The sequence below is a fragment of the Solenopsis invicta genome, chromosome 1 (assembly GCF_016802725.1).
Source record: "Solenopsis invicta isolate M01_SB chromosome 1, UNIL_Sinv_3.0, whole genome shotgun sequence".
NCBI classification, from domain to species: Eukaryota; Metazoa; Arthropoda; class Insecta; order Hymenoptera; family Formicidae; genus Solenopsis; species Solenopsis invicta.
Genome location: NC_052664.1, coordinates 23,249,723 through 23,370,558, shown reverse-complemented (window position 1 = coordinate 23,370,558; position 120,836 = coordinate 23,249,723). Strand labels below are relative to the sequence as shown.

The 120,836-nt window shown below is 36.8% G+C and overlaps 1 protein-coding gene and 1 long non-coding RNA gene across 9 annotated transcripts; one reads left to right on the top strand and one right to left on the bottom strand.

Annotated features, from left to right (window-relative positions):
* Nucleotides 1-6,725: 6,725 nt before the first annotated feature.
* Nucleotides 6,726-16,542, bottom strand: LOC105193263. The gene is made up of 3 exons (XR_850584.3): nt 15,161-16,542; nt 14,998-15,036; nt 6,726-7,980 (listed from the first exon to the last, which is right to left on the bottom strand). It is a non-coding gene; the product is annotated as an uncharacterized LOC105193263 (long non-coding RNA).
* On the top strand, nt 9,529-117,771 carry LOC105193264 (terminal nucleotidyltransferase 5C). Of its 8 annotated transcripts, none has more exons than XM_011157641.3 (3): nt 9,529-10,380; nt 17,758-17,796; nt 116,210-117,771. In XM_011157641.3, exons 1-3 carry the CDS (start codon nt 10,222-10,224, stop codon nt 117,566-117,568), a joined length of 1,557 nt encoding a protein of 518 aa, XP_011155943.2. In that variant the 5' UTR covers nt 9,529-10,221; the 3' UTR covers nt 117,569-117,771. The 8 variants fall into 8 exon arrangements, with proteins under 8 accessions (XP_011155943.2, XP_011155944.1, XP_039303092.1 ...); XM_039447158.1 differs by lacking the exon at nt 9,529-10,380 and adding an exon at nt 17,208-17,633; XM_026131398.2 differs by lacking the exons at nt 9,529-10,380; nt 17,758-17,796 and adding exons at nt 74,279-74,969; nt 92,253-92,316.
* Nucleotides 117,772-120,836: the final 3,065 nt, after the last annotated feature.

Below are 120,836 nucleotides of genomic sequence, written 5' to 3'. Positions count from 1 at the left end.
ATTTGTGAAACACGCGAGCTGTTAACCGCTATGAACTATTAATCCGGTCTTACTAGATTTATCGGCTAATCTAAAATAAATAAAGCATACGCATATAGATATATCTTTCATCGCAAAGAAATATCGGGATGATCTGCCTAGTGTACATTACACACATGCAAACCCGCGTCCCTGACCCAGTCACAGCCTACGTAAATCCATCCCTCTTGTCTAAATTAATAACATAAAAGATGATACAAATCGTTGCCGGCGGCAATAACGCGCCACTCGACGAAGATGTCAGATAGACATTCAGGACGAATCGTCTAGGTATCCATTTTTTTTCTTACTGACAAAATCTGGGTCAAGTCCTTCTTTAATAATAAAACTGCGCACCGATTGTGCCCACCGTGGCAATGTAATATCTCAATCAAGGTTTCAGTCCCAGGCGCTGTCCTTTCCAGTCTAAACCTTTAGATCGCCGTGTTCTGCTTGTCAACAGGATGTACACTTTCGATCGAATAAAGGCGTAGAAGGAGACTACAGTGTTTTTAGTTTTAAATTTAAATAACGTAAGAATACAGACTAATTAAATCATCAATATGAAAACGATATAAATGTGAAGTTATACTTTTCATTTTATTAATGTATTTGATTATTTTTCAAATCTTCGTCATTTAATGTTTGCGTTCGAAATTATTATCTGTTGTTACTGTCGTTTACAAATTGCACGTTACTTTCGAAAGTAATTACGGTTAAAAAATCCTAAAATTTTCTTGAAATAAAAAACGAAATTAAAGAAAAGGAAGTGTACTGAATTGCACGCTCATGGTATATTTTGTAATTTGAAAGGGAAACCACATTCTTTCATTGTATGTTATGATACGTGAAAGTTGGCAGAACGGTATATATACATACACACACGTGAACGGAGCGCAATGAGAGAATGAGAGAGAAGAAAATAGCCGGGAGGGACAAAGACAGAGGGGGAAAGACCTGGTAGCGGTGGAAGAGAGACGGAGAACCAGTCACCGCAAAGCGCAGACTATATCGAAGGTCGACGAGTTACCTTTTTATTAGTCGATTTTTGCGAGAATAGAGCAACGGCTTTTACACGCTAACATATGGCGCCGATGCGCCCGCAGACGTCGAAAGTTGAGAGAGTCTCTCTTCAATTTGATGGCTCGGCGATTGAATCAATACTCCTACAGAAGTGCGATTTATTAAAATCCCCCTATTCTCAACAATGGTTTCATGTTGAAACAATAAACAGCAATTTTCTTTATCGTGAAAAGTAAGCCAATAAAGATTTGCATTCGTAAAAATCTTTTCTTGTTAAAATCAATTCAGTTTCTTGCTATTACCTCTCAACTTTGAATAACGATTTCATAATGAAATAACAAGCGATAATTATCATTGTTAAAAAAGGCATTCCATGAAATTCGTTTTTTTGTTTAAAAAAAAATTTTTTTTGTAAAAATTAATTCAGTTTCTTATGACTTACTGTAACGTGTCAACTCTCAATAACAGCTCCACATGGAAACATAATAATTTTTTTAGAAAACTGCTGCGTTGATTAAATAAAGATTCACTTTTTTACATACAATCTTTTTTTTTTATAAATCAATATCGATTATCAATCTTAGTATCTCTTGTCATTCTTACGTGAAGGTAGTTGTACACTCGCGACCGTGCCACTCAAAAGTTAGATTCCATCGCGCGCTCGATGGCGATATTCCGCGACTTCCGTCAGTGAGAGAAAATTTTTGATTGCGCCGTACGCACACGCGGAAAAAAATTAAATGCAGATAGACACAGACTAACGCAGCTCGATACTCACTGGCCAGATGCTCACTAACCGTTCCCTTCAGCCACTTCTATATGTCCAACAAAATCGAAATTTACATATTTTTCACGGCTCTATTTTCCAAACTAAATGGTAAAAAGTACGACATTTTTTCACAACATCCGTGTCATGTTCCTCCATCGGATATCCGTTTTTATTACCATGTCATTTCTAGTTTAGTATTACAAAAATAAACGCGATATTTTTACGAACTTTGTACAGAGGACACGTACGAAACGTGCAGTGTTTAATTGCTTATATCTCATTGTCAGATTAAAACGGCCAATCTCATTAAAATTTCACCGACATGTCAACATTGTCTAGTACGTACAATGTATATTTCAATTTCAAGAAATTCTCATTACTTTCAATTCGCGAGTGTGACTACAATTGAAATTATGCCTCAAACAATTTAAATTATGCCTCAATCTTTAATATGTAAGTATATCAGATAGATTACGTTGACCCTAATACATGTTTGGATTAAACTTGATGTTATTTAACAATAAACTTTCAGTTGTTTCGTAGAATTAAAAATTAAATTAATTATACAAAACCGGCTTATCTATCCGTTTCAGTGTATCATGCACGGGAAGAGCATGCGAAGTCAAAATATTTATGCTACGAGATTATTTGCAACTCCCACTTTCTTTTTAAGTACATACGAGAAATTACATATGTATATGCGGTATATATCCTATTTATAGCGTGTGTATCACATGTTTCGTTCAGCAGTTTGTTTTTGCCCGCGCTCGATCTCTTCTTACAATCGATCGGGATCGAACATCGCGTTCTTCTCCCACGTGTCAATGTCGCGCAAGTGTCAAAGAAAGCATTCTCCGGACCAAATTAAACATCGGCCTGTTATCGCGATTTACGCCAGGCAACAACACAGATATATTCCTACAAAATGACATTTCTGCGACAAGGATACAAAGTAGCCAGTGCTGAAAGCTTCCATTGGACCGATTGAAGCACAACATATTTACTGCTCTCGAAATTAACACGCAGCTGCGTTTTTATCTTATCTAAAATAATATTTATTTGTCTCCGACGGGAAAAACAAACGGACGAAATTGCGCTAATATCTGAGGATCGTTAACGTCCAAAAGGAAAATATTCCTGTGCATCCTTGCAACAAATAATTTTATAACGATTTTTAATTTACAGATGGGATTACGACGTCAAACTACCGATGCGCGATAATATCAACGGAATTCCAAGTAGAAAACGTGACATTAATAGCTGACAGCTAACAGGCTGCTACTCATAATCACTCATTTAATACGTAAAATGTACAAAAACGTACGAGAGAAAGTTCGCGCAGCAATTTATTAATCGAAAAAGATTTGTGTTCCAATAATTTTATGCGCTTCCTTAATTGTCAGTAGGGAATTAAATATGAAATATGTGTACGTAAGTTAACGTTTTTACTTTTCCATTTGTATCGAGGAAAGATATGATGTTACGAGACAATTTCTTGCAGAAGTGTTGAAAAAAATTGTTATGCTTGAGCAAGATGTAACACTCACGAGCGTAAGACTATTATCTGAAATCGCAAAATTAATGTTCATATAATATAATTTCATGTGTTACATGTATCTCAAATCTGCCCGAGAAAAAGAGAGAAAGAGAGAAAGAGCTTTTTCTTTATGAGAGTATACACGCGACATGAGGTACAATTTATGCACCTCTCGACCATTTCTAAACGTTTAACATATCGCGTTCGTCACGTCCTGATCAGCTCATCCCTAGCAACCGGCAAATAATCGATGAAACACACGCGTCTCCCCATCTCTCGAGCGCGAGAGATCGTTCGACGTATTAAAAGCAGGTTACACCAGCGTGATTAACACGGTAAGGAAAGAAACAATTTTACGATCGATTATATATATGCATAATAGAATCAATTGCATAAACATTGAGTTTATGCAGCATAATTTATAATATTATGAATATCTTTCAAATGTTTAGCGGTTGCAATATATTTTTTCAGTGCGAAAAATATTTCTCTGACACGAGCTCCTATGTTTTAAGGTCTCTTTCAGGTAGCTAATAATTGCGATATATTTGAAATGTAGCTAACATTGCGATATATCTAACGCGTACTGATGAAATAATGATTTGAATAATTATATTGTACCGCGCGTGCGTCGTTTCACGGTGAATGTGGATCCCTTCGCTCTATTCGCGTATTTCTTGCAAAAATCAGGAGTGATTAGATATGCGCATAAGAAAAACGTCAGCGATAATGTGTGCACCGACAAATAAGTCTTTCGATAAACTAAACGCTGATCTATTTACAGTACACGGTATTGCACGCGTAATTATTATTCGCGGATTGCGATTCTGTCGCAAAGAAACGTTCATAAATTATGCATTTCTTTTTTTATTTCGTTGCAAACGCACACAAGATAGATTTATTGTAATGTTAATTGGGAAAACTGATAGGCAGATTACGTTCTCTTTGCAATTTTGATAGGCCATAACACCACGTAACTTCTTCTGAGAAGTGAATGCCACAGGAACAACTTGCTGAGATGTTTTGCAATCATGAGAATGAGTTACATAAATGTAGAGCACAATTCCAATTTATGCATGCGCATTTCTGTACAAACGTGTGCTTCAAATTTATTATGAAAGATGAAATTTATTACAAGGTAATACAAGTATCAAAAAGTTTTTCATATTTTCACATTTTTTTCTTTCTATTACAATACGAAAAAGTAAATATTTTTTAAATTGTAACAATAATATAAAAATAAAATATAAAAATAATAAAAAATATATATTTATTATATTTCTTTTATTTGTTTGCAGAGATTGATTGAAAAGTTGTAATCTCTACTTAAATAATGTTTAATCACTCTGAGATTTAATTTAGATTAATATTTCTTACATATCATTGTTTTATTGTTCACACAAGGTTGATATATGTTTCAAAATATTTATGGAAAATAAAAAAAATTTCAAGACTATTCCTATATATTCAATCTGTATATTCAAATAGTAAGTATCAATCATTATTCAAAACAAAAATTGTGAAAATAATCGTGTCTATATTGAAGAAAGTGTATTATAAGTATAAAAGTTAAAAAATTAATTAAAATTTAAAATAATTAAATTTGAATTAAAATTCAAAATAACCTATCAAAAGGTTGGTTTCTCTTCGTGTTAAGCAAATCTTCAAAGATATTTCACATTCAAGTTGAGTGTAAATTTTCAAATTACTCACAACAGTACAATTTTAATGAAGCATAAATAGTGAAGAGAAAGCTCGATGAAAGAGAGTAGAACATTCTGAGAATTAAATGGACACCGGAGAGTATCTGAAGATATCGAGATGAACGTTACGTTTAATGTACGTAGTTCATTGCCTAGAATTAAAGGTTGTTGACTCACGTCGGATAGGTAATCACGCAAGATAAGCAAAAGGATGGTAGCCGTGCAGGACATGCAGGCGCGGCTTCCTCGCCAGCTCTCGGTCTCATCTCGATTGACCGCTTTTACTGCAAATTGCTTCCTCGACGAGAGATGCGAGATGTATGTACATACATACATACGTACGCACATCGAGCGTAATCGGCGCACGTTCATTAAAGAAAAACGAATAGAAAAAGCGGACGGCCGTCCAACGGTCGACATGCATGCGATGCGCGCAGCGAACGCGATGTTCAATCTGATGCACTCCGTGTGCCGCGGTACAATAATTATTGTGCCATAAACATTCTTCCTTAAGAAAGCGGCAAATTAATTCACTATACGTCTATCGGCCGATCTTTACCAACATCCGGATTGGTTCGGACGACTTTCCATTCTCGATCACATACGGTCGATCGTATTTTCGACACTGCAATCTCGAAATGCAATATTGAAAATAACTCGCCGAACAGATTATCTCGTTTGAAAGTATGAATATGTTAATTATACCCTATCCATGTTGTTGATCGACGAAAATCTGCTAATATCAGAAATTCATCAAGTCGAAGAGATAATTTAATCTGCAGAAAGATTGAAACAAAGCGAATTAACTCGTATGTTCGCAAGATAATTATAAGATTTGATACTTTTATCAATGAGAGGTAGTTGTATGATAAACCGTTTTAAAATATCGCTATCGATAATACCTCAAGAATCTGATCGCGCGCCGATTGTAGAAACCTTTTATCTTGTCAAATAGTTAAAAGGTGCGATGAGGTGGATACGTGCAAATCGATGCATTGCTCAAGCACTGCTTCGAAAGGAAAGTTAATTGTCTATAAACGATCTTTCAGCGAGGTTACCCACGAGTCTAATCAACGTTTAACGGAATTATTCGTTTGCGAGTTATTATCTCCGACGTAATACAATATATCATAATACAGTGCAATACTTGTGAGTTACGCAAAAAAAAGAATACTGACGAGTATTGCTTACAGTCGCCAGTGATGAAGTAATAAATAATTCAAATTTAGTCTACTTCCCTTACAGAAATGTATTACTGACAGTAATAAATTGGCGAGTAATTTAAGTAATATATTACTTATTTTAGTAATTTAAAAGTACTGTTATTAGTACTTTTAAATTAATAAAATAAGTAATATATTACCTAAATTACTCGCCAATTTATTACTGTCAGTAATACATTTCTATAAGGGTTGCTAGGAAAATACATTAATTAATCAAATAAATCCGTGTTTCGACCTTAGATTTAGGTCCTTTTCAAATGAGTCAATTGTAACATAAAAATTAAAATAAACCGTTAATCAAGGAAACACGCCAATCTGAGTTCTTTTCAACAATTCGATAATGAAAAATAACATAAATAAGTACAAAAAGTTAACAAAAATACTCGTTTATCTTATATGTTTCCATTGTCAACAATGTGTAAAAAGCAATTAACTTCTTAACTTCGTTAAGATACAAGAAATTACAGAGAAAACATTCTCAAAAGTTAAAAACATGTATATCATAATCGAACGGATGAGTGACAGTTTCACAAAGAACGAAAGGAAAAGATGGTTTAAACGTCGGGAAAAAAACTGAGATTATAAAAAACACGAAAACGTTCTTTCCCTTGTTAGCAAACATAGTCTTACAATCATTATTTCAATTTCAACATCTCGAATTCTACATTTTAAAAGATCTCACAGACTGGAGTGTTTCCTTGATTAAAGGTCCATTTTAATTTTTATGTTGCATTTGACTCACTTGAAAAAGACCTAGATCTAAGATCGAAACGTTGTGGATTCATTAATAAAGGTATTGTCAGCAAGTTGAATTCGAATTATTTAATACTGGCAAGTTTCTAGAGCGTGAAAATCTTAATTAGGCGATATGAAAAACCAATCTACTGGGTGTGATAAAAACTCATTGTCCATTAGCGAGAGAAGAAATAATATTTTTATCTTTGACCGTTTGAATGTTTTTATCTTTGACCGTGTGAAAATTTAAGTAAACCTAAGTTTCCTGTTTTGAAGTACTTTCAAAAAAGACGTAAGACTGAATTTTATTATTTGAATAAATTTGCGATATGTTAAAGTGTCTGTGCTGACTATTAGCTTTTATTTCGTGGTTAAGATTAAAGCCGATTTAGAATGAATTGAAATCATATTTGAAGTCAAGTGACAAAATTCGTTTGCAACTTTATTTCTATATTAGACATAATATACCTTATCGCACAAACACACTAAAAAGATAATGTTCTTTAAATCAAATTTAGAAGCAATTAAATTAGATATATATTATCAGGAAACTTCAAGAATTCTCTTAACAGCGAGTGGGATTTTAATTTAACTTCGGATCAATCATGAATAGAAACTTGTCGACGCAAGTTATTATAAAATAAAATACACTTTCCTTGTTTTCTTTCATTTCCTTTCTTATTTAATCTCGTATAACTACCAGATATTTAACTCGACATGTTTGTCAGTCACGTGTAAATAAAACATTTTTGTGGCTTCGCAACCGTCACGGTCACCTACTGGTTGTTATTTCAAGGTTCTCTCACAATGTATTAGATCTCATGGAACAATTAACAGCGATGACGACTGAAGCTTCTTAAATATTGCCAATTTGGTGCATTACCTTTCGAGAGTACACCCTGCGTAGACAATACAACGGCTGCAGAAACAGGAATCTTGTTGCAGCAACAGGATAAGATTATCTGCTTTTATCTGAAACATAGATAAAGGAATAAAGCAAAATTCTCATACGCTCATACGTACTTTCATTAATTCTGGCAAAACATGGTATGTGTTGCGAATGTCCAACTATTTATGTCACCACGTTCAGCTACATGTCATTCTTATCAACAATAGTTAGAATATCTTAATAAGTTAGTTCTTGTTAAGTTAAAACGTATTTTCTACATAAATCTAATTTCTTGTAGTGTGCATGATATTTATCTTTCATTTATGTTATAGAGTTAAATTAGGATATTTTTAATAATCCAATAATAAGAGACATGCGTTTGGACATTTTCCAAAACTAAGTTCACCAGATTATGACATTGTAAATATTTTTTTTAGTGGCATATTCTTTATAATTATCTAGATAAAGAAACAACTTCGTTTTGTCTTTATCTAAATTACGTAACGTGAGCTATAGATTTTTAGTGGCAGTGTATAGATATCGGAATGCAGTTGAGATTGCATAGATCAATCAATAGTAGGGCAATACAAAAACTACACCAGAACTATAATTTGAACACATTTAAAAGGAATTTTGTCCGTCATTATATAATATGAATTATATATTTCTTCTATTTTCTTTGATTTTTATTTGCGCATCGATTCCAAACAGAAATATTTTTTGTCAGATTATTATAAAAAATTTGAAGAACTTGCTTTCAAAAAATAAAGATTTATAAATAACAATATAAACATATCGCTTTCATACCGTAATTTTACCTTTTATTTATATCAAAATCAAATGTCATATTTAAGATAAATGTAATTTATAACATGTAATTTATTTTATCTTTATTTCGATCATTTTTAAGTTAAGTGCAACACTTATTATGTACTTAATATATTTAGCGTGTTACATATGTGTTGTATAATTATGTATAATTTTTATTTTACAATGAAATAAAATTTCATAATCAAATTTATCATATAATAAAACATAAATTAATTTTATTCTTTCGACAGGTTTCTCGCTAATTAAATTACATCGAGTTTTTTTTTATTATGAACGTGTGCATAATGAAAAGCACAGACAATAGCAACGGCGAATAGGGCACAGTTCAATATATTAAAGTTAGATTTCGAAACGTTCTTTCCGAGGGAAATTTTCCTCGAAGAGAATGTTTTAGAATGTAGCTTAAAAAGAACACGCAAAGCGCTTTTTGTTAAACATATTGAGCTACTGATAGTTATACCTCTATTCCCTCTTCTGTTCATTTATCCGGGAGTTTGAGGATTAAAAGAGGAATGATGGGCCGCGAGATGCGTTTTGTGGCCGCCTCAGCGTTGGGCAAAATTCCCATACGCAAAAAAACACTTTTCTCCTCGCTTGCGCAACTATCAGACACGCCGACAATCAACGCCGCGTCGCGTCGCGACGCAACGGCGGCGATGGGGGCTTTGCCGAATGAGTCCTCGGTCGCCAGAGAGACGCGCGGTGCGGGAAGGGCTAGACGAGGGGCAAGGGAAGACTTATTGCTCTCGGCGTTCTGTTCGCGATCGCGGGTGGGGCGACGCCGGCAACGACGGCAACGACGGCAAGCCGGGAGACCGGTCGAGATGACAAGATTCTCGCAGTGTCGAATCCTGTCGTTCGTCTCGCATTGTTACGGTGCTCGTATCGTTCGCATTTCGACGTTTTCGACCTCGGAAATAGTGTCCGGCGTCTCGCGTCCACGTTCACGTTTTGATATCGCCGCCGCCGCCGTGGCGCCGTAATCGCGCCCAACTTCACGCCGCGCCGTGTCGCCGTGAAGGTGTCGTTTGCGCGCGTATTTGTGTCTCCTCGTTTCTCCGCGTGGGACAGTGCGACGACCGTCTATCCGTGACTTTTACCGCTCATCACAGGGTAATCCACGCCAGTTCTCGCGTTAGTTTGCGTGCTCGCGAATCGAGCACCACGTGATAGCCGTCGTTGCTGAAAATCGAGAGTCGTCTCTTCGCGCGTTTGTCGCGCTGCGTATCACCGAATTCGGAAGCCGCGCACACCTTCCCGTCCTCCTCGAGCGGCGCGATCCTCACCGCGTCACCTTTTACGGCTCTCTCTCTTTCTCTCTCTCTCTCTCTCTCTCTTTCTCTCTCTTTCTTTCTTTCTCGTTTTTACGTCACGCGTGTCAGCAAATCGTTTCGGGGAACGCTATCGATCGGCATCGCCGGAAGATCTCATTTCCGTCGCTCCTCACGTCGTCGTCGCCGGAAGAAAGAGAATTCAACGAAAACTGAGTGACCATGGAGGACGGAGTCCGCTACAACGCGCCGCATTCAAGCCGGAATCCGGAGGCCAGACAGGCCCGTCAATTGCCCGTCATCGTCAACGCGGGTGACAAAACCTCCAGTAAACTGTCCGGAGATAGGCCAGTCAACGTCGCGCAAGTTCATCTGATGCAGGTAAGCTTACGTAATTCTATACTCTCTATTGGCGCGCGCGGCGCGTCGACGGCCCATATTTGTGGCGCGCCAGCCGGCGCGGATTGCAGAAGAGGGCGAGTGAAGCGGGGTCGAGGGAGGGACGGGAGACAACTCGGCAAGAACGGCGGCGGAGTCGTTCAACCCTTCCTCGCAGGCCGAAGACTGTACTGCAGCGGCGGCGGCGACGGCAGCGGAGGGGTCGAAACCCCGTCGCTCCGGTAAACTATCGATTCGCGATCGATTCCCGTCGCATCCGCGTGACGCTAAACGCAAATCTGAAATAGGCGTCGAACCTAATGCACGATAAAAATCATAAGCAATAACAAGGAACGACAGAGAAGAACAAACGGTACACTATGTTAAATAAGGAAAATTATATCAAATTATATTAACGTTCATCGTTCAACATATTAAACTGCTGTTTCTTATTCCCTGTTGCTTCTCGTTATGCATTAAGCATCAACGAGCGGTATGTACGTCAAAAGCGCATCTCCCTTTTTTCCCCTCGCATACACGTACCTCGCTGTTTACCTTGCCTTTATCCTTCGCATACTTCTGTACTACATTGATCTTACAATTGGTACAAATATTGTTACGTCGGTACAGACGCGCGGTCGCTCTGTACAGAGGAGGGGGGGGGGAGATTTTTATTAACATGACCACGTGCGTGTAACTCTTGTTCGATATCCCTCTTTTATTTTTGCATTCTGCGATTATAATTCTTTTTAACGATATAATGTGTTACGAATGACTTGAGATTGTATAGAATACAATTGTGTTTTATATGATTGCAATTAATTTTTTCTCATTTGCTTTATTTAAATTAAATTGGAATATAAATCACACACAGACGAATTAATGTGATTGATAAAAAAGAGCTAGTTTATAGAATTATTATTAATATTAAATTTAATATTATTAAATAGAAATTATTTAATACATTTTTAAACAGAAAATTAATATTATTAAATGGAATTATTAAACTGAGAGGATATTTCATTATATCGTACGATATCGTACGATACGATAATCTATTTTTGCGTGTGTTAAAAGAGCAGAAAATTTATTTGAAAATAATTTTTGATTAAAATTGATTAAAATTTACTTAAAATTAGATTTCATTGTTTTAAAATACTGATGCTCATGAGAATCTTAAAAACTGTAAAGAATTTATTGCGAAAAATAACTTCTTGATTAGAATACGAATCTGGATCTCTCTACATTCCGTGCAAGCACCTTATTTTTCGCAGCAATAAATTCTTTAGATTTTTAATATGCTCATGAACATTGACATTAAATTGCTCAACAGCTTAATTGGTGTTATTATTATTATTAAAAATTATAGAATTGTTATTTTAAGAAATTAAATACTCGAAGATCTCAATTTGTCGAACAAATGTTTAATGATCTCTTATCTAATAGGCATAGTGATAAGCTTCGTTCCACTAAATGATCATTAACGTAATGAATATTAAATCACTCAATCATTAGAGTGATGATTATTAAACTACTTTTTGTGTGCTTAAATTATTAATACTTCTTAGACTTCTTAGACTAATCGTCCGTTTAAGTTATCAATACAAATTTTAAGAATGTTGATGATATCGCTGATTACTCTCTCTCTCTCTTACTACGTAAATAAATAATTATCTTATCACGTGTGACCTATCTCGACCGTGGAAATTATTTCTGCCATATGCGCATTGACGATACACGATAAAATTTCCGTAGTGTTCAAAAGTCGTGATATCAATGTCATTCATATTTTGATGGTTCGTAATACATTTTTTTATTGAAGGATATTTCAGGATTATAACATATTTTTATTGAGGACATATTTATACTATACTATGGAAAGTAACGGAAACTGAAATGCGTAAGAACACACTAACGCGCAACTTTGTGTTCAGAAAATTTTTGAAAAATGTGGTTCTCTTTGTGCATTGACATTTCCACATCGAGACCCTTGATACAAAGAAAGAAAGCAGAACAAAGGATTTTTTTTTACGAAATTTCATCACAGAAGCCATATATTAAATTTTTCTCGATTCAGTTATTGAAATCCGACATAAATGTTTATTTTGATAATACTGATTACTTATTGATATTTACCACAATACCATTAATATCTCTCAAGTAAAACTTGAAATTCAAGTAAAATTTAAATTGTTTCTCCGGATGTTTGTGTGTGTATGTGTGCATATACAAATGTATTTAATTTTTACATCTAACATAAATTTAAATTTTTATATTTTTCATATATAATATTACGTGTATAATAAAAATAAATATATGTACAATATAATACGCGGAAAGAATTTTGTTGAAATATAGATTTGAAAATAATTATGTTGAACCTGCATTCAAAAAATTATATCGAATGTTTAACTTGGTTGCTAAAATGTCAAAACTGTTTGCAGCATCATTATCATGCTTGGATGTCCTACAAAATTATTTTGATGATTCAAAATAAATAAGTATCTAGCTAAATTTTTAGATACTGCAGTAAATTATTTTTTCCATATATACAACAAAAACGTGTGTGTATATATATATATATATATATATATATATATATATATATATAAATTGATGCAAAATATTTTGCATTAACTAACAAAGTATGCAATGCTTCGCGGCGATCAATATCAGAACTCGTTGATATTGCAGCCGGTAAGGTATTGTAATATCAGAATACTGATTGGTCGTCGAGCACCACCAACGTCACAGTTGGACCGCGAACACCCATTATGCTAATTTATTAATTATCGTTCTTTACAAATTCCACCCTTTCTCTTCGTTTCCCTTTTCGGTGGTCGAATCGCAATGCAATCGCATTCCGTATGCACAGGGATCCCAGATTGCGGATCCTGTTGCATTAGGCATGCTTGTACGTGTGTGCTGAAGTATGCTCGCATTTCTTTTTACGATTGACTGCTGCCAATCGAAGGTCGACAAAAACGGAGTTGTATTTCGCTGAAGTGGATCGGTTGTTATGCCAGCTAACGTTGTTTGAAACGCAAGCACACTTTAGCACACACATACATATTATGTGAACAGGATCAGCAACCTGGATCTCTGGATACGCACGATGCACGTACATAAAACAAAACACTAACGCAAAAATGTTGTTTAAATGAGAACATTTTATATCCATGCCTACGATTGATCAAATCGCATGACACAACCATTGACGGATCATTTCGCGATATGTCATGATATTTCGTCGTAAAGTAACCAAAATTTCGTCAGAACGTTACAAGTGGAGTATCTGCATCGTCGAATGTTTCATGAAAATCCGATAATAAATTCATCTAAATCTTGCAATCATAAGATTGTTTCATTTTAAAATCTATGATCTGTGAAACTGATAAATGATCACCTCATTAAATATTGCTGTCAGCACTTCCAATGTGTGCGTGTGTACGTGGAAGAAGCTACAGAGATGATATCAAGTCTTCTCATTCCCTAATTTCGAATAAAAAAATAAAGTATTTTTTGCACTTTCTTTTCCTTGAAATATTTAGTGCAGTTTAAAAGTTCGAGAATATTTTTATTCCATTTCCGAACGATTCCCTTAATTCAATCTATACTCGCGCGAACAATGAACTCAACCGCAGATAATTTCCGATTGCACGAGTACGCACGATTCCCAGGCAAATTTTACTTATCTAATCGCCATTATCTTTTTCACAAATTCTCTTACACGTGCAATAAACATTTTGATTTGATAACACGACCAGATACGCGCAAGAAAGCGACGTCTATTTAAGCTGGCACAGCCATTTTAGTACAATCGAATGGAATTCATACAGGAATTGTTTGCTATTTTTTTTTTGCTAATTTTTTTGCTCTATTTACAATTTTTTGCTCCAGCCGTTTCGCTAAAAAATAATAGCTGTGCTAACTTTAATCTTAAGCTAGCGCAGCCATTGTTTTTAGCGAAACGGATGGAACAAAAAAAAATAGCAAATAATTCTTGTATGAGTCGCATTTTATTGTGCGGAAATGGCTATGCCAAATTAACAGACGTACATTGTTACTGCATTTTATTTCACTATTTTGTAAATAAGTAATAAATTAAAAAAAAATTTAATTTAAACTAAAAAATTATAATGTTAGTATTAGAAAAGTACAGATTATTTTACATTATTATTTTATATATTTTATATATTATTTTATATAATAAATTTTATAATGAAAAATATCTTATGATATCCTCAATTTTCTGAAAATCTTGCGAGTGTAAGCGCTTGGCAAAAAATGTATAAGAATATTTTTTTATACGCGTTTGCATATTTTTTTTACAAATTTCAGACGAGTGAAATATGGTTTGCAAACTCGTTTACTCGTAACATTCATCAATATAACAGATTAATATAACAAGTTTCGTGTTAAGTACTAAAGTGTATGTTTATGTGCAATAAATTGTGTGGAAATATTTTCCATGATTAAATATTGATATTAATCTAACGTAGCGCATCCATTTTAAATAGATCTCTCTCAATGGATCTATAACAATATCTGGAGCAATGGATCTTTATCAATATATACAACAGAGATTCATTTTAGATTAAAATATAATTTGTTACTCACCGACACGCGATGCGCAACAGCGGAGTTTTCCACGTCGACCTGTAAAACACAAATAAATATTATTCACATTATAGTAGCGTCCGCAGTAATTAATTTTGCAAAAACTGATTGCGTTACATGCACATTGAGTTTTTATTTATCTTTTTCAAGCACAAATTATTACCTCGTGGTTGCTCCGCCGTTGCCTGATGCCTCCCAGGTCCTCCTCCTCCCTTGTTCCTGTTTGATGTTTCTTTATGGCACTCACGAAAACACTACTATTTAATTTTAGCAATAATCACCTCGACGACACTCTTATTGACGGTGCACGACGATCGCGCGGCATCCTGGACGGCATTCCCGTTGCGCAGTTCTTTACATTGCGACGGGAAGTTAACGCGAAACGACGAAAGCGTTATCCGCATCGACCCATTACCTACGCCGCTGTCGGGGAAGTTAACATGGTAGATGACGAATTTCGAGCACCAGAAAATCGCGCGATCACTTTCACGCCGCGTCGCGCGGTGCAACATAACCTTTCGGTTGGTCGCGGCTGTTGCTACACACAACACACGCGTCTCCGGACGATTATTATGTCCGCGTTCATCACATGCGCTGCTAAACATACGAATTGCGACCGAAAACAAACATCCACGGATTGAAATATGCGATCGACCGACGGGCGATGGATCACTGACGCCGTCGCTAGCGTGACGAGCTTCGGTCGAACGGTGTCTCACGAAATTCGCAATCTACATAACAAGCGCCCGCCCGGTGCACTTGGGAGTACGGTGGTAACCTAACTATCTGATATGAAGATCACATGGCACCTTGCACTTGCACGACACTTTCGATGTGCGTGATGCGCAATTTATTATGCCTCAACAACCCGAAACGGCAAGCGAGCTACGATTCGCGTCACTCGGTACCCGACGGCATGACGTTTGCCAACGAACGACTCTCGAACGATGGAGACGCGCAAACACCTTCACGCGATACATAATCGTTGTTCCGTTGGGCTAGTTGGCCGCATCCGTTGCTAACGCATATCACACGCGCGACTTTAGGCGATTATCTCCGCGTTCTCACGTACTCTGATATACGTATGAATTGAGACCGAAAACAAATAGCTGTGAATCGAAAAATGCGATTGACCGACTGCCGACGGTTAACTGACGCCGTCGCTCTCGCGATGAATTTCGGTCGAACGGATTCTCACGATACTCGTGAGCTAACAACAGATTGCCGGTACAATGGTGAGCACGACGACAATCGGCTTTATAATAAACATCGCGCAGCACCTTGCACGATACTTCCGATGTCGACCGACGCGCAGTTTATTTACACCGTTTACGCCATTAGCAATCAGTGTGGTCATCCTCACGCGACTAGCGCGACCTATTAAGTATGCGCCTAGTTACTAAGCGGTCGCGCTAGTTGTTCGTAAAGATGACCACACTGATTGCTAATGGCGCTAATAAACTCCGCGTCGGTCGACATCGACGACATCGGAAGTATCGTGCAAGGTGCCGCGCGATGTTTATATAAAGCTGATTGTCGTCGTACTCAACATTGTACCGACAATCTGTTGTTAGATCACGAGTATCGTGAGAGTCCGCACGACCGAAATTCATCGCAAGAGCGACGGCGTCAGTGATCCGTCGGCAGTCGGTCGATCGCATTTTTCTATTCGCAGCTATTTGTTTTCGATCTCAATTCATACGTACATCAGAGAACGCCGACATAATAATCGTCCGAAGACGTGCGTGTGGTATGCGTTAGCAACGAATGCCAACCAGCCCAATGAATCAACGGTTATGTATCGCGTGAAGGTGTCCGCGCGTCTCCATCGTTCGAGAGTCGTTCTTTGGCAAACGTCATGCCGTCGGGTACCGAGTGACGCGATCGTAGCTCGCTTGCCGTTTCGCGTTGTTGAGACATAATGAATTGCGCATCACGCACATCGAAAGTGTCGTGCAAGTGCAAGGTGCCGCGCGATCTTCATATCAGGCGGTTAGGTTACCGCCGTACTTCTAAGCGCACCGGGCGGCACTCGTTATGTAGATTGCGAATTTCGTGAGACACCGTTCGACCGAAGCTCGTCACGCTAGCGACGGCGTTAGTGATCCATCGCCCGTCGGTCGATCGCATATTTCAATCCGCGGCTGTTTGTTTTCGGTTTCAATTCGTATGTTTACCAGCGCACGTGATGAACGCGGACATAATCGTCCGGAGACGCGTGTGTTGTGTGTTAGTAACGACCGCGGCCAGCCGAAAGGTTATGTATGTTACACCGCGCGGCGCGGCGTGACAGTGATCGCGCGATCCTCTGGTGCTTGAAATTCGTCGTCTACCGCATTAACTTTCCCGACAGCGGCGTAGGTGATGGGTCGATGTAGATAACGCTTTCGTCGTTTCGCGTTAACTTCCCGTTGTCGCAATGTAATGAACGTCGTGCACGGGAATCCCGTCTAGGATGTCGCGCCATTGTCGTGTATCGTCAACGAGAGTGTCGCCTAGGTGTCACGCGATCGTCGAAATGATTATTGCTAAAACTAAGTAGTAGTGTTTTCGTGAGTGCCATAACAAAGCATCAAGCAGGAACGAGGGAGGAGGAGGACCTGGGAGGCAGCAGGCAACGGCGGAGCAACCACGAGGTAATAATTTGTGCTTGAAAAAGATGAATAACAACTCAATGTGCATGTAACGTAATCAGGTTTTGCAATGTTAATTACTGTGGACGCTGCTATAATGTGAATAATATTTATTTGTGTTTTACAGGTCGACGTGGAAAACTCTGCTGCTGCGCAGCGTGTGTCGGTGAGTGACAAATTATATTTTATCTAGTAATGAATCTTTGTTGAGTATATTAATAGAGATCTATTGCTTCAGATATTGTTAGAGATCTATTGATGGAGATCTATTTAAAATGGATACGCTACTCTAGATTAATATCAATATTTGTCGATTTATCAATAATCTTGGAAAGTATTTCCATTCAACAATTTATTGCATGTAAATATACATATACACTTCAGTACGTAACACGAAACTTGTTACATTAATCTGTTAGCGCGTATTTTGTCGAACGTTACGAGAAAACGAGTTCACAAACTATATTTCACTCATCTGAAATTTGTAAAAAAAATATGCAAACGCGTATAAAAAAATATTCTTATGCACTTTTTGCCAAGCGCTTATACTCGCATGATTTTCAGAAAATTGAGAATATTATGAGATATTTTTTATTATAAAATTTATTATATAAAATAATATATAAAATATATAAAATTATAATATAAAATAATTTGCATTTTTCAAGTACTTTTATTATAATTTTTGAGTTCAAATTAAATTAAATTAAATTTTTGAACTTATTTACAAAATAGTGAAATAAAATGCAGTAAGATTGTACGTTTATTAATCTAGTATAGCCATTTCCGCACAATTAAATGATATAGAAATTATTTGCTACTTTTTGCTCTATTTACGATTTTTTAGCGAAACGGCTGGAGCAAATAAATCGTAAATAGAGCAAAAAAATAGCAAATAATTCCTGTACAAGTCGCATTTGATTGTGTTAAAATGGCTGTGCCAGCTCAATAAACGTAAGAAAGCGCGTTTCCTCGAAGCTTGTAATCTCGGAAGCAAAAGATATGTTTGAAGAGATTGACGTATCGCGTGAGTGATTTAATTCGGATAATAAATCACGCGTTGGTATATGTCAACAGATATATGTACAGAAAATATTAAAATTCTTATAAGCTGTAAATTCTTTGGCTTTGAAATGGATCTCCTACTCGATAATGCCGAAGGATTATTTTGCTTATTAATTTTTGGCTATATTGATTTTCAACATTAAATATCTTAATTTATAATTTTCATCTAAAATTATTCCGCTGAAGACAATTTAAAATTAATTGATAAATTGTTATATGCAAGCCTAAAAATTGTAAATTTGTTTAAAAAGAAGGTTAAGTGTTAAACTCGTTCAGAAATCTAAAGATAAAATCTAGAGATTAAACAATCTTTATAAATTGAAAATACTTGTTGCATATCTTCGCAAAGAAAAAAATTCTATGACACTAATTCCCTTCTAAATTTGTTATTTAACGTGTTATTCACCATATTATTTTATTTTATAATCATGTATCGTGATTTTTCAAGGGAAAATTTCATATACAATTTATCAGAATAATTTATATAAAAAATATATTAAATAAGACATTTAAATTAATAATATTTTATCTGTTATTTAATCTATTTTTGTGTATACTTTATTATGTATACCATATCATATTTGAGTAAAAGAAGCTAGACATTTTAATGTACGATTTGCATTCAAAACTTGTTTTCTGCACGAGATTTATAATTCGATTTTCTAAATGTTTCTTTTTAAATTCCATCTTTTTTCTTATTTAAATTAGAGCCACACTATACTTTACATATGCTAATCTGCCGACGCTCCAGAAATAAATAACAAGATACTTTTATTTTTTTTGCAGCTATATGTGCAGATTACAAGAAATGAAACATTAAGAAAAACTTGATTTATAGTTAGAAGAAATTCACATTATAATATCGTACGATACGATAATCTATTTTTGTTAAAAGGGCAGCAAATTCCTTTTCAAAACAATTTTTGATTAAAATTGATTAAAATTTACTTAAAATAAGATTTTATTATGTTTTGAAAAATTGGTATCAAAATAGAAGAAAGATTCAATAAAAAGATTTAACGGAGGAAGAGAAAAAATTAAATAATATATATCGATACATGATTATGAAGAAATAATATAATTAATTTGAAAACTTAGTCAAAGTAATATGAAGTTACACCAAAATTTCGTAGCCGAAGAAAATTATACGAGTTTTGTTTTTAGTCATATAATATCTTTCAAACTGTTTTATCTTGTCTTGTGGTCACACTGTCGCCTCGACTAGTGAGCTTTTCTCCTATCGTACACCCACGCATCATTCCATTATTCTTCAAACGATCATTTGCGTCTGGAATGACGTCAAATTTGTGCCTTCTGTATCTCCGAACAACGAGATTGCTTCCAGAGCAATGGCACGGTTATCGATTGAACGTCAAACCAGAGCGTGATAAGCGCAGAGTTGCTTACCTAGTGTTTTGATTGAAAAATATTATCGATACTATTGCTCTCGAGATAATAATTTTGTGACCTGAAAAAGACAACGTTGCAAAGGTGATAACGGCGAATTGAATAATGCTACATTATTGTATAACAGTCTCTGGAAGATTTTGGAATATGCGCATTAAATTTTATATTAAATTTAATCATGTTACACTTCGCGTTAATTTATTCTTGCAAACGCTTCTCTCCGAGAGAGATGATGTCATCTTGGAGGCTGCCGGAGGTATCTTCGTGATATTCGGCATTAATGTACATAAACGATTAAAGCGTCGATGCTTTAATGTATCCTTAATCGTGCTTAAACGTGCCAAACATGTTTGCGCATATTACGCAATATTGAAAATCTCGTGATTCGTGCAGATGCAATGTACACACGCGATAAATGGGATTGGCAAGATGTCACCGGAGAGGAAGAGTGAACGACGACCGATTTCGCATCGCGACAAATAAGATTATCGGCGTCGCCGACGCTATTAAGAGCGTGCTTTCGAACTTTCTTGAATGGTTTATTTTCTTGACGGATCGCGACGAGTCAGCTAATTTGCTATGAACAGACGATAACGGCGGCCGAATATTTTTTCGGATACGAGAGGCAAAGTTTATCTATACAGATACATTTGAAACTACACTAACGCAAACTAACGATCGATCATCCAGTGACTTGAAGAGATTCGTACCATTGGCCGATGATAAGTAACGAAAATATCGAGGGAAAAAGTACGATTAATTTTAGCACGCGTGGGATCTCGTCCAATGATTTGCATAATCTAAATATAATAAGCGTAATCTAAAATGAACGAGTGAGTTTATGTAGCATGTCAAATAAAGAACATCGACATTTATGATTCATGTCACATAATATGTAGGGTTGGGTAGTAATTAGTTAAAAAATGAAAAGTTATAACGAAGTTAAGAAGTTGGTAATTTTTAACTTAACTTGGTAATTTTAAGTGATATAATTTTTAATTAATGATTTTTGAAACACAAACTTTAATTCGTTAACTTTTTTCCTAAAGTAAAAGTTTATCTATATAAAAGAAAATAAATTAAAAGAGAAATGCATTTCTGCATAAACAATATTTCACCATTTGATTTTTAAACTTAATTTACAAATAAAATATTAAAAATTTGATGATTTATTATAATTGTTTTGAGTAACTTTAAAAAATTACGAATTTCTAATTTGACAATGCTTTTCAAAATTAACTTTTAGTTGAGTATTTCTAGTATTTGTATTTCGTCTTTTTTTCTCGTAGCACGCGAAATTGTTTGAAACAACTCAAGAACGTTCGAGATGTTTCGAATTTTTCAGTCAGAAAAAAAAACAGAATTTTTGACGATTCGAAACAGAAATAGACAAATACCAAGACGACAATATATAAAAACAAACTTTAAATATTATAAAAAAACTTGTTAATTAAATAGGCCTATTATGTTTACATATATTTACAAGTAAAACATGAGATTTTTTAAAAATTTGTGTTCCTATTAATGTATTAAATTATTGCATATTATTAATGAGAAATTTATCGGAAATATATTAGGCTGTTACATGGCCTATTTTGAAGTTTCGGCCGGGGCTGAAGTTATAACGGAGATTTTCGTAACATCGGCTGAAGTCGGCATTTGTATTTTTTGCCAATGTTATTCTCGTGTATGTGTATGTGTATATTTTATAATTCCACACGACGATATATTATACGTTATACACGCACGGTCCTCTGGTGTTGCCAACCCGAGTGCGGCATCTCTCTTATTTACCCGAAATACCAGAAGAAGGTCGCCCGTGTAACATAATATAGTGTCGCGAAAGTGAAAACGAGAGTCGGCTAACGGCATCTTTCTCTTCCTTTCGTCTCTTTCGCTCTCGTTCGAAAGGTTAACGCGTTAAGGATCGTACGTACATACGCACATACATCATAAATCGAAAATGCTCGTCGTGGTGGATGCGAGATGTGCTTTCAGACCGGCTGTCATAGTAATTAATCCCTCCACAGATGTACGGCTGGACCGGCTTTGATATACAATACGCGGCTCGTGCAAAAGGTGACTCGGGGATTCGCGCACATTTAGATTGCAGCCATGACGATGACGTAGGCGCGGAGCGATCAATAGACTGCGAAAGGCACCCGTCAATGCGTTCGCCTATACTAGTGATTCCATTCTAGAAACGGTACAGTGACTTCTTATCGAAAATTCTAGTACCGCACAACGTGATTCGACTTTTAGCGACTTCTCGAATCAGAAATGAATCAGAATTGTTCTTAGAGAGAATTTATAGCGTGTGATGATTTGAAGATTATTTAGCAAATGTTTTTATCTACATGTGTTTCTATAAATACATTAAAATGTTTATGTCCAGCCATGTACATTATTAGTTGATGAAATATTGAAAGATGGGAACCTTAAAATTGCGGCGAATTTAGAGATCTTATAAACATGTTATTCTTTTAAGGAATGTAACTCTAGGACAATTTAATATTTATTTCATAGTAATTGTTGAATTTATGAATAAACAAATATTTTAATATCAGTAGTAAAACTTTCGATTTTAGTATGTGAATTTTAGTATAAGTGGCTCCTTTTTATTCGCTTACTTTTCGTAACTTTTTGTAAACGAATAAAAAAATAAATTTTATTGCCTGTTTAGAAATAGATAGGTATCAAGAAAATAATATATAAAAATGATGAGACTTGAAATGTTATTATAAAGACTCAGGTTTTCTTTCTCCTTATCTTTCATTTTTCATTCGCTTGAAACTCATTAATAACATCTTGGCTTTTGGAGTCAAATAACAAAGGTGAAGTTTACAATCCGATATACATAAAATTAAATTACAAAGAAAATGCATTTAATGCAAACAGATAAAAGTATATTTATGATTTGTTTTTACTGATGTTCTCGCGTTATTGCAGAAGCCAATTAAAAACTCTCTCTCGCGCTCGTTACATTCGTAATTTTCATATAGCGAATTCCAGTAACTGTCCTCTGCGGAAAGATATAATATCGTGGTACTTGGAAATGGAGTAAGCTTAATTTTTTTTTTATTTATATATTATTAACGCAACCTCGCGCGTTTTGACGCGGACATACACAATTTAGGTTTACAATATTTCCATTACGCGGTATTGATAACGCAACATTGCTTATCGTATTTTGAGCGTATTATCTTTTGAAGGGCAATTAAGCGAACTTGTTGTTTGTTTGATTGAAAGATTCACGCATTTGTTGAACGTTTAAACGTTTAAATATGCAATGCAGATTTCTTCTTATCACAATTCGATACAACGCGATATTTGCTTATATTATAAAACAGCTTATCTCTCAATGTAAATTATTTTTCAAGCATACTTAAATATATCACATGCACCGACTCTTGCTATCCCCCCTCCCCCCCCGATTCTCAAATATCATAACAGCTGGATACATTCGCTGTTTTCGACAGATATGTTTTTCTTTTCGAATTTCTGTTATTTGGTAGTAGACGATTCGTGCATGCGTTATATTTAGAATTCTTTGGTGAGCTTTATATAAGTAGATCTTTTAAATGTCATCCGAATTAAAAATTTTAATAAATAAAGTAGTAACGGCTGTAACGAACAAAAAACTTATCCGCAAGATTTGTCGAGAAATAGTAAAATTGTACAGTTTACGCAATTAATTTCTAAGGTCAATTATTAAATATCAAGTTTTAGACAATATCAGGGGATATATTCTCTGTATTTTTATTTTTATGATCAATTAAAATATTTTGTTACTTTGAGCTATTGAATGTTAACCATAAAACAAAAACTATTAAACATATCTAAAATTTTATGTTTTACATTGCCGGTAAAGGAATAAAACGGCATGTGCGCAAATAAATTACACCTTTGTGTAATTATATCGTTGCGAGATTCATGTGATGTAATAATAACAACATTGTCCCCGATGATAATCCCACACTTCCAATTTTGTTGAAACCAGCCTGATCTCTTTTGTGGTCGTGCTCGATTAAAATTTGACGAAACCTGAAATGCATACCAGAAACGCTCTCTTCCACTCTCATTTTATCGATTTAAAAGCGCATCGCTTTCTGCGTTCGAAAACATTACCTGAGTCTTCCTATGTATCATTTATCTTTATTCTTTACTGATTGTCAAACAAAGATAAGATGATACATGAGGACACTCGAGTGATGTTTTCGAACGCAGTCCTGGAAAGGCACTTACGTGCCATCGGAAGTTCAGCGGCATTCTTCCTAGTGAGAACTCATTCGTTCCGCGACATTCTGGCGCGGAATAATCGACTGCATGCACGCGATAATGAATGACTCTTCTCTATGTAACAAAGCGGACAATCTTATCTCGGGGTTTTACGCGTGGAAATCCGAAGATTGCATGCGTCTTACATCACGAGACCGTTACGAACGATTGTTTTTCTCTCGTATATGCAAGCGACGAAGCTGATCACAGTGACACGCGGCCGATGGGGATCCTTAAATAGAATCGGGTTTCGTCGGAGATTAAAAATAATCGAATATAATCATACGTGGAAGAACGTGGAAAAAAGATGTTGCTTTGATGTATTCGGGTGATTGTATATCGGAAACCTTAATTCGCTATGTAAGTGTTGATTCGAACATTTCTTTTTTAATCTGCGCATAAATTTACTTCTATAATTTTTACGCATTTATTTAGCATAATATAAAATTTTGATAAGATTCGTTGCTTTAAAAATGAATAATTATTGAAAAGAATTTTAGATAACGAAAACCATGTAAAGACTAATATTTTTGCCAAGGCTGTATAATTACAATTAAATATATATTTTATTACGGGGCAAATTAAATCTGTTTTGTGTATATACGTAAATAATAATCATGGCAATTAATATGTTTATAATGACGAATAATTATACTAGCGATTCAAATATCGTCAACACTTAATTATCTGAAGGAAGAAGCCAATATAAAGCCAGTATATGTTTGATGTCAGATATGTATAATATTGTAAAAAAAACAGCTAAATGGTATATGTTCGGTATTTGACTAATAAAACTTACTATGCCAATATCGTTTGATTGCCGACACCAGATCAACAGGATCGTATTTCTAATATTGGCAAACCCTATCTGGTTTATTTCATATACTAAAAAGTTCTTAGGCTTTAATAGCTTTATTCAACCGCAACATTAAATGCATTGTGTAATTATTGACAGAATTTAACAATCGTCAAGTGATAACTGCAGGTGTCAATAGATGTAATTGATAGCTGTAATTTGCGGTAATTGTACAGTATTCTATCGGTCGAAAGTTATCAAATAATCGTTTTCACGCGCGCGTGTGTATGGCAATAATATAATCTTTTATATGTACTAAGAAAGACGGGGAGGAAAGGGGGAGAGAAAGGAGGGAGAAGGAGGGAGGCAACATGTTTATTATATTTAAATGATTTTTATGAGTTTAATCATTTTTGTATAATTTTTATTAAACTTTATGGGATCCATTGAAGGAAAATCATGATTACGATGAAGAAATTATCAGAGAAACTATTATTTTTACTAATTAGGACATATACGAGCAGCGTTTTAGGAAGCCTGATTGCATGATTGTGATATTTTAAAAATCTGTTAGTTAAAAGTAATTTATTGCTACATTTATAATGCTTGGAATGGCAGGTAGACGGGACTAATAAGTCGGTATACGTTATTTTGCTTGGGTGATCATAATGTACCGGGAAGAGCAATAAATTAATAAAAAAAAAGGGTACGCGCCACATATGCATTAAGCCATAGCAAACTTTATCACAACAATTATTTATGGCGAGATTTATAAAACGCTTGAACCTTATGTAATGAAGTATTTAACTTTGCGTCATCGTGCGCTTTATGCACACTCTTTTATTTTTAATTAACTTCGAGGGTGATCCACCGATTATCGCGAATCGATTTTGCGAAAGCGCGAATGGCGAGTTTATGAGCGAGTGGCAGACGACTCGGCTGCTGCACGAGAAGAAAGAGATCGACCGGGTTCCGTTGAGAGGAGTCTCTGCCGACGGGTGACCTTATGAAACCGTAATGCCCACATAGTTCGCATGCAAATCCTTCATCCTTCGCGCAAAACGCTGGAGGGCAGTCGTTGCGTAAACGGAGAAACGCATACCGCGTCGGATGTAATGCTCCATCGATATAGGTACTGGTCGGCGTGAATCCCGCTAGCATTAAGAAGTGGACGATAGTTGCGACATAATGTGCTTGCGCCTGTACCAGCGTCTGTGAATTTACGTAAATCTTCTTACGCGCTACAATTCGCGGAGTAATAGAAATCAGTAAGTGCGTCGAGAGAGGGTAATTTCTTGATGACTGACGCGCGACAAAAACGTGTATAATACGCACGATATTATCCAATTTGCGAACGATTATAAAAAGCTCGTTGGCTAATGCGATAAGTAGCATTAATGTTGACTGTTTCATTATTATCCATTTTATCCGTGCATGTTGGGAAAGAAAAAAAAAATAAACTTAATGATGCAGCATACCCCAAGGAACACTCCACTCTTGAATTAAAAAAAATATTTTTAAACTTGTAGAACGCGCTGTCTCTTTGAGATTTATTATAGCAATTTTTTTTTGGCACTTGGATTATTTATTTAAATTATTGTTTCGATTTTATACTGTTTCCGAGGGGAAATTCACAGCCGGCATTGGTGTACAAAATTTCGGCAGTGGACTGCCGAAAAAAGTAAGCAGTGACCTATAATATTGACGGCATTGTCGTCAGTGGTTGGGGAGTGGTGAGCTCACTTCAGAGTCGATCATGGGGTTGAGCACAAAAATTTTTGAATACTTCGGGAAAGCTTTAGAATTCTTGTGCAGGCATTGGCGTATGATAATGGGCACGCGGTAGTGTTCATAATTGCATGGCATTGCCTTAATTTTAATATAGGATTGACGGCATTGTAGGCATTGACTAACAATAAGCATTGTCGGCAGTGTACAAAAATGTCGGCAGTGTTTTACAGCAATGCCAAAAATCGGCATTGGTGTACAAAATTTTGGGTTGTGAATTCCCCCTCGACTGTTTCAATTACAGCATATCTGAGTGATGCATAAATTTTCGGAAGAGTTCCATTATCCATTTGTGAATAAGTTTTATTTACCTAATTAGGAATGATTTTTATTAAATATATTTATAAAGATTTTGAAAGAAAAAGAAAATGTTATTAAAATAATATACTAATTATTAAAAATAGAATTATTTAATTTTTATATTTATATTTATTTATTTCAATCTAGAAGGTTTATTAATGTCAGTGACAATTTTATTTATTTTATTTGAAATTATATTAATATATTTAAAATAAAATAATATATTATACATATACATATATGTAGTATATATTTTTATATTTTTATGGTTTATTTTACAGTCTAATTCTTCTCTCATATTTTACAAAGAGTTATGTAATTCTGCGAGCCTCCGAGAGCTCATACCGAAATTAGCCTAATAGTTGGAGTGTTAATACGTGTACATACTAGTCACAGGTGCAGATATTAATACCTCTCCGCGATAAGTCTTATTTATATAAAGAAATATTAGTATCATTAATTAGATAGAACAATAGATGTCGCTTCTATTTAAAAAATACATCAATTACTAACACAAATAAAACTCTTTTTCTTTCGAGCGCTCTTTATTGTCCCAAATATCGCAATTTTCTGGAATATAATTTTCAAGAGAGATTATCTCGGAAAACGTTAACTTCTTAACAACTTCTCCGATGATTCTAAAGGCGCTTTAAAAGGTCCAGTCGCATTCTACAGGTGCGAATATGTGACCCGATCTCACGTTCGCTTTCACGCATTGACGTATACGTACATAAACGCACGTTAGCAAGACGGATGCGGCTTTGTCGTCGTTTACTTGCGTTCATCAATCAAACGCGTGCGTTATTTCAGGCACGATACGTTGGTTCGCACGGTTTTCCGGCATTCGACGGACGTTTAACATTGATGTGGACGACGCACACGGTGCGCTAGAGCGTTGTCTATTAATACGTGGAGCTGGTATAAAGAGCGTTACGACAATTACCCGGAAACCGTTATTATCAGACAAAGACTGCGGTCAAATTCTTGCTACAAATGATTTGAAGCGTTTGATTAATCAATCGGAATAAAGAGTTTTACAAATTGATCAATCAGAAGATGCTTTAAAGCATTTGCAGCACCATTTTGATCGTACCCAAAATGTATAACTACAAACTATATGGCGGTAATTTCAAAATATAAAAATAACAATAACAACAACTTGAAATAAAATTTTAACGTGTAATAATCACGGTTTTTTTTTTAAATATAATATCTCACATTTGAATTTTATGACTTAACGAACTGAGATTAGATCGCCACACGTAAATGCACTAGACTGGAATTCACCAAGATTATTTACCTAACTGTTGCTTCCTAGCAACGAAACACACAGGATTGACTTGTAATTTAGACACTGCTTTTCTCGATGCTAGACGTATTCGAAGCATTCTTTGATTAATTTGTGAAATTCTTTATTCCGATTGACTAATCAAACGCTTCGAAATATTTGTAGCGTCAAGTGGATCGCAGCCAGCATTTATCTGTACATAATTGTGTTATAGTTGGAAAGCACTGGATTAATTGTACATTATGTTACACCGTTTTACTTGTGTACGTAGCTGAAAGGCATCCATAGTTAATCAGAAATTTGTCTCTCAATGACGGAGCCAATTAGCATTAGGAACGTACGTTGTAACGGTATAAATATCAACTCTATTAATACGTGCGACACGGCGGCACGACACGGCGGCGGCTCGTTATACGGTATCGCATACGTATGCGTTGTTCATCTCGATTTACTCGAATAATTGAGTCGCGGGACTTTATTAACGCGTTTTGACAAACCTACACGATTTATCCCGACCGCGAGTAACATTACCGCCGCGGAGCGGGGGCTCGTTAATTGTATTCAGCTATTTAAAGGAAACGAGATCGGCGCGACGTGACCTGCTCATCTTTCGCCAAAGCACAATTATTCTTCTCGCGCTTCAACGTGACAAAGAAACGATATCGCGTGTACGACCGTAATTATAACGCGTGTTGTATCGAACGGAAGTGCGTGGCGCAGAGATAGCGAGAATGCCTGGCGAAAAGCGGGTCTACTGAAAGATACCGGAGTCCTCGGCCTGTTACATTAAATATCCACGATATATACATATACGGTAACGATAATCTCTCGCGGCCGAGCGATAAACGTATTATGCAGGAAGTACGGAAGGATGTGCCCAATTCGCATGCGATTTGTAAGCCAGTGCGGTCATGCCGAGATATAGTTGCGAAACAATGGTATTGTTGATATGAAAATTTAAGCCGGGACAGCGCAGACGGGTTCTTGGAAATACTACCTTGAAATTTCTGGCGCATTGTTTCCATTATTAGCCGAGCGGTTTAAAATATTCTACTACGTGCTACTTTCAACTGTCGTAAAACGACAATGGAAATAACATAAATGGAGGTGCTTACAGCTTGCGAGAATATGTATACGTGAAAGTGCATATGTAGAGTATGTAGCAAAACTGAATTTTAATACGGTCCATTGTCACATCAATAAGAGATCTTTTTTTAATGAAATTTGGATCGATGTAATAGCTTTAATTTTAATCGAAGTGCTTATGCGTTTCGATTGTTTTTGAACGTACGTATATATATATATGTACATGCAAAGAAACATTCCACGGACGTACATTACAAAAGGTGATGGCGCAACGCAAGATATCAAGATACAATCAATACGGCGAGGGGAAAATATTGAGAGAAGGCGCAGCGCGGAGATAATGGGAGAATATCGAGATGAGTTTCGATGATGACAGTCACGCGTAAATTCCGAGTTATCGGATACTGCTCGTAGATGAAGCCATGCGCCAAGACGAGAGGTCCGCGTGACCGTCTATGTTTTAGAGAAAGTCTCCGCGGGATATAAAATCCATTTAACCGGGCGATCGTACGATGCTTCTTTTTTTCTTCTTATTCCTCGGCTCGCATTCCTTAACCATCACGCCACGGTGCACCCGATGGAATCTTCTCGTAAATTGCCCTCTTCCGTATTGTCAAAGACGGTGCTTAAGCCATGCAGGGAAAGTTTTTCCAATCTCCGTGGCGTCGATGCTGCTGCACGTACGCCGAGAGCACGTAGGATCGCTCGATTCGATCGGCGATATATCTCTCCGCGAAGGCCGCGATAAATATCGTCTTCCTTAGTGCGAGAGAGAGCGTGTGAGAAAGGGACAGACGTAACGAAATCGGGACTCATTAACGGAATTATTATCGTGCCCGATGAAAAAGACCGCAGTACATACGTACTTTCCTTTACCGAGGAATACTCATCTTCGCTCTGTATGTCAAAATATGATTAAAAATTTTTTTAAGTAAAATACTTACAGGATATAGCATACACATAGTTTCCTCGAGAAATCGATCAGATCAGGCGATCTTTCGGGGAATAGCGTGCTCGATGAAACGTGCAATTGTATTATGCAAGAAACAATAAGGGCGTTAACGTTAAATGTTGTTTCTTGTAAGCGCAGCCTCAGTCGTTACTTTTGCGATCCTACCGCAAGCACGGGAGCAATGACCCATTGATCCCGCGGGAGAATCTGGACCGTTCCGACTAAGGCACGAGGTAAATTCCATTCTATCATACACCGTGCAATTTCCAGCGAGTTATTGTCTTATTTCTAATCGAAATTTATAGCGTGCTCTCTTAAGAGTTAATTTTTAAAAAAGTTGGAAACGAGAAATATGTTGCACGAAACTTTTTTTTTAAAATTAACTCTTAATGACGTGCTATAAATTTCGATTGTTTTCTTTGCGTGAAATGTAGAATTCTTTTGAGATATTTTTATAAAGCGTGTAACGTTACGTGCAGAGATATTGTAGAATTTTTGAAAAATAGCTAGTTCGTTTTATATGGGCATTATATCACTAATATGGGTTTACAATGAGATAACAAAATTTTTTCTACTTTCTCATTTCTAAATATATTCTTTATATGTTTCTTTTGTCTTGCATAATGATCATTTTTTTGAATTTTTGTCGTTTGCCATGATTTTATTTTGATATAAAATTTTATGTTTTTGTAAATATAAAGATTAATGTTTTTGAGGGTTATAAATGTCACGTTAACGACGGCAATGTAAAGTCGTAAATCATTAGATAGAAGAATATAAAAATTGTTTCTGCTACAAATGTATTTTTTATGTTTTTACGACGTTTACTGTGTTCCGCATAAATTATATAAGGCTTAGTCGATAATCCTTCACTTCTTGTTATTTGATATCATTTTAGTGTCTCATAATGAGACTCTGATAATAATGAAGTAAAAGCCTGTAATATTAATTACATCAACATGATTTTTAAATGAGGCCAAAGGATGCCTGAGCCCGAGGCTAATTATTTTTGATCTGATGCTTAGCTGATAAACGTCATTTATCACACAGATATGACGTAGCAATATATAAAAGTTCTACTTGGTTTGTCGTAACCTTTGTATCGACGAGAACATCGATCTTAAATCACGTTAAAAATGAAAGCTAAGCAAATAGAAAAAAATGAAAACAAATACGAAAGGTTAGGGCTCATGTGAATAACAATTCAAAATAGGAAAAACGAGCTTAAGAGCCATGCTGGATGTTGTGCGCCAAAAGAAAAACTAATGACTTTTATTTTGGTCATTAGTTTTTGTTTTCGCACACATCCAGCACGGCTCTTAAGCTCGTTTTTCCTATTTTGAATTGCTAAGCAAATAGATTTTGATTAGACAAGCTTTTTAAATTCGTTATATTTTCACCTTTGATTTATAAATTAAACTACGTTTCTTAGGCTCGTATTTATAATTCTACTGAAAAAAACTAAAATCAGTATTGTGACATAACATATTCTAATAAATTTGAACTCTAGCTTATCTTACGATTATGCAATGTTGTGCCACTTGTACACAACTTGTATATTTTTTGAGATCGATGTCGTCTTGAGAGTGAGGATTCAAGAAGGATCGCAGAGGGTTTAGATTAGAGCGAACTAACACTGCACGCACTTTTCTTCGATAACACTTATATTTATACTTCATTAATCTGTCTTTTTACAATTTAACCGACCACTCCGCAGTTCACAACTCGAGTTACTCATGTGCTTTAATTCGAGGTATTATCGCAACGCGAGGTATCGCAGTGATATACACGGCGCGTCGGGTTTCACCTGTGACAGACGGAAACATGATGATTCGTGTAACTGTCTATTTAACTTTCCGAATTACTCTCCACTGCTTCCCAGCTAGCCGGTTCCTATATTCGCCTAGCAATTGTTTAATCAGCATAATTGCTTAATGAAATGCGTGAGGATGTAGGACAAGCGCATTTGCTTCTGCTAATTATGCACTTTCGCAATTGCTTTTACTCTTTTCACGATTTGCATTTTGATAGTCTTTCGAAAGATCATGTTAGTCCTTCGAAAGACTTATTATTCTATAATGTATGTACAATTATGATTATGTGCTTTTAGTTGTAGCTCTTTTGGGCTACAACAGTAATAAGAGCGATTGTTAGATCGCGTTATAGTAAGAATTTGTAAGTATACGTATCGAAACGGTGACAGCTTATCGAAGCAAATATTTCATGCGACTTGTTTATCTGGAGTAGCGGGAATTGGGTCGATGAAGAGTAGAGATTATAAATTATTGTTTTGCAATATATTTACGGATAACGTAAATATCTTAGCGATGCTTAGGCTTGGATAATTTTGTATTGCGTTAAAAATTTTTAATCTAAATATATTTTATGTCGTGTGGTTTACAATAAGCCAAATTAAATGAACGAGAGGAATGTTAGATAGGATTATACTATATTTAGATTAATTAAAAGCGAAACGTTTTGACATTACAATGTTCTCTTCAGTCGTAGATACGAAAGTTTCTATAAATGGAATAATGCAGAACAGAGATGTTTCCTCTTTTACATTTTCTGAGACAATCATATCGAGTGAAGTAGAAATTTATTATCATTGTTTACGTATTTCAGCTGCATTCCAAAACATTCTCTCCGAGGAAAATTTTACTCGATATAATGTAATATTATTAGCATTGTTTACATATTTTAGTTATATTTTAAAACATTCTCTCCGAGGAAAAGTTTACTCGATATGATATAGTATTCGTTACGTGTATTATGCATTTCAAGTAAAATTTTTCTTGGAAAGAATATTTTGGGACCTAATCTTCGAAGGTATCGATTAATTTTTTATTCATGTAGTAATTCTGTATCGTTACTTAAATTCAATCCACTTTCTTGTTCTTTTATGTGAATCATTTCTGAAATGATTCGTAATAATTTTGGTTTAACGTCAAGTACTGTGTAATTCTCACAGTCGAATGAGTGGTCGAATCCTATTACGTGATTGCTAATTACTGTGCACGTTTTTGATAACAAATCGTACGAAAACTGAAATACTTATTGTAACTCTTATTAATAATTATTTATTTATTTTTATACAATTCAAAATTCCATGTTTGGCGCGTTTATTCTTACATTTTACTGCTTTTGTCCACCACATATATCGTAATGTAACCATATCTCCCCACTGATTAGCGCTTGTTGTATTGATTTATGAGTATCGAAGATTATTATCATATTTTTTATTATTATATTATTATCACTTATACGCTTTGTATAAGAGAACAATATTAGTAACATTTTATTATTTTTTTTTTTTTTGTAAATTATAATCGTAAAAACATACTTGCAGTATATTGAAGAAGTTTGCGGTTACATTAGGCAACACTGTAATGATATCGTGTCAGTAGCATGCTCATTGTTTTATTAGTTTTGTGCTGAGGGAAGTTTTCATTATATTTTTTGCTGATAATAGTAATCTATTGTAGAAAGAGTCGTATGATATTGATATCGGAATGATAGCATTGATAAAATTATGATAATAAGTTTAAAAGATACTTTTTACTAAAGTATTTACATCGCGACAAAAATAATTTAAATAAATGTTAAAGAAAACGCTAAAATAAATGCTAAAAATATACAAGGTAAAAAAAGTTTTCTTGTTCTTTGACATTACGAAATTTATCTTAATCACGAGAGGTGGGTTTTTTTTTTTTTTTTTTAAATATAAATACTTTTCAATCTTTTGAGTGTTGGAGCAGAACGGGACAGAAGTATAAAATAATGCAATAAATGATCGCGCAAAGAGTTTCTCACATTGACAATCATGCTGCTGCTTCTAACGTCGTTTGTACTGATTATTTTTTTCTAACGCAACCTTGCAAATTACTCGCTGTCAAGCCTGATGTACACATTGAAGGCGAAAGACATCGTGATTTATTTTATTTTACTCATTCGCGAAAAAATAATAATCTCCTGGTCCATCGTTAACTTCATTCACAGATTTTTTCAACCAAAAAAATTTATTTCGCAAATTAATTAAAAAAAAGAAATAATTTTAACAGTAGTACAGCCGAAATGTATCTTTCCTTATTTTCTCAATATTAAACGAGACCTTCGCAACTAACTCTTGAATTCTCATAAGATTTAAAACAAAACTTGAAATTAAGTAAAACTTAAAACTCGATTATGCGTATTAAAAGCAGGATTATGTAAATTAGAATAAAAGTATGAGTGTGTAATATGTACTGTTGCTATCGTTTAGTATTACAAACCAGTTCTATATGAAACTATATGATACAGTGTATTAGTTAAAGAACAGCTGTCGTTAAATTAAGCAAAGTCAGATCTCACTATGAATCTTAGCCATGATATTAGAATATGCAAATAAGTTAAAAGCCACACGTACAACTGGATACAGCAAAGTTTGCGTGGTTTGACTAAATGACATACCGTTTAATCGTTCGGGGCCTTTCTGCTTTTGCGTAACCACGCGTAAAGGTGCGTTTAAAATACGATACAAAGTGCGCTCAATTAAAATCAACTCAACCGTAGAACGAGTAGACATTAGTGCTGAGCCGTAAACGATAGCCTGTGTCGGAGCACATATCACTTACGTGTTTACATGTTTGCGTGTAGGGCAGTTATCTTTTTACGTGTAATTCGGTTATATAATTTATGAAGAGACAAATAATTGAACTAGAAATTGAACTAGATAAATAATTATTGTTATACACGTATTTCTATTTAAAATATTTACTAGAAATATGTGTTACAACTTACTTCCACGGTAAAATAATAGAACAAAACACATTCCATCCATTTTTTCACGTAATTTAAGCACGTTGCGGCTTATGTAAGAGGAAAGTTTAAGCAATAATTTCTAGATGCAAAACGCCACGGTAATCGTCGTAGGACAATAATCAAATCGAAGACCAATGAAGCGTAACGGTTATAAAATTACGGTAACCACGACGAGGACGATATCCCGAAGTGCTTTTGCGACTTAGCCGCAGGTGCATCGCAAGTAACCAGACATAAAAACGCATATAAGCGGCTGTAGATGCGACCGTCTGTAATAGAGAAAAGTGATAATTAACTACAGCGATATAAACGAGTAACGACGTCAAGATGTCAGTCCTTTGCTTTTTCTTCGCGGTGGCAATGGCGATTCCCTGGTCATTAAAATCCATCGAGCCGCTCCGGGATTGATACTCGAACGTTCACGAGAGGAGGATGCGTGCATTAATTAGAGATTATCGTGGCGGTGGTTGCTTTCTTTTTGCGATTACCTTGCGCAATGGACTCGATAAAATAACGCGGTTGAGTGAACCGACCGCGACATCACATGCGAGATCCCTGGAGCTCCGATTTCTCAGCGTCTGGCCGGCCGAACCGTCATTATGGAAGTGCTCCGATATTAAATACTCGCGATCGTATTTTTAAACTGCTGCGGCTTTGCTGTATTGTTGCTCGCGTAATCGCCGAGGATGATGGCAATTTCCAGTACGATTAATATTTCTGTTTTCGAGGAAAATAACATGCAAGACTATCCTGAAGTGTTTCTTTCATTTTTATCATAAAACAGATAATTTTGAAAGAAGAATTTAATAATAGTAAAAATTATCAACTTGAAGTCAAACAGAAAAACAGCCGTGAGATGTAACAAAATTAATTTGTATTAATCGATCTATAACATTAGATACTTTTATTAATTTAAAAAATCATATAAAAGTAATGCAGTGATTTTTGTCAATAAAACATGGGAAACATGAAAAATAATATATATTAAAATAATATGTATTTTCTTTTCCTTTCGAATCTCACAAAGTTTATGTTTCTTTCAAAATATCTTTACAAAAAGTTACTTAGTATTACATGGCATTCGTTGTATTAATACGTATCTGTTCAATACATCTCACTTTAATGATTGCGAGCTAGCAAATTTCATTTTGAACGAGAAGATGCTAAAAATATGTGATGAAGTAACTTCAGTTTATTGGAAATAAGATACGAGCGCTAAATATAAGTCGTCGTCTGCAGTGTATCGAGGGTGTCGCAACTTTTATCCGAGTTTTCAAAGAGCCTTAAATAAATTGCAGGTGCACCAAATTAAATTAAATTAAGTTAAAATGTTATCACGTTTGATATCCTACATTGTTAAAAATGCCATGGAATTCAAAGCGTTTTTAATGTAAGTTACATTTTAAGTTTAATACGCATTTATAATTATAAAGTATGTGCATAAAATTTAGTACACTTTTAACAATTTTAAATTTATATTAAATTTATATTATTATAAATGATTTAACGTACTTTAAATTTACTTTTGTTATTATATGCTTACATTACACTAAATTTTGCAGGCAATTTTTAACAGTGTACACTGTTCACGATCTGTGATTCTTGTCTGGACAGAAAGACAGCTATGTAATCCTAATATTAATGAATTTAAGGAAAAATAATTAAAGAAATAGAAATAATAAGGGAAGTTAATTTCAAATATCGAGATGATAGAAAATGTTTAAAGCATATCGAGACGCTGTGCTCGAATTTGCAATGATCTTACAAGTACCAATACTGGCAATTATTAATATTGTCTTCGTTTGATTATCGTATAAGTACATACACAGAGAAAAAGATTTCTTCAGTTTTGGTATTCGTTAGGTTTAGTATTTATTGGATTAAAAGTTGCTAAAAATTGTTTTATTAAAACAACATGTGTTTATACGGAACATTATTTGTTTGAAAACAAAAATTTTGTTGTTTAATTCAAAGAACCTCTATTATTTGACGAGAGTAACTCTATTATTGGTCATCCTTATTGATTCAAACATTGGTTTGCTTGGCTCATGTCAAATAAATTTGTTTGAATACAATAAATTTTATTAAATTCAAAGAAATCGTTCTCTCTGTGTAGCTTTCAGAAAAAACGAGGAAAAAAGGAAGATCGTCATTGTGAACGCACGTTCGGACTTATCAATACGTCGAACGCACGCTCGGGTGACATTGCATAAGCGATCGGAGACAAGCAAAGTTATTCCGCTCAATGATCAATTTGTCGCGGCGGTGAACGCTGGTACTGCCCCCGGTGCTCGACTGCAACCATGTACGGGGTGTAAGGGATCTCGAAATGGTGCTCGATAAACGACGAGGGACCAACAGTTTTAAATCCATCCGCACCGATTTTACGCGAACCGTATACGGAACGACTATTAGGTTTGCGTTTAGTTTTAACTTAATGGACGCGAAAGATATCTGGTATAGGTATAACAGTGCGTGTTGTACGCTTTGCGCTCGACAGGCGCTTTTCTCCCTGATTAACGCTTATTCTGAAAAGAAATTCCTCTTTTCGCGCATCAGTTTTTTTTTTCTTTTTTTTTTTCTTCCCCGTGCTCAATTGCTCGTCCGTTCGTTTCGCCGTACGTTTCGGGATGTCAACGGTGATTCTTTCGACACTTCTAGTTTATCACACAGTGACTGATCGCCAGACATCAATTTCAATTAGCTTTTCTTTCGCACTAACTACTATCGCTGTTTGCAGCAACGGGTTTGACATTTCGCTTGAAAGGGTCACGATCTACTTCAAAAGTAGACTTGAAAAAGAGAATGTGACAGACAGAAGTCAAATTAATCAACTCCATTTTTTGTAAAGTTCTTCATTTTAGAGACGATTAATTTATGGCTTCACAAATTTTTTCTCAACTTTTTATTTCATAATAAATGATTAGTTTGTCTTTTGAGAAAAATTTATATATCTTTTTTAAAAGTTAAATATCTAATAATTTAAAATATTAGATAATTTAAACTATCTAAAAATTTAAATATCTAAATTTATATATCTAATAATTTATATTATCTTTACGATAAAAATTATATGTAAGTTACGATGATAAATGCAGTCTTTGTTGCAAATACATTACGATTTAAAATCTCTCGCTTTGGCCAGACGCTCTGGTCGAAGAGGACGATGTACTACCATGCTGATTATCGCGAAACCACAGTATCGACTTATGCGACAATTTAGCAATTAGCCTTGCGTCCGTAAAAGTTTGCAACGTATTGGCACAACTTAGTGCGCGCGGAGCGCAATTACGAGAGATCTTTCATTTTTCTCCCTCCCCTATTCGATTTGCGCGCTGTATAATTAATCGCGGTCGGTCGAACGGGTTTGATTGTTTTTTCTACGCGTTTTCGCGCTGTCGGTTTCATACACCGCGTTACGTGACCTCACGACAGACGCGTATATGCGTGACGTTGCCGTCACGCGTCTACATTTATCGCGGCGTACACTTTTGTCCGACAGGCCTTCGGCGATCGCGCGGTGGACAGCGGAGCGTACGGGAGAAACGGGTAGGGTAGGCAGCAGATACCGGGAGTTGAAACCAGGCCTGTCCCGGGGAGATAATTCTCAAAGCTTATTACACGAAATATCAAGGTCTTGCCTTTCTACGGTACGTACGTGCGCACACTGGTGCACTGGTACACGCAGCGTAGCGCAGCGCCGAGCCGAGCCGAGCGCAGTACGTCTCCGCGAAACGCGCGCGGCACGCCCACAATTCGTGATCGGCGAAATTTCCTCGACCGACCAACGAGATGAGATTCGTTCAGTTGTCGAGGCTGCATTCTCCTTGCTTGGCTAAAGGGCATCGGAGACTCGCGGTCGCCATGCCCCCGCCGAACAATTTTCAAATATTAAAACGAGGGAACTGCGTTTTTGTCCCGAGTTACAACCCGGTCTCCGCGTTCTCGATGTAAATTCAGCGATGTAAATGAAGCGACTAGTTCGCACTAATCCCGTATTAACCTGTCAAGCGAAGAAACGAGTAAATTTAAAACTTAGCTTTGAATAAAATGGGTAATAATGACAGATTAATTTTTCGCCACGCTCAATTTGCATAATTAAATTCGTTGGAAGAATTAAATTCAAATACCATATTTTATCTCTTTATTTAATAATAATTAACTATGCATATTTAAAACAAATACATTTATGTTTACTATTTAAATAAGTTTGAAGTTTTGATGGATCGATGAAAATGTTAAATATAAATATGAGACGGTCTATATCGGTTACAGCGGATCTTAGTGCTGAATAATACAATAGTGCAGAATTTTACAATCTCCTTTACAATCTCTTATGCGAACTGCGCGCCGCATTTTCGCCAGACTTCGACGAGTTTTTTTAATTTATCGATTGATCAATCGCATTATACGCAGATGTTGCTTTTACAGAACAAAGTTGTATTTGCGCATAATGCGATTGATCAATCGACGAATTAAGAAACTCGTCCCTTGAAACATAGTTATTGCATAATATCAGAATAATATTATTAAATTGACGATCAATTTTAGTTTTGATGCTCAGAAGATTCTGTAGAATAGCCCCTTTCCGAAAAAAAATTGTAAAGAATTTTATAACGAAAAAATCTACTATTTGAATTTCAAATATCATGTTTTCAGACATTCACAATTAATTAAAGTCTCGAGTCGATATCTTGTTTCGCGCCAGGCTAATAAATTCACAAAGTAGAAATATATTAAATATATACGACATGCATTTTTTTCTGTATTGAATAAAATAATTTGCTGCCTTAGAAAAATTTGCCTGAAGATAGAAAATGATCGATTATATCCAAGCATATAGCATTTAATCGAACGTGACTAAAATGATAATTTTCATAACTGTAGGCGTTTTGCAATCACGGTCATTTGTTATGCTACATTTACTGAATACATACATAGAAGTAATGTTATAAATGCAATATTGAAAATAACGGTTATCGAATATGAAATTAATTTAATTATGCGCTTCAATAATATCTTTTTAATACATTTATGCAGACATATAACGTAACTCTTCTCTGAATGTGTAAATTATGCAGCGCATTTTTTGTAAAAGACGCAAATTTTGCATTATACTTCAATGATTTAATTTCAGTAAAACTTATACTGATTATATACGCGATATAATTGTTTATATTTATAAATATAATTATATAGAAGCTATAAATCACAGATTTTTATATATCAAATTTCGTCTTTGTAATGCAAGTAAAAGATGCTTCCGTTTAGTTGTATGTGGAAATAAAAGAGATCTATTATCGAATATTGCCTGCAAGAAACCGTCACGCTCGATACAACATAGAGATTGAGAAAGAGAATGGTATTGGTCGCCGACAGCTGGCTAAGCTTCCTACGACTTATGACCTATGTAACGGGATAAGAAAGCTTTATGTCTCAATTCATATCTCACGATGGTGTATAATTTAAAGGGAAAGTTCCTTTATGAATTTTTTTGATCGCGTAAACATTTGTACTATTTTACATATTTTTAAACGAGTTAGTAGAAATTCCCAATCTCACTAAAAGTATTAAAATACGGTTACGGCAGAGAACAACACTGTAATAAATATTTATTGTATATTATATTCTCGATTAGACAAGCTTTGAATGTGTCACGTATACTACGATATATTACGTGTTTTATGATCAAGTTCTAACGAATGATGTGCTAAAGATGGGAGTTTCTTTTCATGCAACCATCGTCAGGCACTCCCTCTCTCTTACCTTTTAACTTTATTTATTGTTTAATAAACACAGACGAGCGATAAAGCGACTTGGCCGAGTGAAGGTGTGTTAGATGAAGACCAACAGGTGAGCCGCCTGACGCATTAAAATAATCGCGATAAGCCGTACGTTGGAAATACCAAGTTTATAGTTGCGTGGTAATTAATCTGCTTGTCATAACTACTCGGTGGTTGCAGTTCTTGTCTATCACGAATATGGCTCGTACATGCTAATGCGAATCTCGTCCTCCTTATTCTCCACCTCTAATAGCAAAATGCTCTAAGCATTTTGTCACTTCTTCGCTAATAAAATTAAGCTTCTTGATAACTACGTAATTAAACATTTGAAATTAATTAGAGATATTGAAACATGAAATTTTGTTTCTTATGATTTCAAATTAAATCGTTAAATAAAATATGTTCTTGATACATGCATAAAAATATATTTCTTCTTAATTCATGCATAGAGGTATTCTCTCTTAATGCACAGTTCGAAGTAGAAGTTAAGCTTCACTAAATTAAATTTGGCGAAGCTTAACGTCTACTTCAAACTGTGCGTCAAAAAAAAATATGCATATATTTAGAATACAAAACCGATAGATTATTATTAATTGTTACAGCCTATGTTTTGCGATAGAAGGCTAATATATAATTTAATGCTAATATTAATTTATTATCGAGGAAAATAATGAAGGTAGGATTCAATGTAATTTGCCAATAGGTTAAATGTAACCTTTGTATCTGTACATTACAACACATTATATACTGCGACCTATTCGTAATTTGCATTTAATCATGATAAATCACACTTAAATTATACTTAAGTATAACAATGTAACAGGTAACTCGCGATGCTTATCATCTTATTCAGCAGAACTTTACATCTTAAATATTCTTATTATACCGTATGAGAATTATATCGTATGCAAAAATTATTTTTAAATTTCAACTATTTTAAATATCACGGTTACTCGCGAAAATACTTGTGAATAAAAATGTCTTAATACTTTAACATCACCAAATATACGTTTAAGTTATTCCTCACGTTAATATGCATAACATTTTCTTTTCTCTTCTTTTTTAAATAAACCTAAAATAATTAAAAAATTAAAATAACTTTCATTACTGGGAGTGATATTTGTTGAAGGGATTGCACGTATTAAAACTTTTGCTTGTATTGGTCCTTTTCTTACCAACGAGGTTGTATTTCTTTTTTTGTGTACTCCTACGCAATTTATACAAATATTTTCGCGAGTGGCGATGAATCTCATTACAAGCAAGTCTCGTCTGATTATGAGAGAGAATAGTAGCGGAGGTTGAATCTTTTTCAGCAGCTTTCTTTGTGTTCGTCTCGTCATCATGCTAGCTATTTCAAAACCTGTCATGCAAAAAAAAGCGTTTCTTATTACTCAATCTGATCATGCAACCTTTCACGAATGCACGCCGGGAGTGATGAATCCGGTGGGTTAGAAACCGGCCGATCCGCGAACGGACGGTCCGACCATCGGCCATGTGTTACATATCCGTGTGTGCGTACGCATCATGAATCGGGTATCGAATGGATATTATCTTTGATGGTAGATTAGTTAGATGGTAGATCATTATGTAATGCGGACGAGAGGTATACGTCGTGTTGCATGTTAGTTCGATTACTCTCGACTTGCTTCCACGCATGCCAACTCTTACGTCGAATTGCCGATCGCCGCCGTGTCGAAGATCACGTGCCGATATGCATATAATTAAGGAGTTCTCAATTAAACACACTTGGCATCGCACTTATTTGCCCGCGGGCAGGAGAAATCGATTCGCGTTTACGCGGCGAAAACGCCGCGGCGTCAAAAGTCATCATGCGCATCGCTCGGTTTGCGCAAAGAGAAATACATGTTTTCGATAACGGTCACGTTAAAATACGCAATCCGCAAATACCTTCGACGATACCCGGCGCATGCGTTCGAGCTGCAAATACATTCGCAGCTCGAACGCATGCGCCGGGTTACCGAGACTCCGCGTTGTTCTCGTATTGAACCATGTATGATCGTAATGAAAGTAACTCTCTTCTTGTAACTTGCCGGCATCACTAAATTGATCTTTAAATATCATATATATTCTGCTTCATCTTAACCTGCTTACACACTTGAATTCCGGCGAGCGATAATTTTATGTTCAGCTTATGCTTTTCACAAAGCATCTTGCTGGCTGTACTTAAAATTCCGAGATAGTTTGCGCAAGTAGTGAAAAGGAATAACGAGATACAGTATACTTATGGACGCTTCATCTGCGGTATTGTTACGAAATTTCTGTTGATCGCATTTAGCAGCTGTGTATGTCGGATCCCAATGCCACGTTACGGCACCTTATTAGTTGTTATTACTTCGGATCACGAGACGTTTCGTGTAAGTAATAATGAAAAGAAATAATGAGATATGACGTATGAATAGTCATTCGGAGTGTTGTTGAGAAATTTCTATCGATCGCGGTGGATGAAGAGCTGTAAGTTTTCGAACGTTTGATGCGATGCGAGTCTCACTCAATCATTGATGACTTTCAGCTGTATTTCATGAGATATGAGTACTGTTATTAAATCTAATAGGTAAAACTAGTGAGTATTGTTTTAACTCTGGCCGAGGGGAATCGTTTATATAAATTGCAAGAGAACTGTGAAACATCTCATTATATCTTAAACTTTAAAAAAAAATTAAAAACATTCTTAATACGTCTAAACTAATTAAATTGTATATTTTCTTTGTCTTTAAATGCGTGGATAATGATATTGAATGAGTACTAAGCCATCGTTAATCGTTATTATTTCAATATTATTTAAATTTGATGATAGCTAATAAGAATAAAAAAATTAAGTACATCAAAAATATCGTGAATTTCAAAATATCAATTATCAACTCGGGCACAAACGGTTAAATATGTTAATTTATCCTAATTTAAGTTATAAAAATTTCATGAAGATGGAAAGTGAATCGATATATTAGTACGCATAACGCAATTTGCAAAAACATATATTAATATCAATATAAGGTCATTTGATAATAGTTCCATATGTTTGAGATCAAATTAGAACGAGGAAAAGTGGTCAACTGGAATACCGCGTTGAACAGGTGTGTCGAAATCGAAATTGTTTAACACACATGCGTATAAACGTGTTTTAAGCAAGTGCCCGTACGCATCGAAACGCATGTGCACGTGTTCGTGAATGCAATCACGCTTTGCGCACGATCTATCAGACCGTCGGAATTCAATTGGTCGCGAATCTGACGAGATTTCGACCAAACAAGGTTGATATATTTATCACGAGTGTCCGTCGAAACGAGTAATAATCCTCGTCTTTGTTCACCGTGCATTGAAGAGACAGTTGCCGCCGGCAGCGGCGTTTCTTGTTGGCTTTGAAAATCCGGTTTCCTCGAATACGTGTTCTTTTTTTTTTCTTTACCTCGTAAACCGATACACGTAGAATGAATTCGGTACAGGTTTTAAAAAAAATGTTTAAATGGTTTAAAAGATAAATTTCATTTTAATGTTGTATATCTTACGTTATTCAAAGCCTTTAGTTTTTTACTTAAAAATTTTTTATTTTAAGTTTAAATATAATACTTTACGCTTAAATATTTTAATAAAAAGTATCAGGTTTAAAATTTATCATAATTTTATCAATGCTATCTTTGCGATGCTATCACACGCTTCTTACTACAATAGATTGTTATTATCGGTTTACAAAAATATAATGAAAACGTACTTTCCCTCAACACAATATAAAACTATGAGCATGCTATTGACACGATATCATCTATCCTATGCCGCCTAGCACGACATCGACGACACACCGTGATGATAACATGACCGCAAATATTTTCGACGAACCGCAAGTATGTCTCTATTTAAAGAAGAAGCCTATGTCCGCATTCAGCAAATTTCCTCTAATTGCGTTTTCGATTACAGTGGGTTTGAATCCAATCCGAGGTAAGTTAAGACTGGGTTAATGACGTCTTATACATGATCAGGTTCTAATTGGATGGATCGAGCACATGATGAATTAATAATCTATCTCGATTTGAGCTCAAACCCTCCGCAGTCGAAAACTATAACTGTAAAACTAACAGTAATTATCTATCCGTATTCATAGATGCCTAATTATGGTGATGACATCAAGTATGGTTTATCTACTTATCAGTTTGCGCATTTTTAAATAGGCTTATTTCATACACTTGTTTATGCTCTTTTGTGTTATCTCGAAGCCTGCGGTCTGTAAACACAAAAACATTGCTAGAACTAAATTAGAATTCGTCATTTTGCACATATGTACATGTCGAGATAAAAAAGCAATAGGTTTGCAAAATGATTCTTGCATATGGCTATCGGTATGGTTATTGAATCAGATGATATCACAAATTAGATACGGCCATCTGTTCCGCTGTCATTTTTAATTTGTCTTATTCCTGATACGTATAATAGCGATACATAATATAAATTTTAAACACCTGATTAATCTGGTGTTTAACTTTCTATCGATTTCGTATTCAAATACTGTTACTGATCGCCTTTATTTTATAAATTTTTACTAGCTTACAAACATTTATATCTCTTAAAATTTATCAATAATTTTATTTCTCTTCGCTTTTTTTATTTGTACATATATATTTTTTTTCTTTTGATTCTTCCGATCATTTTTTTTGAATTCCAATTTGAGATATGCAGATAATGCTACATTGAGATATCTGTCTGCTATATTGAAAATATTTTATTTCGGTCGCATTAGCGCATACGAAGGAAGAGATTAACTTCCTGGAAATAACGTAGCAGACCACAGCGTGTCAGGCTTGATTGGTTAGATATGAGAGAACGTACAGCCGCAATGTAAATGATAAGATTGAGACGCTGAGTATGAAGAAGCTCCCTCTTTAGCGTTCGTTATCACTTGCTGCTTTAACGTTGCAATTAAATTTTTGCCTTAACTGGTTTATCGGATGTCGAATCTAAGTCAAGCTGGCAGGATCATTAAACATCTAAAAATAAATTACTTTATCGTGTTTGTGCAATTTTTTAAGTCGTCTAAAATTATAGTGCATTGTATAAAAATGGTGCGTTGTTCCGACTCTAATACATTTCTTATTTTAGTGATAAACAAAAAATTGAATCCCAAATAATCTTGCAACACTTTTTCCAATTTGCGAAAATACCATTTTACTCAAGACGCTTGCAAAGTCGAGATTGAAATAAACGCGCAACGCCAATAAACAATTACATTAGTTTTCTTTTATACACACAGACAGAATCGATTCGACAAATTCATTAAAATATTTACAGAAGGAAATTTACAGCGTATATTTTTCTAAGAAACTGCTCAGCTTGAAGTAGAAGATTTATATGTTTATATAAAAAAAAATATAACATTCTTTTATAATGCGATTGTACAGTGCGAACAAGATTGTACAGTGTAAGAATACAAAACAAACAAGAATATAATAGTTGATTGTAATAATTGATAAGAGGTTTGTTTATTAATTAGCAAATAGACATTGTTACTGCATTTTACATTATTATGCTGTGTCACAAGTTAATTGCGATGGGTAATATTACGTTATTTTTGTTTACTCGCGGTAAAATACATAATACCTCGGTCGAGATGTTCAAAAGCGGAGCGCGGATTATAAATAGGCGGAATTTGTTCCGATGTTCTCGTATCGTGTTATTGGCGAAACATCGGAGAATGTGGAGAAATGGAAACCACGTTTTTCTGTTGAGCAACAGCGTGTCACGCTTTTCAGAAATAAACGCAGTTAATGGATGAAAGCTGCATTCCGCGTTGGATATTAGATAAAGAATGAATTTGCAATGTAAGTATCATAAAACGTGTTCTATCGACGTATGACTCGAACAAAATAAAATAAAAAATTTAAGGCTACATTTCTGTTTTATATTTTACTATAATCTTGTTTATCACGCACAAGAGACATACTTTTTTTTTATTTACATGAGCATATAATCTTCTAATAGAAAAGTATTAATTATATATTATCAACTATGAATTTCCTAAATTAAGTGTAATAAGGTTGAGCAGCCTAACTTTATTACGCGATAGGCGATTTTTGTAATTTTGTCCCGTACTAATCTAGTAGGCTTCATGCATCGTAAAATCAACCTCGGTGCTGTAGGAAATTTGCTTTCTCGTCGATACAATCGACAGTCGCTTAAAGGTCGTGGACATACGCCAGAGATCACTTATACTTGGCACTTGAAAGGCACGTAAACACAAGTTTGATAAGAATCCTACAATTGTATGTGTGTAATTTTGTCCGGCATTACGCACAAACCCGCACACATCCATTTACACATGCGTGCACAACATGTACATATTTGCGTTTCTTACCGAACTTGTATTCACGTCGCCTTTCAAGTGCCATAAAATATAAAATCATTTACATGCAATATATAAATATATTTATATATAATATAAAATACAATTTAGTTGTGAAAATAAATTTGATCGGGATACATTGTGCAAATATTACACAGAAAAAGAATTAGTATTAAATTAACAATCTGAAGAGGAAAATTTTCTTCACGAAGTAAATTATGTCCATTTAAGATTATAAATTCTTTTAAGAAGATTTTATATTCTTGCTTATGAAACAATGATTGTTGATTTGATACTAATTTTTTTTTCTGTAACAAAGAGAAAATTGAGGCAAGTCGAGGATGTTTCTGGAAGAAAAACTAATATTAAAACAGAACTAATTAATAACCTACAGTGTATTTGCGTCATTACTATTTCACAAGTCATCGATTATTCATCTACGTTGTATTTCTAGTCGTAATGAATCATTGTACAACAACATAACAATATTTTACTCAACTGAACGAATCCATATGTATGACTTTGTAGTCTTGAAAAATAGCTAAAGAGGAAAAAGGGAGATGAATGAGGTCGTTAAGTTGTTAATATTATTACGCAAAATGCATTTTAATATATATTTTTATATTTAGAAATACAATTCGTCAAATGTTAAAAGATTATAAAGATTTTACATATTAAATCAATAATTATAATTTAAAATTATGCGTTCCCATTCTTTTGCATTTATCTAATTTAATTAATTTTAGTATTTCACTATTATATTACATAAAATAGTGCTTTATGTTATTTATATATATATCTAAAGAAACATTTTTATTAAAGAGAACTATAATTGAATTCGATCTTTTATTTGTTACATATTGCACGTGATAGAAATAATGAGCTTTCCTTACGATCACATGTTGATATCATATCTTTCTGATATGGATGACAATTGCTGAGAAATACTTTTAATGTAGCAAACATCATAATTTTTTTTTAATTCGCAGAAAATGTAATTTTTTTTGAGACTATATTATTGTGTTTCTACTTATAATCGCTTATACATCTCTCTTTCTCTCCCCCTTCTTTTTCTTTATCTTGTTATATGAATATTTTTTACGCAAATATTGCTCATGTTTATTTTTTCATTTTTGAAAAATGCTGAATTATGTTTTTGTTTAATCGAAAACTACATACGTAAGTTACATAAGATAAGTAAAATACTATAATAAGCATATTACGTACATAAAATGAAGCATACAATGTTGAGGAACATACTGTAAATGTGTATACATGTGTTTCCTCGTGAACGTCTGACCATGAGACAAACAGGGACATTATTCTAACAATGTGTTCAATGTCAATGCCATACGCCAGCATTATCATCAATTAACTCGAGTTCTTTCAAACAAGCGAACGTTTATCTATATTACCGACAAGTGCGTTACAGAATATGCGATAACGCGATATCCGGCATTATGACTTTGTTATCATATTTCTGCCTTGAATAATAGTTATCCAAGATTGCGCGATCCAATAAACTCTTAAGTTTAATTGTTCTATTGTTTATACATATATATTCTCTATATATGTGGAGAAATAATTAAAAAAAGAGGAAAATCAATTTTTTTGAATATCTACACTGAGAAAAAAAAGTTGTTAACTGAACTAAATACGTTTAGTTGTTTATGAATTATTTGATTCAAATATTATTTATTTGAGTCAAATACATGATAATAATTTGAATGAATATCTGTACTTATCTCAACACGCATTTCTTTGAATTAACAACTGTTTGCTTGACAGCCCGTGACCGCCGCATTTAGTTGAATAAACTATATATCTTTTTATATATAAAATATATATAAAATAATATCTTTTTAAATCAACAACTTTTTTTTTCAGTGTATTTTTCTATCCATTTTGGAAATTATTTTTATGCTGACTATTTTAAAAATGAGAAATCTGGATATTTTAATAATTAATAGTTAATAAGTAATAATAATTAATGACTTTAGAATTAAGAAAACTATTAACGCGAAATGTGACGACACTAAGTTACTAACAATAAGTTAAATTTCTAACATTAGTAAGTTTTTCTTTGTATACATAGCAAGAGTTTTAGTGTCATATACATTTATTATAAATTGAGAAAGAGAGAGAAGTGAGGTATTTAATACTCGGAATTCCGTTAATCGCAGCTGGTAAAAAACGTTCGCTGACGCGTACCGGAAGTACGCGTGCTCTAACTTGATTTCGACGTTTCTCGACATTTTCATTGATCCCATTAACGCAGTCCCATTAACGCAGCCGCGTACATAGAATGCACAGTAGCTGCCGCCGTGGTGAATGACGTAAACGTCGAGGCGTTAACCGGGCGTCGAATCGGGACAACGACGCGGCAAGTCGATCGTCTGTCATTTCCATCTCCGTCGCCCGCCTTCACCATCCACCCTCGCAAAACTCATCCTAGCTATCGACGCTGAATGATATCGGGTGACGCCGTGTATTGCACCGTCCGTATAACGGGGTAATAGCATAGTAACTACCGGACGTGTAGTATGTCGCCTATACGCAACATCGTGCATTTGCGTGTGTCTTCCAGCGTAATTTTAAAGACAGAGAGAGGGTACGCGTGGGATGGACGAAACGATGTGAATCTCGGGCTAAAAATGAAACATGTTATTTTACATTCATTTATTAGTCTTTCGCGTCTCGATTCGGAGCGTCGATCAAGAGATTCCCCAACAAACATTATTGATACGGTATTTAAAATCGGGAGGATTAAAGTGATGAAAGGCCATCGAATGATTTAGCTCCAATGTACAATCCAGTTACGAAATGCAAATTAATTTGCGTAATAATTGGAAATCGCTCGTTTATTTGATGCTTGATAAAATTCATCGAAAAATATCGAGTTGAGTGAACTGATAGCGTTGCGCGGGATCACCGAGAGCACCCCTATTTTTGCGTTATGGAAGGGATCGCCGAGAGAAATCTCGGCTCCCTTCGGGGAAACACTGATTCACTCGGGTAAGTGTGCGTGCCCGCACACACGTCCGCAGACAACGTCGGCTAACAATCCATTCCATCCATCGCCCACGCGATTTCATTGCACCCACGCAAATTCTGCGCGATGCAATAGTCTAGCTGAGCTCAGGCATAGGCGCCAATGTCACTTGAGGGGTTCAACAAACAGGAAGTCAAGCCCGGCGCCATCGTTATATACTTACTGTTTCTGAATTAATCTGTCTGTATCTGTTGACCGATAGATGAATAGTCTGCAAAAAAAAAAATGATTGAAAATTTATTGACCATGCATAAACATTTGAGATATACTTGAATTTTTAATTTATTTTAATGGAGGTTTCGTTACCGGGATTTAATGCTGAGAAATAGAACGGATGACAATATTCATCAACTTTTCCGTCAAGTAGATCTACATAAATTGTGTTTCTTTTTTAATAGGATGTGGTTAGGTAAGACATTTATCACGCTCGTGTAGCTACAAGAATTTTAATATGCTCGCCATAGGGGCGTCTAGGGATGCCGATGCTCGATAGTGACAATGTACAGGTATCTTCTACGCGATGAAAAAAGAAAAAAAAATGTGACCCAGCATTACGTATAATGTAGTTGACCGGAGATAAAGCGTAGGAAGAGCTTACTGATTCGTTGCCAAGCAACCGATTGACCCAGATAGTTGGGTGTCGGTCGAAAACACAATTGTCCCCCTGCGAACAAAGTTACCCTGGGCGTCTCTTTGTCGCACGGAAGATACCTTGGGGTTTAAACAATCAATGGGATGATAATTCGCAAGACAAGTTAACGGAAAAGAACGCCGAGATAGACAACAAAGCGACGTTAAAGCCATAATCTGAATGAATTCATTTTTTTATGCTATGAATAAAACGTTCTATCAATTGTTACGATAACCCTCGTGTCTACAAAAAAGTTTAATCGTTAAAAACACATGTATCGGTTTAAAAGCCTCAACAGAATATAGCGTAAATTAATGAATCGGAAATACAATTTAAACACTTTAAATCGATAGCGTGAGAATGCAAGAGTCTATTATTATTTATTGAGATAATTCAACTTTTATAACGAAATACTATTCTATTTGCTTATCTCAGCAGGCTTATCTTTCTCGCGTTTCAGTTTTACTCGTTACTTCTGAATGAAATTGGAGCTCGAATTAACCCTTGAACTTTAATCAATGCAAGATATTAAAGTTTATTTTGTTCCTTATGTCCTCCATTTTTTTTTATTCCCCGTTTCCTCGGTATTGTCAAGAAACGTTGCGGTGAAATATTGCGCGAGATAAATCTTTTTGCTCCAGTTTGTTTCTTCCCACAGAAGTAAAATCGATATTTCATGTTAGAACAACAAGAGTTATTAAAATGATCTTTTATTATGCTCTTTCATATATTTTAATGTCTTAATGATACAATGACTTAATTTACAATTCACTTAAGGATAATTACGTCGGTCATTATATGTTATCGAGTACTGCATATTATTAAATGTATTGATAATTGAAACGTGTCATGAAACGTGCAATACATAGCAAAATTAAATATTGAATATCTTTAAAATGTATAACAAATTATTTAAGTAATTAACAGATTATTAACATATTTAATTGACCACATATTAATTCCATCAAATTTTAACTTATCTCCAAGAAGTTAATTATTCACATAATCTAATATGTATTAGAGTAGATTCAACGTAGATTAATATGTCAAATCGTTGAACGTGACGTCATTGACTTATAGCAAAACGTTGAGCTTTAATTCTGACGGCATTTCATAATCGAATTCTGATATGAAATCGCCAGTTATAATAATCATTTAACACTTTTTGGAATAGTTAAGAAGTGATACTTGAAGTGATACTGAAATCATCATAAATGCAATTTATAAATTAGATTTTTTGAATTTGTAAGAAGTATATAAATCACTGGAAAATTGGTTATTAGATTAACATCCAGTTGTTACGTCTAGCGGGATTCATTCGATCGATTGAAGGGGGAGGAGAGGGGAGAGATTGGGTGCGAGGAGGGCTGAACGGAAGTTCCTTTTTTTATTCCTCAGTTATTTTTTCTTTCTATACCCGTAATATTTTCTTCTTTTTTTAATTTTCTGTATATCGAAGCGCATTTATACGCTTATATAGCAATGCTGCTCTCTCTCTTTGCATTTGCGTATTCTATCTCGTCTCTAGTTGTCATAACACTTTTTAAATTTTAATAGTTTTTATTTGCTTTTTTATATAAATATAATAAATATATTATATAAATATAATAAATATATAGTTCCGTTATACTAATTTTTCTATTTATTTATGTTATGATAAGAGGTAGTATGAGGCATTATTGTACATATATTACTTGGCATTGTAAAGCATTAGTGTACTACATTAAAACTTCAACATTAATGCTAATAAGGCACTGATAGAAATTGGTACATGATATTGATTTATCCTGTATAAACGGTTTGCTTAAGAAAATAAAGTGAACAATGATAACAGCAAAATGGAAATCGGTTGTTTTGCAATTTTTGTAATAAATGTTCTCGCTTTCGCGTATTTCGTATTGATCTGTACGTGACATTCCTCAGATAATTACTTTAGCTTGTTCGGCGCGGAGATAAAGTTGTTGGTTAGATAAATGAACGCGAATCCACTTTTTCCTTGTTTTTTTGATTACTCGCAATCTGTGAGTAGTCGTTGCTTTCTAATAATTGTGAGGCGATGGTCGGGGCTTCATTGTTAAATATAGGACATGAAATGCTAAACGAGTAAATGCTACGAAAATTTTAAACGAGATAAGTTTATATGTACGATAAATTTCTTGTGTAGAGGAAGTACGAAATTAATCAGAAATAAGATCTCTAGTATTTATATCCCATCATATCTCAAATTGCGCATTTCAATTTTCCCTTAATGAAAATCATAAAAAAAACATTTTTTAAACAATGATTTTGATCGAAGGAAAATATAAGGTAAAGACTATAAAAAATATAATTATGGAAGAGACAAGTTTGTAAATGTTTATTTAGTTTATTTAGTTTATTTAGATTTATTTAAAATTGTGCAACTTATCTACGTAATATAATATCGATCGAAAAATATATAACATTGAAACACGTCAAATGATTAATTATACGTTTCTTATACAAATCCTTCCTTAGAAAGCACTTTCCTTCGATTCTGCTTTCGCGGTGAGAGATGGGTACAATGCTCATTCTGTATACCCGGCATGAATCACGAAGCGAATCCTTGAAAGGAATTCTATGTCGTAATTGTTACGTTCTTGCAGATATAATCGCTCTCGCTCTCGATCAATATAACGCCGAACGACATCGTTGAAGTTCACGCGGTGATAGTATAAAGTATGGTTTCTTCTTTAAAGAATAATGTCGCTCTTGCTCAACAAGATTGACTCGCATATAACAATGGCGTTTTTAAATAATTGGATAACTTTTATTCGCTTATATAGGATACTGTAATTTTGCGTGATAACTAGTCACGTTATATCTACACTTTCCCTTTCAGTAAACTTTTGTAATTATTTAACTTCTCGAATCTCTTGCGAGATTTCTGCCGTACTTGTGAAGTACGGGTACGGCAGAAGTCTCTTTCTCTTGTGTCAATCTTTTTCTATTTTCTTTTCGTCTCGTTATTCCTATACAAAATGATGCAGTTATGGCTGTGCAACTTAACGTATTGCTTCCGTACATTAATGTATTTTTACGTAACTCTCCATGAGACAACGTATCTCGATGATGGCTATCGGCGCCCGCTAATGTGAAAAACACGATGCGTCGTCGGCGACGTCAGGAAGCTACAATACCGTCAGGATATCGTCATATGCCAGAAAATGATAACGTCGGCCAGTCAGAATAGAATTAGGTCAGAAATGCCGGTCATGGATGCCACTTGTGCGGCATCACGAAAAAATGTTCGAAAGTATTTTAGTTGAAACGTGAGGTGAAACGCGTTTTAATTATAAAATTTTTTGCTGGTGCGCGGAACGCAGAAGAAACTTGTTTGATTTCACAGCTTACGTTATAAAAAAGCGCGATTGATTATGATAGAAGAAAAAGATTTATTGCCATAATTATCTAAATTCCAAGAATACACATAATGACATTGCTTTTTTGTGGGTGAAGTATTAAAATATTGAATAGTTATACATTATTATTGAGATTAAAGAGTGTAAAATAACGTTAAATTAAATAGATAAACGCGAAATTGTGATATAAACCAGCTGAACTTGACGAAGTTCAATGAACTACAGATTTTGATAAAGGCGATATTTACTCAAATCCATATTCATCTTTTTTAATCGTAATAACAAGCGCATAATATACATAGACTTGCGTCAGTTTAAGTAATACTTGCATTTCGGAAAATATTTATTTTGATCAGTCGTGCACCGCGTGCATACTCACAGGTGTTATCACAATATGTTCGTTATTGAAAATGGTACTGACGTCGATCTCCGATTTGTTCAATATTCTGTTTGTCCTACTCAATACTCAATGATTTCTGTCAGTGCACGACGGTGGAATAACGTGTATTCGCGTCATTTTTATCGATATATTGCGCGCACAGCTGTCGTGACATTATCGTTAACAAAACGCTTCATTACCGTTGATTTATTGCTTACGGTCATTTGGACTTAGCGAAAAATAAGTAAATATTATGTATATTTTTCTCAGAAATTATTTTTTTACTTCATTGCACCTCAAATTTATTTCTCATTAATATTCAATAAAATATATTCATAGAATATACTCATAAATTTCAATTAGAAATTAAAATTTAAGGCATTAAATTGATTCCTTACATTTTTTTATAATTTCTGCATTTGTAAAAATAATGATATTGCACAAAACGTAGCTTTGCAAAAAAAATACTATTTTAATATAATAATATAAAAAAATTTAAATTTTAAATACATAATTTACTTCAAAAGTTTTCAAAGTATATACAAAATTGACTTTGCGATTTATTCACGTACTATTATATTGCGTAACATGTTTAAATGAGATCACAAAATAAGAGTGCTACTTTTGAAAGTTGTTGAAAATTTTTGTCAAAAATAAGATTTAAACAACATGTAATAAGCACTTTTGGTAATTTTAAAACTTACTATTTGTACATGATATTTTCTTATAAGTGTTACTCCATTGACGCTTTATTTTATCACTACACGCGGTGTCAGGAAGATTAATTTTGTTTATAAAAAAATGCATCACCCAAATGTTAACGTAGGTCTATCGATACTATTGCGTGAGAGAACGGCGAGCACAAGGCACTAGTATTACGTAGCTTACTGATATGGACAGTTCCTAAGCTGTTCATATTAAAGTCGTAAAAGTATTTAATTTCGTTATAAGCTATTTAAATGTATCAATTATAACCAGAGTTTTACGAGATACATCGATCGAATTTGTAATAATACATGCAAAAATTTATATATATTTATGTTAAATTTATATATATGTTTATACAGTTGTTTATAAATTTTTATGAATATATAAATTGATATAGATGTATAAAAAAGATACATATGGTTTTTCTGCAGTATGTTCCATAAAACGATACGTCAAGCTGTACGTTAGTTGTATTAACGATAAATGTGATGCGAATGAATTCGGTGCTACAAAACAGTAAATAAAAGAGAGAGAGATAACGAAATTATCAACGTGACGTGACGAAAAATAAAAATCGATTTTCCTGTCACTTGCGGCCTTCTAGTGTTTGAAACTGGTGAAAACCGAGCTCTCGGCTTTTGCATCCAGAATCAGGGTGTGGTACGTAACGCACAAGGCTGACTACATTCACGCTGGCGCCATTATCTACTCGTTCGAACGAATTGTTGAAGGAACAGGTCTTAAAATTGTCCCCGTTCCTATCGAAAGTATCGCGTTCTCGATACTTTGACGTGTATCTCCCACAATTCATATTACTACTACGAACTTATATTTATTTAAACAGTGTCACATTTATAATCGATAAATTGATTCGTACTAATTCAAGACAATAATAAAAAAAATATTATTATAATAAATAAGCAGCATTTTCTCTTTAAGAAAAAAAATTGAAGAATTTTGAAAAAGAATAGAATTTTTATAAAATACTTTTCAAAATATAGTTAAGATAATATCAATAACAATAAATTAAATTGCAATGTGAAGAAGTCTTTATTAACAATAAAGAAATGATAAAAAGTTGTTTTAATTTCATAGATTAACAAATTTATGTTTATTTATTTGTTATGCATCATTAATTTGTTATATATAATTATTTTTATTAATTATTTTACGCAACGTTAGATCTTATAACAAACATCGTTTAATACTTTCCAATGTGACTATGGTTTCTTTTGAAAGTAAACTCTAACTATCGTGTACGATATGTATTAAATGCATATGTGTCGTACTATATGCACTGTCATAAAAGTCGAGTCTTTCTCATAAAAGTTGACTTTTATCCCTTCGATCGATTTTCTCGTAGATTACGAAAAGGAAGTGTGTAGTAAGCTTAATTTCGCCAAAGATGTATGGAAGATGCGAGGCAGGTAATCGGAAAAGAATGCGGAACGCGATTTTGCAATAATCGCGGACCGGGACGGTGACCTTGTCTTACTAGCGCTGGGTCGATGGGGGACTCTTAAAAAATTAAGCGTCACATCTCGTGGGGATTTATCGTGCGCCGTCACCTGGTGTAATTGCGTTTCTCGAGTATAATAGCAGGTCGAAACAAACATCGATCGATAGCTTCTAAGGAAGCCTGGATAAATATTTTAAAGAAAAGGAGAAAAATGCCTCGATCGATTTTTCGTGCATCACACCTGGCGATACGGTGCTGCTCGTTAAATAAAACCAGATGAGAACGCACAATGGTTGGAATGCAGATTACACGAGCTGCATCCAGCCTCGCGAGAGTCTCCTCTATGAAACATGTCGTGTGGGATCTCTCAAGTAGCTCGGTTATGAAAAGAAGAATGTCTTAATGAAACCTGACAAGCTTTGTTGCACCGTATCAAATTGTTTGACAACACAATTATGAATTATAACGTCCACAGACGTTATAATTCATAATTGTGTTGTCAAACAATTTGATACGGTGAAACAAAGCTTATCGTACGAGACTCAATCGCGTTGAAAATTTTACGTTGCTAATCTCATCGTAGATGTACTTAGCCCGGAATGTAAACAAAATTCATTTACAAAATTTTCGCGGATTAGATATGCTTATTCGACGGAAGCTTTCTCGTCTTGGAAGAAAGAGACAGTGCCCCGATGTTTCATCACCGTGGCGATTGAGATAATTTGTCCGGGCGAGCGCCATTCATCAGAATTAGTGTGCATCTAGCATAGTGCATCGAGGCTTCGCCAAATATTACGTTATATGTTAAGTATGTCCATCGGTATTACGAAAATGCCTCGGGCACCTAGTCGCCGAGTCCGAGTAAGAGCCACGCCAAGCGGAGTAGCGGATCACTAAAGCGCGCGCGGATGATGTTGCTATAATGTCAAGAGCAACCGGTATATCACACTCAGTACACGCGCGTAGCGGAGCCACCCGTTGCTGCTCCTCTGCGTATTTAGGATACGGCCGCTAACGCGTTCGCGACATACGAATGCGGCTTTTTACGTGCGGGGAATTGCGCGCCTACGCGCTCGCGCGGGTCGCGTTGCGTTACACGCACGAAGACCCTGACTACTAATCGCGTATCCTCATTGACGGGATGCAAGAAAAGCGGAAGAGCGACGATGAAGAAAGATGACGGTTACGAACGACCGGAAGTGGGAGGCAGCAAATTTGTTTTCGAGCTACGCAGAAGGCACGATCCGGCGCGGCCTGTTAATTAATTTGCGATGATTAAGCGCGTTTGCAGAATCATGACAACTTTCGCTGCACTCGCGAAGTGAGATAAGCTAATCGCTACATAATACACGCGTTAATTGATGTATCTCAATAAACAGTTTGCCATCTGTATCTTTCAAGTTGGCCGTTTTCTTTTCTTATATAAGCGCTATCTCTTGATTATGTATACGATTTTGAAAAAATTTATGAATAAAATAAAATTTATGAATAAATTTATGAATTGCGAAGTCTTTGCACATACTTTTGAAGATAGTAAATTATATATTTGGAGTTTAAATTTGAAATTTAATTTCAACCTCATTTGATATTATTCAATTAAAGTATTGATTTTGCAATGTAAAACTACGTTTTGCACAATATTTCTTTTATATTAAAACTAATCGAATTAGATTTGTATAATCTCAAGTCTAGGAAAAATATTGTATTATACATGCTCTCTAAATTCTTTCAGAAAGTTCTCGCCGACTTGTTTATCGCTTCAGGAAGTCTTCCTTCCTGTCCTAACGTCTATAGTAGCATTATCGGTTACAGTGGTTTGACCATAATGTTCCGTTTCTTAATCGCACAGCTGTCAGTCTAGAAGTCCGCTACGATGTATCGCAGAAGTTGTTTACTACTATAAAATGCGATGGCATAATATGTCTCGCGATAAAATCGACTCCAACGATAAACTTGAAATTTTTTTAACGAAGAATTAATATTTTAAATAATATTTAAATTAAATATTAAAATTAAATTAAAATAAAATTCCCCTTGAAAGTCACTCGCTACTGTTTTTTGCGGAAATGGAATTTACTATATGAATTAATTAATTATTTATCAGGTTTCGGACCATCGGCGAATAAACAAAAATATAATGAATAATTTAAGGCCGTGAACAAGCTATTTTTGATTGTGCGAATTGTAACGATTTATTTTATTCTTACAGTCAAGACAATTAGCGGAACGTTTCGGACGTACTTGTCCTTCTTCTAAAAATAATAGTAACGCAAAAAATTGAAATTTTTTCTCGCGTATCGAAAACGGAATATTATAATATGTTTTTTTAGGGGAGAATACCCAAATGCGTACCACTTAAGTTATTTTTTATTTTGCATTTGGTGCTGTTTTGAATGGAAATCAATGTCCGACGAAGTCTCTATAATAAAATTTGAGCGCGAGAATATGTTATTATTAATTGAATTGCAAATTTGATTGTCGACGCATCACGCTATCGTGCTATTATACAGTGTGCTCCATTTTATATGATGAGCTCACTGTGTAGTTTTATATCAACATTTGATTAATAATTTTACATTTCAATAAATTACGATAAGGAAATAGAATGCATAAGAAAAAAAAAGAGAGAAAAAGAAGAACTTTATTCGAGAAGTTAGGAAGTCGCCTCTCGTGAAACAAAAGTCTTGTATGGTGATTATATAAAACATTTGAAAAAAAATGTTGACAGTAAGATCGAGATACGATATGCGATGCGCGTAAAGTCACGAGTTTTGCAAAAAAGGCGATTTGGCGATCGTGACCACTTAAGTCGTCCTTTAACGGCAGGTTTGCGCCTGTTCCTGGAAATGCAGCAACAGGTGTCGAGAACCGCCAGTAAGTCGATCATAGGAATCACAAAAACGAAAACGCGTGTAGAATTTCGACGTATACATTTGTTGATCTGTAATTTGGTAAAACTTTTCTGCAAACATTATACGCTTGCAATAAACGTCTCTCGGTAGATCGATACAGATAAGTGAAATTAATCTTTTCAGATTCTGCGTCGCATTGTCACCAAATTAAATTTCTCTTTTTCATTATTTTTAAAACTTACTATCTCGATTAATTATTGATGCAAATACATTAATTCTGCATATTTCATAAAACTTAATCAGTTACATAATTTTTGTCTATAGTTATTCTGTTTTATCTAAAATTTTGGTTAATTTTTTATGATTTACTTTTTCGTAAAATTTATAATTTTTTTGTCATTAATTTTTATTATGGAAAATTGCGTCTTTACTTCATTTTTGGATTAATTAAAGAATATAATTTAAAGGAAAAAGTCTATTTTCTGTTTTCTGTAAAACAAGAAACGTTGCTGAGGTAAAGACCAATTAAAGCAACTATTATAAATTATAGACTACAGCAGTCATGTTATTAAGTTGATAATATTAGGAGAATTGGCATTACATTCTTATATTACATTGAACAATGTAGCTTTATGTTGGCTATCTCTCCCTGAATTCAATAAACCTTCCGCATATTCAATTAACCTTACAGGGTTTAATACATTACGCTTTTATCCTATTTAACTTTTAAAATGTCATCTTGTATTCTTTCAAGCGCCAATGAACACGTCCGCCTACCATCCCAACTTTGTAAAACTCAAACGATTTAATCGATCGCGAGTAGCCTTCCGAAGAAAGGTCATAATCATAAAAGAAAGATAATAATTTTTACCCCAGTAACCACACTGAAGTGGAAACTGTAGACCTTGTTGTGCATTATGAGTTCTGAGCACTTTAATTTAGAGAAAGAAACAAACTTTGCTTCTTTCCCCAAATTGAATTTAGGAGAAAAGTTGATAAATATGAAGCAAAATTATTCAGAGAACAAAGTTTTTCCGCGATTACGAATTTTAAATACGAATTTAAATGCATTTAAATTAAATATATTATTTGCATTATATATTCGCGTTATCCGTGAATGCTTGTGTTATAAACTCCTTTTAAACAATTGTGTGCTTTTTATATTTAATTATATATATTTTATATTTAATTAGTTCTCGCTTGTAATTAAAATGATGACGGTTTCAGAAACCGGATTCATCACTTTTAAAATAAGCAGTTTACGGGTATAGTTAATATCTATAATTATTTGTTCTGAATTTATTTCGTAAACAATTTTCGCGTACAAAAATACCTAATATATTTAACAAATTCACGGTCAGAGCAATCATTCGATTTCTTTTTGCTGCGTGATAATGCTGAGAAAACGTACTCTCTCGGAATGTTTATTCTCACGGAGTAGTTGAAGAACACTCCGCAATTTCGCGATGAGGAAAGCTTTTTAGGTAATGAAGTTAATTATTGGAATCTCGCATTGTTGACGTAAACTTGTCGATCAATTACACTCGTTGCGTGCTCTTATCGCCTATATCATTACTTATTGTAATAACGCAAGCATAAAAGTACGTATGTTCCACCATTTCGCAATGGAAATTTTTTTTCTAATATTTCTAACGCTTAGCATTATCTATGAAAGTAGCAGCCTACTCGTTTTAAATGTGAAATACACGCATTCGCTTATCATCGATTGCATTCTAACGTTGCTACGGTTGTGCAAGATTGTCTCACCTACCGTAACGCTCGCGATTTACAGGATTATCTTACGCAAGGTAGTGCAGGTTACACGTGTGAAACGATTTTAGTGAAGGTTGTTGAATTGATTTCGGTATACGAACATCAATTCAAAATTAAATCATGTGCTTGAAAATTTACAATTCACAATGAATAATTGTTATAAAATTAAAAATTTTTTTCTTTTCTTCTTTAATCCAAGATATCCAATTGTCATAAAAACATTTCGTTTTCATGTTTATACATGATATAATTGTCGCTTTAATACGACTTAATATTTTCAATACACGCACATAAAATGGCTAGAAAATTTTAATGAGTTAAGCAAGCACGTCGTAAATATCAAATTTAACAAAGATATAACTGGAAAATTTGAAATTTATCAAGAGCGATAGTTTTTCGCCCCGGGCAGAGTTCTCGCGAAGATGCGAACTGCTCAGAGGCCACGCAGAGAGAGTGTCTACGGCAGAGGTGTGTGCGATAGGATCTGGAACGTTCTGTATAAGTTACTCCATAGCATAGTTGCTGTAAACGATGTAAATTCTACGGACGATGAAACGCTCGATCTGGCTGCAGGTCATTGATTTAGCTGACGACCGCGCTTGTATACCCGCGAGAAGTAGCACCGGCTGTTATATATTATACAAAACTTTTTCCCAACCGCGACTCGCAGCCGTTACGTCTGTTCGTTGCCGTTGCCGATTGGATAAACGTTCCTCGCGTTCCTGCGAAAACCACTGCGATCTCTTTCTCTCTCTACGGCACTACGACAGAACGGCTAAAAACTCTGTATTGCAAACGAATACTCCGGAACGGAGTGGCCGTCGCGCCGCGCCGGTCTGTACAATGCAGCGCTTTGCTTGCGAAAACGTAATTGCGAGCACAACATAACCACGCGGTCGCTGTTGCCGTTGTTTCGACATTTATTCCTGGTATAATTCATCGATTCCTCGGTATTTATGTTTATCAGCCATTGCATTACGACTGAAATCTCGTTGTTATACGAGGCGACCTGACGTGCGTTGGTAATACGATTCCGCGGAAAAGTGTCGCATTGATCATTTTACGGCATATTCGTAACCGATTTATCTATGCCGATGCGAGAGTTACATTCAGCTTATTTCCTATACCTGCCAGCTTATCGAGCTACAGTTGGTATCGCGTTCCAGGTTCGTTCCGCGATTCTCGCGCGATGAATCTACTAGCGAAATTGCGCAGTGGACTTTACACTGTTACGTCGCACGAACAAAAATAAATTAAAGTCTTTAACCCTTGGGAAGAAAGTTTCATAAGTTAACTTTGCGAGACAAGTATTCGCGCGGTTATAGGTATGTCTTGCGACAGCGTTTACCTAAATGTGTAACTTCTCGACGCAACGTAACATTGTGTACTAGTCACTGGCCATTGAATTTTAATCAGATAATTCGAAGAAGGTTACGAATTAATTGGGAGGCTTTCACGCTCGGATTTGAAACGTCAGTTCCGCGTGAATCCTCAACAAGTGAAATTGGCGGCAATTTTTGAAGTGTCGCGAAATATTGAGCTTTTTGCAAGTAGCGCGGGAGTTCTTACGTTGTACGGAGAACGTGAACTCTAAGCATGGAGCTGGGTTGGATCGATGACGCATATCGAATTACAATTTCAATTGGTTTGATCAGAGGGATCGTTCTTTTCGTGTTATTAGGGAACCCGTGCGCGGCTCTGATCGATAAACCTGGTGGCCTTGATATATACGCCAGACTTTTCTAAGCGAGTAAAAGTGGGCTGCGAGCCAGCGAGAACGTCGGGCGGGAGGCCGCTCATAGAGGTTTTAAGAAATTACATGTCGCCGACGGCGCGTTTGCCGCGGAGGAGGATCGCGATGAGTGTAATTTTGTTCGTTGTTCGACTGTTTAACGAGCGAAAACAAACGACGTTTCTGCGAGCAAGCAAGTTTATCTCGCCCGTACCGGCCGTACCAGAAGCTGCCTGAGGTGTCGCCTTGCGGATGACGAATATTGTTTACCGGAGAAGCATCCGCATGTTGCGTATATTTCGATAATACAATAACGATTGCGTAACGCGTGGGCGGAGAAAAATAAAGGGTGAATAAGGTAGCGAAAGACCTAATGGAACGAGAAATGTAATCTTTTTATGTAACGTTCACGATATTTTTAAACATGAATCACATTCTATCGATGGATATCATATATATAATGGAATTTTACGTATTTTTTATTTATTGTGCAACAAGAGTAGAAAAAAATGAAATGGAATTACTTACAGATTAAAATCGGAATCAATGTATGTTAGCATTTAAAAGATTTCTAAGAAAAACTTTTAATTGATATATGTACCAATAATAATATACATACTATAAATTAGTATATTAATAATTTTCTTAAAAATCTGACGGACTTAGGGATTCAAATTAAGTGCATCAAAATCTGTGGGACTAGTCTTCCTTTCCAAACAACAAAAATTATGCAGACCTGTGTAATTGCTTACTTTTTTATTTTTTTCTGTTCTAAAAATTTTTTAATCAAACTGAGATTAAAGTTAATCTATACATTGGTGGACATTAAATTTTTGCTCTTCATGATCGGTGTTTGTTTTTCTACATGCAATTAGGCGTTTCGTATTAAAATTTAAGAATTATGCTTTTCCTCCAAATTATAAAGTGGATGATGGAATTTTCCAATTTTCGTTTCCACCTGAAGCTGATTTTGCAACAAAATTCTTGTTATCACTTTTATTACTCGAAAATAATTTACAGTGTGGGAGTATTGATTTGAGTTGTGAAACATTTTGTACTTATAATATGGAAAGAGTAAAATGAGATAAAATTAATTTCATTGAATTAATTTGTAATAACCAACATTAGATAGATAATGCAATGCAGTTCAAAACAGTCGCAAAATCGTTCTCTCATCCCGTTCGAGTTAAGTCTCTCCGCACGTATTCAATTTGTAATTTACGCGATACCAGAACACACAAGACAGGATTATACACCTACGACGGTAACTTTGCACCACGGTTAATAAAGGTAATGCAATGTCCTGTGAAAGTAGCTTCAGTTAAGCCGTAAGCTTTAATTTCTGTATACATACGGTCCTTGTTGATATTAGATGGGTCTGCAATTTTCTCTTCTCTTAAGCAAAGACCACCGCCGCCTATCATTTTACTCTGTCTTACAATGTTAAATCTAAAAATACCATCGGAAAGAAACATTAAATACCATACATTGAGAAATAATGAGATTCATCACTTTCCATTTTTTCCTCAAGTTAATTCTTTTCGAATTGAACAACGCGACCAATTCGATAATTAGACTTTTAGAAATTTCAAAACGACTCTTTTTGAACTTTTCAATTGTGATTTAGACTTTGCAAGAAATCATGTAATAAGATGTTGATGTCAATTTAATTTCAATGTGTCGCTTTAACGGATAACAGAAAGATTAAAGGGTTAAACTCAAGCAACAATCGCGAAACTAACGACGCTAATTTCAAGAGCCACGATGTGCGCTGGGACACGAACGCGGTCCGAGGGACGACGAGAGTTCGCGTCGTCGCGCTCGGACAGCGCGAGCGAAGTGAAGGTGTTGATGACGTAATGTGCGCACGGCAGCAACCGCGTGCGTGGTGAAGTGGAGAGTTGCTCGTGACTTGCGGTGTGCATTATGAGAGACGGAGAGAGGAGGACAACAAGAGAAGGAGGGAGATACGCGCGAGAGCGAAGAGAGGAGCGGAGCGTGGAAGTTGCGCACAAGCGCAACGACATGTAACGCGGCGGCTGTGCCGCTGCCGTCGCTACAGCGACCGTCAAGGACGTTTGCGCTCGGTTTGCCGCGCCGAGAGAAAGAAAATGTTGGAGCGAGACGCAGAGGGAGATAGAGGAGAGCTGAAGGAGAGAAAGAGAGACAGGGGGAACTCGGGCGCACGTTTCTCGCGCGAGAGTTCTCTTTATCGCGCGCTCGCGAGATCGACGCGACGAATTCGAGCCTCTCGATCCGGCCTCGAGCGGCCTTGAATACGTCGCTCTGGCGACTCTTGCGCGTAGAGTGGAGAACGAGATCGACAAGATCAATCTCCAGAGCATTTTCCGCCGTGGTACAACCGTCGCGACTTGCGTTGTTCCACGAGATTTAATTATCCGTTCTATATATATATATAGGCTAACTTGATTTAAAAGTGACACGCTGTATTATTAGAAGGTAGAGGTTTAATTTTTTTTTTTTAGCAACGCATAAAAATTCAGATTAAAAAATAAACTTGATCTATGTAGATTCTTAGAAGTCTTTTGAATGCTTGCACATACTGATTCCGATTTTAATCTGCAAAGAATTCCTTCGTAAGACACACATTCTACTGTCCTTTTATCGTATTTTTTGTTACATATAATAAATATAAAATACATGAAATTTCATTATACACGTGAGTCGCGTTTATAAATGTCGTAAACTAGAATTAACAAGTCTCATAAATTATAGAATTAAAAGTAGGATGTTGCGCGCTGCTTAAATGTCAACGTTCGCGAAAAGTTTAATGGGAATCCCCATCTCTTATCTTTTTTAACAAATCTCTCTTCTGCGCGGGAAGACGCACGCTACACCACCACTGCGACTTGTGAACATCTAAAAAATTTATCAACAGTTCCTTACATTCTTTGCCTAACGATGAATGGCAGGATTGTTATGTCGGCGGTATAGCACGTCCGAGAATAGATTAACCGCCGCTTCGATTTAAAAGCATGACCAACACTATGACGTGAAAGTAACGATCTGATGTCGAGTCAATAACCTGCAATAACTGTTTGACCTAAAATTGTCTTTGGAACCCTGGAAGAGTTTTTCTTTTCCACGGACAGCTCGGAACCCGCGACGCTCAGCCTGCCGCGACGATTATCTTTCGCGCTTTTAAATTATTCCATTCTAAAATATATTAATTAGGCGCAGCTTGGTTCGCTCGTAGAGACGAAATTTGATATTGTTCGCGCGCCTTGTCACGATAGCACAACCACAATTCATTTCTGCAGATCCGTGTCTTGATGTTCTACTCACGTCGTCCTTCTTTCCCGCGTCCTTTACTCGATATCATAAATATCCATTCGCGCTTATTAGTTTCGACAATACACGGAAAGATTATCTACCTCGCCATGAAAAACATATGAGTAATAAAGAATATAAATTCGCGTTTGAGGGAAAAAAACTATCAATGTAATATAAAATAATTAATAGCCTGGAATTTTAAATGAAGTATAAAAACCATTCCAGGTAACATTTACGCAATAAAAAAAACTATGTGAATATTATCGGTATCCCAGACGAGTTCGGTCGAGACAGGATGCAGATATTTCAGAATTTTTATTTTTATTGTTAGTGAGTTAATATACCACATACGGCTTCGTGCGATTGACCAATATTTTCTTTCCTTGGCCTCGAAAATCTGTAGACATCATTCTGGCTGACTAATGTGTTATTGGCAATATTAATAAAATTCTTTTTACAGACGTATATAATTTAAAAGATTATATTAAAAATAAGAAATGTAATATAAGAAATATAAATTTCAATGTTATCTTTTAAATTATATACGTCTGTAAAAAGATTTTTGTTAATATTGTCAATAACACATTAGTCGAGAATATTAAAAAATATCACCTGGACGTAATTCAAATTTGAATGCTGGATAGATGAACTCCGGTTTTAATATCGTATAAAAAGTTTACAATGAGTTCGTAGCATAGTAAAACAATGAGTGGTATGAATAAAACGTAGATTGAACTTAGAAGTACATTTGCGACGGTGAGTGTTTACTTTGGTATTAAACTCTGGTTGTGCAAGTTTGATATTAAAATTATGTCATTAAACGCGTGGTACAAATACGAAGGAATTTATACAACGGGAGTATATACTTCCGTGTCTAGATCCTACATAGAATCGTCCTTCCGTCCATAGAAGTTCTCTGCAGAAACACAATGGGAATCGAGACAATCGTTTGAAGCAGATTAAAATCTGTGAATGTTATTCCATTATTTTTCTTGTATTAATCCGTTTTTTTTATTCGTTTTACATAACGGAATATTTATTAAGTATATAAGTGCATTAAACATACTTGAGCGTGTTTTCTCAAATGTCAAAGCAATATTGCTGCTCGTCTCACAAGGAAAAAAAAGGAGTATTAACCATAAATATAGTTTATTCAGCCAAATTGCATGTTTAATATAGCTACTACCGCGCCGTATTAATATTGCAACTATACGATTATGGCTAACCCAACATTGTTAATGACAGCACATCTGTTAGCTTAAACTGAACCTACAATCTAACACATGCACTTCGAGAAAAATTTTATATACATATAATATAAAATATAATATATAATCGATATAATATAAGTTGTGTGTACTATATATTTCGGATAAATTTCCCTCGGAAAGGACGTTTTGGAACTTGACCTGAGATTATATTGTAGAAGATTAGATTTTCACCAGAGTACCGTTATAAATAATGCGATTTCGAACGGTTATACCTTTCGTGAAATTTCGGCTTATTTGTAAACGAGAGAAACAATGACGAGAGATTGAGAAGGTCAGGAAAGCAAACAGTATGAGAGCAGAGCACTGTGTCGAGACACTGAGATAAACGGATCGCAAGAGAAAACCAAGAGATTTGTGCTCGCTGTTCGCGACAATATTACGTCTGTATAATTTTATTTTCTTGAAGTAAATCATAGAGTCATATTTACATTCGCCTTTTATTTTCTGCCTCTTTCTGCAATAAAGATCTATGTGATCTCACCACGTGCTCGCCCAGAACTAACCCATTGGAAGCCAGTCTCGCCGTAACGCCCACGTACTCTTTTCTGAAAATAACCCCACGATCCAGGAGTAAAGTTAGCGCTCATTTTTTTTTTAATTTTAAAAGTTATTCTAGATTGCTCTAACTTTGTAACTCTAACATTGTTCCAAAGCGATATTATTTTTTTCCCAGCGGTTCTTCAATAAAAAAGAAAACATTTTTTCAGCTAGTCTTTTTTAAAAATCAACTTTAAACTTATTTTCTAAACAATAAATCTCAAAAGGAGTTATTTCGCGTATGTTTAATTCGAAAAGCAAATCAGAATTAATCTCATGCGGCAAACCTTTTTTTTGACCGTTTGGCTCTTATGCGTTGTGATCGATATTGAGTAAATCCATTGCCAATCAGTAGTTTTAATATCTCTTTGCAGTATTTTAGAGTAATTAATTAATAAAAAAAGTCTAGTGCACCTGCTTTTTTTTGTTTAGAATATTCTATGCGTATTTTTCTGATGTGAGGGTGCTAACGTAACGTTAAGCCAGTGCCCCCACTTTTGATTTTAATTTCCAGCAAATAAAAGCAAAAATTCAGAACTAGGGCAATAAATTAGCAACAAATGAGCAAGTAATTGTGCCAAATTTTCAATTCTTTTTTAACGGAGGAGGTGCTAGCTTTACAGAGGTTATTATTTCGCGAGACGATTAAGTCTTCACATCGAAAATTTATGGAAGTCAACGAACCAATCGATCGACGCACCGTTCAACGCGCTGCAACTCGCGCATCGATGCTCGGGCGTTCACAAATAGCGAAGAGCTTGCTCCGCCCCTGCACGTGCGAAACAGAGAAAATCCAAAGGTCCCGCGAATCGCGTTACAGGCGCAGATTGCGCACTGCGCGCGATGACAATGTTTAAGGGAAGCGTGTGAACGCATGGGGAAGTCCAGAGGGGTCCTCCAGGAAAACTGTCATTCAGCCGTCAGCTTCCGTCAAGTGCGGTTCGCGATTCACGAGTCTCATTTCTCATCTCAGTCGTGCGCTTTCATGAAGTGCGGTTGGCGCAAAGTGCGGTTTACGCAAAGTGCGGTTTGTGTTGTAAACAATAAGTATAAAATGATATTTCTAATGTTTTTGTACCTACTCCTTGGTGCACACGTAGAGCGTATTCCACTTTACGCTCGTAACGCTCATGGAAGCCCTCATTTTATCCTTGTTGTTTTGCCAAATGTTAAACAAGAATAAATAATGATCGTTGCGAGCGTTAACTGAAACGCGTCTTTAGCGAACGAACACGCTGCAGCTCATGCATTTCTGTGAATCGTGCTTTTTCCGTTACCTGAGCCTACAGTACAAGCGGACTCAAGAAAATCTTATCATTCCACGTGCACGTCCACGTTCACGTCCACGTTCACGATTACGAGTGAAATCTGTAAGTCCTTGAAGGACCGAGAGACTGGTGGAGTCGAAATTGACGGGGCAAAGCGAGGGCGTGCAGTGCTTCGCCTTCTGAGCGAGAGGAAGGCCAACTGATCCAGTAGCCCTCGACATATCAACGTCGAAGGGCAGGAATGCCCCAGTGCCAGACCTGCAGGCAGTGGCATATCTGGAAGGAACAAGTGGCCTTGAGCCGTAAGATTGGCAATCGCCTTCATCAAATTGCAGAAGAAAGGACGGAGCAAAATCTCTCTGGCAGTACTACGAGGATGCATAGAGAGGCTCGAAGCTGAGTGGAGCCGATTCCGAGCGATCCACGCTCGGATCTGCTATCTCATTCCGGTGGCTGAGCGAACCACGAAGAGCTACTTTGGATCAGCTGTTCGATGAACCGCAGAAAGCCTATGATGACATACTTGACTGGAAGGAGGAGCTACTGCCGACCGCACCAAGGTAAAACGGCAGCCGTTGCAGGGAACGTCATCCGTAAAGTTGCTATCATAGTTTGATCTAAATTTTCAGGCGAATTTCTCGACTAGCAGAGTTTCCGCGACATCTCCGTTTCACGACGAATCACTTTAACGCTTTGCTTACGAAAGTTGAACGGTTTCGATATTTAAAATCGAGTCTGATCGGAGAAGCGGCGAGGTTGTTAAAAAATTAGCGTTGACGAACCGAATTATGATAGCGCACGAGTGGCATTGACAAACCGCTACGATCATCCTCGCGTGCTTGTGCAGACCTGGCTATGCATGATCATCGATGTCATTTTTTTATCAAGCCGATCAACATATTTATTCGTGTGAAATTTAAAAAACTGCGAGTCGAGAAACGTGACGAGAAACGTGATGCTTTTATTAAAATAAACGCTTTGCGTGTTAAATATTTAAATATCGCATGCTACTAGAGACTGCATTAGCAAGTCTGTCTACGTTTGCAATCGAAAGCATCACATCTACTTGCATACTGATAATTATTTTGCTAAGCTGCAGCGAATGATGACGCGGCCGTTTCGAACGATAACGCGAAAACGCGTGTACTTCCGTATCAATTAAAACTAATTTTTTTATTTGTTGCTAAAAAATTGCAAAAAAAATTTTTAAATAATGTTTCGCTAAAGATTAAGTTGGCAAGACTATATATATATATATATATATATATATATATATATTCTTGCCAACTTAATCTTTAGCGAAACATTATTTAAAAATTTTATATATATATATATAAAATAACAATGAAATTAAACACAAAAATAACATTAGAATTGGTTGTTAATTTGCTACAAAATAATACCAATTTCGATTTCGTCATTCATACAATAAGTATACATAACTGCGAACAACTCTTTAATAGACAGGTGAGGAGGTAATCAAAAATTAATCTGTTGCTGTCAAGATTATGATACCAAAAACCATTCTCAGACATTATACCATTGAAATATACCACAATCCGAATTTGTTGCTAACAGCATCGCGTTAAAATAATTTATTCGAGGGACCAAGCTATTCTAAGAAACATATTACTAAAATAAATAAAAATCTAAATTTGTTGTTAACTGTAATACTTGTGACAAAAATACATAGGTTACGTCGGTATGACGAAATTGAGTCGCCGTCCGTATGCACCCTATAAACTTATCCGTCCGAAATATACTTAAAAAATCTATTTGGCGCGCAGTTTATTAAACTTAAGAAAATATATAAAATATATAAAACTCATAAGAAATACCAGCACTAAGATCGAGCTACGACCGTTAAGACACTTTGTTTATATTATGTTTTCACATTATCAGTCGCATAAGTTCTTTATTTAAAAAAAATAAAATATTATATATTTTGAAATAAAAATTTCAATTGATTCTGATTTTTATGTCGACAATAGGAAGATAGATTTAGATCTTTCGAAGATAGATTAAATGCTTACCGGATGTACACTTGAGAAATCTAAAATCAAAGTGATGTTTCGAACGATATACATAGGTATTTCGATGCACAACTTCAACGTAGCACAAAACTCTTATAAACAGACTATCACTTTTCATTGCCGTAGTAGTTGACTGCTGTATTAATGCAACGTTATCATTTGTTGTCTCATATACTGCCATCCATTACCTCGTGTATTGCTAGCATATTATCGTACAGCGTATTACTGTTGTAATATTACTAGCATTGCTTATTGAAATTACTGTACTGCCACATATTTCTATAGAAATGTATATTGATTATCATAGTGGTTGACCCCTCGCCTTCTCCCGAGCACTTCTGACAGTAATGGTGGTGATTTCCAATAACAATGTGAATTTAAACCTTTTTGTCAATCAATTTGTTCCTAGGTTTTGGAAAATTAAAGAGATTTCCGTCCAGAAAATCTACTTTGAAAAGAAAACGTTACTTTCTCGAGAGTCATACTCGATCGGTAAGTGGCAAATACATCGTTCGCCTCCTGTTTAAGGCATTTCTTATAGATCTTGACAACTCGAAAGAGATCGCTCTTTCGTTTTTATCGCTGTTAGAAAAACGTCTTGCTAAAAATCCGTCGCTCGCTTCGCCGTACGAATTCTTCGCGGAATATGAAGCTCTTGGACACATATCTTGTCTGAGCCTTGATACAAGGTGCTCACTGATCTGCCTTCTGCACCACTCTGTAATATTTTTGAAAGACTCAACATTTTTGTTCCATCCGTAGGTTCAGTTTGTGTTTTCACAAGATTATAAAAATGCTAAATAATAAAACGTACAAAAAATGTAGCCATGTTCAACCAGAATAACTCAATTCAAACTGTACCTCGATTTTTTTAAAACCGCGAAAACCATGTTCACGCTGCCAATCACATAGAGAGATATGTCGACTACTACATAATAAATAAATCCAGCGGCTGAATCCAGTAGTTGAAAAAAAAAACTCTGGTATAGAGATGTACTCCGCGAAAACCAGACTGTTGTTACGTGCTCCGCGCGCAAAGCGGGTGATTTGTTCCGAATTAGAAAAGTCGAGAATAGAAATCGAAACAAAACAATGGAATCGCTGCTATTGCTTCGTATCTGGCGAGAGAGAAAGAACGCGGATCGAAAATACGCAAAAAGAAAAGGTCGATACGTTCGCGCGAAGCTTATGTCATCGCCCAGCTGACTCTAAATATCAGCTGAGTGACAAACAGATAAAAACAGCTAAAAAAATTCCGTTGCTTCATTTAACGTCAAAAGACTAAGAAAACGCCGATCACGTCGCTCGACGTCAAAAACCGAGGAGATTTTTTGAAAATGAGAGGAGACATGATCCTTCGGCGCGACATCAGTCCGCAAGGAGATCTCGACCTCTACTTTTACGAAATTAAATACAGTCCACTAAATTACATCTCTCGAGTACTTGTAAATTTCTCCGGCTGAGTATTTCCCGTGCTCGAAACAAACAGCGAACAGTACATCAAGGAAAATTCGTACGCTATATGGACAGTCATATGATGTGTGTTTGCTACTGTTCGTTCGGTGTTTGTTCGCTAAGTGTGCACTCAACTTTCGTGAAAACATAAACCAGGAAAGATCTCTGTTTGCATTATTATAATACGATTACAGATTTGCATACCTTAAATTATAAATTTAAAGAAATATATTTAAACAAAATATTAGTTCTTTGAGTTAATTTTTTAATTTTAATTTTATTTTTGTTTAATGTGTTCGCGTTCGTACGTTATTATTGCGTGTATTATTTTTGTGCTAAGATTTTTAACTTTTATGTTGTGTATGGTTTATTATTTTCTTCATTTTTCTTAAAGATTTTCTAGATTTTTAATTTTCTTTTATTTTTAGATTTTTTTAGATTTTTTTTTGGTGTGCGAAAATTTTTTTTTGCGCACCAAATATAGTAGATTGTCGTATTTATTTCTTACCTGAAATTAATTTGATTTTGCATTTTACTTTGCTTTTGTTTGTTGAAATCTTCAAGTGCAATTCGTTTAGCGATTTGTTTGACGATTTGCGCTGCAGTCAAAGTTACAGTCAAAGATAATTTGCTTCCTATTACTTCTTAGTTGTTTTATTTTCAAAGATGTGCCATCATTCTATCTGCATTTGCTACGTTTTAATTTCATTTTTTACGTCAGTTCTAATTTTGTCATTATCCTTTTCCTTACACTTTATCTTTCGCGAAAGAGACATTTTTTTTTTTAACAAAATTTAACAATGAAATAACAACTTGGTGGTTCATGCAGCGGGAGGCCGACAATTCGAGTCCGCCGTACCACAAAGTGGGAGAACCGCCGCCGCCGCCGCCGGACGGTGAAGTGTACGTGGCAGGAGCCGACGCAGACGTTGTGCGCGCCAGAGTCGGCTGCCAGTGTCAGTGCGTTGATCGTGAGGAGTGGTGGTGTTGTTAAACTGTAGGGATTTTGCTTGCGCGCATCTTGCTCGAGTGAACGTACAATTTTTTCTGGTTGCTCCGGCGAGAGCGCGCGAGAACGGAGCGGCAGCTCGAAACCGACAGACGATCGGGAGGCGGAAGGCCAGCTACGAAAGGACTTCTAACCAGCTTACGAATCGCACCAGTCTGCCCGTCGACGGAGACAAGCGGTGAGAGAAACGAACGACTAAGCTATCTCTACGTACGTATCTCTACGCACGGGGAGACCGGGCGAAAGACGCTAAAAGTTCTCTCGGTACGCGGTGTTCTCGTGGTTACGACGCGCCGCGCGCCTAACTATTCGATTCCAAGTGGCGTAACGAGCTCGACCGGTTCGGTGACGGCCGCGAACGCTTCTCGCTATTCTACGTCCAGCGAATCCCGTCAAGTAGAGTATACATAGAGAAGAAGCGGCACGATCGGAAGTGCGCGGGGCCTCTGGACGGCGGTTACACTCGGTTAGGAGGAGGGCTAATCGAGAAACGTAACTCTCAGATCGACTGTTAATAATCTCTACGTAACTGGTATATGAAAACATACGATCTCACGAAAGATCAGCGAAACGTGCCGTGACCTAGTGTCCCGACGACAACAAAGAGGAGAAAGCTTGTAAGTATCACGAACTCTCGTTAATTTCATTTGCCATATGTTAGACGCTTCGCGCTCGGTCATCGCGAACAGTCGGCGCGACGGAATAGAGAAATTTGGAGAATGCAGGAGGCGAGAATGGCGAGCCGATTGTCGCCCTCCGTCTCGATTAGACGTTCGATCGCCATCTCGAGTTCGCCGGCTCGAATTTCTCGACGTTTCGTTTCGGTCCCGAGTCCCGAGTCAGAGCGGAGGAGACTTCCGCTTCTGCGAGCTGGCATTTTTTACGAAGAAAACTTGGAAATAGTTCGAAGATCGGCTCGAGCGGCTTCGCTTCGCTGTTACCGAGTATAGAGTTCCGCTCCTACTCCGGTTCTTCTCGAGTTTATCTCCTTTGTCTTGAAAAACTCGAGCCGCTCGCGCGCATCCATTCGCGATCGAACGATCGCGCTCTTTCTAGAACGTTGCGGCGCGTGTATGTGTGCGCGCGCGCACGACCTTTCGCGGATTCTCCTCCTCTTTTCTCGCAGAGTTCACCTTTTTGCGCGCCGGCACAACTCCGCACCGGTGGTGCATTTACCCCTCGCGTACGTTTCGCTGCATCGAGGGTGCAATGACGCGATCGGTCGAGGAACTCGTTCGCGATACGTACGGTGACGACGGTGTTTTCTTCGAGGAAATCAAGGACGAACCTCAGAATTTTCGGATTCTCTTCTTCTTACGTGTTTCCAAACTGATTTAAAGTAAATAATTCAATTTTATCAATTGTTCTCGGCAACAAATTTTCTCATACGACATTGGACATTGCAACGATAATTAGAAAAAAAAAATTTCTCCGTAAAATGAAGGAACGAATAAAGAACAAAATTGAACTTGGACAAATTAAACAAATGAGAGCGCAGCTGCTCATGGAGCTCCGTGGATGTCGCGCGCACTTGCCAAAGAACGAACGCACGTCACTCGAGGTTTTGTTCTTGCGCGAGCAAGAAACAACCTGTTGGCTACGTAATCAACGGTGCAACTGTTAAGCGGGCGTGCGCGCATTGTTTGCACACGCGTCGCATCGTATCGCGATGTTAGAGTCTTGGCAAAATCTGTTTAATATTCCATTGACACCTCCCTCAAACGGCTGACATAAATCGGGGGGATTATCTTCGTGCGAACAATGTTAACGCGATTAGGGGGAGATCGCAGGCACGGGAGCGACGTCCGAGCGCACGTTCCGAAATCGTGTCTGGCGCAATGATTTCCCTGCGCGAATTATTCCACTCGTGCCATTCAGCGGGCAGTATGTGCAAAACGAAGTTCGCGAAAAGAAAAAGAAAAGGAGGAAAGAAAGGAAAGAAAAAGAGGAAAACGCCTTGACCTGTCTATCTTTAGCTCGACGTCTTTGAAGCGCGCATTGGTGATGTCACTGTTTAGGTATTCTGGGTAGTATTTCGGGTATTTGGGGACCGTCTCGAGTAGTACGCGGCATATCGAATAAATTAATTTATCCAAGAATAGCCTTCTTATTCGTTCGCTTTTACGTCGACGTCGTCTATAACCGTGCGCCGTCGATCGAAAAGTGAAATGAGAAACGATTGCCGATTTTGCAAAAAAAAAAAAAAAAATCGTCTTTCACGCGAAACGTCTGCCGTTTCTCTCCTCCTCCCTCGTCTTTCTCTGTCTCGAGGAGCGCACTGCAAGCGGAAATGCAGCACGGGGTAATTTAATCCGTACTAATGCTAAGATCGCGAGATGGAGCTTGTTTGCCAGCTCGTCATTAGTCATATTATTTCAGATTAACTGTTAAGTCGTAGAACTTCCCGTATATACGCACGAAAATATGGCTCGTCGTAGTGCACACGAGAGTGCAACGTTTATAAATTTCTCAAGTATTTTCCGCGCGCGTTATTATTCCTGCGGATTTAATTAATCCGCGATGGCTTTAATAAAACCGCTCTCCGTTGTACATTATACTTACGTTACGACTTATATCGTTTTATAATTTTTTTTCTTTATTCCCATCGCGCCGTATTATGATTTCTATTAAAGAGCGATAGTGAGATACCGCGTGTTACGTACGCGGCATAAAGAGAGAGAGAGAGAGAGAGGAAGAGAGAGATACGACGTGCACGTGCGTCGAGAGATCGTGTTATAATCTCTCAGTTGAATTTTTCGATCCCGCATCCTTTCACTCACCTGGCGGCCACTTCCTCCTTTCTTCGGCGAATCTCCTCGCGGGATCGCGGTATGATGCATTCCTAGCATTTTCCTGACCCTGCTTCTCACCCGAGCTTCCGGTCGAAGATATCGCGCCTCGCGATTCGCAAGCGTAACAAGCATATCCCGGACGACGCGCGCCGGGGATCATCCGTATTATACCGCGCTCCGTAGAGATATACCTTTCACTCAATCGATCCACCCAATTTCCGTCTTTCGATACGCAATTCTCGCGAATGCGACGTAACGACGTGACGCCTTGTATCGCGATCCGTCGCAATATCGGCTTTTTTTTCTCTTTTCATCGTCGACACAATGGAGCGCCGTCTATTTGGAACGTGACGTGCTCGCCAGTCGACCAGCATAGTAATCTTCATAGTAATCACTTAAACGACCCAATCCCGCCTTTCACTCCTGCGAGTACTTCCTCCTTTCTTTCGGATTTTTTCACACTTTGCCATTCTCCGTTGCGCGAAGTTTTTCGAGTTTCCGGTGTACGTTAACCGATTAAATTACGACACCGCCCATAAATATAAATCGTCATAGATATAGTTTGCTAAACTTCTGTGTTAGAGCAGCCTTCAGCTACTACAGCAGATCACTTTTAACCGTAAATACGTTAGTTCGTTTCTGAAGCCCATATTTTCTTACGATTTCTAACGTGAGCATCAAATAAATTATTTTTCGTCAGTTTATCTATTTGTTCTTAATTTATTCACGCTCACAGGCTTGTAACGTAACATTGAAACAATTTGCAATATTCATTTTCTTGCATTATGCTGATTGATGCTAGTTTTAGCACGACAGTATTTTCGCTGTTTTTCCATATTCACTATACATTTCCCGGTATTTGAGCACTTCTTTTGCGGAACTTCATGAATTTTTCGCGTATCAGTTAACGTAAAATGATCCTAAACATGCCGATATGACAGTAACTAGAAGTTTATTGCGATATTAAACTTTATGTCCCACTTCTTTCTCTTCTTCTCAATTGTCTCGCGCTATATCTCACGGCTTTATCTCGAATCGAAATATCGCACGTGACTGCCAGTTGCGCTTGCGCCGCATTTCGCCGGCGAGACAACAGATAGCCGTAAAAATCCCGACAAGGGATCCACCGATGCTTTCTTTCCAAGTCTCGCACCGAAATCGCGCGACTCCTGTCGCGCAATCGTCGTTTCCTACGCGCAAAGGTCGAGAGGTCCGCCAATATTTTCAGACGGACAACTTTACGACCGGCGTATCTCCGCGCGACGACGGTGCAGTATTTATTCCTACACTCATGCCGTAAATTTGCGTAATTCGACGTTACGTTCGCGGCACGTCATTTTTATCGGCCCGTCAATTTTCCGCCATGTCCGCGTGCAATCGAACACGGCGGAACTTAATTTTTTTTTTTTTTTTTAAGACGGCGCGATAATCTCGAAAATCGCACGCGCTTCCTCGCAAGTGTCGTTTGCTTAATCGCTAATTGAACTTTGAACTTTCCAAACGGACTTCGCGCTTGAATTATCGGCAGTTTTATAAGTAGATGTGCGATGATTAGACGTACGTGACGCGTAACGGTAACTTCACACTGGTGATCGCTGAACAATGTTCCATGTTAATATACATGCCGTTTTCTTTTCTTTATTCTATTTTCACTTCCGGTTGGCATAAAGTAAACAACTAATTATGAACAGGGCATTGAAATTTTATTAAAATCGAATGCACATCCGGATCGAGTCTCGGTTAAAGATAAAGAAAGTGGGAAAGGGCAGGATGGCATCTGAGGCGCCTTTACGTATCCTCTTTTACATACATATGTCATTCCACGTCTCGTGCAGCCGAGATTCAGTAGCAGCGTGCAGCATCGTCGCGCCGCAATTCTCTTATTCATAATTCCAACGTCCGTTATTCATCATTATTAATAGATCAGCCATGCCGCCGGCGCGTATAACCTTTCTCCTGCATATTAAGCCTAATAAATCCGACTCGGCAGGCGACAATGCTTACGGCGAGTGTTCCAGAACGGCGATTATATTACGCCAAACAATGGTGCGCGAGACGTCAATTTGATCAAGCGAAACATTTGTTGCTACGCCGCGCCGCGCCGCGCAGCTGTATATTGACGTAGGCGTAATAAGTTATGTTTCGCGAAAATATCAGCCGCGATCTGCGATTGTGCAACGGCTCTATTTGCAACACGTGCCGCGCGGCGCCGATTCCCCATGGTTGGATGTCATCGCTTTTATTATCCCCGCGAATACCTTCGTCCCATGTCTGAATCCACGTGACCGCTGCGCGAATTAAAACCAGCAAAGTATCTCCCAGTGATCTCTTTCACGAGACAAATGAAATCTTCGTCGAATCCCATTATTTAACATCGGAGGGACGCGGCTGAATTGTAACATGGGATTCCGAAAGAGAATTTCAAGGCAAGTTGAACTGGTGTGTCGGGACGTATCGCCTTTAATAAAATTTTATTATGTTGCGTGTTGGATAATTAATTGAACAAGTTCCGGGAATTCGCGGTCGTTTCAGTCACGAGTATTAATCCTGTCTCACGAGCAGCCGTCTTTGATCGTTTTCTCCTAGACTTCCTGAATTGTGTTTACACTTTAGTTTGATAATCTGCTTCCAAGCGGCGAAGACGGCGTAGTTCGGCTTGTCGAAGGTCAAGTTTTGGAATTCGATGATTGAACAGTTGAGCAAGCCGACCGGTTATAACGTGTAACCTGAATTAAATGTGTGATGAAAATTCATGGCTGAGCTCTTTGTATGCGAATTTTACATATTTACATGTGTATATGTGTATAGATACGCGCCGTTGTAAATCTGAGTCGAGCACATCGTGGCTTTAAATTCCAAAGATTACTCCAAGGCGTTCGAGGCGCGCGTTAAATCACTGTTGAAATGTGAACCAACCGGAAAGTCTATCAAAACACGTAATATCTACGAAACCGAGAACTCGATTGGTCAGAAGTATAAGAGTCGCGCTCTTCAATAATGCATCAGCAGAAAGTGTCCCTCTGTCGCGTTAATTTATTAAAACATTGTATCTCGAGGATCGTGACGCATTTGCTGGAACGAGATCGCCGAACCGCGCGCCGCCGCCGACTTCGATGAAAGTGGGATGCGGACGACGCGGTTATAAAGAGTTAATTCTTTCTAGGTCGTTCCGGCGTGCGATATGAATAAGACGTAGTCGCTACTGTGTATTTACCATGGTTGAGCCCACGTTCGCATTGTTGCAAAACGGGCGCGCGCGTCTTCCTTGACATTAAAATACGCACTTACATGCGTTCCAACGTGAAAGCGTAATATCCTCCCGCCTACCGTTCTCTTTCTTCTTTCCTGATCATCTTACCTCGCCGTTTTCTGTCTTTCTCCTTCCTCTTTATCGTTTGTAATCGCTATACAATGTGGGCGGCGACGAGTCAAGTGCGCCCTTCGGCGCTATGAAATATTATCCGTTTATTCGCCGTCATTGCCGAATTACGGCGAACGTAACATTATCGTAATACTCTGTTCCACACGTAACGAATGTACGACGTACTATTATGATAATGTAATATAATTACATTGTCGATAGTCGTATCGGGCGCAGCCTAACACCGCATGCATTTGCAAATCAAACGCGTTACCCAATTTTGCATTCTCCTTTCGCCATTCTCGTGTTCCGAGCGTGCGCTCTCGTGTTTCTTTTTCCCTTCATTTCGTATGACTCCGTATAAACTGGTTCGCGTCTTCTCATTCTCACGTACGAGCCGAGTGATTTATCCAGTGCGTACGCGCCGCGCTCAAGTTACGTTGACCGATGCATTTTCCCAAAGAAAGCTCTCTTTGCTCCTTCAGACAAGGGACTGTCGGACAGGTTAACGTTGATTTATTACCTTCCAAGTCCTTCGTTTTCACCAGCATTTTTAACCTAAAGCTTAATTACCGAGACTTTATTTAAGTATGTATATTCATTAATATATAGTGAAAATACACAATTTTTGTTATGGCGGATTATATGGCGGTTCCAAGTTCATGGAAGATTGATCTCCGGCGATTGTCCCGGAGCAACCTGCGCATATTTATCATAACACTTATCAACGTCCGTTTTGACGTATTGCCTGCCGATATATAGTGTCGTGCATTGCGGCATTTTCCTTATCTCGTCCGCGATCGAATGTTATTAATGGAACGAAGTGTATATGCTTCTTGTTTACGATCGCATCGTTTTTTTTTCCATTCCGCGATGTTGCACGTTTAATGCGTCACGTCAACGATCTCCCTTTTATTTTTCATGGTCGAATATTGCGCGTTCCCTGTCCATTAGGTCAAGTGCGGCTACGAGTATCGCACGGCTTACACATATGTTTTGTCAGGATTATTTTCTTTCATTATTCGCGAAGTACGGTATCACCGCACGTTCTTATTTGTTCCGTCGATTTTTTTTTCTCTCTTTCGTCGGTGAACCACTGTTTGACCAACCGCACCTTATTTTATATCCGTTTTATGTCCGTTGTATCGCCTGTCCTCCCTTGTTATTTTTTATCACTCAAACCTTTATTTTCCTCTCTTTTTTTTTACTGCATCGACGGGACTGATTGCCTCCACGTCTCGCGAAATCAATCTTTGCGCACCGAAGTAAGACGTAAGCCGTGCGTGTGTACGGGCGTTCAAAACAGGTGGCAGCCGTCTAAGGTAAAAGTGCATAATTAATGTTCGTCTAAATACGGAGGTCGAACCGAAAGACTTTACCTCAGGCGCTCTGACTTTGTCGTACGGCCAATTAGAGGCCGGTGAATGTCGGGCGTGGTGAAAAAACGGCCCCGAAAGTGGTCAGGCTGAATTGCGTTACCGCAAATATCTTTTCTTCTCTTTTTTTTCCTTTTCGCTCTCCTCTCTCTTTTTCCTCTCTCTCTCTCTCTCTGCTTCTCTCGCATCGCACCTTCCTGCCTTATATCTTTTTTCTCGATCGGCTGTCTACTCAGCCTTGATGCCCGATGCTTATTTTTCTTTACTGTCACGATTTCGCCATCGACCACGATCATGTGTCTCACGCGTGACTCCTCTTCGCATTTATGCATTTTTTCTTTTTTCTCTCTCTCTCTCCTTTCCGTAATGCAGAATTGGTGCGTGCAGCATCGTACGGCCGGTGGAAGCCAGCTCCAGAATTATATGTGAAAGGCAGAAGTATGAATCTTTTATGAAGCTGAAATCGACTTTGCCAGCGCAAATACATATCAAATTCTTGAGCAATAAGATTTGTGGCTGAATATCAAAGCTGCATTGTCTACAGTACGCAGAGAAAACGATTTCTTTGGACTAAATAAATTTTATGGCGTGCAAACAAATTTGTTATTTGGAATAGTCCAAACTTATAAAATAATAATTAAATCAGGAAAGACTCTGAAGAAATAAATCGAAATGTGAATTAATGCCGATGAGAGCCAACACAAAATGTTCGTGTGTGAATTAATGTAATTAACAAATTATTAGTGTAGTACAGACGTATCGATCCTCAGTTTTGGAGTTTCCTGCAATCTTTCGTTCCATCCACATCGCTGTTACTTTGTTCATCCGCTACTTCTTGTTAAACAACGGTCTTCATCGTTATGAATATTCAAAAAACTTTTTACGCAACGACGTGGACTGTAACGTATCGAAAAACTTCACATTGTCTACACAATTGTACTGCATTATTTTTAGCTCCGTACATATCAATTTTTTGTAACTGCGCTACACAAGCTTGATTATCAACCATCGCATGTGGAATGGAGTAATAATTTTATACACTGACGATCGAAACATCTATACTGCACAATAATAATTTGTTGATTACATTGCTTCACACACGAACATCTTGTGTTGGCTCTTATTAGCATTAATTCATATTTTGCATAAAATAGTAATGTTATTTTCGTCAAATAATAAAGACTTTTTGAATGGAACAATCAAATTTCTATTCAAACAAATGTTTCGCATGAGCACATGTTATTTCAACGAAACAAATTTGTCAAATAAATAGAAATATTAAATCTAAAGAAATCTTTTTCTCTGTACAGTTTGAAATATACAAAAGCTTGGCGAAATATTGACTTCAACAAAAGATACTCAATTACATATGGATGTGTAATAAATTTATTAATATAAATTAATATAAATTTATTAATATAAATACGCTACTCGCAGCGTATTATTAAGGCGTTTGAGTAGCGAAATGTTGGCGTGCCTCAAGAAATGTAACGCATAATATATAATGTATACTAAATCTCACGAAATTACATATTATAAAACGATGTTGCGTAAGGTATAATACATGAAAGCGGGATCTACAGCTACTTGAAATTCACCAATCGGCTTATTCGGCCTAGGATAACGCCAATTTAAAGTACAACGCTAATGTAAGCTAGAGTTGGTACAAAAAGAGTTACGATAATGTACGTTCCCAATACTTTTGACTCCGCCAAAGCGGTACAAATGATGGACAAATTTCCGGTTAACTATGCTTTCTAGCTACATACACTCTAGCTACATACACGCGTGACACTGTGTAACACAATGTACAATTAACCCAGTGCTTTCCAACTGTAACACTCGGCACAATCATATGCAGCTAAAATGTTGGCTGCGCTCCACTTCGAAGCGTTTGATTAACCAATTGGAACAAAGAATTTTACAAATTAACGAATCGAAGAATGCTCCGAAGCATTTGTAGCGTCAAGTGGACCGTGTATCCGCTGTGCAGCTGTTTCACGCCACTTCATAGATACCAGATTTTTACATTTCGTATCACTGGAGCGGATGCCGTTTTCCTGGCATTCTAAACATTCTTAATCTCGGTTTTTAAGTTTTTTTTTAAAAACGATATCGAATGATTGATATTTATCTGTGGCAGATCGAATGCGTCTAGTTTCGACAGAAGCAGCGTCTCAATTACAAGTTGACACTATGTAACACTGTGTCACATAGTTCTGATTACGTTCTATTGCTGGAAAGCACTCTATCCCGTTAGGTTAGATAATCATCCTTGGTGAATCATTCAAGTCAAGCGTGTTTACGTATGGTGATCTAATCTCAGTTCGTTAAGTCGCAGAATTCAAATGTAAGACATAAGATATTTATAAAATGAAACGGTGATTATTACAAATTACAATGTTATTTCACCTTGTTATTGTATACTTTATTTTCAAATTACCGCGATGTAGTTATATGTTTTGTCTGATAATGACGGTTCCGGGTAAACATCGTAACTCTCTTTATATCACTCTATACAACTCTAATGTAAGCCAAAGACTCTGCTTACGATTTCTAGTACATCCGCATTTGAAATGATCAATTGTGAAAACTGTGAAACGGGAGGATCGAGGCTGACAAAAATACATATGAAGAACTTAGATATTGAACATTCGTAGAAATCGCATCCGTTTAATAGCCTTTTTAGCCTTTTTGCGGTTTGTAAATTTCACTGTAGAATTCGCAGAGAAGTAGAGCGTTGCGAGTTGATCAATAAAACGAATACGAGATACGCGCAGCGGCGGTGGCGCGAGCGGCGACGACGACGTCGTTGCGCGAACCATAGACGTTTCGCCGATCAGTCTGCTTCGTTCTCGACATCACTGCGCTTTAATGTCGTGAACGCGCTCTGGTTTAGCCCTGTAGAAGGAATGTGGCTGGTTTTCAAGGTTTGCCGGCACGTACCAGGACGTGGTATGCACGTGGAAACGCTCGCGCGAGCTGTGAGCAATAACCGATCTCGTTACGATTGGCAAATCGAGTGCGTGAGCATTGCCTGCGTTTTCTCCTCAGTCACGTGGTTTTTTATCTCTTCCTCTTTCCGTTCCGTTCGCATTATTTTTCTTTTCTCGCGCGACCGAGGCTCTATCTATTTTTCTCTCGGCTTAAAAAAAAAAAGTTTGAAGAGCCATAAAACGTAAGCTATAGAGATTTCTTCTGCTTTTTTTTCCTCCCGTTATTATTTGCATCATCTTCAAACCTCTTTGCATTATCTTTTTTTCTTGAAATAAAATAGAGAAACAGTAAAACTTAATTTTGTGATATTTCTTAGCGCTCGGCACGTACAAACGTTTGAATAATTAATGTCGTAAAATTCCCACCAAGAATAGATTCCCTTCGAATTCTTCTCTAGAAATGTATTAGAGCCACGTTGTAGGCCAGGATTCATAATCCATCGTTGAGACCGGTCTCTTTCAAAATCGTCTTAAGTACAGTCTTAAGATGCTAATACGAGCTCTGTAGTTTATAACGTCTTAGGATTATACTTAAGATGATCTTAAATATAAATTTGAATTAAATTATGAACACCGGCCACAGTCCAAGGAGCGCTCCGCGCTCTTTTCTATACGCGTCGAGAGATGCACGAGAATTCTTAGGCGGATCAAGAAGCGGTGCGCGCGCTCTCACCTGCCCGCTCGGCGCGTCGTTAAAGTGTTACTGTCCCTTTCTGCATCTATTTTACGGTTATTTCGCAAACGACGCGGGTTACGTCACGGAGCGCGCGCACGATTGCGGCGCGTTCCCCCTCGCTGTTGAAATCCGCGCGAGACCACGCTCGCGCGTCTGGGGAATTCGTTTTGATCGGGTCAGCCGCGTGGAAAGAGCGCGCCGAGCGCATCGTACGCGAAGCGCGTGTTCTCTCTTGGCCACTCGTGGGAGGAGTTGTCACGCGTCTCTGTCAAGGCTCTCTCCGCGTATTCTTATCAAGGTGTCCCACTTCGGCGGATCCGCGAGGTCGTGTGATCCGCGAATGGCGCGCCGACCTATGATCGCTCGTCGAGCGCAGGCTTCGAAGGAACGCGCTCGTAACGCGAACATCTGATTAAACACGGAGACCCTTTTCCGGAGACCGCGAGAATCCGTCTGATTCTGTGATTTCCTCGTGGAATCTGGCAAATTGCGCACATGTGTACACTTCCGCACGGCGGAGAACGTGGTCGGCGCATCTGTACAGTTCGATAGACTTGTAGCTCTTTCATTTTGTACTTCTGTTCAATATAATTCCTATATTATACGTTTTGATACAGTACAATTCGTTTGTTATATCACAGTTATTTTAGTTTATCGAGCTTGACGTCAATAACAACGTAAAACAATGATGTCGTTCTTATCGGTGCTATTTTTACAGCACACTGATCCTTTTATTATACATGTATAGCGAAGTTCCATTTGTCAGTGTCCCGTTTATCGGCGTGACGTCGAATCGAGTGCTGAACTTCCTCAACGACGATGTCAGGCACTTGATACCTGTCTCAGTCATCTGGTTCGTAGATCAAAGGTCGATAACCGGTCATTCTCGCTTATATTTAAACCTACGGCGATCTAATCTACATACGGGAATGCATTAGTTGTTATACGACGAATTTATCAGTTTTCTTATCTTTGCTCACGTTTTATCTACTAATCCCGCATGCGATTTTTTTGCAAACAATGAAAAAAGCTTTAAAATTAACATACTGCTTAAAGCAAGGATGCAAATCTTTGAACATACGCGTATGTAGGCGTTATGAAGATAACTTTGGCAGAAAAATTGTAAAAGTATTATAAGATTATTTACTTATACTGACTGGTACTAATGTAATTTAGATTTTCGCATTACAGATTCATTAAAGAATCATTCGTGTCTCGTTAATTCCAGAAAGGAGCTAAGAAGGCAAACATGTTTGTCGTAGTATCTTATTTCTACTCTGCAAACAAAACTGTAAAGTGCTGTAATATCTGAAAAGAATTGCCTGTCTTAAGTGACAAGATTCCACTTGAGAAGTTTGAGGGAACGAGAGATCTCGGGTTCTGCTTTACATTTTTACCTTGCACTTAACACTTGCGTATGCGATAAAAATATATATCGCTTTGGAAAAATTTCAAGAAGTCGCACGAGAGCCCTTTTTTTTCCTACGGATCCAATTTTCATCGTACGAATATCCATTTCGCATTTATTCGCTTGTTACGAACGTAGCGATTGAATTCGTATCGCGAGACGGTGAGAGTGCAATGATTCGCGCGTTCTCAACGGCTGCTCGGATGCTCGGAGAATGTCGATTCACCAAGATCCATTTTCACTCTCGCTCGTTGCTCAAGTGTGATTGAGCGAGAACTGTGGAAATAAATGATATTGGCTCTTGTCTCGAGTGATTAAAATTTATTTTTTAATTGGAAGGAACGTTGACGTATTTTTTGTCACTACCTCCTAAAATACACTTTCTAAATAAAGATAAAACAGCATAAGTGCTAAAAATCAAGGAAAATTTTCATAGAATATTTATTACTTTGGCTTGCACGAAGGAAATTTTTATAATTTGCTGAATCACAAAATTATCGTCAAATTTGTCAAATTTGTTTCAAGAGCGCATTTTTTTCTCAATAATTTTTAAATCGGTAAAATTGAACCGAAGTAAGTAGAATAATCTTATTTTATGCGAGCTAATAGTAAAATTATATTTCGACGTCGTGAGTGAAGATAAAATGGAAAAAGTATATCAAGAAATATTCAAAGAAATACCTAATGCACAAGTTACACACGTCTCTTGATAAGGCTTCTTTGTGTATCACACGTTTCTCTCGTCTTATATCTCATTGCACCTTTTACAAGAAGTATCGAGTGGTTTATATTTATCTACTCAAACTCTCGTTTATTTGGCGCGATACAAAATGTCGCGTAATCTCGATTCGTGGCACAGCGACCGTGATAATAAATAAATGGTAACGTAGATAGAGGCGCAAAGAAATGAACCACGACGGGACGCGATAAAACCTCTCTCCGCACGCTTTCCCGGTATCGTTTTCGTGCGGATTCGTAGGCGGAATGGCGCTCGCGCGCGTCCGCAAATAAACCGGCGCGTTGCCTATTATAGATACGCGATTACGTTCATTATGCAGCAAGACCGTCGCGAAAAGTTCTGCTTCGCGATTATATAACGCGTTTATTTGTTCATACTAACTTCGCGAGTTGACGTTATAAATGCTAACATTGTCTTCATGCAATATTAAAAGATCCTTGTACGTACGTAAACCGTGGCGTTAGATTTCGATAACAGCGCCGATGATTAATCGCGAGTGCGATAATTAAATGTGTGACGTTGCGCTGCATAAAACATCGTGGATGCGCCGGTTCATCTGCAATGTCTTTATCGTGATATGTATTTCGTTTTTTTTTATTTTTTTTTTATTCCTTGTACTAGAGAGAGAACATCTACAAACTCGACGATAAATTTACGATGTTTTTAGTACTCATCGCGACGACGTGAGAAAATACCGTTTCATCACAACGCGCGACATTGTTCTACACTTCACACTCTCATTTGTAGGTGAAACGAACCTACTCATCGAGTGTTGACTCTGCGTGCATGCCACTCATTAACTACTCTTACGAGTCAACGAGTCCCGAGAAACTATTAACCTCTCGCGAAGATACAACGTAAATGTCAAATCTCTCGAAAATGATTACGTAACCGTAAATGTAACGAGAGATCTGATTTGTTTCGCTGATCGATGTTGGTTTATTCTTTCCCAGAAAAATATCGCAAACTTTATACGCAAATTAATTTGCACATAAAATAAATGTTCAAAATTTAATGGACAGTACACGAATGGAATGCGGAATAATTTTATTTCGTCGAGGTACTGATATTGAATTCTCATCGACATGAAAACTTTGTACAAATATGTATGTATAAATGCTGTGTTGTTTGTCCATAATTATACGGTGCATTCATTCATGTATATATGTGACTTAGAACATTTTTGGAATGCCTGTGTATGCTTAAACGAAACAGCTACAATTTAATTACAACGTTCTGTTCGAAAAAATTGCAAAACACAAGCGATACGTCTCGTAATACATATTTTTGGAAACGTAAAAAAAATAGCATCGTGATATTATTTAACGCTTTCACGCTTGCAACGTGTCATTGGTGATAAAAACGGTCGTTGTGCAAACGTTAAACGGCAGTGAAAGTATTGAGTAAGTTTATTGATGTTTCTTAATTCCGTTTAATCATAAATAATTGTCGTTTCTCGCTTTTTTTTACGCCTACAATTTTACAATCGCGGTTTACGAAACGATTTTATAAAGCCAGTCGAGAAGGGTCGATTTTATTATATCGAATTATAAGGAAATGGCGAACGCGCGCTCGGATCTTGTATTAATTTTATGTCTCGTATCCTTGTCGCTGATAAAGCTAGAGATATTTCACGCAGGCATCTGCGATTTACTCCATAGAAACATTCACTCGCATTGGATTGTTTCTGATGGCAATCGAACAACTTAGTTCATAGCTGAATGTGAGAGAACAAAAAATAAATTCTATAAAACACCTCATTTACTTGCACCCGCAAGTTTCTTCGAGTCAAAAAATATTTGAATCGGAGAAATAGTTTGGTTGTGCAACGCAAATCTTTTTTTACATGAAAGAAATATATTTGTTAAAATCAGCAACCATATTATTTCTTACATTTCTTTGAAATTATGTATTTAAACTGAGCAAATAATTTGAACAAATAATTTATTTACTTTAAAAAAGGCTAGTAACATCATTTCTTGAAATTAAATAATTTTTTTTTTGAAGATATTTTCACTTTACTTTAAAAAACCAAATTAAGGAAACGATTCCATCAATTTAAACATAACTTTTCTCTGAATGCGGTACAAAATTTCTATGGAATAGTACTTCATATTCAATTAAAAAAACGAAATTATTTTACGATTATAAGGATGAAAAGGGACCAAAATTGGTGGTATTCGCTCAATTTATGGCTTGTATGGGAATTTATAGTTATCGATTTGTATTGAAAAATAACAATTCACGATAACGTTGAATTCATTCGGCATATAATCCATTTTTTACGTGGTTCTGCATTGCAAATACTAAAAAAAAAAAAAAAAAACCATGAATTAAATTGGAGACGGTCGCCCAATGAAAAACGTTACTTTGTTAGTATCGAAAGCGAAGCGAGAGGCGCCATGACGCGAGGCGAAGGGGAGATCCATTTCCTGGTTGCTATAACATTCGCTTTCTTTGTTTCGTTTGAGAGCGAAATCTCCGCGAGGCGGGAGGAAAAAGACCGGCTCGCGCGCGTTCGAGCGCTCATCGCGTGAAAGTACAAGCCTAGTTTATCTGACCGACAATGTTGCAGTATTACGGCTGCGCCGAGCGCCAGAATCCGATGTTTACCGCGAACGTGACCTTTTTCTGGTATTTAGAATAGCCAAGGCATTTGCAGAAGACACTCCGGCGCGCTCTCTTGCTGCGCGAATCAATCTTCCATGGCATTCTTTCCCAGGATGGCATTAATGACGGCGATGACAGAAGGAGCGACGTGCCGTCGCTCGCGTCGTCCTCGTGAAATTCCCTCGCCGCTTAAATGTTCTCGAGTTCTCCCCTCGGAGAGATTACGCCTTTGGCACATTGCCTCGTTGGCGAACAAAATCGAGCATCGTCCGCGTCGGGAATATCTAATGATTTCAAACACGATGAATTAACTTAATACACATGCTCTCTACCGTCCATTGTTAATTTCCATTTTGCTCGGCACCTCGCGGAATCGATATCCCAATGAATAGGGCAGTCGCGCACGTAACAAAGTCATACTACAATGCAAATAATGTTAGAGAGTTTTGTTTGAGATAATTGAATGGCAATTATATTCGTATCGGTCTGTATGGACTATCAAGATTCGCGGTCGGTTGCATAAGCGCTCGTAACATGGTTTGTCATGGTTGGCACGATTTACACTCGATATATATTCTCTTTCTATCTGACGCAATTTAGATTTCATATATTTTTTTTTATTTTTGTTGTTTTTAATAGATGTTAGAGGAAGGAAGTGGGTGATGGAATTTTTTTTTCATAATTCAGTAAGTATTAATGCGATACGATTCTTATCAACACCAATTTGTTGGCTATAGAGTTTTACCAATCATCTTATAGGACGTATAGAACAAACGTATTTTACGATTTATCGAAGAGGGAAAAAGCATGCGTTTGTGAGGCTTCAGAGGGATCGTGGAATACTAACAACTGTCATAAAAGGCAATTCTAACATAAAAACACAACAAATTAATAATCTTTCGTAAATCTTGCGCATCAACTAAGTGTCATGAACGTTTTATGAACATTTTATAAAATATATATTTTATTTGAAGAAAAATTTTTTTCAGTAATTTCTTTCGCTTAAAAGATAACTTTACAAATAATTTCTTTGCCAGTAGTAAGCATTAAGGAACGTTCACGAGGTAGTAAAATTGCAAGAGCGATCTTACGCTCGTAATGCAAATGGCTCACAACCTCTCTCGCTGCGTGTTATAACTTTATATACCGAATTTAATACACACAATATTACGACACGCATTCAATTCAATCGCATTATTCGAAAGCCACATTTCAGGTCTTCGAGCTAAGCTACTAAAGTTAAAAAATTAATACGTAACATATTTCTCAAAATTACGTGAAGAGTACACACCTGTGTAAATCGCCGCTACTATTCTACAATGTTCAAATAGACCGTAACGAAGTAATTTTAGCTGCATTTAGAATTCAACGCGAATTATACGAGATATCACATATCTCACCACTTTACACGTATCTCACGACTTTCGTCTTTACTTGTGTTAAGTTAGATTACATAATTTTGATATCATTATTTTTTTAAGGAAATTAAAGATACATTACGATATACGATCCGTCCATTGATATCCATTTATGCATTTCTTATATACTATATAGTACACGCATGTGTATTATATTGTTGTAACTTTCGTGCTTTCACGTAACACACGCGCGCTCCCGCGCGGAAATGAGGGATTCTTTTAAGAAAGGAAAGGAATACTTTGAATATGAAAAGGAATGCGAGAAACGCGAATAGACGATCACGAGGGAGAACGCGTCCGCACGGGTCAATGGCTCGTCTCCAAATCTCTATGACGAACGTTTTTCAAACGTAACTCTCATCTCTCGCTTCTCAATTACCTCACGCTAGAAGAGCTAAATTCAGGTTGCCCAAATACTGAGTGGCACGGATGTACGGGCATGACACTGCCTTCTCTCTCTTAAGATTGTCGTCCCGACAGTCTGAGCTCCTGCAAGCTAATAGTTTACTTCTTCTTCCCCGTAGGCTCCAGGGTTTCCGGGTGGTTCCCTGCTCTTCCCCGAGCTTTCACTCCAGATTTTCGAGTACCGTATGTATATCCGTTGATGTATTTCCCCTATGCATATACATTTATGTATATGATACACTAAGAAAAAAATTTATTTGAATACTTGCAATAAAATATTTGCTTACGGTACTTAAATGTTTATTCAGTAAAAAGAAAGTACAGTTAAATTGCATCAGTGATTCTTGTACTAAACAAATATTTATTTACATTTAATAAATTATTTCATTGCGAGTATTCAAACAAATATCTATTAAAATTTGGTAATATTTTTTTCTCTCAGTGTATGTATATCCGTTGATGTATTTCCTACATAACATATATGTCCGTACATGATACATATATCCATTGATGTATCTTCTATATAAGTATTATCGTAATGGCATACGATTAACTATCATGGGAAGCGAGTGAGGGAGGAGGGGGAGGGAGCTTGTCTTTGGGCTAACTTTCATCCTGTTGCATTTAGAGATTCCGCAGTACGCGTTCACCGGATCTATTGTTTCTCTTCGGGACTTTCCTGTTACTAGAAACACACGGCCTCTGTCTCTCGCCTGATGCCGCAGCGTCACTTTATTGCGACGTTACGTTTCCACCATTAGTCACTGCAATCTCCCCACCAGCAAAATTGGGCTATTACCAATTCGCGCATATATGTGCCTCATGTTTGTTTAAAAGGAAGCAACTGAAGATGTATGTGCGTGATTCTTTTCCTAACATAAATTCGCATGAAGTAATTTATTATCCCTGTGTTATTTCTTGATTGAAGGACTTATTAACGATAATGTAATTGAATGAAAGGGGACACACGTTGATCAACACGTGTTCTATAAAATAATACTTTATTAACTGAATCGTTTTATCAAGGCATGTTATCATTAAATAAAGATAAATATTTAAACTTTCTTTTTCTCATCATCGTCATCAAAAAAGTGCGCGAACGACTGTGAATGCCTTTAGCAGTATTGAAGATGGATATTGGAAAGACTTCTAGCGAAAATTACTATGATTAATGCTACTTTGACTCGAAGAAACTGAAATGATATTACGTAACTTTCAGGAAGAATATTAGACATTGCCTGGTGGAAAAAAAAGCACAGAAGTACTGTATGCAAATGTTGAATTTAAATGTAAATTTTATGTCGAAAAAATTTCTAGTAAATAATAATCAGTTTACAAAGAGATAATTTTCTGCATAAATTATACGGACAAGAATTCAATTTTCTCTTTCCATCTCTCTCTCTCTCTCTCTCTCTCTCTCTCTCTCTTTCTTTTGTTTTCTCTTTCACTCTAGCATTTTGTAGTTGGAAATTATGCTTACTTTATACAATTGTACCTGCATTGTTTCTTAACGGCATAAATCTTGCGACACATTTATTTTACGCCACGCTTGTTTTATGCCACGTCGAAACTTATTGCCCACGACTATCCGTCGGTTTTTTTTTCTTTCTGGATGCCGATTGCCAAGCTGCTCGCTTGGACGGAAGTCTGATAATCGCATATGCGTCAACAACATTCATGCTTGTGTGCGCCGGTGTTACGCAAGCTGAAGTTTTCAACCGTAAAGACTGGACCTCCGGATAACTACGAGGCTTCGGGCTAAATCGATAATCAAATATACATACTTGTGGCCGTTCTTACATCGCTGATCGGATAAATAGTGACGCACAACGAGTATTTTCATTACATATTCTCTCTCCATTGATGCTTTCTCGCAAAGCCATTTAAGAATTACATTTAGAAAAATCCTCACCCTACTGCAATTTTATTCCTCAAAATTATACATCTCGCGAAAATTATTAATAATTTAAGCGACAAATAATGTAGTAGTAACGAATTTTATCTGGCTAATGACTCGATATTTATGTTTCTTTCGAGAACCGCGATTGAGTAACGATATTAAGCAGAATCAAGTAACGTGGTTATTTAAATATTGCTAATGAAAATCTACAGCATAGGATTTTTATATAAAATATTACGCGATTACGCAGAAGTTTTGAATTTGCAGAATTCCGTGATACGATCATAATTATACCGTCTCTATTGATTTTCACATCTCGATGAGATTCTTTCTCTTTCATGAGGGCGAATATTTTTGTAAATAACGAACCTTTTGATACGAATATATGTGATGCAATTATCTAACGGATTCTTCGATGCTTACTCGTATAGCCGGTACTGTTTCCTTAAGGATCGAAGCCCCTAACGCAGACGTGACACCAAGTGACGTAGAAGATTAATGCCAGTCAGAATATTCCGACACGCGATGATGTTCGCCCACTGCGCTCACGATTGGCTTGTAGAACAGATGGAGGACGCACTACGATAATTTTAGACATTAGCGGCATTTCCGTGTATGTCAGTGGGTCACCTTATCTCGCATTTTCTCGCGGTATACATGCGGAACGTGTCAGCGATCTTTGAAACGGAGGCGTCGAATGTGAAAAAAAAAATAACAGACTATGCATACGCACGTACGACGAGCGAAAAGCGGACGATGCTCCACGGATCTTTTTCTGCCACAATATCTGCCACGGGAAATTTCGTCCAACGCGTTAACACAGTTGAAACAGGCGTCCTCTCACATTTTCTAGATTTATGCCAGCTGCCATTTACAGTATACATTTTTCTAAAGTAATACTTCCAAACAGAAACTTGTTGAAAATTTATTCTTCATTTAATTCGTGCAACACCACGTTTTAATGTTTTATACATGTCTGTTTAGTACAATAAGAGTTTCTAATTTAAAAAAAAAAAGTTAAAGCGAGGCAGAAGAGCTAATATACTGTTCTTTTAGGAAAAAAAGACAATAGTACTTAAAATATCAGAGATGTCAATCAAGATTGAATTGCTTTATCGATCACAGTCCGGTATAACTTTATGACTTCGCACTATCGTCGATCACATAATAAGCTGCAGTGTAATGAATAAGAGCTGCTTGATTAAAATATTATCTTATCTTAAATAATGTGTTTTTTAACATCTTGGCTTAAAGAAAAGAAATATTGTGTTGCGTATGCAACAAGTCATTATGTCAGAATATTATATAGATTTTATATCTTTCGTTTTTATGTTTTAAGGTGTTTTTTATTTGACGCTTTTTCAGATAATGTATAACATTAAAAATAAGAAATATAATTATCATATAAAATTTTATGTAAAATAGATTATTACATTAACTTGTGATTACATTTTCAAAATTTATTATCAATTTATCTCCATTTTTTAATTAAAAGATTATTTAATTAAAAGATTATATTTAATTAATATTTTACCTAATTTTGGTATCAAGCTTTGACGATTAAAGTTGGAAAATTTGAACTTCTTTTTGATTGACGCTAAAATATTACGTGTGATCATGTAATTGCTCGAAACATTAACGTCAAATGAAGACACTTTTAGTCTTTTATTATCGCACCATAACATGTTTCGTATAATCGTGTGTTGTAATGGAAAACGCGCGAAATATTGCAATCGTGTCGAAAACGTTAAGTAAAATGCGTCAGATTGAACGATAGAAAGACAATAAGATACGAAGTTTCCCTCGCGCTAACACGCAACACACTCGCGAATTTGCAGAAAATTAAATAATACTTCAAATACCGACGAATGTACAGTTTAATTTTCTACATTTAATTTAATTTTCTAATATAATGATTTCTAATATAACAATTTATTTTACAATTTAATTTTTTAATCTATAATTTTATTTTACATAAGTATCTGTGTGAATGCTCGTAACAGAAACGTTCGCTCGTCTGAAAGGGAAAAAAATAACATGAATATCGATCCAAGCGCTAGTTCGTCGCTATTCTCAGATATTTATTGTTACACTTGCATATTTATCGTTATAATCGCGATGTAACATCGCATTATTATAATGATGAATTTCTCTTTTAGTCCTTTTTGATTAGGCAAAGATACTTGGTATCTCTTCGAAATACTACATTCGGAATAAAACCAACTGTGGAACTTAATCTACTTGACCCATTCTAACGTCTCTCAGCTTCGAACTCCTTTCTCTCGATACCCTTTCTCTCGATACGACATCTGTTGAGTTCACGCTATTCAGTACTTTGAGAATTATCTCACTCATCGATAACCCGAGACGCGAACGAGAATCACACCGAAGTGTCATTAAAGTAACGAGAGGAAAATGTTATGCGAGATGACTGTGTGTTCACCGCAGCGACAGACTTTTTTTTATCTGCTGGAGAGAGAAACGCGATAAGTCCGAGATAACCGGAAAGGGGAAAACGAGACATCACGTCACTAATTTCGAAGCGAGTGAAAAAAAATAGAATTAATCCGTATCTCTCATATACGAACCTGAAGCTCTCTCTGGATATCCCACACATGCTATTATTGTTTGTGCATAGAGACGCCGAGGGCTGGTATGAAATAATAGTTTAGATAATCTGCGCGTAGATTACACATGTAAACGACCAGATTGCTGTAGACTATGTAATTCACATGGTTTCTCTACGTGGGAATATCGTCTGCATGATGAGAATATCATCAACATGTAGTTCTTTCTCATATAAAATGTAAACTGCGAGAGAGGGGGAGAGAGAAAGAGAGAGAAAGAGGGTGAGGAGGAGGGAGCAACGAAAGAATGCATCTAGGAAATGAGCGCAAACCGCTTCTGACTTCCATGCTTTATAATTGCGCACGTAAGAGAATACTTTTATCACCTGTTAAATGCATTATAAATATGTTGTGTAATTTGTGAATAAAAGATTATTCAAAAATATAAAAAAAAAAGTAAAATACTTAGTCATCGTAGATATACGATATTACGTTAAATAATACTAATTTTTCTCTTTGTGTGTGAAAATAAATAAAAACGTTTAAATGAAAAATTCAGTGCTGAAAAGCCAAAATTTCCTCGAAATTAGAAGGATTCTTCTTGAATGCGATTATCTTCATGAGCTCGCACAAGAATGGTTTTCTCGTCAGTGACGTAAGAAAACATACACAATAGACGACGAGAGAAAAAGACAGAGCAAAACGGCTGAGTTAAGAAGCAAAGAGAAAAACGAGAACTCGTTGACAACGAAATGGTAGCGTCTAATGCGATTTGAGAAAAAAAAGAACTCGACTGAGAGATGAATTATGGCACCTCTCGTATACATTTTACTATCGAGATATGTACGTATGCGGTGTGGTAACGCGAGCGGTTACGTGCACGAAGCAACGTGAACCAACCGTGACGTCATTGGTCATTGATCTTCAGTGCGTTGACTAACGTTCGAGTTGATACGTCCCACTCCAGCGTCACGTGTCGTATCCTTTTTTTCTTCTATCTTGTCTCGATTCTTGCGGGCGACTTATCGCGCAACTTGCCGTAATTTTTCCACGTATAACTATATATCTCTCCGCACCGGATAATTCCCTGGTCATAAACACGTCCTGATTCGCCGCGCATCCGTTTCACTATCTCGGGCTCGTAAATACACACAAATCCGTTGCCTACTTTTCTCTCAATAGAATTGCTAAAGAATACTGCGTTAAAATTTCACGCGGATTGCACGAGCGACTCTCTCGCATATGAAATTTTAAAGAGAGAAATTAACACGGAATCTGCTATTATTATACAATCGCCTTGCACACACCTCGTTCTCGAGTAGTTTTGTATAGGATGTGTGTTCGATAAAAGTGCATCGAACACACGTCCTATTTTTAAATCAGAATTCGCAAATTTTATGCAAAACTGGTTTTTTAATTGTACCAGATAGTTGTGCAGCTGCGAGGCATACATTGTGACATTCATCTAAGTCCTTGAACTTCATTTTATCAGACCTTCGTGATGCAACGCGATTCGCAACGTAACCATCAACAGTTATAATATTAAATGCGACGATTATCATAAATTAGCATACAACTTTTAACCCGTTTGCATGCTAAAGTATTTTTATCATCGTGAATATATAATCAGAGGTCAGGACTAAAGTTGTAAAGAATTTTCTTTAACGTTTTGCAATAATGTATTGACGTTTTACTTTTTAACATCTTATTAAATTAACACAATCAGCGTATGAAATACAATTGACATGGCGAGATAATTTTTTTTTATTTATGTAATGTTTTTTATCTCGAATACTATTATTTTTGTCTTCAAGAATTAGTAATAATATTTGTAATATCATAGAAACATTAAATTTATAAGAAAAAGGCACGTACAATCAACAGTGTTTCAATTAAAAAAAAAATTAGATCACAATATCAATGTTTTAATGTTATACTTTAAGTGCTAATTGCTTTATGATGATGATCCACCTACGCATTGTGCTACTTGTTGAAGAGCGAGGCTGTTGCACCAGAGGTCGTACACATCGAAATCGTCCCGTCATGTACGATGACAAGCAAAATGAAACTCAAGGAGTCGCCTTTCACGAAGTGTTTACGGTAGTGGAACAAGACATCGTCTTACTTTGACACGTTGTTTACGGGCCAGGCAACTTGTTAAACCGACACTGTCTTTGTTATCTTTGCAAAATGTTATAATTCACGTCGATGTGATAGCATCGGGAGAAAGCAATACGATGATGAGAAAGAAGGTGGAAAGGGGACAGAGAAAAAAATTACGTGTCATATCGATTGATTTGCCGAGGGACGGACGAACGGCACGGAGTAAGAAAGTGAAAAGGGACGAGCACTCGAGTGCAGGACGAGAAAAAGGAGTCTTGAATAAAAGTGGCAGAACGAAGAAGAGCTTTGAAGGAAACGTTGCAACCTTGCCGAGGTTAAACAAACTCTTGATGGTTTTGTCGGCTTGAAGTTCGCGACGACCTCAACTATCGAAGTACTCTTTCGTTCATCATGTTGCAAAATTACGTGGCGGGACATTATTTTTTCAACGGTGACAGAAATTTTCTGTTCTCCTCGCTTCGTTGAAGCGGTGAAGAAATTTTTATCAAGCTCCCGAAAAGCTCCTGAACAAAAAGAAATGTCGAGTTCATACCATTTTCAAATTAATTGAAGTGGACTTCTGTTTATTAAAAAGTTGACGGAGATGTCGTCACATGTAGCGAAGCAATTATTCGTTGTAGTTGAATTTTAATTAATGAGAAATTATTTCTTCATGATGATTAAATGTGTAACATGATTTGACCATTAGGTTTATTAAGAGAACAAGCATCCCTGGTAGCGATTATCCTATTGCAATTTTGTACAATTTTGCAAAATTGTATGCGTTCTTATATAACGTTAAATAATTCCGTGTAATCGCAAAAATAATACACACCTCCAGCTTTAACGATTTTTTGAATTTAAAAGAAAATAATCTCAATTTTGTATAAATATAAATCTTGTTTACAACAATTTATACTTTGTGATTCCCCAAATAATTGCGCCGTATAAATATATAAGACGAATTACATACATACACGCACAGGATAAACATGGGACATATAAAATACACTGCACGATGGAATGATAATTTATTTCGTGATTGCGTAACGATTGAAAACGATTGGATCGCTCGAAGTATCAGGACATCTCGAGAGCCCGTTAGCCTCGCGCGTCGAGAAAGTGTCGCGGATAAGTACGTTTGTATGTGTCATCGACGAGCAGCGTAATTCGCGGATAAATCCGTGCTTTATCCGCGTCGGCCGCGCGAGAGCACGATGCCGCGCATTCTACCATTTTCGCGGCATTAAATAATTCTATTTTCATAACAATGCAACGTGCGTTTAACTAGGGCTCGAACAAAAAATTCGAACATATTGTATACTCGATCTGTTCAAAGTAAAAAAAAAGGAGAGAGATCAGTTTGAATATTTCAGGCAGTTCGAACTTAAGCAGTAATCTGTAATGTCAATTTGTTATGTCTGAAGTTCGGACAGAAAAAATTGGAAACGCAATATGCAGTATTGGAAATAAAAAAGGCAATTTCTCACGAGTCTGTTTTTGTTTTATTAATGCGTCGAAAAATTTAGATTCAAACTATAATTTCGAATTTTCAGATCTGAAGTGAGTTCTCTGTCAAATCCGAAAATAGTTAGAACATATCTTCAGTTCGAACTATTTGACGTTTATTCTTGAGATTCGATCGTCACGATTAAAGGCCGCGTGTGAATAAATTACGTGAATATCGGTAATATCACGTAATGTAACACGCCGAATGCGCTTTCGCCACAAACAACCCCTCATGACACATTTTAGCGCTTAGCGGGCTGTTGTCTCATTGACCATTACAATCGTTGAACGTTAAATACCAAAAACGACGCTGCGCAACGTATCCTAACGCTTCTGCTTTAAGAGCTTTAAGAGCAGAGTTCAATAATACGTAATACTAAGGAGCTTTACCGGGATCGCTGTTTCGATTTCTCGTTCCGTCACAAGTCTTTTCCTTCTCTCTACGTGAAACTCGTCACGTGAGTAGGAATGCACGTGAAGCGAAAGAATGTTATACATACGTGCAATTAATATGGCTGCATTTGTCACAGCATAGATTTTAGAGAGTAATCAGAAAGGATAATTCGCGTATTTATCGTTGTTGCTTCATATTAACAAAATAGCATTACAATATCATTAACAACCTTTGGATTGTTTGCTCTTTATCGAAAATATATAACCCCGGTATATCAGGTCAAATGCGGCAACAATGTAATTAACATGTAAACATTCATTAACTTTGAAAGATTCGCGATATTGTTGTTATTCACGAACACGAATTCTTTCGGTCATCGCGCAAGCGATACAAACTATTTGCGGTTTCAGAAGTCTGGTATTATAGACGATTACGCATCGCGTGCAATTATTAGTAATCGCATTATCCTTAAAATTATTTTACAATAACTTTATTGTCATCTAAGTATGATCATTTTACAAATATAATTTCTATTTTAACGAAACTATTCGAACGTCGTTGGATTCAGATGATAGATTACCACTCAATATTTTATTGTGCAAGTTCTTAAACTTCTATAAATAGCCTGCAAATTACGCGCGTCTATATTATCTAATCGTATAAATATGAAAGTTGTAATTAATAATTCCTTGGTGAAAATTTGACAGAAGTTATATATCGCATTTTGTAAAATCTTTCTCTTTACTTAAAGTTTTTAAATGTTTCGAATTTAAGCGATTACGCAAAAAGATTATAAGTGAAAGCGATGATCGCATGAGACTCACGAAAACTTTAAATGTTTAAATTTGCGTGTCGCGTACTTTCGATAATATGTATCGATACATACTGACCGAATGTTTACGCCGTATTACTGTCTCTACATTGTGAATATCTTTCTAAACAATGTTGCGAAAAAAAACCAATCACGTTCTGTGGGCATGATTCAAGGGTCAAAAGTTAACAACGGAATCAACATGTTGCTTTAAATCTCTCGTACATTCCTTTTAGAGATTGTTTCTTCAAAAATAGTCGCCGTGCATATTAATCAGGCTCGAGAGTGCAGTGATATCGGCGCGGAATACAACTATCACAAGTTGCAATTATCTGTGTCCATGCTTGTTTTTTTAGTACATTCTTGAATCCAATTATATTCAGTATGATGTATTTAAAAATACTTTTGCGAGTAATCCTTTATTGTTTTTAGATTAATACATTTGTACGATTAAACTCATTTCAACTTGTCTAATTTACAAAACCATTTTAATGTAATCGATGTCGCAAATGTAATATAAAATTAACGTAAAGTATCTAGAAAACTGTAATTATTTAAGCGTAATTTTAAAAATATAAAGAAAAGATTAATAAATCAAAAAATAACACGACATTATTAAAATTAAATTATAGATTTTAAACTTATAATCATTTTTCAAAAATATTATAATAAGCGCAGAAAATTGGATTATGAAAAAAAGCATAAGAGATGTTTTTGTGAACTATTTTAATCTATTCTTGATTTGAAAATCTTTTTCAAGTCAATAACAGATTAAAATAGTTTACAGAATAGTTTTATAGATTCTATGGCTTGCCACGAAACTATTAAACCAAGCTAAAGAAAATTACTCAGCAGTCAATTAACGAGTCCCCTCGCATTAAAGATGTTGGACGAGTCGAGGAGGGAGGGAGAGGGAGAGGGGGGAGAGAGAAAGAGAATCCAGTTTGCGAGGGCAACCTTGTACAATCTCTTCATCAGCATCCCTTTTACGAGACGGAGTGGATACATCTGACCGAGGTTGATCAGCGACCTTTCAGAGGAAAGGGAAGCCCATGATCGAACTCTCGCGCGAAGAGAGAGATACGGCCAAGGACAGGAAACGATGAGAGAGAAGGAGTGGTATCCGTATTCAAAGGATCAAGTGGCGTTCCTTGTTTCTGCGAGAACGACCGCGCGTATATTACCCAACCGGATAAATTTACATTCACGAAGCGTCTGGCAAACAAACTATAAAACAAGCCACAATTTTTTTGCGGTCGAACTTATTCCACGCAAATTAATTTCACGATCAAGTCCGCGCGGTGGAATGATATCCGCCTGTCCGATCGATATGCAGATACCAAGATTCACTTTTTATTGTTCAAATTGTCCAGATTGTTGGAAGGATTTCGAGTGAAGAATTGAAAGTGTATTAATCCGAGATTTATTTTAAAATCAAATGTTATCCGAAGTGTGAGTTATATCTTTGAATTCGATAGCAATTAATGAACAGTAAGACTTTCGACTCGACTTTTAATTCTCTGAGATAAATGGCGATATCGCGTACGAGAGATAGAACTTTATTGATACTTGAAAACTTTCAATCACGTTTCTTTATTCTCTACTTCAGTTGCAACTGGCAGTGTTTTATCCTTTAAACTAAACTATCGCACCTAGGTTCCTTTTTGTTAGGCGCGCATTTCATTTTTATTTTTCGCCCCGCGTCTCGGCGCTGTCCATACGTCGTCGCGTAGTGAAAACAATGACGAGTCGGGGATTCCCGGATGCGCGCGCGATCGCGAAATCGAAACCTCTCTTCACTCCCTCCTGCTCCGTTCCGCAACCGACGTATGTATGTACGTACACAACCGCCGGTGCACCCGATGCGGCACCGACTGACGATGGTCGGGTGCAACGACCCCCGCGGCACGAAACTGGGACATCCTCGGCTCTTCTACGACGTCGTCCCTACTCGTATATACATAGTGACCCTGTTTTCCAGTTACGGCAACGTTCCTACAACGTAGTGCGTGTTGCCTTCGTCCGAACGAAGGCCGAATATTCATTTCGATTTTCATTCTCACCGGCGCGTAAGCGGAAGTTGCGGGGTGCATCGAGAACTCGAGCGATTTCGAGTGTCGCTCTGTTTCCATTGGCATACTAACGCGAGCGACAGTTCTTACCAGCGCAAATGATGAAGCTTTTACTAGCATGACTAGTGAAGTTTCTTTACATTAATCAGATTCTCTTAGGCGAACTTAATTGTTACTTATTGAAAATTACGACATATTTTTACTGTAAATGTGCATAACGTAATCTGAAGCTGTAAGAAGGATAAAGATTCAATTACGTCTTTCCTACGAAGGGTTTCAAATTGTCTAAGTGCGTGACAAGTGGCTGTTCAGTCGAGAGAAAGTGGGCGAATTACCGCTAGGTACTTGTGTAGGTCGACTCATACTTTCGACGCAGCACGACGGGTCAAGTCAGCACAGCTGTCGGCGAAACTGTCGAGACGTCCTTCCTTTTCTTGCCGACTACCACCTGCACGTCCTTCAATCGATCCAGGCTACAAACACCATGGTGAAATTCACCCTCGCGATAGCATTTCCGCATTATTATCTGCTATTTTGGTATATCTATAGTTGGCTGACTCGATTGAAACGGCAAATAACTCAAATAATCGGAATGCCTTTGGGTTATTTAAAGATCATTAATCCGCTCAAGATCGATTATAAGCATTTATCAACGTCATTTGACGTCACACGGCGTTAACGATTTCCTACGAAAAACCTCGTCGATGTCCTCAGGAATGCCTCAAGCATACATTTTTTCTTAGTTCTATTCTTTGGCCAATTATGACAAAAAGGGAGACTGCGATGGTACTTCTTGAGATTAAACTTTAATTATTTCATTTACGCTATATTAAAAGTCATTGAAAAACAAGAATGCCTTATCAAAGGAGAAACGCAATAACCCTGGTTGATATTTACTCTGCGCAGTGTAGAATTTCTGGATCGGGTTTTTGCTTCCAATTCGTAAATCAATTGTTCTAGTATCTGATACCAATTGCAAAGCGTGAAACGTTTGAACATTCCGAATTCGATAGTTCTACCCATGCTTTTGCGCGTGCAAAAACAAAAAGGAATTGCTCGTTTCAAAATTGTGAGAATCTATTATCGCGCCGAATCCGGATTAACATAGGAATGAACTATCACAGATGGGATATTTACGACGAGCACGAACGAGCGTGTCTCTTTTTTTTTTCCAAGTACCTACGAGAGACGAAACGATGCAAATTTGCACTTTGTTCACAGTTGCGATATTCATCCGCGAACCCTTGTTAAAGCAGATCCGTTTGTTCGCATTCGTTCACGCTCGTTCGTTTGATCGCAGAGTTTGGCTGGTGTTATCGAAATTGGATGATTCGAGACATGTGAATCACGTGTCTGGCTAACAAGCGGTTCGTCGCCTACATGCGGTTGTTAAATGCGATGGTAACTGCGCTTGCGTGTCACCGTGAATGGCTTAAATCCGCCGAATCCTGTCTCAATCGTAATGTCTCATTAAAAAGGAGATAAATGAAGTAGACGGAAGAATGATATAGACCGAGAAAAGGAAGAGTTGCCCGCTTATTTATCGCCGGTCTCTCTGTAACTTTGACTTGTGACGTTTTCCTCGAGCAGCTATATTTCATTACGAGGAACATTTACTTCTTATCCCACACAATATCGTGGCGCAGCAACCGGCCTGACATTACAAATGGGAAAGTTCCGTAAACTACGCCGTCGTTAGAGATACATGAATCACGCACGCTTGTAGTAATATACGCTATAGCACACCATTTAACTCGTGTGCCGTAGATTCTATAGTCGCAGTAACTATATCTCACAATCTTAGCAATCCTACTCGTATCTTCCTCTCTCGCTTGCATGCTGTTGAGTTTTATTCTATGTATTAATCCAATTTCTTTAAATCTACTTTTATAAATATAATTTTGTGCGATTTACATCCGTGTTTAGCAAATATCTTCCAGCATGCCCTCTAATCTTTTCTAGTATTTTTTCTTCTTTTTTTACAGTTATATTTAATCACATATACCTTATAAAAAATTCAATTTACTAAAAAAAAAGTGAAACGTTATCTTTTTACATAATGCCAAAGCTATGTGTGCGAATCGATATTTCTTTCCTACTGACTAACGAGAGGTAAATCTCGTACTCCTAATATATACGTATATATACGCATCAGATGTAACTAAATTATTTTCCAGAATGGGGGGAACGATGCTGTGTTAGCATCAGTAATATAAAATTAACTTGTCAGTTTAATTCTGTGATCTTACTTATTCTGATTCAATCTAAGAGCTGTGTTTGAAACCGAAAGTAACAGTATACAGTTCGAAAAAATCAGAAATTATGTAAAATCGCAAGGAATATTATTATATTTCAGCACCGAGATCCTGCTATGGCTATATATAGGCTTGTCTTGTCTTTGATTGTATTGTACATAAAACGCGATTTGAATTGTTAATTATTACATAATTAAATTTGTCCAAAATTTTGACTTTGTAATCAATTTATAATTCACTCGATAATATCGTCTCACCTATCTTCACTGCGTCGAGGATCGGAATTTATTTTGATCGGTTTGTTTTTTTTCCTTGAAACGTTTCTCACTAAAGTCTTCTCTAACTTCTTTCCTCATGTCTTTTCTTATCTTTACATATGTAAATGTACAGACCTAGATTGATCGCGGGTGAACATGCGGGTGTGCGTCACGAGGCACACTGGACGTTAAATCGTCTCTCACCCGTCGTAAACGTGCGGATTTACTGTACATATATAAGAGAAAGACCTCGTGTGCCCAGGCACGTGTCGGATGATGGCTCGTAGTGGCAATTTTTTCAAGTCGCCGCACGTTCCCGGACGATGTAGGCCAGTGAATGACGTTTCGTGCGAAACGGATTGACAGCGTAGCGCACATCCGCGACAGATACTCCTCTTAAATTCTTTAACATGTCGATGCACGATCAATTATTTATCCGCTCCTCGCCACGCTGCGCGTCTATAGATTCGCTGGTGGCGATTCGATGGCGGCATGCTATAAGCTTCTGGCTGATGGAACAGCCGTCCGCCGTTGGCTCTTTGCCGTGGCTTTTGCGATCGTTGATCCGTTCCGAAGTATTTATTCTCTCTGCTGGCTAAATGCCACTCTCCTCCGCGAAAATCACATGGATGATGAAGACCAAAGGTCAGGGTCGAAATTGGTTAAACGAGGGAAAACTGGTGATTTGTTAGCGACGTTTTCAATTAAGTTTGAAGGTGCGAGAACGTTATGATTGACCCGCAAAAAAAACGCGAAATTTTCCCGAACACATCCCGTACGCTATCTACAATCTAGCAACGCGATATTGTTGAACTGAATTGTGGAATATGGTCGTATGCTATGTGCATCTCTCCTCCAATTTTACAATTAATTTTACTGTATAATATCTATTAAAAGCAAAGAAATTATTTTAAAAACATTCAAGTTTTGTTTAAAAAAATTTTTAAGCCAAAAAAATTATTACAAAAAATTTTTTTTAATAAAATATATTTTATGAAATGTTTGTAAAGCATTGTTTTGTAGCGCTTTATTGTGTCTATGAAAGATTAATAATTTTTTTTTTTTATAAATAGAAGTTTCTTTCATGACATTAGTTGTTAGTATTTCACGATTCCCCTTCAATTCTACAAATGCATCCTTTCTTCCCTTCTCAGTAAATTGTAAGTTACCTTCGTTCTATATACCCAATGAATTTCTATCTATAGAGTGGTTGGTAGAACTCTATGGCTAATAAATTGACGTTTGTTGGAATTGTGTCGCGTTATTTACTGAGTTATTGTTAAAAAACAAAATGGTGTTCCGTAACCCTCTTCTTTTCTCTATTACATTATCGTTAATCCTTATAGTAATCCACTCGTATCTACGTTGTACGATACAAGAGGCAGAAAAACAGCGATAAACGGTACTTCGCGGCGTGCTGTGGAACAAACTGTGAAACTTCAAATTCATGTTTAATCATGTTACAAAGGTCAGCCGTTGACAAATTACCCACGTGAAGAGATTGGAAAGTGACGGATGCAAAAATTACTGCAACCAATCAGACAGCACGCATCGACGTGCGATGATGGTTCGGAATCCAAATAGTTGTTCGCAAATTGCGTCCTCTTGCAAACGTCGGCATTCTTCATCGCCAAGCGACGTGCCGCGTTGGCCGAGTCAGCTCTCGGCCAGGGAACTCCGGGTCTCGCGGAGCCGAGTAACCGCGACGCGCGACGTAAAAACGCGGAAAGAGACGCGCGCCGTGCCACGCATCCGGAAACGCGTGCCTGCGACGACGACACACGCTCGTAACTCGTCGTCGCTGAAATGCCGACGAGTTCCGCGGGGTCAACGAATTAGCGCGGCGAGATATCTCCCGTGCAATTGCACGTTTACAAGCTGTAATACTGAATTACAAATGCCTCTGCGTACTTCTGGAATCTTTATTTTATTTTACTTTTAAACTAAATTTCAATTTTTCCTCTTTCACAAATGCATCTCGAGGGAATATGAGAAAAGCAATATGATTGAAGAAAGTATCTAGTCATTGTGAGAGCTGCGACAAAAGAATATTATTGGAATCCAACAGTATATGAAATGTTAACGTGTTTAACGTTATTAAAATTTTTCTGAATTTTTACGTTCAATGAACTCCTTATAGTAATGTATCAACTAACTAATCTAATAACTTAGATGAGGATTTACAGATTTTCCAATTTTCACTGAAAAATAACGATTCACCATAACTTTGAATTCATTCGGCACATAATTTCTTTCTTACGTGATTCTACATTGTAAATACTAAATAAAAATTTGATTAACCACGTTAATCAAATTGGAAGCGGTCCAATAAAAAAAAAAAAAACGTTACTTATGAGCGTGGGAAAGTTTATACATACATACGTGGGAAAGTTTCAAGTATTATACAATATAGAGTAGCCTCGCGAACTTCAATATATAATCGAATGAAATAAAAAGAAGGTGCAAGCCATAAATAATTATTTATATAAAAAAAGAACACAGAGCATATTAAAAACATGATAAAGTAAAAAGTATCACGAATATTCAACCAGATCTAATCTTTGGTATTAAAGCAGATATTTTCATTGCTCATTTAAATACGGTGACTTGATCTACATTTTATATCTACAATTAATTTGAATATTACATTGATTGCTGTCTGCGGAAATGCAAAGTCCAGTTGTGCAATATAAACGAATATAAATATTTAATGTATCGATTGAATAACTCTTTGTCTAAAGGCAGTCTCTTTAAGTTTGTTTTCCTAAACTGTAACTCAATTTTCCTGAAATGTTGTGTACATCCGGCTACGCATTCCACTCGTATAATTGTCTTATAGCAGGCTAAATGAGTTCAAATGGGAACAGATTTAATACATTATTATTCTGCATAATGTAACGATCCTAGCATAATAATGAGATCATCGCTCGATAATACTACTCACAAAGACAATAAAATTGTAACTCGTAAATCTTAAAACAATTAAATCTCAAAGTCGTAATTAACGAAACGCATGAGGCAAGTCAAAGACGTGATAAAGTAGTTACTGAGTGCCGACATTAAAAACGTTAACAGACTATAAATAGTAAAAATAAAATAGCAAATACGCTTGGAAACAGGTAAACTGTAAAAAAAGCATACATACTATACGGAACGTTTCAAATTCACTTTATATCATTTTACTTGATACTTTTTGTAATTTTAAAATCGTTTCTTTCCCGTTATTAAAAGTTTGATTAAATATATTTTTTCACAACTTTTTTTTTCACTAGTTTTAATTTTATTTTTGTTGAATAAGTATTCTGCTAATCTGAATAATTTTAAAAATGTGATAAACCTCTGGAAGATGCGAAAGTATTATTACACGTTCATTATTACATTATGCGTTCTGCTCGCAAAAGTTAATTATCCAAGAATTATACTAGATAACTACAATATAGTCATTGCATGTTGTATAATAAAAAAATAATTTGAAGTTTGATCTCGACGCTCAAACAGGTATCAATTTCGGAACATCCTGTACAGCTTACTCGTGATAGAAGCACAGTGCTGATTCATGCTTCCCGGAATATATTTACAGCTTTTAATTCATTTTGGGTACATTAAAGAGGTTTTGTTAGTAGTAACCGTGATTTCTCGTTGTGTGCGTAAATTCATAAAGATATAAAATCGGGGACACCCAGGGATTGAAACGCATTATTTCCACCGAGTTGTTCATATGTGTATTACGATCGCGATCGCAATTACGACTATTACGTGGCGTGTCTGACTCGTCGTGTCGTCGCCACAGAGTAACCAATCCTCTCTCCTCCCTACAATATTCTCTCGCACGTTCCATCGTAATAGCCGGCACTCACAATGAATACCGCAGCCGTGCTCAGATTAAAATTCTATTAAAATATATATATTCCATTTTGAGTAGAATGAGATTAACCAAATTGCGCTCATTATCTGCTTGTCATTCTGAAGTTCAGTTCCTTAAAACTTGCAGTATTCTCGCAGATCTTTTATAATTGCATTGTTGTTTTATATTTTTCTAAAGATAAATTGTTCAAGCAACAACTGAAACACATCTTTCAAAAATTCTTCTTTATTTATATATATATATATATATATATAATATTTACATTATATATATATATATATAATATTTACATTACATATGTATATTATTATACTTATTTTATTTTATGTAAAAATATTCTTGCATATGTGTGTGTACTTTCTTTCTATATTATGTATTCATACACATGTATAAACTTTCTTACCTTTTTTTGTCATTATATTTCGTAATTCGACTCTCTATCCGATATAGTATATCGACGTACAGGTAGTGCCGAGTGGGTGCATCAATCGTCTTACATCGCCGCAATGTGTGCGGCGATATATGCAACAGTGTTACGTTATAGTTGTTGACAAGGGCGCAATGGCAGTCAGGGAGATACAGTTGTCCGAGAGAGGCCTGACATATATCTCCGCTTCGGAGACACGTCAGAGCGCATCGTTTCCGCATGATTCAGATTCTGGTAGGCCGTGCCAGGCACTCATGCATACACCGCACTATGCTGCGAAGATTTCACGATGCAACAACTTGAAACATTAGCGCGTTACTCGACAGGGGGGGAGGAGGGGGAATTCGCGGAAACTCTCCGTCCAAATCTTTCTTACACGTTACATCACCGAGCGAGCGTTACGCGTTATCGCAATCGCGATTCCTCATGGAGTCCAATTATGATGAAAAGGGCATGAACCGATATGAGAGATACGTTTATAATAGGCCGAGGTTATCGACTGTAAAGTTCAATTGATGCTTACACGTTAATATTATCTATAATCTGCACATAGGCCATTTGCGTACCAGCTAATTCTGTCAAACGTGTAACGTGATTTTATTTGTCGAATTTATTACACGCTACATATTAAATTCAATAATATTATTTGAAATTCTCATTTAATTGCCTTCAAGTTGCAAAAGGTGTGCAATAAAATGTACTGCCAGTTATAATAACATTTCGCGATCGAAACTTGTCAATTTATCTTGTTCGTTGAAAAAGAGCGTTTCAGCATTACTGCGTGGAAACAGTCGGGTGTTCGTGTTTCGTGACCGGACGCGCGAATTCCGCGCCGGCGTATCGCATCTCGACGAAGCGACGATTTCGCAGGGTGTTATTTCGTAATAATTCAAAAATAAAAAAAAGAGAGAAGCGAATGAATTCCGTCGCAGCGCGACGTTCGTAATGTCACCGAGTCTGCGCGGAACGAAACGGCGTGGAACCGCTGTTCGAAGCCTCTGGAACCCGGCAACAAAACAACGCCGGTGAATTTGTCTCTTTCGGTGATAAAATCGACCGGGAAGGATTAGGGATGTGGAAGAGTCAAGGGAAGAGTACTCTCGTTACGCGATGTGAAATAACGCATGTGTAAACGCGACACCCCGGCCAGTTTTGACGTAGGTTGACGACTGTGGGTGGTTGGGCAAAATCGATAGTACTTGGCGAGTCGCCGCCTCGTTGGTCCAGGCCATCTCCCCGACGCGAAGCGCGTGGGCGTCCAGAAATATACATGCATAATGTGTATATATCTATCTCCGTGACGTGAGTCTGTTCCCTTCCTCAGGTCCCCCGTTCGTACGTCGTTTCTTGATTCCACCGGGTGCTCCCGACGTATCGTCTATCTTTATAGGTACTTGGTGACCGAAAGAGATCCGCCAAGTTTTCTTTTTTTTTTTTTTAAATCGCGAAGCAATTTAATTTGCTGATGTACTTTCTATTTGCAGAATGAACTGTTTTATACGGGATTTAATTGTTTCATAGAAAGTTATTTTGCAACTCTAATGATACGTTGAGAAACATGTAGAAAGAGACCTCTTCTATATGAGAAACTTTTCAATTTCGAATATTTTTCCGCGTGCAAAATTCGTGCAGAAAGTTTACGAGTCACTATGAGAAAAATTTGTCTCCAATTTCGTAGAGGAGCAAGCTTACTTTTTAATTTAGGCAAATGATACGTTCCGGGAAAGATGTCTAGTTAGTAATGCGTTTGAGTCGAAACAAATTAATATCACATATTGCTTCGCATTCCACCATATACTTATATATTCCAGGTGAAAAGGCAAGCTGACGATTCAATTCTGCACGAAATTTCTTGGTATTCCAATCTATGTTTATTGCGAGACAAGACGAGATATATCCTTTTTTTTATAACCTCCAACGAAGTACAAGGATTTACACGTTTTCGCGAAACGAAATCGATTCAAATTAAGCTGCGAGATAAATATTCATTAGTCGAACGAAAGAAAAAAAAATGAAATTTCCTTTTATTTCACCGCCTTAGGTCACCGAATTCGATTGATCCTTAGGTTTCCACGATTTCTCAGCTATTAATCCCTAACTGTCGACACTCGATACCTCTGGGACACCCTGTATCTCCGAGAGAGGACCGAATCGAATTCACCCTTACGAATTACGACGTTCATTCAGAGTCGCCCCCGCGTTCTTCCACGTGACGTCATAGAAAGCGTCGGAGCATTGACTACTTCGCACGCGCGATGGACGGAGAGAGAGGACTAAAAACAACGGAGACGAGCGATGTGCGCACACGAACTACGTCTATAGTTCAGGATTACGTCTGGCAATGGGCATTTGTGGTAGTGTCGGTGGCAGCGATAGTAGAGGGCTTCGTACTATTTGCTCTCATACAGCTCCCAAGAAGCACAGGTATTTATACTTTGGTGCTACGGTGGTTTCTGTTACTGCCGCTGCTGCCACCACCAGTTTAGTTGTGTCTCCGCCTTTCACTCGAGCGGAGCTTCAGTTCGCTGATGTTCCTCATCAGCTGCGGATCTCTGCGAACAACGCAATCATTCCGACATTATAATACCTGTTCAGTTTGACAGTTTGTACTTTTTAGACACATGCATTTCGCAACTTTTGTTGCATCTCTCGGCGTGCTACTGCGTTCACGCGATTTTCCGGAAAATGTTTGTTTGCATCGCACCTGTGCATTCATGGATACTAGTTACTTCGTCGTTATTGCGTCTTGCGCAGCCCACTGAAGAGCGTCGATCTAAGGAACGCGCAGCACCGCTTATTGAACTCGCTTCAGGTGTAATCAGTTGTCATTTCTCAGAGCTGAAGTGCCGGAAAAAGTGATTTGTCACAATTTTGATGTGCGAAAGAGATTTCTTTAAGAAGCTATCTCCTTTTACGCTACCGCGTGCCAACGTTAAGGCAACAATATTGTGGAACTCCGGCGTGCGTTTCAAATCGCTACGAGTTGTGCTTTCTTTCTGTTGTCAAAGTTTCGGAAGAAGGTGCGTGTCGACTGAAAATTCGCTTGCTTGTTCTTTTTCACAGGTTGTATGACCGTGAATAAGCAAGTATTAATATAGTTGGGAAATTTCGTGGAATTTCAACAAGCGTGCGTTGTCTCGTTGAACTTGTTCAGGTGAGTTAGAGTAGCTAAATCATCAGTGTAACGAGCTCGTTATTTTGAAAATTATTGTATTATACAAATTGACGAGCAAAGCCTGCTCTATCAATCATTGTATTCGAAATCGTCCGTTCGATTGAGACTCAACATTTCGGGGAACATTATTCTAACTGAGAGGTGAATGACAGTTTTGTGGAAAATGTAGGCTGAACTCTGAAATACGTTTTATCGAGAATAAATGTGATGAAAACGAAAATGTCACGGGCACAGATATATATTTGAAAACGCTCGTTCTTCCGCATTATAGTACCCTCACGTCAATATGCGGTAATAGTGGTTTATTTTGTGCGTGTCAAAGGTATATCCATGATCTTGATTGTGCGTAGCCTCTGACAGGCATGACAGTTCGTTTTGTTGTTTCGAAACGTTATAGCTGGGTAAAATAGGTGCGTAAAGTAACGCGCGCTTATTGACGACCGCTGAATAATTCTCGGCAAACGAAAGTAGTATGTACGCTCTAAATGCATTTTGTATCATCGCTACTTTATCTTATCGATTCTCTTGGGTTTGTAACATTTAATCAAAACTAATTTCAACAGTTTAATACAAGACCAAAGTTCAGTTCTTGATTTCTAAGATACGATTTTCGCTAAATCGCCAGTTTTCTGAGCCGTATATACAGGGTGTTCCATTTTAAGAGGGCATCCCGAATAACTTCGGAGGAAGTGATTTTCAAAGAAAATGACCCAGATAAAAGTTGTATGGCTTCAAAAGATCTATTTACTGATCTTATCAGTTTGACCTTAGCATCGCCAAGGTCAGATTGAAATCACATTAACTTTTTTTAAATAAAACATCCTATTTTTGATTCCAAAATCTAGTAGCTGGTGTCAAGAGCTTTCCAAAACCCTACAAGAAAGTTTATTTTTATTGAGTACTTTCTGAATTGTGAGGCTTGAAAGCTACAGCGTACTGTAACTTTCAAGCGTCATAACTCAGAAAGTATTTAATGAAAATAAACTTATTTATAGTGTTTTGAAAAGTTCTCGAAATCGACTACAAGAAAACGCAGTAAAAGATATAATGTTAGAGTATTGGTTTTGGTAATTTCCTAATTAAAGAGTATCGGTATTTCCCCAACATTCTATATTTTTTATACAACTTTTGTCTGAAACATTTTCTTTGAAAATCGCTTTCTTTGAAGTTATTTGGGGTGCCCTCTTAAAATGGGACACCTTGTATAGAACATTTTAAAATCCTTGTGGCGCCTTTCGTCTTCATCAATTCCTTTTTCTCGCAATGTGATAGAAAAATAATTCTAATAAATTTTTTATTGAGGATCTTTTTTTCATAACCTATTATATAATATTTAGTATCCAGGCCATTATTAATACAGCGTTTAATAATCTAGACTTCATAATGCAAATTCTAAAAGCTGCTTGAGATTAAGAACTTAACTCTTAATTACATATCTCTTGCGACGTTTTACTACGAATCTGATTCATGACATAATTGCTTTCAAAGAAAAAGACAAAGAGCTAAGAGAGAGAAAGAGAGAGAGCAAAGTATACCTGTTATCTAGAAATACACGCGGTACAAGGAGGTCTGATAATAACTAACTGATAGGTTGATTTCTGGCGACTGGTTGACGCTGCTTTTTGTATCAACCTGAACTCGATTGCGGGATACGAATTAGAATTCGCTATGACATCATTCCTTATTGCGGCAGATATTAGCTTTCATTAACATTTCTGCCGTGAGGGAAGATTGGCTTTGATCTTAAGTTAAAAGATTAACTTTTAAATTATATCTCGAGTAGACCGCCGGTTATATCGCTACGTATATCCGTGTTGCTTTTAATAATTTAAGAAAGCATATGCTTGAGTATCGCACAATTGAAATTCTAACAATCAGGAGAATATCGCATTATACCGGAATATCACGCTTCAGCTTATTGCACTTTTCTGAACGGCACTCGCGTACAAAAGCCAATAACCGAGGACTTTTGAATACATTGCCGCTGACTAGCTCGCGTACTTTGTGCACCCGGACGTAACCCCGTGGCATTTCTCACTGCATACTTCGAGCACCATGACATAGATACTCGCCGAAGGGCGCACTCGGTGATGCACTCATCGAAAATTCGCGGAGTAAGAAAAGATTCTAAAAATGAACGTATTTTATTCACCTTTACTGATCTTTAATCCCGCGTGTCTGCGCTTCGTGGGTCAAAGTGTGACATTGTACAACATCACGCGAGTTTTGAAAGCATTAGCATACGAAGACCTTTATAATTGCAGTTTCCATTTATCAAAAAGATACAATTTTGCGTATTAATGTAACACATATAAGCAAACGTATTTTTTTTTTTTATAAGGAAGTGAATATAATAGTTTAGAAAAAATTTGTAAGCATTAAGATTCAAAATTTATTACCGTCGTTAAAGATTACGATGCAAATAGCATGGTAATAAATCGTTTAAATAGTAGTATCAAAAACTTTATAAAAAAAACAATCTGCTTATTAAAAAAAGCTCAGTAAAAGCTATCTTAGGAAATATTTATTTTTGGAAATCCTATACGAGAAGATTTTTATTTGTTTTTTTTTACAAATATCTTAAATATAAATTAATACTTTACAAAAAAAGGAAGTCTTGGCTATATATATTTTTTACCTAAAGATCTATAATTAATCAACTAACGACAACGTTTACAATGTTCGTTTACGTAATATTGATTGCAATCGTGTAAAAGTCTCGTCTTTTGTGAATGTTGCAGTGTGGCTCTCTGGAGATCAGCGAGGAACGTCAGCGTCGGCTCGCTATGATGGAGTCGCTCTGTCAGGTGAACGACACTAAAACCAATGGCACTGGAGACATCAAGAATGAGACCAACAATAACACAAACCATAATAACAATACCCACAACAATAATAACAACAACAGTAATGCCATCGATTGTCCGGATTCTCAGAGGTTGGCAGTGCTGAGTTTCGAGCAAGTCCGCCGATTGAACGATGTAATGAACGAAGTCGTCAGCATTCACGGACGAGGAAACTTTCCCACCTTGGAGGTCCGACTGAGAGATCTCGTGACGGTGGTGCGCAGCAAACTGGAGACCGATCCAAGCAACGGGGGTGCCGGCATGAGGGTACGCGACATTCGGCTTAATGGCGGCGCGGCTTCCCATGTGTTGGCCACAGAATCCCAGCCCTATAACGATCTGGACCTTATCTTCGCGGTTGAACTATCTAGTGGCCGTAACTACGACAAGGTCAAGGCCGCGGTGCTTGGTTCTCTGTTTGATTTGTTGCCGGAGGGCGTGAGTCGCAAACGCATCACCACCTGTAGTCTGAAGGAGGCCTATGTGAGCAAGATGGTGAAAGTAAACAACGACGGTGATCGGTGGTCCCTGATCTCCCTCGGCAATTCCCGGGGCCATCGGAATGTTGAGCTCAAGTTCGTCGATTCGATGAGACGGCAGTTTGAGTTTTCTGTTGATTCCTTCCAAATCGTTCTTGATTCCTTGCTACTGTTCTACGAGTGCAGTAAGCTACCGATCGCTGAAAATTTCTACCCAACCGTGGTGGGCGAGTCCGTCTATGGTGATTTCCAGGAGGCGCTTTATCATTTACAAAAAAAGCTTATCTCGACGAGGCATCCCGAAGAGATACGCGGCGGCGGCCTGCTCAAATATTGTAACCTCTTGGTGAAAATGTATAAACCATCTCAGCCGGATTACATCAAGACCCTCGAACGATACATGTGTTCGAGATTCTTCATCGATTTCCCGGACATAGGACAACAGCGTTCCAAACTTGAAAACTACCTGTGGAATCATTTCGTCGGGGAAGAGGAAGCTCTCAAGTATCAGTACCTGATGATGTTGCACAGCGTCGTCGAAGAATCTACCGTGTGTCTGATGGGCCACGAGCGACGGCAAACTCTCGCCTTGATCCAGAATCTTGCCTACCAAGTGCTCTGCCAGGCAGGTGCTCAGCAGCAGCAGCGGTTGACGAGCCATCAGCAAGCTCCGCCTGCCACCTATGTCTATGCCAACGGCTATTACTATGCGCCCGTGATACCCACGACAGCGTGCTATACGTGCACCTGCAACTGGATGGCGTGTTCCTCGTGATGCGACGATACCGGCGATAACGTCGTATTCGTAGACGTCGCCACGGCTACCACTGATTGTTATCATTGGTATTGTAATCATTGGTGTCAGTGTGAATACTTCTGCTCTTGCGACTTCTACTAGTCTTTGTAAACTTTCGTTGCGCTTTGTGAAAATGTGGAGCCAAACCCAGCAAACGAAAATGAATTGAAATGAATAAAAGTGCACCCAATGAAAAGTTATGCTTAAATTGATAAAATCGTTTCTCTTTAATTTGATTATTTTTAATTGAAGTGTAAATACCCTTGAGAAAAATGAAATTTATTTAATTTCAAAAAAATTATGTCATAACACTTTTAAAATAAAATATTTGTCTAATTTAAACAAGTAATTTTTTTAATTCGAAGAAAGTACTGACGTAAATGTGAGAAATAATTTAGTTGTGTTCTGGTTTCAAAAATATATTACTTTCATTAAAATAAAAAGTTGCGTTGCATAGCAAAACTACAATTTTTAAAAATTCTAATAAAAGGAACAACCACAAAATTCCTTCAAATCAAAGAAACTTTTCTTTAACTATATGTAATGCACAAATTTCTTTGATTCAGAAAAATTTTTTTACTCGAAACAACTTTTCTCTGAATGTGAATTTATTTTTGACATTTTCGAATCCAAAAATAATATAATGGGAACATGAATACCTCATTCCATATTTCAATTTATTTGAATTAAAAAAAATTTGAATTCATTTTTTTTTGCTGGCAATATGAAAAACCCCTAAAAAAGTTGGCTGTGATTTCATGATCGAACGATCAAACGACCGGTGTAAACTAATGAATCTCTTCATTTTCTTTATCATGTTCTTTATGTGTTCGCCCCGTCGTATCTGCGAACACCATCGTGGTTGTCGTATTTAACGCGATGTTTTTTCGTCTTTTGTCGCCCGAGATAAAAGTTGACGAAAGCTACATTCTAAAACATCCTCCTCGAGGAAAATTTTACTCGATTAGTATACGTTACGTATACTATATATTTCGAATAAAATTTTTCTCTGAAAGAACGTTTTGGAACCTAACCGAACTTTCTGGAACAGACAAGAAACACGATTGTCGGTAAAACAGTGCGCGAACAGACAAGAGGCAAAAAGCAAGAAACAGGAAGCAAAGAGCACATTGTAGATTTACTCTCATATCTTTGCCTTTACTCTCTAGTAGTAGCAAAATTAGTATAGTGATTGTATTATGACCGTGTATGTATATGTGTGTACGTATATACAGGGTGATTATTAATAACTGTTTCCACGTTTTACCATAGGAGCATGATTTACCGTCGGATACGTATTTCTAACATATTATTATATTAGAAATTACAAATGCGTGCTCCTATGGTAAAAAGTGGGAACAGTCATTAATAATCACCCTGTATGTTTATATGTGTCTACATTGTATGTGTATGTGTATATTCTATGTCTATGTGTATATGTGTAAACTGTATTTGCGATATGTAGCAATATTGCAATATCATAATGGTAGGACGTGCAGAGAGATAGATGATGGGAGAGGAAGAGAGACATTACGCTGTAGCGAAAAAATATTGTTATAGTTTTTTTCCACTTCTTTTGAAAGCGAGATTCCGTAAGGATCGCGCACACATCCCATGCCTTCTTCCCACTATGATCTTCCCATCGTTGAATTCAGAAGATCGTTCCCAGACTCGAATCGGCACGGATCGACGAAGATCACGTCGCGTGATTTCAAGCGTGGATCGACAATGCCGGAAGTTCCACCGGTCACTTTCTCGGAGATTGGGCTGCCTCGACTTCCGGCGATCGATTAGAGCGATCGCGAAGCCACCGTGCTAGAACAATTGCCCATTCTTTTCTTCCTTTTTCTTCTTCTCTTCTTATTTTCCCTTTTCTTATGGTGTTCCTCAAATGTTCCTCTTTGTTTGTCGCTCAGTCGTTTGTCGGTTGTCATCTTCCTCTCTTCACATTCTCCTCGCGATTAGAGTTCCTCAAGTAAGAGTTAAAAAACCGCTTTCGCGCACTGGTCGCCATAAACAGGGAATGAACGCGTGGTTATTGGTTCATGGTTTGTCACATACATCACCGAATATCTTTATTACTATATTTTGTTTTGTATTTAACTATTCAGGGAACCACTTGTTCCCAGAATATGGCGAAACCAATCAAAAATCATTATCTAACTCTTACTTAAGGAAATTTACTTGCAATGAGCGGATCGAACCATGTATACACACATGTACATACAAACTTAACATTTGTTTTAAGAAGAGCAAGAGCGAGTGCGAGAGAGAGAGAGAGAGAGAGAGAGAAAGTGAGAGAGGGGAGGGGGGGAAGGGGGGAGGGAGGAACGCTATCTACTTCGTGCGGTTTCCGAGCGTATAAGTGGGCACCGATGTAGTATATTTTTTATTTCGTTGCCCAATATTATATACACTGTTAAAATTTCATGAAATTCAATATATTTTTAAATTACACATTAAATTTAATGTATCTATTACTGAAAAGCATGTGCATGAAAAACTTTTGACAACATTAAATTTACATTAAATGTACAGTGGTGGACAGAATAGTTGTGCAACACTATTTTTTCGATGAATGTAGAACACAGTCTTGCTCATCGAGCGGCTAATGTAATTACTTGGATTTACAAGTAAGCCAATTACGTTCAATCACTCGGTTAGCAGTCTACATTCCGAAAACCATCAAAAAAAAGTGTTGCAGCTATTCTGTCCATCACTGTTATCCATTACATGTTTTTAATGCATACTTGAAATTTGCTTCCGTTACAATAAATTCTGCTGCCGATTTTAAACAGTGTATATTATTTGGCGTACACTTGGCGCGAAACACTACTGTGTCTCTTGATATATAATAAGATGTATATATAATATATAATGATGTGAATAAGATATTAAATATATTAACAGTTAAATATATACGTATAATGTTATAATTTATTCCCTTTTATCCCTTATTCCCTGAAATTTGAGAGAGAGAGAGAGAGAGAGAGAGAGAGAGAGAGAGAGAGTGAATGAATGAATGAATGAATGAATAAATGGAGATTTTATTATTGTTGTAGAGCAAGCCCTCTAAGAACATGATATAATACATAAGATAATATAAAAGAACTCAGAAGAAGACTACAAGTCCAGATAAAACAAATTAAAATATAATAAAATAAAAATAAAACAAGCAAAAATATAAAAATTTTAATTTTATGAACGCAAGTTAGCTAAAATGCCAGAAATGCGATAGCTGCATTTC

What these genes read in the sequence shown, in the direction of transcription:
- LOC105193264 (XM_011157641.3), top strand. Translation starts at nt 10,222, where the DNA reads ATGGAGGACGGAGTCCGCTACAACGCGCCGCATTCAAGCCGGAATCCG. An exon ending in CGCAAGTTCATCTGATGCAG is followed by an intron (nt 10,381 to 17,757) that starts GTAAGCTTACGT and finishes TGTGTTTTACAG; the next exon opens with GTCGACGTGGAAAACTCTGC. An exon ending in CTGCTGCGCAGCGTGTGTCG is followed by an intron (nt 17,797 to 116,209) that starts GTGAGTGACAAA and finishes TGAATGTTGCAG; the next exon opens with TGTGGCTCTCTGGAGATCAG.